The 144,179-nt window shown below is 33.1% G+C and overlaps 5 protein-coding genes across 6 annotated transcripts; 3 read left to right on the top strand and 2 right to left on the bottom strand.

Annotated features, from left to right (window-relative positions):
- The first annotated feature begins 73,559 nt into the window (after positions 1-73,559).
- On the top strand, positions 73,560-76,810 carry LOC115722656 (zinc finger protein 4). 2 transcript variants are annotated; one of them, XM_030651916.2, is made up of 2 exons: positions 73,560-73,934; positions 75,729-76,810. In XM_030651916.2, the coding sequence occupies exon 2, from the start codon at positions 75,805-75,807 to the stop codon at positions 76,588-76,590; it is 786 nt and encodes a 261-aa protein (XP_030507776.2). In that variant the 5' UTR covers positions 73,560-73,934; positions 75,729-75,804; the 3' UTR covers positions 76,591-76,810. The 2 variants fall into 2 exon arrangements, with proteins under 2 accessions (XP_030507776.2, XP_030507777.2); XM_030651917.2 differs by lacking the exon at positions 73,560-73,934 and adding an exon at positions 74,010-74,161.
- A 7,611-nt stretch (positions 76,811-84,421) lies between these two features.
- LOC115721943 (uncharacterized) lies at positions 84,422-86,624 on the top strand. Its single transcript, XM_030651048.2, has 2 exons — positions 84,422-85,211; positions 86,142-86,624. Exons 1-2 carry the CDS (start codon positions 84,673-84,675, stop codon positions 86,554-86,556), a joined length of 954 nt encoding a protein of 317 aa, XP_030506908.2. The 5' UTR covers positions 84,422-84,672; the 3' UTR covers positions 86,557-86,624.
- Positions 86,625-95,085: 8,461 nt separating this feature from the next.
- LOC115722093 (protein OBERON 3) lies at positions 95,086-98,653 on the top strand. The gene is made up of 2 exons (XM_030651215.2): positions 95,086-97,277; positions 97,893-98,653. Exons 1-2 carry the CDS (start codon positions 95,096-95,098, stop codon positions 98,471-98,473), a joined length of 2,763 nt encoding a protein of 920 aa, XP_030507075.2. The 5' UTR covers positions 95,086-95,095; the 3' UTR covers positions 98,474-98,653.
- A 3,353-nt stretch (positions 98,654-102,006) lies between these two features.
- LOC115723944 (probable ascorbate-specific transmembrane electron transporter 2) lies at positions 102,007-103,849 on the bottom strand. Its single transcript, XM_030653406.2, has 4 exons — positions 103,578-103,849; positions 103,440-103,488; positions 102,845-103,044; positions 102,007-102,654 (listed from the first exon to the last, which is right to left on the bottom strand). Exons 1-4 carry the CDS (start codon positions 103,734-103,736, stop codon positions 102,391-102,393), a joined length of 672 nt encoding a protein of 223 aa, XP_030509266.2. The 5' UTR covers positions 103,737-103,849; the 3' UTR covers positions 102,007-102,390.
- A 915-nt stretch (positions 103,850-104,764) lies between these two features.
- Positions 104,765-106,738, bottom strand: LOC115722905 (probable transmembrane ascorbate ferrireductase 3). The gene is made up of 4 exons (XM_030652271.2): positions 106,461-106,738; positions 106,317-106,365; positions 105,292-105,491; positions 104,765-105,213 (listed from the first exon to the last, which is right to left on the bottom strand). The coding sequence occupies exons 1-4, from the start codon at positions 106,626-106,628 to the stop codon at positions 104,956-104,958; spliced, it is 675 nt and encodes a 224-aa protein (XP_030508131.1). The 5' UTR covers positions 106,629-106,738; the 3' UTR covers positions 104,765-104,955.
- Between the last annotated feature and the right edge of the window lie 37,441 nt (positions 106,739-144,179).

Raw genomic sequence — 144,179 nt, 5'->3', positions numbered from 1 at the left:
TTTAAAGTATTGGAATGGCATTCCAATGGAATGCTCTTTCTACCATTTTGGTGGAATGGCTATTCCATTTTTTTTTAAAAAGGAATGATCAATCCAATGTAACAAGAAAAAAAAAATTAATGATTTTTTTATGCATTTTAAATTTTATTCCATTCCATTCCTATTCCTATTCCTATTCTCATTCCCATTCCTATTCCTATATTTTCATTCCTCCCAACCAAATGCCTCCTAAGTGTCTTGAAGTCAATCAACACATAGTTTGAGGGTGTCTCTTATATAAGAGTTAGTTTTATTAGTTAAAGTAGCTTGTTTCCTTTGATTGATCAATATGCAAAATTGCATTCTTTCATTTCTTTTCAAATCTTTACAATAGACACCCTATTTCACGTCCTGTGGCATGGGACACGAAAAATCAACGATGACTCTTACTAGATAAGAGACATGAATTATTTTTTTTTCTTTAATATCTTCTCCCACAACTGTCATTGATGTGTTTGACCATATATTTAAGGTTTGCATATCAGTGTTAAACACCTCCAAATATATCACTATATTTACGTTAGCTTTTAACAAATGAAAAGTACGTACCACTATAATTTATTGCTTAAACTTGTAACAAATGAAAAACCAATGCTTGTACAGGAATCTGTTATGAGTTATTTTTCTGACATTAAGATATAATGTATTCAAATCTTTCCTATAGTGAGTTATGAGTTAAAAAATTATTGTGTATATATATATATGTATTTCCAAAAAGAATAAGTTCTCGATGATGATCATGATATCTATATATGTTTGTGTATATAGTTGATTTTAGAGAAGAATAAAGTTATTAATTTGTCAATGAATTTATCATTGAGAAGATAAAAAGGCATGAAAATTTAAGTGATATATATGGTTTGGTTTATAACATAGTAAAAGGATTAATAATAAATATATAGCTATATAGGCATATAGCTACCGCACTATAAGTCTATAAGCATTGTTTTATAGCTTAGGTAGGTTATCAAATCCAATATCCAAGTAAATATACCCCTTCTACTTTAACATGTTATATATGTTTTAGTAATATTTCACGATTTATTAGGTTAGAGAAATTAATTAATATACGTGAGGGAATAAGAAGAAGATATAAATAATAAAATATATGATTGATTTGAGACCAAATAAAAGTTTTTACTATTTATTATTATTATTATTATTAATTATACGTGAAATAGTAGTCAAAACACAATGGCACAATATATATTATATATACATAGGTGGACTTACAAAGTATTTATTCAGTGTAATTAAGACAATAACAAACCCGACTTATGAGATAAGGAGTGCTGAAGGAAAAAAATTCACTTAAAAAAATTAAACATTGTATTACAATTTAATAATTATATACAAAATAACAAAATAGCCATCACAAATAAATTTTTTATAGCAATTAAGCTTCTAAAACTAAATAAATTTATTAAGAATGATTATAATTCTCATTTAAATAAGTATATATATATATTTAATAAAAATTAAACCCCCACATATTAAAATTTCTGAGTTTGTCACTAGTGTATTGTGGGATAAATAATCCTGATTTTTTTTTTATTATTTTTCTAACTTTAATTATATTTATATTTTAGATTCAAAAGTAATTTAATGAAAAATTTATTTATAGATTTATTATCAAAAGACTATAGATAACCCATTCAAAGTATATAATGCTATTATGATCAAACAATAAATACATTTTTGAAAACACTAAAAAATAAATACTTTGATCTAAATAAAATAATATTATATAGTAAATTCGTTTTAAATTATTTAAAATATTTATCAGCTATTAATAAATTAATAATATTTCTATTAAATTAATTAAATGATTAATTTAAAATATTGCTTGACCATAAATATTTGTTTGTTATCAAACTAATTTTATTTTATTATTTACTATTTTAAAGCATGATACATTATTTAATTTTATTGCATATATATTTATTTATATATGATATATTAATATATATTTTTGCAAAAACTTGTTAAATTTATTTATTATTTTATAATTAGCCTTTTATTTTTTTAATAAAATCAAATCCATTGTAAAACCAAATAGAATTATATTTAACATAATCAAATTCAGTAATCTAATTCTGCATGTCAAAGGAGCTCTTTATGGATACATAAAATATGAGTGTTGCTATGATTATATATAATTAATAAATTTATATGATTATGATTATTAAATTAAAATATATGAGATTCGATATTAAAATTTACTAATTAATAATAATATGATATTTCATAGTGGTACTAAAAACTATGAGTACCCTTTAACATAAATCATAAAATATGTATATAAATATACATACACAAATGAAAAGGCACCCACACACATTTTGTGGATAAATACTTGATTTTGCATAAAGGTAAGAGAACATTAACACAAGAAAGAGGCCCTCCCTTTGGATCATTTGAGTTTATTGCAAGTGGTTGAAAAGGTCATCCATTATTGCCCAAAGGAATGAATTCAATCAAACTATTACTATGTCATGACTAAATTCTTTTACTTTTTTGAAGAAAAAAAAATAATAATAGTAAACCTCACCTTCTAAATCCTTGTCAAACAAAGATAAATTATATGCCTACTTGCTAGTAATTAATTAAGTATATATGTTTAGCATAAAAAAGACACCAAAAACCTTATTTTTCTTCGATGTACTTTAAAAATTGACCTTGTTATTTTGATTCAAATTATATAATTTACTTTAAATTACAAAACCAGTCCCTAAAAAATTCAATAGTAAAAAATAGTAAATATTAATAGAGTGAATGATGGTTAAAATAAAAATAATTTTTTCCGACAAAACCTTCTCAATTATTATTTCACTTGTATTTAACTTTCTAAGCTCAAATTTTAGTGATAAAACCCTCCAAATTACTGAACTAGTAGCAAATTTAAGGTGTTATTCGGTTAACCGTCACTATAGACTGTTTATGTGTACACCCGTATACACATGACACGTTTATATTGGTACACCTAATATTATTATTTAAAAATTATTTTCAAAATTCATTTTTAAATTAAATAAAATTATAAAAATAAAAATAAAATATTATAAATTTTGAAATAATTTTTATATTTTTAAAATAATATATAAGGTGTACCAATATAAATTTGACACATGTACAAAAGTGTACACATAAGCAATCTATATCGACCATTACTGTAAAAAATGGATGACACTTTAAATTTGCAAGTGATTCAATAATTTGGAGAGTTTTACCGTCAAAATTTGAGCTTAGAGAATTAAGCCGCAAAAAACTCAAATAAAAATGTTATAATCTTACCCATAGTATTTTTTTAATCAATCCCATTTGTTTAAATTGGTATCCAATGTTTTACAAAAATAGTATCATTTTTGTAATATTTGGGTACTTATATCATTATTTATTAAAAGAAAAAAATAATGATTATGACACATTTAAATTATATGTATTTTACTCATATGTTATTAATTTTAACCATAAAATTAAAAAAGGATCGATATCATCCCTACTCAAAGTTATTAATATTTAAAATTAAATACACATCACATGTAAAAAAAATGTATAATCTCTAGATGTAATATCCAAAATAAAATAGTATTTAATTTTTTTTTTCTCTCTCCTTGGGATATTAATTGTGTGAGGATAATTATCTTATATATTTGTGTTGTTAGTGAGTTGAGATTGTTGCTTAATTAGATTGTTGTACCAATTTTCTAGAAAGAGTTAAAGTTATATTAACTACGAAAGTAAAATATTATGGTATTTTTACAAGATAGGTAATTATTTAATTAAAGCTCAATATGAAAGTTTATTAGGGTTTTATAAAGGGCATTTTCCAAAAATACTGCATTTGGGGTAATTGTTTTCAATTTTACTGCCACACGGCAGAATTAACATTTATACTGTCCTCCCTTTTTTTTTTTCTTTTATACTGTCAACAACAAAACAAAAGTATGAGGCCTCCATCTTTGACAATCACAGACATAACCACCACAACAACACCAGGACACCGGAAAATAACCATTAATTCCGACAAGAATAAACAAAAGCAGTAAAATCGACGTCAATAAATAATCATAGCAAAACAACAGTAAAACAACACTAAAACAATCAAACAAAACAAAAGAAAAAAATGATTAAAAAAAAACAAACAATCTGCTGCACAACCTCCACACCAGATGCAAAATCAACTATATTTGCAAGTCTATACCTAGAAAATTATAAAAAAAAAACTACTAAAACAACACTGAAACAACACAAAAACAAATGAAGCAAAATATAACTACTTAGAAAAATATAAAAGAAACACACACCTCAAAACTCTCTTGTGAGTGAGCTCGTCAAATATATTGATCATGAAAAACAACAGTAAAACAATACTAAAACAATACTAAAACAATACTAAAACAAATAAAACAATAAAAGAAAAAAATGATCAAAAATTAACTATGTTGTGCACATCCTCAATACTAAATGCACTATATTTGCAAGAAAGATCTGGAAAATTAGAACAAAAAAAACCACACTAACTCTTATATTTTAAAAAAAACGTAACTAAGAACTACAAAAAATTAAAAAAAAAAAAAAGAAGAAAAGAAAAGAAGATGAAGAAGAAGAACTGAACATGAAAAAAAAATAAAAAAGTTATATGTTGATGGAGAGAAATAGAGAGAACTTGAGGAAGTAGAGAGTGAAAAAAATGAAGAAGATGATGAATAGTAAGAGAGAATAATGGAGAAGAGAGATTGGTAAACACATAAGAAGAGAGAATAACCACAAAAAATTTGACCCTAAGACAAAAACTGGATGTGTTTTTTTTTTTAAAAAAAAAAGAAGAAGAAGAAGAAGAAGAAGAACATAAGAAGAAGAAGATGAATAATTAAATGGGATAGTAGGTATAAAAACGTGGTGTGAAAGAGAGTAATTGTATTGATATGATGATTAAATTGAATTAAAAGAAAAGAAAAAAAAAAGAAAAAAAAGCTGCCAATGATGTGACAATTCCCAGTCACATCATTTTTTTATCACTTAAAATAAAAAAAAATAAATAAATAAGCTAAAGTTTTAAAGGCAGTAAACTGCCAAAAAAAAAAAAACAGTAAAAAGGTTGTATTTGCCGTACAACAGTATAAAAGTAATAAATTGGGAAAAAACAGTAGTGGGTGTAAATTTCCCTTTATAAATTATTTAGTGGATTTTAATTAATGGTATAAGTGATATTAAATAACATTATTATAGAATTAATGTTAAAAATTCGTAGGTTCGGATAAATTCGCAGGATTAAAAACTATTTTACTAAAACAATCATATATGGAGTTCTAGAGCTCGGATTGAGGTGATTTCAGTGGCGTTGGAAAGATAATTCAAAGATCTATCAATTATGTAGAAATAGATTTATCGTAATTTTAACTTTATTGTGGTCAAAATTAAGCTACAAAGTGACGACCTGTTAAGTTTAGTATAGAATCCCTAAGTTTCAAAATTCAAATTTAAAACTTATATCTAACAAATAAGATTTTTATTTAATTATTCTATTTAGAGTTAAATTAGTATCAGATTATAGGGGTTATTTTATTATTTTCTTTTATAAGTTTAATCAGATTATAAAACCTAAATCTATCACATTCTTGATACGTAATATTTAGAGCCTCTAACCCTGAGAAAAATAAAACTCAATCTCAATCTCTTTCTTTCAGCCTGAACACAATTCTTAGAGAAGACACTCATAAAATCCTATACCCTACAAGTTATTCATCTCACTATCTATCAAAGATTTATAATTTTCCTTCTTGTTTCGTTTTCTTCGCCAAACAATACTCATGATTTTCATCAACATAACATTGAGATCATCATCACCATTCTAATAATTTGAGATTTCAAGATCTAGCACTGATTAAGAAGAGTCATCAAGAGGTAGTAGTGACGAGATAACAAGTCTTAAGCAGCGGGATTTGAGGTAAGGAAATTAAGTAGTTTTATGTGTTGAACTGCATAATTTAAATTATTTGTCTATTGAAATATTGTTTGTGATGTATTGTTATGAATGTGTATATAGTACTGAGAATGTGTGGTATGGACACAATATGAGTTTGTGAATCGATATATATTATGGTTGGTACGATTTGTATGTTGTATGTTGTATAATGTATGTGGTGTGTTGTATGTTGTATGTTGTATGCTAACGCCTCAGGTACAAATGAGGGGCCATGGTGGGGTATGATACGGGGTAAGGCCGTTGAATGTAGAGATACCCTACCCTACATTTTTCTGATTCGTGTATGACATTGTTATGGTGGGGTATGATACAGTGATGTTACTGTTGAATATAGAGATACCCTATCCTATAACAATGGTAGGGCTACATAGGCCCAGGTTATTATATGGGCAGATTAGGCCCAAGATATTGTAGGGCCAGGCTAGGCCCAGGTTATGTAAGTAATAGCTATGATATGCCAATGTTATGGTAAAGACATGATATGATTGAAATAATTTTTATATGTTATTGCTATGATTGTGCTATGAGTATGATGTCAAGGTTGTGATCCCTACATATATGTAATGGTTTCGTTTAGTACAAATATATGGTATATGATATAGCTTTCCATATCTTGAGTTATTTAAATTACAATTATGAGCTAAGGCATATAATTTTGTTAAGACTGGATACGTTAATGTTATAAAGAATCGTATTATTGTGAATTTTAAGATATGTTTAGTGTATTGAATGCTATTGTATGTTAAGCATTTCCTTACTGGGCTTTTAGCTCAACCCCCTTACTTTCCCCCTACAGGCAATAGACAGGGAACATTGAATGTAAGTTTGATGAGCTGGGTCAGTTCTGGTATGTATACTGCGAGGGGCTATGGACGAGCAAACAGTCTAGAACGCCGGTGGAGCCTTGGTATTGTTTTTTTTATACTAAAGTAATCTGAGCTCAGTGGGATGTTACAAATTTATTTTTTTTTAAGAAAAATACACTCAACTACTTATTTTGTTTTAATATGAATGATCATTCACCTTTTTGCATATTTATTGTAAAACCCACTGTGTATTTCCAAACATCTTTGAATCTTTTTAATTAATGCATCAAAATTAGCACTTTGTAAAATAAGGCAAAATATTGGGACGTTACACTAGAATTATGATTTCTTAAAATTATGTGTGCCCTAGATACTGGTTGTACTTCAATCTTTAAGCAAGTATTTGTCAGAGAAATTATTTACAAAAATCATCCTAGATTTGAACTTATTATTTTGCATAGATTAGGAATTTTATAAAAAAAATGCAATATAAATCAACTAATTAACAAAACTACCAAACAAATTAAAGTAAAAGAATGATTGAATAAAGGAAAAATGTGAAAGATACCCTAATAAGAGTAGACAAAATGGGTTTAAATGGTTGAGTTAGGTGTGAAGTGAGGAAAGTGTATTTGGGAAATTTATGTGAATGAAAAAGATGTGTTTTTTCATTTTTGACCAAACAGAATCTACCTATGAAACCCTAAAAAAACCCCTACCAAAATGAGGTCCTATCCTATGTACCATAATAGGGGGACTACTAGGTTAGTGTCCCTTGTTTTGTTTTTGAGAGAGAGTTATAAATGGGCCCTTGAGCCCCAACAACATACAAGCCCCAAATTAATGGAAAAAAAAAAAAAGAAGAATAATAAAAAGATAAGAAGAAATGGGTCTCTGCCACTTCCCACGTGTCAATTCACAGAAACAAAGAAAAAATCATTATGATGGAGAAAATTATTCACTTAGTACAATGTACATAGATGGTGTCCAATACTATTACAAATTATGAAAATAATACTATGCAATAATCAACGGTTTTTTTTCTTTAATAATTTATTTTAATATAATTATTATATTAAATTACACTAATAATAATATATATCTTATAGTAATACTTTGACATGTGTAAAGTAGAGTAGATAAAGTACTATTTTTTAGCATTGTTATTAGATAGTATTATCTAAAAATAGCGTCGGGCAATTAGTGGAAAGTGATGGTATATTAAAAAATTCACTTAGAAAAGTGAGTATATTTTAATAAAATATAATATGAGAGTATTTTTAATTAATGGATAAAAAAAAAATATTCCTCATAATCCAATGGAAACTATGGTTCCAAATAGAATCAGAAGATAAGATAAGATATCTTGCTTGGGCCAGTTGTCCATCAATGCTGGCCCAATACAAGGCCCAATACATTTTAAGGTTTTAACATAATGATAGATTAGACGCTCTCATCTCAACCCAGCTCAATGCTGGCCCAATATATGGCCCAAAATGAAATAAATCATTACCTTAGAGCCTGATCTCCAAACTACTCTATTTGTTGAGTCAAATTTTAGTTAAAATAATTAAAAGTTAAAATATTGTGTTATTTTTATTATTCTTTCTCCAATTATACCCTTACTTATTAGTATTTGATTATTTTAATAAAATTTTGTAATTTAAATTTGTTAAATATTTTAATAGAATATTGTTTATTAAAATAATATTGAAAAAATTTAACCAAAAAAAAAAAAAAAGAGCTCCTTACATTTAGAAAGCTCTTTATTCATTTTTCTATTATAAGAAGTTATTTTTTTTATAAGATTGAAGCTCATTTTTTCAAAGTTCACTCTATTTTTAGCTTAAAAATGTATTTAGAGAATATGGTAAGAAATGTTTTTTTTTTTTTTTGAGTTTAGCGTAATGGTTTTTACAATCATATATTAGCTTCATAGCTTAAAGGTCCTGGGTTGGGTTCGAACCCATGACCTCTTCCTTTTTCCCATCCTTCCCTCACCACTAAGCTAGCCTAAGTGGCTTATGGTTAGAAATGTTCTTAGTAAACATAAGTGTCGTGTTCTAGAAAAAATTAAAACATTAATTTTTTGCGAACGACACTTCTATTTGGATTGATGATGTAATTTTTTTCTTAAAAAAAAATACCCTCAATGATAAGTTTATTTTCTTCTAATTATAGGTATATTTTGAGGTCGAAGTCCAATTGAAAGACAAGAGATAGTAGAAGAGGCCGTATATGAATAATCCTTTTACTTTTTTTTTGGGGGGTTATATATTTAAATTTTCTTTTTTTTTTTTTTAAAAAAAAAAAAAGAGTTTTGGTTAGACTTGATGGTCATTACACAAAATATTTTTTGGTATTGACGATACATCAATCACGCGAGATAAGTTATTGGCATATGCCCACTTCACTATATTATACAATTATAGGTCTCAAAATTACATAATCGAGAAATCTTAATAAAAATTATAGTCCAATAAAAGTTTAGCAGTAAAAATACAATTACTAATATAACTATTAATCTCTTACTGTGGTAACAGTCCGCGATGATAGTTTCTGAGTCACTCCCCACAATTACAAAGCCATAGCCCAAGCTTACTGAAATCTCTAAAGCAAGAAAGCAGTAAGGTGTTTCACCGATATGAGCTGATCTGAAAAAACGAAAATTGTTGACAACTATCTACACTAACACACCCAAATAGTTACTAGCTACCGCTGACACATTGATGTAAAAAATTTAACAAAATAAAAAATTAACAAAATAAAAATTAAATTTTTATTATATATAATAATTATGATCTATGTGGTAGTTGGCAAAAAATTAATAAATTATGCCAATTCTAACATTTGGATATTGTTGAGATGAAATAAGAGAAGTTAAAAGGTTATAATTAACTACTTCTTTGTACACATGTGTATAACAAATTAATAAACCTACCATTAATATATCTATGTATTAATATTTTTAGTGAAACTCTATTATTTTTAATTAACACGTAGTAGGTGTATATATATATGTATATACTCATTTATATATCTATAATTATTGAAGGTCCTACACTCTACTACCCCATCACAAAAATATATATAGATATATTTATAAGGGTAGAAACAGAATTGATATCAAAAGAGATTATACTAAGGTCAAATCAAATCAAACTTGTTCCCCTCTAATAATTTTGTAAGGCATACAGACAAAGTATTAAAGGTTATGATGAATAATCTCCCCTACAACTAGCTATAAAGTAACCAAACAAGAAAATCTCATGACCATATAATAATATAACATATTTTAGAAGTAGACACAAAAACAAACAAAGCATGGCATAGTACTCTATCAATGTTATATGATAATAATATTTAAAATTAGGGTTTAATTGATTATGAATAGAGGTAGCAATTTGTGTTCGTGAGTCAGCTTAGGCATTATAAGTAAACCAAATTAAACCCATTTATTAATAGTGTCACATTCTATTTAGAGCTTAAAATGTAACAATACACATACCTTTATTCTTGTACAATGATTTCGTGAACCACTTAGAATCATCAACTATAGTTTTGTGTAGAGCTAAAGGGGATCTAATGGATAGCAAGTCCTTAAATACCCTATAAGGGGTAAAATGGACATGTTTGAGGCTTATATAATACTAGTGGTGGTGGACTATGATTTAATAGGTAAATTTAAAGTTATTAGGGTACTACCATGTGTCTCAAATATTATTAACCAAATCGACCATCCCATTATGGTCCTAATTACACAATAAGCACTATACCCTGCATATAAATTGTAAAGTCTTTTTTTTTGGCAAGTTAGGTGACAAAATAATTTTTCCTTTTTATGGTAAGATTGCTATGCATTCATTTTCGAAATCTTACCTCTTTTATTCGGTTATTAGTTGCCATTTTCCTTGTTTGGAAAGTTGCACTTTCAGCTGAACTTTCCTTTGTTGAAAACTACTCAAAAGAGAAGAAACTCTCTTTTGGAAAGTTGTCTTTTTTAGGGAAACTTTGTTTATTGCCTTTTCCTTATTGATTTCGATTGTATCTTGATACAATCAGAATATCTAATCTGTTTTTGGCAGGAATCAAGCATTGAAAGAAGATCGGTCCCGATTTTAGTAAGTTTCCCGTTTCTCGGCGTATCCGCTTCGTCAGCAACCGAATCTGATGTAGCAGATCATGTTTCTTTTGGAAAGTTTTTGTACAGCTGCTAATTCGAACTTGTGGTTGCCTCTTTGGTTTCTATGATCTATAAATAGAGCCTAGAGAGCAACCATTCGAATTTACCTCTTCCATTATTCATTTTTAGCATTTATCATTTGTGAGAAGAGAGTGTTTCTTTGTTTTGTGAGAGCCTAGTTGTTCACCTAGGTTCTAGTTGTTCTATTTCTGTTCTTACTCTATCCTAGAGGTTGTGAAGAACTACTTGACTGAACAAGAGATTGGTCTTCGGGAGAAGACTTGCTAAAGCCTTACTTCGGGAGGAAGTAAGCACTGTCTTCGGAGAAGACTTGCTAAAGCCTTACTTCGGGAGGAAGTAAGCACTCACACTTCAAAGACGAAGGGAGTTCGGGCTTGAAGGTGTTTCAAGAAGTCAGATTCATAAAGTGGATTACAAAGGATTGCGGCAATACTTTAGAGGGAGTCTAAACTTGTTTAAGTCAATTGTCTTTGTAATTTTGATACTTTATTAATTGATTTCATTCTCTGGGCGTGGCCCCGTGGACTAAGAGTGTTCGTGAGAACACTGATACCACGTATAAATCTCTTGTGTCAAGTTATTTACTTTTCTGCAAATATTTTATATTACGCTGTTCGTTTTCTTTGTAGCGAATTACTTTCTATTTGCAAACGCTTACAGCTTTTATATTTTATTATATACAATCGACATTTGCAAAAACACGCTTTTCAATTGGTATCGAGCGGGACACTAAACTCTTAGTGTGGTCCTATAACGTTTTTGTTAGAATGTCATTTTTTGCAGAAGGAAGTTCTATTTCTAGACCACCGTTGCTTAATGACTCTAACTATCCTTATTGGAAAGTTAGAATGAGAGCCTTCATCAAATCTCAAGATGAGAAGGCGTGGAGAATGGTTCTATCAGGTTGGTCTCCTCCAGTTGAGACAAATACTTCAGGTAATACTATAATAAAATCAACCGGAATGGTCTATCAAGATGATAAACTATCTGCCTACAATAGCAAAGCCTTGCATGCTATCTTTAATGGTGTAGGTGAGGGTTTCATTAAACTTATATCATCTTGTGTTTCTGCTAAGGAAGCTTGGGAAATACTTCAAACTCAGTTTGAAGGAACTTCTGATGTGAAAAGATCTAGATTTATCATGCTTCAAACTAAATTTGATGAGCTTAGAATGTCTGATAATGAAACTTTAACTGAATTCTATGAAAAATTATCTGACATTGCTAATGAATATTTCGCTCTTGGAGAAAAGCTTGATGATTCGGTTCTTGTGAGAAAAATTGTTAGAGTTCTTCCAGAAAGGTTTGATACTAAACTTTTGGCAATGGAGGAAGCTAAAGATTTTAGCACTATGAAAGTGGAAGAATTGATGGGTTCCTTACGTACTTTTGAATTAAATCAACAGATTAAACAAAAGGACAAACCCAAATCCATTGCTGATAAAGATAAAAGTATTGCTTTGAAAGTTGCTGATAATGAAAATTCTGATAGTGAATGTGATGATGAGATTGCTTTATTAACTAAGAATTTTCAGAAATATATGAAAAAGATGGGAAATAAAAAGAATATTTCGAAAGGTTCAAAAGGTAATACTTTCATTAAACCATCTGTCTCTAACAAAAAGGGAATTCAGTGCAGGGAATGTGAAGGTTTTGGGCATATTCAAGCTGAGTGTGCAAACACTTTGAAAAAGAATAAGAAAAGTTTCAATGTCACTTGGAGTGATGATGAAACCGAAAGTGATGAAGATATTACTGAAAATGTTGCCCTAACCTCTGTTATGACTAATGTGTTGTGTGATTCACAGGTAAAAGATAAATTGGTATGTCTCAATAATACCACCAAACAAGAGGAATCAGATTCAGATGAGTCTGAAATCTGTGAAGAATCTCTTGCTGAATCATACAAAGTCATGTATGAAAAATGGATTCAGGTTGCTTCTGAAAATAGAGAGTTGAATAAATTGAATAAAAAATTGTCTCATCAGATTGAATTGTGCAATTTGAAAATAAAAGAATATGAGACAAGTTTTTGTAATAAAGATGAAAAAATCTCTCTATTGAAGAAGGAACTTGAAAACTTTAAGAAAAATGTTCAAATGCTTAATCCTGGATCTTCTATTTTTGAAAAAGCTCAGAATGCAGGTCAGAGAGGTTTCGCAGGCCTTGGTTCTAATGGAATGGAAAGTTCTGGAGTCACGAAGTTTGTAAAATCTAGTGTTCCAACGAATCACCTTGAGGCTACAAACTCGCCGTAACAGCTTTCACATACTGTGGCAATAACAGCTTCTGATGCTGTAAAATCTCCAGGATTTTCAAAAAGGGTAAGATCTCAGGTAAAAAGATTTGTTCCCATTTGTCATTTTTGTGGTAGAAAAGGACATATCAGACCTAAATGTTTCACATTGAATAATCTGTTTAAAACAAATTATTTTGATAATTTGAAAAAATCTCAAAAGAAACATAAAGGTTTGAAACAAATATGGGTGAAAAAGAAGTGTCTAGCTGGTTTTTCTGATAAACCGCCGCATCTCAAATGTGGTATTTTGACAAAGGGTTGCTCTAGACATATGACAGTGACAAGGATTTTTTGACTAACATTCGGCCTATGCAATGTGGAGAAGTCACTTTTGGTAATGGCTTATCTGGAAAAGTTGTTGGTATGGGAACTCTAAATTTTGAAGGGTTACCTAGACTGAAAAATGTGAAGTTAGTTGAAGGACTGAGGGCTAATTTACTTAGCATCACCAAATCTCGTGATCAAGGGTTTACTTGTTTCTTTTGATAGTGATCATTGTTATGTTCGAATGATGACAATGAATGTATCTTGCAAGGATTTCGATCCAATGATAACCGTTACACTCTAACCCCCGTGTTTACTTGTCACTCGCCTATCAACAACACCACAGATCTGTGGCATGCCAAGCTTGGGCATATTAATTTTAAAAACCTGAAAAAATTGTCAAATGCAGGTATTGTTCGAGGTCTCCCCAAGCTTGGTAAGGAAAGTGAAGGTAAGTGTGAACCATGTCAACTTGGAAAGCAATTAAAAATCACTCACAAGCCTGTGTCTTATATCAATACCTCAAAGGTATTGGAATTGCTTCACATGGATCTTATGGGTCCAATCCAAGTTGAAAGTTTGAATGGTAAACGATATATCTTTGTGTGTGTTGATGATTTCTCTCGTTTTACTTGGGTAGATTTTTTAAGAGAAAAATCTGACACTTTTGATGCCTTTAAAACTCTTTGTCTGAGATTAAGGGTTGAGAAAGGTTGTAATATTGGGAAAATTGTTCGAATTCGAAGTGATCATGGTAAGGAGTTTGAAAATTCTGTGTATGATGATTTTTGCAAGTCTACAGGTATAACTCATGAATTTTCAAATTCTCCTGAAAACTCCTCAACAAAATGGAGTTGTTGAGAGGAAGAATCGAACATTACAGGAAATGGCAAGAGTGATGTTAAATAGCAAGAAATTGACAAAGCGCTTATGGGCTGAAGCTATTAACACAACTTGCTACATAATAAACAGAGTGTTTATTCGTCCAGGTACCTCAAAAACATCTTATGAAATCTGGAAAGGTAAACGCCCCAATGTAAGTCATTTTCATGTTTTTGGATGTGTGTGTTATGTTTATAGAGATCGTGAGCATATTGGTAAATTTGATGCTAAAAGTGATGTTGGTGTATTTATTGGATATTCCTTAAACAGTAGAGCTTATCGTGTTTATAACATGAGAACTCAAACTGTTTTGGAATCAGCTAATGTGGTTGTTGATGATTTTAGAGATTTTTCAGAATTTTCCACAGAAGCCAAGATAGATAGTCTCATGGATCCTCCTCCAAGAGTTGTAACAACAGATTCTGATGCAGCAGAACCCATTGCTGATGCTGCAAATGACGAATCCGCCGTCGCAACCGAAACCGGAGAACCGAACCGTCTATCTTGACTCATCCAAACATCATCACCGACTCTATTCAGAAAGAACCAAGCACCAGAGTCAAACTGAATCATCCAAAAGATCTCATCCTTGGAAATCCTGAAGAAAGCATGGTAACTCGCAGAAGGTATATTTAATCAGCTTTCTTTGCTTTGTTTCTCAATATGAACCGAAAAATGTAAAGGAAGCCATGACCTTTGAGGAATGGCTCAATGCAATGCAAGAGGAACTCAACCAATTTGTTCGCAACAAGGTATGGATTTTGGTCCGAAGACCAAAAGGTATAAATGTTATTGGAACAAAGTGGTTATTTAAAAATAAAAGTGATGAGTTCGGTACAATTGTGAGAAACAAGGCTCGTTTGGTGGCACAAGGGTACACACAGGTAGAAGGTATTGATTTTGATGAAACTTTTGCTCCTGTTGCAAGGTTAGAATCAATTCGTTTACTTTTGTGTATTGCTTGTATTCTGAATATTAAATTGTTTCAAATGGATGTGAAATCTGCCTTCCTAAATGGTATTTTGAATGAGGAAGTTTATGTTGAGCAACCAAAAGGATTCGAAGATCCTCAATTTCCAGACCATGTATACAAACTTGAAAAAGCTTTGTATGGTCTGAAACAAGCTCCTCGAGCTTGGTATGAAAGGTTGACTCAATTTTTACTGTCTCATGGCTATCACAGAGGTAGTGTGGATAAAACTCTTTTCATCAAACATATAAAATCTGATTTTATCATTGCTCAAATTTATGTTGATGATATAGTTTTTGGTTCTACATCTAACCATGAAGTGCAGGTATTTGTTGATCAAATGAAAAGTGAATTTGAAATGAGCATGGTTGGTGAGCTTAATTTCTTTCTGGGTCTTCAAGTGAGACAAATGGAAGGAGGTACATTTGTATCTCAAAGCAAGTATGCTAAGAACCTGGTCAAGAAATTTGGCCTTGAATCGGCTAAAATTTGGTAAGTACTCCTATGAGCACCACACTGAAATTAACAAAAGATGAGAATGGAGTAAAGGTAGACACTACACTCTATCGTAGCATGATTGGAAGTCTTTTGTATTTAACTGCTAGTCGTCCTGATATCTGTTACAGTGTGGGAGTGTGTGCTAGATATCAAAGTAATCCTATGGAATCTCATGTATCAGCTGTAAAAAGGATTATTAGATATGTTAACAAGACTTCGATTATGGAATTTGGTACTCAAAAGATACCAATTCAAATCTTGCTTGTTTTAGTGATGCGTATTGGGCAGAAATGCCGATGATCGAAAGAGCACAAGTGGAGGGTGCTTCTTCCTTGGGAATAATCTAGTATCTTGGCATAGCAAGAAACAGAATTCCATCTCCTTATCCACTGCCGAAGCTGAGTACATAGTCCGCCGGCTTGTTGCACTCAACTATTGTGGTTGAAACAAATGTTGATTGATTATGGGTTTGATTTGGGTGTTTTGACTATTTTTTGTGACAATACTAGTGCCATAAATATTTCCAAAAATCCTGTTCAACACTCTAGAACAAAGCACATTGATATAAGACACCACTTTATTAGGGAACTTGTTGAAAATAAATCATTGCAATTAGAATATGTTGATACTGAAAAATAATTAGCTGATATTTTCACCAAGGCCCTAGATGCAAGTCGCTTTGACTCCCTCAGAAAATCTTTGGGAGTTTGCATTGTTTAATTTTATCTGTTCATAATTAGTGTACAATAGTGTTATGTGATTCTTCTTTAGCTCTTAATCTTCTCTCATTGTATTTTGACAAAACATGTTTATGCTTTTGGAATATAATTAGTTAGGATCTCAGTCTGATCATACTTTGTGATGTTGTGTTAAAAGATGCTTGTTACTCTTTATTTGTGTCTAGGATTAAATAATGTTCTTATACAGAGTTGAGCAATTTTTGTTTCATTCTTGTCAGGCCCCTTGCTGGAATAGAGCTACCCATACTGAGGTGTGAAAGCCATCTGATGAGTAAGCTGGAACATTGTAATTAGCAACTATGATGAGGATGCACTACCATAGAAAAGGGCTACCTTCAGTATGGTGTGAAAGCATCCAGTTGCGGGATCAATTTGAAAAAGGCGAAAATGAAAAATCATGCCAAGGACAATGATCCTATTTTCACTGCACACACTTATGTCTGACAAGTGTGTTCAACTCTGTAAGTCTCCTCTATTAAAATTAAATTAATAATCCTGGTTCACAATTCTCAGTAACATACATATCTTTTTCCTCAACATCAATTAAGTATGATCATTTCATGAGATTCTAATTAGTTATTTTCCTTGAAAGCATAACATGTAATCTACTTTGTCAATTGTCAATGATATTTGATTTCTCTGCTTGATTCGAATCACATATACTCTCTGTACACATTATTTTTTAGTTTCGGTTTTATTTTAAAATAAAAAAAAAAAAAGGGGGAGGCGTGTGACTTGCTTCATGGGTCAAGGAAAATCTTGTGCATAAATGGTAAGGATCAACATTCATTCTTTCTTTGATTTATTATGATATTTTTCCAAGTAAAGAGTAATCTTTATATGGTAATGTGTCTTTATTCTTGAAAGATTGCTTTATTTTTGGAAAAATTTGTTGGCATTTCTAGTTTCCTTTTATTTTTTTTTTAAAAAAAAAAAAAAGGGAAAGGGGAAAGGAGTTGAGAAGTGGGCGGTTTCCTCTTTTGGTTCATGGGCTGGCGGTTTTCTTTTGAATTTTCAAAATTGGTTTCCTTTTTCTTGTTTTGATTCCAAGGTTATATAAACCAAATTTTGTCACTTATTTCACCTCCTACCCGAACCTTCTTCTTGTTTCTTTGTCAGACACTATTCATCTTCTCTTTCAGTTTCAAAATGGTGAGAACCAAGAATCTAGGGCACTCTAAAAAATTAGAAGAAACCATTCCAACTCCTTCTAGTGCTCCCCGCCGCCAGTTCCTTCTCCTGCTGTTGCAAAGCCTGGAGATTCATCGCTTCCCCAGCGTGAATCTCAAGCCGTGAAGCCAAAACGTCCACCCAAGCAAGTAGCTCGCAAATCGGTAAGGCCCTATCGCACCTGGACTTCCTCTTCTGAATCCTCGAAGGAATCTCCTCCTCCATTGGCTGTTCCTCCTCCTGCTGCATCAATGGCTGGCACCACTCCAACAGGCCCTTCCACTCGAACTCGAGCCCAGCAAGCCTCGGCTGAGAAAGAACTTCAAGCCTCTCAATCTCGAGAGAAGACTGCTCCTCCAGCCAAGAAGAAACTCAAGACTAATCCTCCCTCGGCTTCCTCGAGTTCCAGTTCAGAAGAAGAGGATCCAATGGAAGTCTCTTCAGACAAATCGGCATCTCCGCATACCGAGAAGGACAAGAAGACACGTAACTCGAGCCGAACCTCCTCGTTCAAAAGCTGCTTCGCAAAGAAAGGCCTCTGCTGCTGCCAAAGGCACGCTTCCCATGGAAGATCCTCCATCTGGTAATATCCCTTCCTCTATCTCTGGTTGTCCAACTTTTTACTATCGAGACAATGAGCGTGACTGGAATCTTTATGCAACTCGTAAGTTTGAAAGTGAGAGGAATTATGATTTGCATGCCCATCGTGTATATGGTATTGTAAAGTTCATTCAATTTCATCAATGGGAACACACTCTTACTGGTTTTATTGGATTCATTGCTAACATTATTAAAGAGTTTTATGCTAATCTTACTGATGATTTCCTTGATGAGAACTCTAGACTGTATAGAAGAGTGTATGTTAGGGGTCACTGGTTCTCATTTTCTGAAAAGGACATTGCTCAAGCTCTGCAATTGCCTGAGAATGTTTCCAATGCTGTGATGTCCATGGATCGTGACTTGATGCACTCTGAACTCACTGGAGCTCGTTCAGAATTGAAACCAGGGGAGAGTCTTCGAATTACTCACCTCACTTTTGCTCATGCTTCCCTTATGCGGTTTGCACTAAGCAATTGGGTTCCAAATTCGAACAAGACCGTGGTGTCTCAAGAAGTGGCTACACTCCTATACCGCATCTCCTCTGGAACTTCCATTGATCTAGCCTCTCATATTCTCAACCAGATTGTCTCCTTTCGAAGAGGTAAAAAGCCAACCTTCAAACTTGTATTTCCAAATCTCATCTATAAGGTTTTATCCTCTCAGAAGAATGTGGCCCAAGAACATGAAACTCTTGAGCCTCCCATCACTGGCCCTACATTCCAACCTTCTGAATATTTTGATGGTGTGTTCCAAAAACGGCCAAAGGCCGGTGCCGCCGTCGCTTCGCTGGTGCAAGTTCGAGCTCGCCGCCGCAGCTCCTGGAAGTCAAGTCTGAACTTCAGAATGTGTACACTCGTCTTGAAGCAATGGCTGATGTCCAGCTTGACATGTCCAGGCAACTGACCACCTTGATTAAACTCTCCAAAAATTAAAGTGTTATAGTTTGTTCCTTTTTACTTAAACTTTGGTCTATTTTTGTTCTTTGTTTTCTTTGGCCCTCCGATAAACAAAAAGGGGGAGAGATATTTATTTTTTGGTTTGTTGCCCAACTCTGGACCCTCTTTTTCAGGGGGAGTTGTGGTGTGTTAGTACTTGTGAACTTAATGTTTCTTAATATTTAAAGTTAGCATGTTCTTTGCTTTTATTGTGATATTCGATTGTGTTACTCAGGGGGAGTAGTATCGTTTGCTCTTGCTAACTTTGCATTGCAGGTACTTTATGGAAAAAATTATTTTGTTCATCTAAAGTGCCAAAGGGGGAGATTGTAAAGTCCTTTTTTTAGCAAGTTAGGTGTCAAAATAATTTTTCCTTTTTATGGTAAGATTGCTTTGCATTCATTTTCGAAATCTTACCTCTTTTATTCGGTTATTAGTTGCCATTTTCCTTGTTTGGAAAGTTGCACTTTCAGCTGAACTTTCCTTTGTTGAAAACTTCTCAAAAGAGAAGGAATTCTCTTTTGGAAAGTTGTCATTTTAAGGGAAACTTTGATTATTGCCTTTTCCTTATTAATTTCGATTGTATCTTGATACAATCAGAATATCTAATTTGTTTTTGGCAGGAATCAAGCTTTGAAAGAAGATCGGACCCGATTTTAGTAAGTTTCCCGTTTCGGCGTATCCGTTTCACAAGAACCGAATCTGATGTAGCAGATCGTGTTTGTTTTTGGAAAGTCTTTGTACAGCTGCTAATTCGATCTTGTGGTTGCCTCTTTGGTTTCTATGATCTATAAATAGAGCCTAGAGAGCAACCATTTGAATTACCTCTTCGATTATTCATTTTTGCATTTATCTTTTGTGAGAAGAGAGTGTTTCTTTGTTTTGTGAGAACCTAGTTGTTCACCTAGGTTCTAGTTGTTCTATTTCTGTTCTTACTCTATCCTAGAGGTTGTGAAGAACTACTTGACTGAACAAGAGATTGGTCTTCGGGAGAAGACTTGATTAAGCCTTACTTCGGGAGGAAGTAAGCACTTGGTCTTCGGGAGAAGACTTGCTAAAGCCTTACTTCGGGAGGAAGTAAGCACTCACACTTCAAAGACGAAGGGAGTTCGGGTTTGAAGGTGTTTCAAGAAGTCAGATTCATAAAGTGGATTACAAAGGATTGCGGCAATACTTTAGAGGGAGTCTAAACTTGTTTAAGTCAATTGTCTTTGTAATTTTGATACTTTATTAATTGATTTCATTCTCTGGGCGTGGCCCCGTGGACTAGGAGTGTTCGTGAGAACACTGATACCACGTATAAATCTCTTGTGTCAAGTTATTTATTTTTCTGCAAATATTTTATATTCTGCCTGTTCAATTTTGCTGTAGCAGAATTACTTTCTGCTGCTGCAAACGCTTACAGTTTTTATATTTTCTTATATACAACTGACATTTGCAAAAACACGGTTTTTCAGTAAGCAACAAAAAATTTCAAGAAACACAAATATCTGTAAACCAATTATGCACCATACTGTAACGATAAGATACAAATATAATACATAATGAGACATTTAGAGATTCACATGAGCATAAATATGACTATTAATATGGATCCACTCATGACGTAGCACAAAAACTAAGTCTCTAGCTCACATCAACAAGTGTGCATATACAAAATTAAAGAGTGATCCATAATATCACATGTATTCAACAACCAATTGTAATCTTTAACATGTCTATCGTACATAAAATTGGAACTCCTATCGACCAAATACATCATTGGCACCTAGCTATCTAATTAAAAAATATTTTCTTAGTACATAATTTTAGGTAAGTCGTGTTAGTCTAGTCGTTGACATGTTATATGTAAATGCTAGTTATGATACTAATAGAGGACTCCATAACTTTCTCATTACATATGAGACGTTATCATTATCAATAGATCAACAAGACTCTTAAAGTTCCAAGAGAAAGATATAACTTCTATATTCATCACATAGGTTTAGTAAATTCACATTAGAGTCGACTACTCTTGACATTGAAACGAAATATCACAATTATGATATACAATCAATCAATGTCGTCGTAACACGCCACACATTATACCTTTACAAATGAGAATGTTGTAAATGTTCATGCAACACCTAATCACATATAACTCCCCTTACTAAATACTCGCTTTTTATGAGAGAGGAAGTTGTAAGTGTTCATATATGAGACCTAATTCAAAATAGCTAGCTCCTCCTAGAATCATTAATGTTTATAAGTAGATTTTATCATTCATGCAACATTTTCAATCCATATCACTAAAACCAACTACTATGTTATAATATTGGTTTGTTGATGACTAACACATCATTGGTACTATAAGGGTGACAACTCAAGTACAAATCTAGCATGCATGCAACAGATATTATGATAGGAATGCATATACGTGAGTGAACTCTAGACTGCCTTTGATAAGCATACATATATATGTGAGATAATTTTAAAATTGATCTCTCGTCTTACTAATATACATAGACTTTAGGTCGTTCATAACACATCACACTTTAGACTTAAAAACTCTCAAAGAAAACAAAACATTAATCACAACAGTTGTTAGTCAATGCAAACTATAAGACAATTTAGTCTACCATTAATCTCATCATAAAGCATTTAAATATTCAACCATGTAAGGCTTATCAAGTATTCTTCATCTGACATATATTATCAAATAACAACTTAATTCATCTCCAAAATAGATCAAAATCATAAAATATGAGTAATGTATTATATCAAGTGACAGTATAAACATATCATTGCTCCAACTGATCTTTTATATAGTGTTAACTAATTAACGATAATATTTCGAATTGACTATTTTTATAATTACAGTAATTATTATCTTGATGCCCTTCATCAAAATAGATTTAATCTACTGAACTCGGGTTTCCTTGTCAGTTACATTCATCAAGCCATATAATAAGATATGGTCTTTAAACAAGAGTTTATTTCTCACATCCGTGTATAATGATTTCTAAATAGTCACCACTTTACAACTCAATAACAATAATGCACAAATCGATTGCTAGAGTGGAGACTCTCTATAGGCTTTGATTCACCTTGATTACTTTGATCATCAAACAACTTATTCTTAAAATAAACCACCATAAAAAAAAATCTTCTAATTATTATGGGATTAAGCCTAAACTTTCACGCTTTATTATAGCTTGAAAAATGTGATATAATCATATCGAGTCTCCAAGTAATTAAAGATTAAGAACTACTAATGGCTATCGATGAGATGTTTAGAGGTATATAATTAAAATTATCTCATATATATATAGAATCATAGATTTATCAAACTATCTCGATTTTTTATCTTTATTTGTCTACATATTGAGTTTCTTACTATACTCTAGTCAACTGTAGATAGTAACAGTGGGAGTAACAAAATGTGGAATAAATTAATCTAATTATTTCCTAAATAGTATTTTAACTTTTATAATACTAGTTTATAAAATTCTAACATAAATAATTAACTTGATATACTTGTCAACAATAATAGCTAGAAGAAACAACATAAAAAACTTGATATTCTCTATAAATTATCCTTTGAGATGTTGGTCTTTCCTTACAACCAACCAAACATAATATATTGAATATGTTGATCTTTCATGAGAGTAAAAAGTGTGAAAGAGGTAGATGAAACTATGATATATAAATTATATGTTCATGTAGGACTAATTTGCATAATACATTATTATGTGATAACGATACGATTTAATTGTTTATATATGGGACTCACAAACTATTGGTGATTGAGAATAATGGACAATTACCACAATTATTTGCACCCAAAAGTTATTGGGGGTCATATGCTTTGTTTCTTTATGGTTGTAAAGTATGTACTTCTGTTTTTTTCCCTCTAGCTAATATTTCTCCAAGATCATCAAATCGATGTATAATTTTTTTGAATGAAGATATGATAATATATACATCATATTATAAAATCTCTCAATATATGTATGTATGAAAATTATGATGGCACATTAACATATATATTTATATATTAAAAGTGCCTATCTAACGGCATTTCTTGGTTTAACATTCTTGGTTTAACAGAATATACTTAAAAATAAAAGAATATTCTGTTAAATTTAACGATTAGGTTTGATCTCCCGTTAAAAAATAAACCCAATAATTAAACCCAAAAAATTAAACAATCTTTTAAATAAACAATCTTTTAAATATTAATAATCTCTTTTTAAATTAAAAAAATCATCTTAGCCACATATCTCTCTAACAAACCTATCTTGGGAGAATATTAATAATTTTTTTATTTATTTTTTAAAAAAGAAAAATATAGATAAAATATTTAGAAAAGATAATATAAAAGAAGATTGATTATGTTGGCTTAGAGATTTTTGGGCTTGGGTTTAAAAAAATAATAAAAAAAAAAAGATAAAATGAGCTGTAATTAGTATTTACCTTATATGTTTGTGCTTATTTTTAGTTTTATTTTTAATTTTACCACCAAGAGGAGAAAGTTAAAAAATATTAGAATATGAAAATATATTGGTGCTTATTAGTAATTTGCAAAGAATGTGAAAGTCTATAAATATATAGTTGTGTAGCTATTATTAAATATGAAATGAGATAATAGAACTTTTTTCAATTAGAAGATTAATGTACATTTTACTATTAATAACATACATTATTATAACACAACTATATTTTACTTACTAAATATACTGACACATATTTTATTTTTATAAAACAAATCGTTCAAATAATTATACTATTTTAATTATTAATTCAAATAAAAAACTAAAATATTAAATAAAACTAACACTACGTGGCTTGGTACGTAACAATCACCTAGTATATATATATATATGTATTTATTGCAAGTGTGTTATACGATATATAATCAAGCCTGAAAGATATAATTTTTTTGTAAAGTTATTTTAATCACACTTGATACTTTATGTGAAAAGTAATTTTACAAATATTGATTATCAATTATTTTACAAATATATTTTAATAAAAAAATCACAATAGTATATTGTTACCCAATTTTGTTGGAAACCGAATTTGAGGAAAAGAGAAATGTGATTAGAAGTAAAGAATTATACGTGGTTGGAGCGCTGAAGAGTATTATTAATCTACAAGTCAATATTATTGAGTTATTTGGCTATGGAGTATTTTACACAAGAATATTCTTGCCAAATTTTTTAACTCTTTTCATGAATGTGAAGAGCCTTATTTATAGGTTGTATTTGGTTCGAGTAAAACTGAACCTGTTAGGATTTGCATGTGTAAAATAAGCCTACTGATGGGGTAAAATGTAAAAATACATTACAATATAGATTGACTTCGGGTCGGTAAGTGAGGCCCAATTTGAGGGGTAACCGTTGTCCGTACGGTGTCGCACCATTTGATGGTCATAGCTGTGTGTGCGCCGTCGATCGTGAACAGTGAATATCAAAGTAGTGGATATTGTACAAAAATGTAGTTTGCTTCTTTTGCGTGCGCCTTTTCTAGGTCTGACACAAGAAACAAGCCCCTGATTCTTAAGGATTTTTTGTCAGAGGCATGACACGTCAGATTGATCTCAGAGGGTAGACGCTCTGTGATACCCTTCTAGTACTCCTTTGGGATATCCCTAGGGATATCTACTATTTGTCTATGTTTTCTCGAATAGGCTCAATAATTTGGTTGTGTCAAACTTCCGAATCTACTTGTCTGACTCTATTCATGATAGGTTCGTGGTTGAATTCGGATTCCCATTCAACTTTGTTTTTGGACCGAACTACTAATTTATTTGGGCCTTGTGAATGGACCTACAAGCAAATTTCGACTGCTGAAATTTACATGTATTATATTCCCAAAGACACACATACCTGTATGTTGGGTTTTGTGCCCTAAATAAAACTCATTACAATCTGATTAGTTATCAATTTAGAATTTTGAAGTGATTTGTGTTTACATGTATTTTACATGTTTATGGTTTAATATACATATTTAATATATGCACAAAATCAGTTAAGTCCAGAACATATATTCATTCACAATTACAGTATTGTCAATACAGTGGAATGTGATTGTGATTATATGATTCAAAAGACTAAGTCCCTGTTCATCAGTGTTTTGGATTTACACTGATGTGATAATCAGCGATGAAGTATACTTACACTTGGAGTAAGTTTTATGCTCTTTCCAGGACATTGGTAAAGTATACTAGTTTCGAATGTATAGAGTATACATTGGACTGGACCGATATTGAACTTGGTCAGAGATATTATAAATTTACCGTTGTATCTTTCCAAGTCAATATCAGAAGTTGATCTTAGATTAAAAAAATCTAAATCCTGATATGCTTAGGCTCAATCTCAGGAATGCTATTCATGTTCTTTGATTTATTAGTTAAGCCTACTTTTGGGTCAGGGTGATACGTATATTTTGGGAACATGATAGCATAACTGAGTGGGAGTGCTGAACATAAATATGGAATCTATAGCTTCTACTGGTGTATAGAAGTCAAGTGATGATTCCCTTCGAGCTTAGTTAAATAGAAGTAAATGAATGAGCTCTTGTTTCGGTGGCTATATATTAGATCACTAAAACATCATTTACAGGTAACTAAGTGTTTTAAGGGACAAAATACATTGAGGGGTGGAAACGGTAAATTTATCCCATCTCGATGTAAATCATCTATATAGAGGATCTTTAATCACATTAAGATTATAACAATGGTTAAATGAGATAGCATATGTATATCGTGAAACATATAGTATGCTCTATATAAGTCTGAGAGTGCAATTCCAAGTTCTAAGAGTGGATTCAACAAGGAATTAATAAGTTAGGGATTTACTTGGTAAATTCGGTTCAACTTATTGGAAGCTCAACAATATAGATCCATGGTCCTCATTCTAGTTGAGACCATACTGTTTGTAAGACTCTAAAATTGATTTATGATTAATCAATTATAATTCTAAAAGTTAGATTATGTCTAATTTGAGAATTCTCACTAAGTAAGGATGAAATTGTAAAGAAAAGGGTTTCTAGGTTTATTTATTAATTAAGAGACTTTGTATGTCTAATTAATAATTATATTAAATGATAATATTATTTAATAATCTATTTTAGTTATTAAATAATTAGTTTTGGCATTTAAATGGTTAGAATTGGAAAAATGGCATTTTTGGAGAAATAGAAATAAAATTGAGGAAACTGCAAAATCCAAGTGAGGCCCAAGTCACACCATGGCCGGCCACTTCTTTGTGTGTTTTCCAATTATTATTTTCAATTTTAATTTCTAAGTAATTGCTAACCTAAACCTAGCAATAATAGGAAAGTGGTGGATCACACCAAATAAGGCAATTAATCAATTACTCAGTAAAAGAGGAAACTGTTTATTTAGAAAGTTGAGCTCTCCCTTTCACTATATATTGCCGCCCCCTCTCTTCTCTTTGTATGCCTTTGTATGCACACGAAATCAAGAGAGAAAAGAGAGAGAAATTTCGAAATTCCTTGTGAGAGAGAAGTGCCCACACACAGCAAACAGTACCTCAATCATAGATTGGAAGACTGTGAAGGATCACATCCATCTGAAGGACATTCGAGCTCAGATCTTGATTATACTCTGCGACAGACAGGAATCAAGGGTTAGAGATCTGAGTGGAAGGAGACATATAATTCCGCTGCCATCACTGTAAGGTTTCTTAACTTTTATGTGTTTTTATTTATCGTTTTAGAAGTTCATATTTAGGTTGTTAAATCAACATACTTGTGAGTAGATCTAAGATCTTGGTAAAATTAATTCCAAAAACTGGCACCAAAGCCATGGTAATTGATTTACTTGCAAGAAATTTGGACTTAAAACGATTTGTTTGTGATTTGGATGGTTTCATGGTGTGTCATATTGATGTTTGATTGATGTTTGTGAATTCTGGGAAAAATAGTTATTTTTCTGTCTCTGGAATTATTTTTATTGGATAGTTTGGAAAATTTTAAGCAATTTACTTTTTTACAGAACTCGATTTCGATTTAATTTGAATAAGTTATGAATTTTTGAAAATCAGAAAAAATCGAGGTGGTGAGCACCCTTCCCTACGCGCGTGGAAATCATGCAAGGGGACCCTTGCCCTGAGTTTACTCGGCAATTCCCCACTCCTACGCGCGCGGACAGTGTGTTTTGCATACTGTCCGCACCACCTGCCTTATTTTTTCGTTTTCTTCGATTTTTCATGCTATTTCATGGAATTAACTTCCGATTTTTTGTGTAGTTTGGTATTTTGATTTTTGTTTTTCAATTTCAAATCTAATTATAAGAAATAAATTAATTTGATTTTTCAAAATTAATTTTTGATATTAGTGTAATTTGAATTTGAAAATAGGTTAAAATCAAGTTTTGCTTACCTTTTTTTCTTATTTTTTTTTTTAAAATTTGATTATTTTATCTTATTTTTAAATTTAAGGTCAGAAATTAATTTTTTTTACAAAATATTTCCTTTTTAAGTATTTTGACCTTATTTAGAATAAGATTACTATAATCATGGTATTTTAAAAGGGGAAATAAGATATTTTTGTTAACTTTTAAATTTTGTTATTTTTACTTAAATTAAATTATAAAATCAAAAAAGCGTATGTATTTATCATTTTCTATTTTATTGAATATTTAATTTATTAAATAACATGAAATTTAAAAAGAAAGTTAGCAAATTTATTTTGAAATGATATTTAGGTTACTTAAAACCTAATTTTTCAAAATTGTAGGTTTAATTTTAAATATTATTTTATTTCAAATTTAAAAACTGAATTTTTTTATTATTATTATTTTCGAAATAAATTTTAATATTTTAAAATTAAATAAATCCTACATCCAATTATCCAAATCTAACTTGTTGCAGGAGTATGTGTTTTAGATTGTTTGTAAGTTTTTCTAAAACCTATTTTTTTTTTTTTTTTTTGATGAATCAGAATATTTGTATTGCTCACAATCAATTTTTTACAACCTAAAGGCACCAATCAAAGTCCATACTCTTCTATACATCAGTATTGTATCACCATAAAAGAATAACAAGAAATATAACATTCTATACCTTATACTCTGCTGTACAATCCGCACTCTTTCCTTCTTCATCATTTCCTTTCTTTTTTTTTTTTTTTTACAACTGATTATACCATTGCAAATCAGAGTGTGTTACCTTCTTCGGCCAGCAGAGTGAAATTCTCTGTTTGACATTTCCTCTGGTTTGTTGCAGCAGGATATCAACATCCACCTGCTTCCCTTCCCATATTGTTAGGTTCCGAGCCCTCCAAAGAGAGTAAACTAAACCAGCAACAGAAGCCGCCAACACTTGCTTCCTAAATTCACTTATTTTGGCCCTCCCAATCCACTCCAAGGGCCGGGGTAAAGCTACAAGCGTAGCATGCAATCATGTACCCATGTTTTCAGAGCCTGCACGCAAGATTTTGCAACTGGGCAGTCAAAAAATAGATGTGCGCAGGTTTCAGTAACTTGACCGCAAAGAGGACAAGTATCTTCATTTACAATTCCCATCCGCTTTAGCCTATCTCTTGTTTTTAATCTATCTTGAACAGCAATCCAAGAGATAAAACTGTGTTTTGGTGTGTTTAAGCGCCCCCAAACTTGTTTACTCCAATTCACCTTATCCCGTTGTGTGCGAAGAATTTTATAACCTGCAGCAACACTGCAAGGGGATATATTTTTAACCTCAGCAAGCTCTTTAAACTGGTTTTTGAGTGTGACCAGTCTCCTCCAATACCAGCTTCCTTGAGTAGGCGGCTGGTATTGCCACGAATCTTCATTTTGGATATAGACACAATGAATCCATTTCAACCAAAGGCTGTCTTCCTTGTTTGAAATGGCCCATATGTACTTTCCCATAGCTGCCTTGTTCCACTCATGAACCCTTTTAAAACCAAGTCCTCCATTAGCTTTAGGATGACAAAGTGAATCCCACGCAATTAACCCCGAACCAGCTACAATAGCATGCCCCTTCCACAAGAAATTCCTGCATATTGCCTCAATATCATTGACTATCTTTTGTGGGAGGATCATAACCTGTGACCAGTAGGCATGAATAGCCAAAAGAACTGAGTTAATCAAGACAGTTCGGGCAGCAAATGACAGATTCCTCGAGCTCCAAGTACGTATTCTTGCTGTTATTTTTTCAACAAGTGTTGAACACTCATTCTTCGAAATCTTCTTTGCACATATAGGCACACCTAAATAATGAAAAGGCAACTCTTGTAAAGAAAAACCAGAAGCATCTAATATTCTTCTTACTTCAGATTTCTCCATGTTGCTGCAATAGATGGCCGATTTCTGTGGGTTCAGATGGAGGCCTGAAGTTTGTGAAAAAAGCTTCAAACCTTGCAAGATATAGTATATACTTCTAAATTCCCCTTTGCAAAATAAAAGTACATCATCAGCAAAAGCAAGATGATTGAGCTTGATATCAGAGCACCTCTCATGAAAAGAGAAATTTTCTTTTTTCCCCACCACTTTCAGCACCCTTGAAAGATACTCCATTCCGATTACAAACAAGAGGGGAGACATTGGATCTCCTTGTCTCAGCCCTCTACTTGTTCCAAAGAATCCATGCGTAGATCCATTGAACATGATAGAGAAACGAGGAGTTCTCACACAATTCATAACCATTCTCACAAAGGCCTGAGGGAATTGAAGAGCTAGCAGCATCTCCTCCACAAAATCCCATTCAACAGTATCATATGCTTTTTGTAAATCAAGTTTTATCAAGCAATTAGGCTTGCCTGATTTCCTTCCATAATGTCTCACCAGGTCTTGACATATCATGATGTTGTGCCCTATAAACCTCCCTTGAATGAAACCTCCTTGGTTTTGGGCAACCAAATTAGGAAGAATGCATTTGATTCTAAAACACAATAGCTTTGTTGCAACCTTATAAATAACATTGCAACAAGCTATTGGCCTAAAGTCTTTAACTGTAGTAGGGCATTTGGTTTTAGGAACCATTGTCAGAATGGTAGTATTTATCTCTTTGAGAATTCTCCCTGATTCAAGAAAGGATGTCACTGCTTGATACAAATCCTCCCCAACAAGATTCCAGTTATCTTGGAAGAAAAAACTAGAATAACCATCAGGTCCAGGTGCTTTGTTTCCAGGGATGCCAAAGAGTGCCTTTTTCACCTCCTCTTTAGTAAATGTCTCCATGAGCATAGCCCCTTGAGATGAATCAAGGACCGGTCCCTCAGCTATAACTTTTTTGGATACTTTCTTCCTGTTCACCATCTTGGATCCAAGCAAAGTTTTATAATAAGCAATAAAAGCTTCAGTAACCTGGTTGGGTTCGGAGACTCTTACCCCATCTTCTCTGACAATAGATAGTACTTGATTCTGCCTATATCGCTGTCTGAGACTAGCATGGAAGACAGATGTGTTGCAGTCACCATTTTGTATCCAATTGGCCTTAACCTTTTGCTGCAAGAAGGAATTGTAATTCTTAAAAGTAGCTGCAAGTTTGTCTCTAGCCTCTAGCTCTGCAGTGTGCAGAGTAGAATTTAGAGGATCAAGTTGCAACTGGTCTTGAAGCAAATTCAACTCATTCTTTGCTTGAGAATAGGCTGCCTGAATATCCGAGAATCCCTCTTTATTAATCTCTTTGAAAACTGGTTTGAGAGCTTTCAATTTACATAGAATCTGGTACATTTTGGTGCCTCTAGTTTCTTTATTCCATTCCTCCTTGACCTTTGTAGAATACATAGGATGTGATGACCACATTCTAAAGTATTTGAAAGGTTTCTTGCCACTTCTCCAATTCGGGTACAAAGATAGCATGCTAGGAGAATGATCAAAAGCCCCTTCATTAACAAAGATCGCTTCAGCATTCGGGTAACAATCAATCCATTCCTGGTTAGCCAACACCCGATCTATTTTAGAGTAACTTCTATCATGTCCCTGCTGCTTATTAGACCAAGTATAGTAACATCCAGTTGCCCTTATATCTTCCAATTTACATTGTTGCACACAGTGAAGAAAATCTGTCTCGACGCGATACTTCACCTTATGCCCAACTCGTTCCTCTTTGGCCAAGATTGCATTAAAATCTCCCATCAGGAGCCATTTATCATTAGTATCCAGTTTGCATAAATCCTCCCATAAGGTCTTCCTGCCTTCCCTTCCATTTGCTCCATAGACCACCGTGAGAAAGCAACAAAAATTTCCATCTACTGTAGCCAATTGTAAGTGCATTAGTTGACTAGTGCACTTGAGAATATCCACATTAAACTTCATAGGATCCCATGCAATCACAATTTTCCCTCCTCGATGCCAAGCTATATTTGACGAAAAGCACCAACCATTAAAAACATTAAGGTACAAGGCTCCAAGCTTGTGAACCTTGACCCTTGTTTCGAGAAACCCAACAAAACCAACATTTTGACTCTTAATAAATTGCTTTATTAGTTGTTGTTTTTGTTGGTTGTTGGCTCCCCGAACATTCCAAACTATGACCTTATCCATTACCAAGAGAGGGTCCCCCCCCCCTCTCTTGTATTAGCAATATCATAGTCACTGTTTTCCACATTCATTTCAGCTACATCAGCTAGTGTCTCCATGTCTACACATTCCGAAAGGACCTGAAATCCATTTCCAATCGTGGTAACTGAGGACTGCCCCTGCACCTGAGCTTTCTTGCCTTTTTGAACAGTTTGAAAACCTTCTGCATCAATAGTAGCAGTCGATTTTTGTGGCCTCTTGTCTTCCTTAATAATCCACTCCTGCTTAGACTTATTGTTCTTCCTACAATCAGCCGTAGAGTGCCCCATACCTCAACAATTCGAGCATATTATTGGCTTCCATTCATATTTTATACCCACACTAACATTCATTCCAAATTCATCCTCAAAATCCAACATATCGGGCAGAGGTTGGTTCATTTGAACTTCGATTAGCACTCTCGGATAATTCAATCTTTCCCTTGCTTTTGTCACACTATCCACCATGATTAGTTTCCCTACCTGTCCAACTATCTTGAAAAGAGATTTTTGGCCCCAATATTTAAGCTCAAGCTCTTCAAGCTGCACCCAAATAGGGACCTGTTTCACATCCTCTCTTCTAAAGTTGGTGTTTGGATCCCAAGGTTTCATGATTACTGGTCTCTTGTTGAAGAAAATATATCCCCCATTCAGAATCTCATCCCGAATTTCTACAGAATGAAACCTAATGAGAAATATCCCATAGGTGAGCAATTTGACTTTATCTACCTTCTCCTTCCATATTCTACTAGCAAAGCCATCTAAGATATGTAGAGGGGGATTTGATCCCAATACATAACAGACAATAGACGGGTTCCAGTAAGAAATCTCCTCTTCAATGTCTTCCAATTCAATTTTGACCTTGACAGGCTTCTCAATTTGTTGAAAAGATTGATCCAAATTCCTAATAACAGTACCAGATCTGAGTATAGGGGCTTACCTTGTCTAGCATTACTGTTACATTGATTATTAGCTTGAACAAAGTGTAAGAAATCTGATCTCGCATCTTCGGTTCGCCTTATTTCCCTCAAAGAAGCCCTTGGCGATAATGGCTCCTGGAAATCCTGAACCGCAAGGGAGGATCGACTTTGAATCGCATCAGGTTCATCATCTTCATCAGATAATTCCAGAGGAGTAATACCTAATACAACATCCATCGATTTCGTACGAATTACATCAGACACAGAGTTTGGTCCCTTCCTTTTCTCCTTCACAGATGAGTTCTTCGACTTCCCTTGGTGTTTCGACCTAGTTTTTGCCATGGCACCAGCTTCAGCTGCTAGAGAGAAAAACCAGAGAGAGTCGATTTATACCTTTTTTTTTTGATAGATCAAGAAAATTTTTAAAAACCTATTATTGCTTGATCTAAATTGTCATGGTTAACTTGTTGACAGATCCAATGATCTGATTTTAACCCATGGTTCAATTATCAATAGGTCAAGTAAATAATTTGTAACAGGTAAATTTTTACATTCTTCTTTCATATGTGTATGACCTAGTAACATGGTAGGGTCCATCCAAATCTGTGTGCATGTGTGAGCCTATATGTTTAATTTCTGTTATAGACACATATAGGTTGTTGTTGCTAAATAAAATGTCATAACTTGATAGATTTTATTTAGGCTCATTTAGTTAATGGGTCTGTTCAATTAATAACAGTTGTTCATTTTAAGGTTAAATTCCTCTCTTTTGGGCCTTGTGTGAGAGTTGGGAGCCTTAGAAATGGGTACGACATACTGAACCCAGCCCCCCCTCACATGAACAACCCCAATTGTGAATGCCCATTTGCCTGATTTGGATAACTGTGCTAGGTTAATTAAATTAGTTTGACCTAATAAAATTGATTAGTAACATAATTAATTTCATCTTTCTTGAAATTAATTTAAGAAAAACATAGTTTGATGAATATTATTTCTAGATAAACTATTTGTATTTTTCTTGTATTTAATTAAATAAAGAATTTTAACTAACTAGATTCTTTCTGAAACTTACTTTTATTATTTCATTAAATATTCCTATTTAAGTTATAAATTAGTTATTACTAATTTTCCTTATTAACTTAAATTTGAATATTTTTTGAATTTAATATTAAGTTGAGGAATTCTTGGAATTGGTTATTGAAGATTCTTAAAAGATATTTTTTAAGTTGATTTTAAACTTAAAATGGAATATCCTTAAATTAGGTAGTTACCACCTAATTTTGATATTTAATTAAATTTCATTTAGAAAATTTTAAGTTGCTTATTATAGATTTTTTCTATAATAACTTAAATCAGATATTTTTCAAATCTTGAAAAGATACTTAGTTAAATTGAGATATTTTCTAGATAGTTATTTCTATACTAATTATTATTTCTAATATAGGAAAATATCATTGATTGTGAAATTAATTATTTAGTAATTAATTTTGGTACAATTCAAGTTAAGAATATTTTTCCTAGTATTAAACTAGAAATTAATAATTAAGCCTTCTCTATACTTAATTATTTATTTTCCTGAATTTAATACATTTAATTAAATTGAAAATTAAATATCTAAGTTGATTTTCATAATGATACTTAAATATTGTTATTTTCATGATATTTAATTAAATAGAAAATTATTTTAAGTTGGTATTTTCATAACAACTTAAATTTGAATAATTTTCAAAATATATTTTATTTATTAATCATTTTTCGAAATTGCATTTGATCATGCAAGATGATTTTGAATTTATCTTGAAAAATAGATTAAAGTTGTAAATTAATTATTTATTTAATTAATTTTTGAATCAACTTAAATCAATGATTTTTTCGTTTAATGATTAATTTAAAATAAAGGAACTAAAATATATTATTAGAAATTGAATTAATTAGTCAAGAAAATCTAGATAGATAGTATTCTTGCTTGAAATATTTTTTCTAGTAAAGATTGATTTATTTTAATGTATTTCGAAAATTTTATAATTTTATACTTTAATTTTTCGAAATACAATATACATATTTATAGAAAATTTTAATTTGAGTTGCAAATTAATTTAAATTAATACAACTTAAATTAAGTAATTTTCTTAATATTTGTAAGAAAATTAATACTAAGATGGAAATAATTCATTTTATTTTCTTAATGTTGCCCCTGATTTTGCCCAATATACGTGGACCAACCAGACAGGGACACGTGGATCAAGCAACTTATGATTCAAAATATTTGTTAAGTCTTTATGCCATAAGGCAGCGTCCGGGACAGAGCTCCCGGAGAAGGCATATGGAACCCCATATGCTCCCGGAAGCTGGAGTAACGCTAAGGCATCTCCGCGGGGTGTCAGGTTTCTCCTGAGCAATCAAGTCGCATTTAATGCCGCATGGGAGGAAGCGTGTTGGGACTGCTACACGCAATAAAGTCTGACGGCACAACCTCCAACCAGCAGCTACGAAGTAATGATCATTTAAGTCTAGCGACGGCTACACTGTGAAGAGTCACATCAGTCAAAAGACAATAAGGACATTCCACATAAAAGCCCTACAACACCTAGGGATTTGACCATGCATTACTCATGGTATATTCATTGGGAATGTCCAACTTTATGGATACTTACAGATACATTTGTACAATAGTTCTGGGGATCACCCCACCAAAAACACTATAAATACCCCCTCAAAGCTCATTAAATGGGATCGAGAATCTTGGGCTGCATAAGAGCAAAAAGAGTAAATACTCACCAAGAACATTCTCTGTATTTATAGGAGTGAAACACTCACCAGATACATTCTCTGTATTAAATACATCCATAAATAACAAAGACTCGTGGACTAAGGCTCATTAACGCCCCAACCACGTAAAAATCCTTCTCTAACTTTCTTACAGCTCTATAAACTTATAATATTTTATTAGTTGCCGAAAACCTCGGTCAACATTTTGGTGCTTTCATTGAGAGCTAAAGAAAGCTACTGCAAACGAACACTTCACTTCACAAAAATGGTGGAGACTAGAAGTACTCGTCAACCTCGCCCACTAGAAGATGCTCAAGATCCAAATGAGGAAGACGTAGCCTCAAGAGCAGCTGAGGGTTCTGAGGAAGAAGAAGGAATTCCCGACGATGACTACGAGGGAAACCTCGATGAGTATGCCTACGACGAAGGTAGCTACTCAGAGTTGGTGCTTCTCAGACAGAAAGCTATCGATCACGAAGCCGAGATCGAAGCCCAAAAAGCACAGAACCAAAAAATGCAAGAAGTGATGCTGGCCATGCAGAAAGCCATCGAGGCGGCTGGCATTCACGTGCATCCCAAGGCAAAAACTGCTGGACTCGGCAAGGAACCAGAGGAATCCTCCCCTAGTACCCAGCAGCAGAAGTCTAGGGAGCCTAGCCCCATAAGGTACCCTGCTGAAGGGAACCGAACGAAAAACCCTACCTCTACTCCAGGGCGAAAGAAAAAGGCGCAGGATCCGCGAAAGGTCCGCTGAGATTTCCCTAAAGGGAAAGGTCCGCTGAGGGGCAAGCTCCAAAAAGGGAGTCTTGGCCCTCAGGATCGAGATGACCGAAAAAGCATTTCTGTGCACCAAGAGCCCGGAGGTAGAGGAAGAAGAGGACAGAGATGTCCTCCCGTTGATCTGAGAAATCAAATCAATGGGAACCAAGGTGACCTCTGGGATCACCTTGACCAAAAAAGATACGGGCCTGCGGTCTCCACGGGTACGTTGAATGAAGGAATTATGGCGGAACTCGCCATACTTCGAAAAGACATTGCCTGAGTCTCCCGAAGGCAAAAAGGGGATGACTCCGATTCAGATTGCGAGGATCGGGAGCCATGTGCTAAACACATCCTGGAGGCGGAGCTCCCCAAGAACTTTAAGATGCCCGAAATGGCAGCTTATACCGGGAACTCTGATCCAAGCGACCACTTGTCACGATTCAACCGTGTCATGACGGTCATGAGAGTCAGCAATGACGCAAAATATCTGTGCTTCCCACTTACTCTAAGTGGGTCCGCGGAGGAATGGTTCAAGAAACTGGAACCAGGATCCGTGGGCTGTTGGAACAAGTTACAAACCAATTTCCGGAGACAGTTTGTCGCCGCAAGAAAGGTTAACCTGGAGGTCAGTGCCTTGACTAACATCAAGCAACTGCCCTCCGAGACCTTGAAAAACTATATAAAGAGGTTCCGAGAGGAAGCCTCGAAAACTAAGAAAGTTGATGACGGACAACAGCTTGCACTTCTCCAAGCAGGCATCCGTACAAGGACTCCCTTCTGGAATGAACTACAACAAGAGGGGGTTGCTAGCCTTTAGGACTTCCAGAAGAGAGTCCAAAAATATATCAACCTCGAAGAAGCCCAAATAGTGGCATATGGAGAATACTATCCCACCGGGATAGCAGGGTACATGCCCGGAGTACCGCCCTCGAGTACTGCCCCGACTGCGGCTCCACCGATAAGCGGCATACAGTTCTCTGCCACCCCCGGATATAGTCAGGGCCAGGCCTTGGCGCCAGCATCATCCCATTTTGGAAACCTCTCAGGGATGAACGGACAAGCTCCTTCGCACTCCGCTCCGACCGCTAGCCTGGCAGGCCCTTCCCAGGGTTCGAGGAGTAAAAGATCCTCCAAAGGCAGCACCCGGACGGGGGAGAAGCGCCAGAAAAGGGGGTACACTCCCCAGTACACCCAGTACACGGAGCTGACGGTCTCCCAAAAGCGTGTGTACTTTGCTACTAGGCAAAATACGCACTACCGGAGACCACAACCGTTGTAAAAAGATAGCTCCCGGAGAGATCTGAGCCAAAGATGCGAGTACCACAACGACATTGGTCATAGCACCAATGAATGCAAGAATCTCAAGGACGAGATTGAAAACCTGATCCGATTGGGCCACCTCTATGAGTGGATCAAGAACAGGCTGCCTCACCTCAATCCGGGCCAGGCGACAGGGGGTGTGCCCCAGGGAACACCGGGGGGTACAGCAGGAGCCTTGGCTCCAGTTGCTCCCACGGGCGATGCCCAGCACATCCCCGGTCTGCCGCCCAGATCTAACGGGAGGGTAGCCATGATCTCCGGAGGTCCCCATATCGGAGGAACTACTCGCAAGGAGCTAAAACGGTACGCGGGGGCCGTGAAGCACGATGAGGTTTGGGAGGTCACTCAACTCCCAGCTCAAAGGCCCCGGCTGATGGATCAACCCATCACATTCACGGAAGAAGACGCCAAGACGGTACGCTTCCCTCATCATGACTCGTTGGTCATAGAGACCCCCATCGCTAATAAAGTGGTGGCCAGAGTCTTAATTGACAATGGAAGTTCCGTGAACCTACTCTTCAATGAGGCCTTCACTGCAATAGGCTTGACGGGCCGAGACCTCTCACCCAGTGGGTCCCCACTCACAGGGTTTAATGGAACGACGCTTATCCCGATGGGAAAAGTAAGACTTCCAGTCACCCTGTGTGCGGACACCCCCCAGAGCACATTCAAATACTGCACTTTTGCGGTGGTGGACTGTCCGACCGCTTACAACGCGATCCTCGGCCGACCGGCCTTGGTGGACTTTGGCGCAGTCACGTCCATTCGGCACCTGTGCCTAAAGTTCCCTACCCAGGAAGCTGGTATCGGGACGGTGAGAGGAAACCAGGGGGAAGCAAGGCAATGTTACAACGTTGCGTCCCACCTGCTTGTACTGATGGTCCAGGAAACCATTGAACCAGAAATGGCTGAGGAAGATGAGCTGGACCCCCGGGTGGGGTCCGAAAAAATTGTGGAACCAATGGAGGATGTCGGGGAATTATCAGTGTGCAACCTCGACTCCACCAAAGTACTCTGGCTGGGAAAGAACCTAGACCCGGAGGAAAAAGAAAAAATAATAAAAACACTGAAGGGCGCCATCGACATCTTTGCATGGCGCCAAGAGGACATGACTGGCATAAGTCCCCACGTCATCACCCACGTCCTCAACGTCAACCCGGACATGCCGCCAGTCCAGCAAAAGCGATGCCCTCTCGACTCGGTGAAAGCCGAGGCTCTGGAGAAAGAGGTGGATAAGCTCTTGACCAACGACATGATCCGCGACGTATACTATCCGAAATGGCTAGCCAATCCGCTCCTGGTGCCCAAGCCGAACGGAACTTGGCGAGTTTGTATAGATTTCACTGATCTAAACAAAGCTTGTCCGAAGGACTGCTTCCCGCTGCCCAGGATCGACCAGATGGTGGACGCCACTTCTGGATTCAAACTACTATCCTTCATGGACGCCTATGCTGGGTATAATCAAATAAAGATGCATACGGCAGACCAAGAGTGCACTAGCTTCAGGACCGATAAGGGGGTATACTGTTACCTAGTCATGCCCTCCGGACTGAAGAACGCCGGAGCGACCTACCAAAGAATGGTCAACCGGATGTTCAAAGGCCTCCTGGGACAAAACATGGAGGTTTATGTAGATGATATGCTCGTCAAGTCCAAAGCATGCAATAGCCATGCGGACGACTTAGAAGAGTGTTTCAAGGTAGTCCGGAGATACGGCATGAAGCTCAACCCAAAGAAATGCACCTTTGGGGTCAAGTCAGGGAAGTTCCTGGGCTTCATCGTTAGCCAAAGGGGAATTGAGGCAAACCCGGAGAAAATCCAAGCACTCCTGAGCATGCCATCCCCCAAAAGGCATAAAGATGTGCAGAGCCTAACCAGAAAGGTTGCTGCCCTGAGCCGTTTCATCTCACGGTCTATAGACAAGTGCATCCCCTTCTTCAACATACTGAAGAAGTGCCAAAAGTTTGAGTGGTCGGGCGAGTGCGAGGAGGCATTTAAAAATTTGAAAGAACATATGGCCAAGCCTCCTATCCTATCAAAACCCGTTCTCGGAGAGGACCTATTCCTATATTTGGCCGTCTCCGAGAACGCGGTCAGCGCTGCCTTAGTCTGGGAAGAAGAGAAAACTCAACATCCCGTGTACTATGTTAGCAAGCGCATGATAGGAGCGGAGACAAGGTACCCCATCATCGAGAAACTGGTTTTCTGCCTCCTGATGGCCTCAAGAAAATTAAGGCCATATTCTCAGGCACATCCGATCAAGGTACTGACCCACCACCCACTCCGGCAAGTCCTCCAAAAACCTGAAGCATCCGGAAGGCTCCTCAAGTGGGCAATGGAGTTGAGTCAATTCGACTTACACTACATTCCTCGAATCTCCATAAAAGGCCAAGCCTTGGCAGACTTCATTACCGAATGCAACGAAGCCGAGGCAACCGCAAATATGCCGGCACCATCGATCCCCACATGGAGAGTGTTTGTGGACGGAGCCTCCAATGAAAATGGGTCCAGAGCAGGAGTGGCGATGATATCCCCGACCGGATTACGACTCCAGGCGGCCCTACGGTTCGCCTTCCCAGCTTCAAACAATGAGGCCGAATATGAAGCCCTAATAGCAGGGCTGAAATTAGCAAAAGCCGTAGGAGCCAAAAGAGTGGAAGTCTACAGTGATTCCCAGCTGGTTGTAAATCAGATATCGGGAGAGTACCAAACACGCGGCGAGCGAATGACCGCGTATGTAACAATAGTCCGGGAGCTGCTCCACAAGTTCACGGACTACAAAATAGAAAGAATCTCCCGAGAAAAGAACGCTCACGCAGACTGTCTGGCTAAGTTAGCTTCAGAGAGTGAAATCGAAGGGCTGGGGGTAGTACCAGTGGAACGCTTGGCAGAGCCAAGCATCAAAATAAAAGAGGCCACGATAACGGTTGGGCAAGAACCCAGCTGGATGGTCCCCATCATAGAATACATAACAAAAGGTGAGTTGCCCCAAGAAAGGGCACTGTCTCGAAAGATTCGGTATCAGGCTCATCGTTATGTAATGATGGATCAAATTCTCTACCAAAGAGGACTCAGCATGCCTTATTTAAGGTGTGTATCGGCCCCTGAAGCTAGACAAATCATGCTAGAGGTCCACGAAGGGTTCTGTGGAGATCATATGGGAGGACCCAGTCTCTCAAAAAAAATGTTGAGACAGGGATACTTCTGGCCAATAATGAAAAAAGATTGTATAGACTATGTCCAAAAGTGTGATTCATGCCAAAGGTTCGCGAACATACCGAGAGCTCCTCCAAATGAAATCACCCTGATGACTAGTCCCTGGCCCTTCGCAGTTTGGGGAATAGATCTTATTGGGTCCCTGCCAACAGGAAAAGGAGGAGTAAAGTATGCAATAGTAGCAGTAGACTACTTCACCAAATGGACGGAGGCTGAGCCCATGAAGACTATAACTGCTAAAAAAGCACTAGACTTTGTTGTCAAAAACATAGTGTGTCGATATGGCCTGCCTCACAAAATAGTCTCTAACAATGGAAAGCAATTTGATTGCGAAGAATTTACTGACTTCTGCAACCAACACGGAGTAGTGAAAAGCTTCTCCCCGGTGGCCAGACTGCAAACAAATGGTCAAGCGGAAGCAGTCAATAAAATCCTAAAGGTCACCCTGAAGAAAAAGCTGCTGGCTTGCAAAAACAACTGGCCCGAAGAGTTGCCAAGAGTGTTATGGGCCTACCGGACGACTCCTAGAACCACGACCGGCCACTCGCCTTTTTCAATGGAGTACGGTTGCGAAGCGATGGTCCCGGAAGAAACGTTATTCCCGTCTCACAGGAGAACGACTTACGATCCAGCCACGAATCAGGCTTTGCTTCAAGAAGCTCTGGATCAAGTTGAAGAGCTCCGGGACGAGTCTCAAATACAGATGGCAGCTTATCAAAAGAAGGTGACCAAGTATTTTAACTCCAAAGTTAAAAACAGAAAGTTTGCTATTGGGGATATGGTCTTAAGAAGAGTCTTCCCAGCCACCCAAGAACCCGGAGTGGGGGTACTTGGACCAAATTGGGAAGGACCATATGAAATCGAGGACGAAATCGGCTCAGGCACTTACAAGCTAAAAAGGATGGACGGAACCATTGTGCCAAGAGCCTGGAATGCCGATCACCTCAGAAAATATTACCAATAGCCAAAAATGTAACTTAGATTTTGTTTAAAGAGTTTGTACCATCTAAATGTATACAGCCTCCGCATGTTAAATAAAACTGAGTGCCTTAGAAACAAAGTTTCTATGCCACTCAGGGGGGTACTAAGGTATACCACACGGACAGACAAAAAACAAACTAAGTAAAATATCCTGACCCAAAGGGCAGGTCCAAAAAGAGTATGCACAAAAGTAAAATATCCTCACCCAAAGGGCAGGTCAAAAAAGAGTATGCACAAAAGTAAAATATCCTGACCCAAAGGGTACGTCAAAAAAGAGTATGCACAAAAAAGAAAAATGAAAAGCATAAGTATAAACATCCTGATCCAAAGGACAGGTCCAAAAAGAAAGATATGTGCATCAAAAGAGATCATATATAAATATAAAAAACCTAGCCCTAAGGGCAGGTCAAAATATATACAAATGGCCCGGGGGGCAGGCCTTAAATATTGTCTCCCCTTTAAATAAAAAAGGAAAAAAAAAAACAGCTATGTAAATATTGTCTTAGTTACAAGAAAATTAGCTGTAAATAAAAAAAAAAAAAAAAAAGAGAGAAAATGAGTGAAATCCTGGTTGTACTGGGTCAAACTCGAAGCGGCCTAATCAATGCGAGGAGGAAGGCGAGGTCCGATGCGTGCCTCCACCATGGCATCAAGCTTTTTCTTCTTCTCCCGGAACTTTGCGATCATCTCCTCAGGTTTGGGGTAGAAGGTAAGCTTGATCTTCTGGTCATTTGTAGACCAGGCCATGAAGACACCATTATCAAAACGCTTGGCGCACCGGCTGCAGGAGACAGAAGAAAGAAGTTCATCTCTTTTTGCCTTCTTTGAGGCTTGGTCTTTGAAGTCTCTGAGCTCCTTCAGCTCTGCGGCCAGGGTGGCCCTGGATTCCAAGTTTGCCTGGTGAGTTTCCTCTAAGGACCTCACCTTGGCAGCAATTTCCTCCAAGGCTTCCCTGGCCTCCCGAAGCTCTCGCCTAGCCTTAGCAGTGGCTTCGCCCTCCCTCCTCAGCTCCTCTTGGTGCCTGGCCTCCAGCCTATCTCTCCGAAGGGCTTCCTCCCGGATCATTGCCTCCGCCTGCGCTTCCCTCCGCTTGGCCTCTTCCTCATTGGCCTTGGCAATGGCCTCCCGACGCTCAGCAACCTCCTGATAGCCACCTCTCAGCAGTAAGATCCTGGAGGACCTTCCTAACTTCATCCATGTCCCCAAAATCGGACAGGACGAAGCCATGGTTGATTATGTTCTTGGAAAGACGGCCAGCCTCAGCAGCAAGCTGGGAAAGGATACAAGTATAAATAAGAATCTCCAAAAACTAATAATAAGGAGAAAAGTAAACTACAAAATACTTACCACAGTGAGGGAGTGGCTGAGATCCTGGACTTGGAAGATGGAGTTTAAGGATGCACAAGCAGCGAACCGCCTAGGTGCACACCGGGTAAGCTGGGACGCAAACTCGCCAGTCATCTCCGCGGCAAAGGGAGCTAATGTGGGCCCGAGGAAACGACCGAACCAGTCCGACAGGGGATCCAAATTTAGATCCCACAGATATCGGTATTCCGGGTTGTTGAGAGTATTTTGCATCTCAACTCGTAAGATCCTCTTAAGGGCCTCCACCTCAGCATACCCCCGGGAGTATTCGTCCATGGCGTAGTTGTGTTTAGCTATCCGGAGCTCCTGTCTCGTCTCATCTATAGGAACCGGAGTCAGCACAATATTGGGAGGGGCAGTGTGTTCCTCCATGGGAGAGATCCCGCCATCAAGACCGTGGGCCGGAGTATCAGCTCTCCGTTGCCGTTTGGGCTCCTCCGGGGTAACCATTTTGCCCTTGCGTTTGCGAATCAGAGCAACTTCTTGCTCTACTTCACTTTCTTCAACTTCCTCAGGAAGAGCCCAGTGCCCTCCTTCACCTTCTTCAACTTCCTCAGAAAAGCCCCATTGCTTTTCTTGACCTTCTCCCGGGAGCACCTCCTCATCCACTAAGTCAATAGTGTCTGGAGGGGCGCTGGAAGAAGCCTTCAAAGGGGGGGCCATCTGGGAAGAAGTAAAGGGAGGGGAAGCTTCAGGAGTGTGAACCCCGGCAAGTTCGGCCAAAATGGCGTCCATGGAAACGCCTGCTACAACAAAAGAAAGAAGGCAAGTGTTAGAACATCCGTGGGAAATAACAAACACTCAGATATAACAAACAAGCTAGTCCTACCCTGACTCTCTAATTCGGCCCTAGCAAAGTTTCGAATCTTAATGCTGGCAGCATCGTCTCCGAGATAGCTGTCCGAAGGCCGGAACCAGCTGGATGAAATATAAGCTGAAGGGTCTAAGGGGACGGGCTCTGGAGGACCAGAACCCATCCGGGACCGACCTAGGAAATCTCCTAAGTTGGAAAAATAAAACTCCTTCATATGGTCTCCCCACCGGGTCGAGGGCATTCTAAACCTATAAAGACGCTCATCGAACCCTACAGGCCTAAGACTGGCATATTCGCCAACAGAAGGGACGTAATGAACTGCTAAAGGAGACTTACCACCGGAGCTGGAAGTGCTGGCGCCCGGAGCCCCACTGTTCAGCTCCTGAGCCGAAGGCTTGGGCCTGGGAGCCCTTCTCTCCGCCGAGTCCCCAATATGAAGAGGCTTCCCAGCAATCGCCTAGCTTCTCCTCTCGACCGGGCTCCCCACACGAAGTGGCCTCCCAGAAGCTGCCTGAGCCTTAGAGAAGGCTTTCTCCTGGGCCTTCCGGTAGAGATAGTCCTGGTACTTCTTCCCGACAGTGGCGATAATCTCGTCCCGAAAGATCTTCTCTGCGGCAGGCGCCCTTACATTGGGACAGATAACCCGGGAAAGGTTAAAGTCCTCCACAGATTGGTGCGGCATGATGAGTTTTGCCTTCCGGCGATTCTCCGTCGTAACCAGGCCCCCGACGTCGAGGTCCGCCCGGTCATAAGAGGCGAAGGCCTGGGCTCTCCGGAGAAAGACCTGAGTAGGCACGGTCCTCTCATAAGGGGGGATCCTAACCCACTCCGTGAGGAGCTCCGGATGTTCCACCGCTCGGAACCCGGAAGAGAAGAAAAAACGATGGCGATACTCCTTAACATGAGTTTGCCTATTATACGGGACCACCCCATCATTGGCAGGGTGGGCCCAGAACCCATAAAAACCGTCTTTAAGTTTGTCCCCCTTCTTGGGGACGGAAACTAGTTCATAAAAATACAATATCTCCGCGAGGCTGGGAGAGCCCCATCCCCGGGCGGAGTAAAAAATAAATAAGCCTGAGAGCAGGCGGTATGCTTGGGGAATAAGTTGGTATGGCGCAAGGCTGACAAAAACTAAAAAATTAACAAAGTAGTCTTAGAGAGGAAGCATGGCCCCGGCCATCAAGTGCGTCTGGCTCCAAGCCCCGAAGCCGCCGTAGTTATGATTGGGCGTCTCCGCATCACGAGGTGGCCGGTGGTACGTCCCGATGTGGAAGGCTTGATTCCAGCTACCTCCACAATGTTCTCCAACTGATGGGGACAAGTTAGAGTAGAGTGAAGCTCTGCCGCCTCCCATCCGGTAGCCCGAGACTTGTACCCCTCCTGGGCAACGGGACCCAGCGAGACATCTTCAAGGGTAGCCAGACGCTTACCACTCTTTTTGGATGACTTTGAACCAGAAGCAGACATGTTTTCGATTCTGTAAAAAGAATTAAGATTCCAGCAGTTAGGCCCCACACCAAACCCTAAACCAAGAAAAAGGGAATGGGGGTCCCCTGACCGCTGGAAGGAGGCCCCCTCCAGACACCTGTCAAACAGGAAACCCTAGAAGGATTCCCTGAACAAGAGTCGGGTGCAATAAATTCACAGAAGATGACATTGCGCACCAGAGAAAAAGAAAGGGCAGAAAGTCGAAAGAAAGCAATCTATCCTATGCCCTAAACGACCAGCACACGAAGAACGTATGGTCTTTTGCAAAAAAAAATAGTAGCAAACGCGTGACAAGAGTAATCCTATCACCAGAAATGGTGAACCTAGACCTGTTACGTGAAGAATCTAAAAGTTTGCATTCCCAGAAACTTCAAATACAAAACCCAGAAAAAACAAGCAGATAAGTAAAAGCATGCCATGCACATTAACAGTAAAGCAAGGGGTGCAAGAGACTTACAGTAAAGTGTTGAGACTGGGGGTCCTGCTTTAAATCAAACGAAGACAAGAAGGATTGACAGTGGTGAACGAAGATGAACTGGGAAAAATCGCAAAGTGTTCAACAGTGGTTTTCTTGGTCTGAGAATTTTTTGTCTCTGGGAAATTTGAGCAAAGTTGGCAAGAAATGGGAAGTAACCGAAATGAAGGAAAGGTGGTGGCTTTTATAGGCAAAACTGCATGAGGAACAGGCACTATCACCTACCAGTCAAACGGTGGGGGAAACGCACGATTCGAATTCTCACAGATCAACGGATCAGATTGATTTGTAATAAAGGCGGTGGAAACGTTTGAGTGTCCGTCTCACACCATTAATGCGCCGTATAAATCAATGGGCGTGAAACGAATCGACCCCTGCAAAAAGTGAATCGTTGCATTAAAAGCCATCATTAAATGCACCCTCACGCGCTCAAAGCTTGTGCCAGGAAACCGAGGAGTCAACCGGAAGCACTTGAGCAAGCCTTGTTTTATTTTCCAAATAAACAAGGCTTGGGGCGTAAATGTTGCCCCTGATTTTGCCCAATATACGTGGACCAACCAGACAGGGACACGTGGATCAAGCAACTTATGATTCAAAATATTTGTTAAGTCTTTATGCCATAAGGCAGCGTCCGGGACAGAGCTCCCGGAGAAGGCATATGGAACCCCATATGCTCCCGGAAGCTGGAGTAATGCTAAGGCATCTCCACGGGGTGTCAGGTTTCTCCTGAGCAATCAAGTCACATTTAATGCCGCATGGGAGGAAGCATGTTGGGACTGCTACACGCAATAAAGTCTGACGGCACAACCTCCAACTAGCAGCTACAAAGTAATGATCATTTAAGTCTAGCGACGGCTACACTGTGAAGAGTCACATCAGTCAAAAGACAATAAGGACATTCCACATAAAAGCCCTACAGCACCTAGGGATTTGACCATGCATTACTCATGGTATATTCATTGGGAATGCCCAACTTTATGGATACTTACAGATACATTTGTACAATAGTTCTGGGGATCACCCCACCAAAAACACTATAAATACCCCCTCAAAGCTCATTAAATGGGATCGAGAATCTTGGGCTGCATAAGAGCAAGAAGAGTAAATACTCACCAAGAACATTCTCTGTATTTATAGGAGTGAAACACTCACCAGATACATTCTCTGTATTAAATACATCCATAAATAACAAAGACTCGTGGACTAAGGCTCATTAACGCCCCAACCACGTAAAAATCCTTCTCTAACTTTCTTACAGCTATATAAACTTATAATATTTTATTAGTTGCTGAAAACCTCAGTCAACACTTAACCATCTAAGTTTAATTTTATAAATTTTAAATTAAATTTTATTTAGAATTTTATTCTAAATTTAAAATTTAATCAAATAAATATATATATTTAAAATAAATAAATAATAGAAGAAAATACATTTTAAATAATGAGCTTTATTATTATTAAGATATTCGATCTCCATTGTTGGTTTTACATAGCTATTGTTTTAGTGAGTAATCCTCCCTAATGAAGGAACGTTCATTAGCAAGTTAGCGCCGTTTAATCTCAAAAGATAAGTATATTTGTAAGTTTTTTATATTAGCATTGATCACCCTAATGGTGGCGACTGTATAAGACTTACAAACGTATGAAACAATGGTGGAAGCTCATGAAATAGGAATGACCTTGACTCTCGCCTAAACGGGACAACGTCGGATTCTCTTTTCGATCGAATAAAAGGTTGCTAGAATGTTTATCATTTTAGATGAGCTGACAACTCTATTCAATGGATGATAGCTTTGACTCTCGCCTAAACGGGACACTAATATCAATTTGTTGAAAACCTTGGAAATTATTTAGGATTGTATTTTTTTTTAGTATTTTCTCTAGTCATTCCTACTTGTTATGTGCTAATAATTTCTGAATAAGATTTTGTGTTAAACCATAATTGATTTCTATTAATTATCTTGTAGTATCCTGAATTGCCATGTCGAATCCCATATTGTCACTATTAACTGAAAATAAGCTAAATGGATCTAACTTCCCAAAATAGAGAGAGAACATTAATATTGCTCTCATAGGTGAAAGTGCACTGTTTGTGTTGACTGAGTCGTCTCCTGAACAGCCAGGTGACAACGCAACCAAAGCTGTTAAAGAGAAGTTCGAGCGTTGGCAGAATGCTAACAATAAAGCTCGATACTTCATGCTTTCCAGCATGGTTGACACCTTGAAAACAAGGTTTGCTAACGCTGTCACGGCTGCAGAAATCATGACGCAGTTAACTGAGCTATTCGGTATGGCATCTATCCAGTCTCGCTTTGACGCGACTAAGAAATTTATCAATGCACGGATGGAACCCCATCAGAACGTGCGTGATCACCTTCTCCAAATGGCAGGTTATTTCCAGGAAGCCCAGAATCATGGTGCTGAAATGGATCAGACTACTCAAGTGTGTCTCATCTTGAATAGTCTGACTCCAGATTTTTTGCCCTATACATCAAATTATGTCATGAACAAGAAGGAACAAGACTTTCATACGTTAGTCAACGACCTTCAGACATATGAAAATTTGATTGGAGGTCCCAAGAAGAGAGGGAGTAAATCTCTGAATTCTGAAAATGGTAATAGGACGAATATTCCTGAGGCACACGTTGCCTCTACTTCCAAATCCAAGAATAAGAAGAAATGGAAAAATGCCAAGAAGCGAGCTCAAGCTGCGAAAGCAGCTAAGAACAAAAAGGCTGCAGCTTCTGGTGATACACCGAAAGGAAAATGTTTCTACTGCAATGAGAAAGGTCATTGGAAATCCCAATGTCCTAAGCTTCTTGCAAAGAAACAAGGTATTTCTTTCTATAAATTGATGTGTTTTAGTGAATTATTATCCATTTGGATTATTAATTCTGGACTACTAACCTTGTTTATTTTTCTTCTTATAGCTCAAGCTTCTTAAACTCGAATGCTGTCTTAGCGAGTGGGATCTGAAAGCTGGATTATGGATGGAGGTCGTCAATGATAAAGAAGAAGCTCATTTATTTTATTTTTTTGAATTAATTGTTTCATTTTTAAAACAATTTGGAAATCCCAATGTCCTAAGCTTCTTGCAAAGAAACAAGGTATTTCTTTCTATAAACTGATGTGTTTTAGTGAATTATTATCCATTTGGATTATTAATTCTGGACTACTAACCTTGTTTATTTTTCTTCTTATAGCTCAAGCTTCTTAAACTCGAATGCTGTCTTAGCGAGTGGGATCTGAAAGCTGGATTATGGATGAAGGTCTTCAATGATAAAGAAGAAGCTCATTTATTTTATTTTTTTGAATTAATTGTTTCATTTTTAAAACAATTTGGATTTCATGTTTGAGATTTTATTCCCTATTCTTTTCTCATAATATTGCAAACAATTTTTTTTATTTATAATAAAGTTTTTTTTTTGCAATCTATGAGTTGAGCTTCATTACTTTATCTTATAAATTATTTACCAATTATTATATTTATTATGTTTGTATGTGTATGTGTTTTTATTATTGATACAAATTCTATAGTTATTTAAACTCCTTACAGAGTTATTACTACATAAACACTATAAATTATTTCTATGTTTATGAATAATTGTTAATTCTAAAACAATTATTAAGAATTTGTTTAATAAAAAGATCTTTTGATCTGATAGGGGTGGAGAAAAAGTTAAGAATAATATGCAGTTCAACGATCTTTTATATCTAATGAACTCTGGATTATATTCAACTCCACATAATCTCTATTACACTTAGAGAATCATGATCTCTACAACCTTTAGGGGTGGATCATAATCTCTATATACTTAGGGGTGGACTTTATTCCACAGTTGTCTTTCTGACACAAAATTTTAAACATGGAAGTAATATAATAAATTAGCTATTATTAGAATAAATCCTTGATCTTGATTATATGTTCCAGTTTAGATTTACTATTGTAATAGATAATGATACCAATAAAGTTCTTTGATAATGTATCACATTACCTTAATTGAGTGGGAGAATATTAAAATTCTTTACCCATCTTCATTTGGTTGACACTTGTGATAGGAACTTAAGAACACCACTGATAAAACAAATCTAACCATTCACATGGATAGAAATAACTTATCAGAATTATGAGAATAAGATAGAAGAATTCTTGCATAGTCTATTCGAATGACTTGAGTCAAGATTTCTAATCCTCATAACATTTTATCCTATCTTGATTTGATTGCTTAATCTCTAGCAAGTATTTTACACTTCAAATACTAGACTGCTATGTTGATGACCTAGTCTTAAAGAAACTTACAATTTCTGGCTAAGTTAATAAGTCACAACGAGATATCCCTCAAAACAATAGTAAAAGGTTAAAAGTTTTTAACCAGACATCTCCTATTGAGTGGGAGCCATCTGAGATGCAATTACATAAGGAACATTAGGGGACAGTCAAGAAAGATTTATGAAAGTGACCTATATGTTAGATATTAAGGAACTATACATTAGTAATCCTAATATCCACACCAACTCATTAAGAATTTGAGATGGTGGTTACTCTGGGGGTGGAGGAGTTATTGTAGAAGAGTGTAAAAACCCATTTATAATAATTCAAGCTCCATCAGAGAAGATATACATAACTTTGTAAATTCGAAATTACCAGAAAGTTATTTTACTGAAGAATATTCTACACTGCATTATCTCAATTCCAAATTTTAAAATTTGAGAGATATGTCTTCTGTTTGTTCAGATGTAATTAATGGGTAGTAAGGATTTCAGTATCCCTTGATGAGTAAAGCATATAGTTAAGGATGTTTCATAAGTTTTATGAACGTGGTTCCAGAAATATGGGTGGATTCAAATATACTACACTTAATCCGAGGATCAAGACGAAAGATTGATTGTAATGCACAACTTGTTTTATGTTAGTGCAAGTGGGAGTTTGTTGGGTTTTGTGCCCTAAATAAAACCCATTACAATCTAATTAGTTATCAATTTAGAATTTTGAAGTGATTTATGTTTACATGTATTTTACATGTTTATGGTTTAATATACATATTTAATATATGCACAAAATCAGTTAAGTCCAGAACATATATTCATTCACAATTACAGTATTGTCAATACAGTGGAATGTGATTGTGATTATATGATTCAAAAGACTAAGTCCGTGTTCATCAGTGTTTTGGATTTACACTGATGTGATAATCAGCGATGAAGTATACTTACACTTGGAGTAAGTGTTATGTTCTTTCTAGGACATTGGTAAAGTATACTAGTTTCGAATGCATGGATATGGAGTATACATTGGACTGGACCGATATTGAACTTGGTCAGAGATATTATAAATTTACCGTTGTATATTTCCAAGTCAATATCAGAAGTTGATCTTAGATTAAAAAAATCTAAATCCTGATATGCTTAGGCTCAATCTCAGGAGTGTTATTCATGTTCTTTGATTTATTAGTTAAGCCTACTTTTGGGTCGGGGTGATACTTATATTTTAGGAACATGATAGCATAACTGAGTGGGAGTGCTGAACATAAATATGGAATCTATAGCTTCTACTGGTATATAGAAGTCAAGTGATGATTCCCTTCGAGCTTAGTTAAATAGAAGTAAATGGATGAGCTCTTGTTTCAGTGGCTATATATTAGATCACTAAAACATCATTTGCAGGTAACTAAGTGTTTTAAGGGACAAAATACATTGAGGGGTGGAAACGGTAAATTTATCCCATCTCGATGTAAATTATCTATATAGAGGATCTTTAATCACATTAAGATTATAACAATGGTTAAATGAGATAGCATATGTATATCGTGAAACATATAGTATGCTATATATAAGTCTGAGAGTGCAATTCCAAGTTCTAAGAGTGGATTCAACAAGGAATTAATAAGTTAGGGATTTACTTGGTAAATTCGGTTCAACTTATTGGAAGCTCAGCAATATAGATCCATGGTCCCCATTCTAGTTGAGACCATACTGTTTGTAAGACTCTATAATTGATTTATGATTAAGTAATTATAATTCTAAAAGTTAGACTATGTCTAATTTGAGAATTCTCACTAAGTAAGGATGAAATTGTAAAGAAAAGGGTTTCTAGGTTTATTTATTAATTAAGAGACTTTGTATATATAATTAATAATTATATTAAATGACAATATTATTTAATAATCTATTTTAGTTATTAAATAATTAGTTTTGGCATTTAAATGGTTAGAATTGGAAAAATGGCATTTTTGGAGAAATAGAAATAAAATTGAGGAAACTGCAAAATCCAAGTGAGGCCCAAGTCACACCATGGTCGGCCACTTCTTTGTGTGTTTCCCAATTATTATTTTCAATTTAAATTGCCAAGTAATTGCTAACCTAAACCTAGCAATAATAGGAAAGTGGTAGATCACACCAAATAAGGCAATTAATCAATTACTCAGTAAAAGAGGAAACTGTTTATTTGGAAAGTTGAGCTCTCCCTTTCACTATATATTGCTGCCCCCTCTCTTCTCTTTGTATGCCTTTGTATGCACACGAAATCAAGAGAGAAAAGAGAGAGAAATTTCGAAATTCCTTGTGAGAGAGAAGTGCCCACACACAGCAAACAGTACATCAATCATAGATTGGAAGACTGTGAAGGATCACATCCATCTGAAGGACATTCGGGCTCAGATCTTGATTATACTCTGCGACAGACAAGAATCAAGGGTTAGAGATCTGAGTGGAAGGAGACATATAATTCCGTTGCCATCACTGTAAGGTTTCTTAACTTTTATGTGTTTTTATTTATCGTTTTAGAAGTTCATATTTAGGTTGTTAAATCAACATACTTGTGAGTAGATCTAAGATCCTGGTAAAATTAATTCCAACACTGTATACATTAGAGAAATGTAATCAACAACTGTAACGTCCGTATTTTATAATAATAAACTTGAAAATTAGTTTTAATAATTTATATATTAACAAACACATGGATCGGGATCCCGAGCGTCAAAATATAAGTTAAAAGTACTTTACTACTATACACATGTTATATATTTTTTTTTTAAATTTTGCGGACAAGCATACTCAAAATACAGACTCCAAAATACTAATAAATCGAAACCCTCTAGGTTGCACTGCCGCGATATGTACAATCATGCCGAGTTCCGCCTCACTGTTCCTCCAGCTTTGCCTTTCCTTTACCTACACAAGGTAGCAAACTGATGAGTCAACAGACTCAGTAAGATATGCAAGCAATATATAAAAGTAGCACGCTGCCAGCTTTATGATTAAGCTGCCCTGAGCTTAACAACGAAGCTCACCAAATGGTTAAGAACGTTCTTAAGGGTAGTACGACTACTATACCAAATGCACTAAAGTACCAACTCTGTACTTGTGTTGGTAGAGTCCTAACTGTACTCCCAGGAATTACTAAGTGTTGTACCACGAGCACGACGTACCCTGGGTACTCGTGTTGGTAACACCGTAACCACATTAATATTCAAAATAAACATATACATTCATATATATATTCTTACGCTATCTTACCTCGTTCCGTGCTCAAGTGTGCCGGTCAGCCTGAGTGGAAGTGCAGCTCGACGTTTTACAGGGCCCTAAACCATTATGTTCAAAAACCGGTAAGAGACTCGCTAACACACTTATCGGGGATTTAAAATAAAACTAAACTTAACCCTATCGATAAATAGGATGCCAATACCCTAAATTACTTAAAAACGGGAAAAACTAGGGTTCGGGAAAAAGCCCCAACCGCAAAGTCGGCTCCCAACCGAAGTCCGGTTCCTGGGACCAACCGGTCGACCGGTTGACGCAGGCTCCCAGGAACCGGAATTCCGGTTCTGGTCTGGGAACCAAAAATCCGACCCCCACAACTCAAATTAATCCCAAACTTTTCAATACTTTCCAGAACACCTGTATGCACTAAAATAAACCAGTTCCAAGCAACAAATCTCAACAATTCATTCAAATTTCAAAAACACCATTGGAGGTCAAGGTTTGAGTTTTCAAACTCAAACCTTGTCAAAACCTTACCACAACCAACAAAGACAGCATAAAGCAACTCAATTAAACTCACCTAATCAACAGAAATCAAATTCAAACAACAACTATAGCTACAGAACCAAAAATCTTAATTTAAACCTCAAAACCTAACCTTATACTAACTAGAAACAAAGAGAAGAAGACTAGGAATCCATACCTTATACAAATTCTCCTTCAAGAGATTAGGAAGACTATGCAATCAGCAATCCAAACCCTTTTCTTGCTGGGTTTTCTAGGGTGCACGAAAGAGAGAGGGAAAAAGGAAAATTCCCAAGCTTGATCATCAATTTCACACTTAATTCCTCTTTCCTTAAAATATTATTATTTATCTATGCATAGATTAACTAAAGGAAGCTTCTACTTCCACTAAAAGCCAAGACACTAAAAGCAAAAAGACCCATTTACCCTTCAATTAAAATATCAAAACTAAACAACTTAAGGGCAATTTGGTCAATTCCAAAACCCGACTATTAGCATTAAACAAAATACCCCGAGCAAATAACATACATCAAAATATAAGATATGACTCTCTAAGGGCCCCAACGCCGCTTTCCACAGCTTCCGAACACAACACAGAAATTAGGTAATTAAATGTAAAATAGCATAAAAAACATATATGATATATGAAATATATTTCTAACATATGCATTCCATAATATATAAACCTTAAATATTTAATATTACAAAGTATTAATCATAGGCGGCCTTTACAACAACCATCAAAATTACCATTGAGACAAGGATATGTGTATTAAGAAAAAAAAAACAAGGATATGTGTATTAAGAAAAAAAACAGGCATACGTGTCGAGTCGTCTTAAACATTTTAGAGACCCTATTCTAATTTTAAAATTTAGGCCCCTACAAAAAAAAAAATACAATTTATAAATAATATTTTAAATATTATCATTCAGTTATATATTTTACAAAACACTAAAAAACTCTAACTATTTATAAAAATTGTTATTGATTCCAATAGAACAAAAAAAAAAATAATAGAAAAAAAGAATATAAAAGATTTAAAAAAAAAACAGTAATGATTTTTTTTTTTTTTGCTTAAAAGCATTTATGGAATTGAAAAGTGGCTTTGGGAATTGGTATGGAAGTGATTAATGACAAATTGTTAGCCCCTTCAAAAGTTAGGTTCATTAAAAAAATTATTGAGCATTAAAGAAAAAGAGCATTGCTATTAGGCACCACTGGTGCCTAGTACCTTCTCGACATGTCGCGTTGCGATTGGTTAGCGATACTCCCTAAAAATTATTATATTAAATTATATATAGGACCTGATACTTAGTTGGACCAATAACAATATTGACACATAAGAGGGTGCTAGGCACCACCGGTGCCCTTTAGCATTTCTCAAAGAAAAACTATATTGGACCTTTTATTTTTCTCGGTCATGTGTAGGGGTGAGGAAACAATCCAAGAAACCGACCAAACCGAGTACACCGTCCGTCCGAACACCGAAAAAACCGCATTCGGTTAAAATGGCCTTAACATGGTCGGTTTTAGTGTCAATAGCAAATCAACCGATTAAACCGAGAACCGACCGAACATATATATATTATATAATATATATTATTTTTGTACATATTTAATATACAATTTTATTAAACTAATTTTACTTATATATTTTTTATTTAAAATCTCAATTATTCATTGCTTTATTTTATTATAATTTGATGTATTTACGTATTATATACACACATTCATAAAATATAATACGAGTTTTAACTAATTTTTAATATAACTCATTACCATATTAGTAGCACAAATAATTTGAACAAATTTAAAAAAGTTTATTTTACATTATTTATTTAACTAAGAAAGTTTTATTTTTAAATTATATGATATTTGATACAATACTCTAATTTTTTAGTTTGCAAATAATTATAAAAAATTTAAAAACTTATTTTTTTTTTTTAAAAAAAAAAATGAAGTTCGGTTTGGTCGGTTTAAACCGACCAAACCGTGGATTAAAACGGTTGGTTTTTTTTTTTTACATTTTTATAATGGTCGGTCGATTTTCGGATTAGAACCATAAAAATCGAAAAATCAAATTTTCGATTTTTTTTTATAAAAAACCGACCAAATCGACTGTTGCTTACCCCTAATCATGTGCAGTACCTTAACTTACACACCACTATAGCTCATTATTATAGCCGGCCATGGATATGTGTATCCTATATCATTATTGAAAATTAATAATGGTACCAAAAACGTGAATTTCGATGCATTCAACCTAGTACTTAACAATATTTAAAAAGAAACCATAGTATTAACAATTTAAAGTTTGTTAATTAATTACTTATATCAAATAATAATATAAAGACATTACACATTAATTAAATCAAAGAAATAAAAAGTCATTCAGTGAACCAGATCTTCTTAACTCAAATATATATTACATACATGCATTTGTTCATATATATCCAACCATTTAAGTAGATATATTCATTTTCCTTGTTACTCAATAAACACGAATACCTTTTGCAGCAAAAAAAAAAAAATACAAATTTACTAATTTGTGTGGTGTGATGGGAAGAATATTTTTACTGATATCTTTTCTTAATTAGGTTTTCACAAAAACTTTTTATTAGAAAGGATTACGCTTAGCTTTTTAAAAAGCTAACTTGTTATAACAGTATTAAAAATAACCTAATTAAAACATAATATATAGTATAATGATTTACATGATTCCGAAATTGTCACGTTATTCTTTTTTTCCAATAAAAGGGTTTCGTTTATATAATATAGTTTAAACACATTTGGAGCGTTACATAATAATGCATATATATATACTATATATCAAGTACTATAGTTAGTGGACAAAATTAATAAAATACAAAAACAAGTGCCTTTTAACATTATTAATTCTTTAACCCTAGCTAGGGCTAGCTATACGGTTGGTCCTTGGTTGGATATATATAAAAAAAAATTCAAAGTAAAACACGTTTGATTTTTTATATTAAACTTTGAACTGTAGTACGATGAGAAATGTTGTGATATATACACAAAAGGACATGTGTATGACTGTATATGTGGCATTGAAAAACGTTGGTGTTTCAATACGATCCACATGAAAAAAGATTACAATATTTACATATATACATATATAATAATAATTAAAAATGGGAAAATTTCGAAGCAAAGAAGATAAGATTTTGAGCCATCTTTATCAAAAAGCAAACAAGTAGTATTTTGTATTTTGAAGAAGAAGAAGAAGAAGAGGCCTTTAAATTATGCTTTAGGGACCAAATAACCAACCATGCATTTTAATTTTTTATATATATATAAAATAGTGGCAGAAAAAAGGTAGGAAAAGTAACATGTTTCCATTTATCGTAAATAGGATGTGTCATTCTCCAAGTACAAAGAAAGTATATTTGGTTCCCTACTCATCCTTCTTAATTATCTCTTTATGATTTACAACTAATTTTGTCATTTTTTTCACCTACAATATTAAATTTATTTAAAAATCCACCACATATATATATCTATTATCAAACTCTATATATATACAAGGGCTTGGGCTTGATTGGTTTAAAATTCAAAAAAGTTTTATGTTTTTAAAAATTTTAAAGATGAGTCCACACGAATTTTTTTGATTGGTTGGTAGTTTTTAAAAACATGTTTCGTTTTTACTTTTTAATTTTTAAAATTGTATTTTCAAAATTAAGGACTGAAAACAGTTTATTATCATTTTAAAAATTTAATAATATTTGACTCAAGTTTTTTAAAATTATTTCTAAATTTTCTTTACTAAAAAAATTAATATTTTATACATACCATGATATGAACCCATCCAACCCTGGACCTAGACCCGAACTCGAACTTAAACCCACAGGCCCAAATTCGGTCACAGACCCAAAACCCAAACATAGACTCAAACTCGGACCCAGACCCAGCCCCGGACCAAGATCCGAACCTGGGCTGGGGTCTGAGTCTGGTTTCGGGGTCCGAGTCAAAGTTTGGGTCTCGATCAGGCCAGGATCCGGGGTCTAGGTTCCAGGTTCGGGTCAGGTCAGGTCCGAGTCTAGATCTTGGGTTCGGGTCTGGGTTTGGGGTTCAGGATCCAGGGTCCGAGTCTGAGCCAAGGTTTGGGTCGAGATCCGGATCTGGTTCTGTATCCGGGGTCAGGGTCTGGGTCTGTGTCCAGTCCGGGTTCGGGTTCGGGTCCAGGTTTGGGTCCGAGCTCCGGGTCCGGTCCAGGTCCAGTTTTGGGTCTAGATCCGGGTCGGGGGTTTAGGTTTGGGTTCCATGGTTTGGGGTTCGGGTTCGGGGTCTAGGGTCGAGGTCATGGTCCAGGATCTAGGTTCCATGGTCCGGGTTCGAGGTCCGCGGTTCGGGGTCTGGGTTTGAGTTCCACGTTCTGAGGTCTGGGTTTGGATTCCATGGTCCGGGGTCCAGGGTCCGAGGTCTGGGTTCCATGGTTCGAGGTCTAGGGTCCAGGGTCCGGATATGCGAGCAAAAATGTAATATATAATATGTTAGACAAAAAAAAATATTTTTGAAAATTAAAAACTACATTTTGATGTTTTCTGTTTTCTAATTTTTTAAAACTCAATTTTTTTGGTCAAGCGACCCTATTAATTTTTAAAAGTTATTTTCTGTTTTTAAAAACTGAAAACAGTTTTAAGTTATGAAACCAAACAACCCCTAAATCTTAAAATGACTTTAAGTTTTAGGCTAAAAAAATGAAAACAATTTTTTTTTTATGTTTTTTATATTTTCAAATAATTGAATCAAAAAGTTCTCTAAATATTCTCTTACTTTTTTATTTTGAGATTCCCAACTAATTACAAGTTCAATTTTTTTAAAACTCAAAAACATTAAATCACGCTACAACCAATCACATTTTTAAAAATAATTTTTTACATGCCAAATTCAATTTTTGAAAAGTATAAATAAAAAGTAATTGTAACTTTGTTGCGAGAAAAATAACTGTAGCTAAAGGTGTACAAGTAACGAAGCGGACCGATCCAATCTGTATTTACTAAAGCTGGCCCATTTTTATAAATGAAGTTTGGCACTATCTGTATAAGAAATAGAGAAATGTAAGTAAATGACCATATTTCTAACTCGATAGATAGTTAATGTCCTTTTTTTAAAATAATAAAGCAAATGTCCTTTTTTACTTTTTAATACCTAAAATACCCTTCATTATATAAAAGGTATTATATGTTTTATTCCTTTAATAGAAATTAATTATGAAAAATAATAAATCAAACCCTCTCTACTGAATTTTTGTCAACTATTGTTTTTTATTATATAAAAGATATTATATATTTTATTCTTTTAGATTTTGCTGCTGTTGTTGTCTAATATGTTATTTAACTATATAATTAATTTTTTATTAATATATCTTATGATATTCAAACAATATACCTTAAGCCAATATATATATATATATATATCACAAACTTAAACTAATATACTATTAAATGAATTGTTTTCCACAATATACAGTTGCATACGAAAACTATATACCACAATCATAAACAAATATACCTTAGTCAAAAATTAATATACCACCAGCATAGTAAAAAAAAAATTATACAAAAAACTTAATTTAATATTCCACAAGTTTTTTTTTCTTGTTCTTTCCTTCATGAAATACCAATGAACATAAAATCAATACCTCAGTCAAATATAATTATACCTCATACTTAAATTATATTTAATAATTTTCTTTTCTTTATATCTTTCACGATATACATATCACATACAAACGATATACCTTAGACCAATATAAATATACTATAAACTTAAACTAATATACTATTAAATGATTTTTTTTCCACGATATATAATAGCATATAAAAACTATATTCTGCAATTATAAGCATAAATACTATAGTGAAAAATTAATATACCACCAATATAGTGAAAAATATATATACACTAAAAACTTAATTTATTATTCCACATGTTTTTTTTTCTTTCCTTCATGATATACTAATAAACATAAAAACAATATTTCCTAGTAAAATATAACTATACCTCAAACTTAAACTAATATTCCATATTTTTTAATTTCCGTCTTTCGTTCATTATATACCATAGCACATTAAAATAATATACTACAATCTTAAACTAATATACTACCTTTCAGTTATTTCAAAATATATATATACTACCTTTAAGTTTTTTTTAATATATTATTGCACATAAAAACGATATACTAACTATACCAAACACTTAATTATTCAAGGTTATAATTGTAATTTTATCATCAAATTTTTAACTAAAAGGACATTTTGTTAATTTTTTTTAAAAAAGAGACATTTATTAACTTAATTGTTAGATTTAGGGCCATTTTGCATCTTGGCCCTAAGAAATATGGCGCGTTGTGTTGGGCCGAACTCACTTTTTTTAAAGTTTAGGTTAGCATGACCCATAAGCACAAATTGTTTGTGTTGGGCCCTTATTATGTCCGTGTCGAGCTATACCAGGCTAGCCCGTTTTTGTTAAGTGGTCCGGCCTTTTTTTTAATAGGGCTATTATGGGCTAATGGCAAGTATTAGTACTTTTTTTTTTAAAATAATTTTTAATTTTTGAAATGTAAATGAAGATATTTTTGTAATTTTATATTTTTTGAAATACTTTTTTTTTTGAAAAAATATATATGAATTATATTTGTGGATTTAAAAATAAAAAATCTTTTATTTTTAATTTTGTGCTTTGTTTTCGTGCTTTCATGTAGCCCTGTGTTTAAGCCTATACTTTTTATATCATGTCTAAGAGCATCTTTGTTATTGTTTTCTGTTTTTTGTTTTCAAAAAAGTATTTTTAGAAATTAAAACAAAAAATAGTTTTTGAAGTTTTCAAAACACAAGTCATGTTTGGTTAGTGTTTTCTAAAAGCAATATTAACCAAAAGTGAATTATTTTTTGTAACTTTATTTTCTAAAAATTGTTTTTAAAAAACAAGGTCAAACAAGCTTAATTATTTTCAAAAAATAATTTTCTGTTTTTAAAAATGAAAAAAACAGTTTTTTAATTACGATGTCAAACATGCACTAAGTCTTTTTGTTTTTTGTATTATGTTGAATCTTATAAGTTCATGCTAAAAATTTCGACTTAAATGTAGAGCTCTAGTTGTAGCTAAGTTGTGAAAATTAGAAAACTCGAATTTTGCTTTAACAAAAAGGGAAGGAGGCTTTGGCTTGTATATATAGAAAGTATTTTCGAAAGTAATTTTCAGTAAAGTTCTATGTTGTTGAAAACCACTATGTTGACACTATATTTGATCATATCTTTAAGATACAATAACATAAAAACAATTTACTTCACAAATTAATAATATATAACATTTTTTTAAGAAAAATGAGCACATTGCATATGCCATGCCACACTTTTTGTAGTATCATATTATCAAGAGCTTGGTTTAGGAACATTTCCATAGAAAAATTATTCTATACACAAAAATGTAAGGATATTCCCATATATTCTTTTTTTCAATCAAAAGTTGAAGAAGAGCACAATTAACTTTTCACGCGAAACAAAATTTGTGATATTTTTTTTTTTTTTTTTTGCGGGAATGAACTATTAAATTTGTAAGGATATGTAGTATTTTTTTAATTTTTTTTTTTTTATGTGTGTGTATTTCTTAAAAGGAAATTTTTATTTTTAGCCACTAGGTTGAGTAGATCTAAGCGCAGGTTTGGCCCGCTTTAGTTTTGGATCGGACCTAACTATCCATAATAACAAAAAAAAAAATAATACTTAAGTGTGGTACGAACACTCTGGCAAAATTGTGTCAAGATTTCAAAATTAATATTGACTCGTAGATTAAATAGATTTAACTATTAGACCACGCAAAATTCTTTAGTGCTCGCTATATATAAATACATATAATTTATTTGAGGTTTTGGCAGCTAAATTTTCCTAACTGTTATTTTACTTGCATTTAACTCTCTAAGTTCAAATTTTGACGGTAAAATTCTCAAAACTATTGAACTGGTAGTAAATTTAAGGTGTCATTTGGTTAGGTGTCACTATGGACTGTTTATGTACACATGATACGTTATATTGGTACACCTAATATTATTATTTGAAAAATTATTTTTAAAATTTATTTTGAAATTGAATAAATTATAAAAATAAAAAAATTTTAAAAAAATAAAAAAATCTTATAAATTTTAAAATAATTTTTATATTTTTTAAATAATAATATTAAGTGTACTAATATAAATATAACACATGTACAAAAATGTACACATAAGCAGTCTATAATGACAGTTAACTGTGAAAAATGAATGACATCTTAAATTTTCAATAGTTTGGAGGGTTCTACTGTTAAAATTTGAGCTTAAGAAATTAAATGCAAGTAAATTAATAGTTGAGAGGGTATAGTTGCTAAAAACTCAATATATTTCTGGCATAGATAAGTTAGTGTTGCTAAGTGATGACTCGGACAACACATGTTGTATTCTCAATTGTCTAGCTTATAAATTTTATGGTAAAAAAATGGGTAATGTTGACCCAAAATTTTGTAAAATATTTTTGCGGCCCAATACTATCAACTATTATTTCACTTGTATTTAACTCTTCAAATTTAAATTTTAGTGGTAAAACCCTCAAAACTACTAAATTGATAGTAAATTTAAAGTATTATCTATTTTTCACAGTTAACTGCCAACATAGACTAGTTATGCGTACACTCTGGTACACGTGACACATTTATATTAATACACATAATATTATTATTTAAAAATTATTTCGAAACTTATAATATTTTTTTATTTTTATATTTTTATTTAATTTTAAAATAATAATAATAATAATAAGTGTACCAATATAAACGTACCGCGTGTACAAGAGTGTACACATAAGCAGTTCATGATGGCAGTTAACTAGATGTCATCTTGAATTTGCTAACAGTTCAATAAATTAGAAGATTTACCGCCAAATTTGAGCTTAAAATATTAAGTACAAGTAAAATAATCATTTTGAGGGTTTAGCTCCCAAAAACTCAACAATAAATTACTCAACTTTGTATAATACTATTTAATATTATAACTCCACCAAAGACCCTTGTAGTAAATAATTTAAAGTCCAGACTTAGAGCCTTGTATCCCTTTGGGATGCTATAAACTCCTGTAGTAAATTATTAAAAGTCCAACTGTGTTTTGTATTTCTCTTTGATTCAGACTATTTGTCGTCAATACAGCTTCCATTTATAGGAGATTTATAACTCCACCAATCAGCTCCTTTTATGTAGATACTATAAATCCACTGAACCCAAAAATTATCTTGTTTTGAAGCAATTGCCCAAACATACTTACCCAGAGCAACAATATTCCAACACAAAGTATGTCTGAAATCTAAACCTTCTTCAGATTTGGACTTGCACAACTTATCCCAAGCAACATAACCAGGACAATTTATTTCAGCTTCTCATTTTTATAAAAAAGCTCTACAAATGGTATTTATTTTCTTCGCCGCCATCTTTGGCAACATCATTAGTTGTGCCCAATAAGAATGGGTGGGGAGAAGAATTGAGTTAATCAAAGTTATCCTACCAGCAAAAGATAAGCTCCTTGTTCCCCAAACCTGAATCTTTTGAACCATTTTCTCTGTCAAGCCTTTGCATTCCAAAGTTGAAAGTCTCCGAGCACATATCAGAATGCATAGGTATTTGATTGGTAAATCACTTCTGCTAAAACCAGATGCTTCCAATTTTCTCTGTACTTCTCCTTCCTCCATTCCACTACAATATAATGTAGATTTTAAGTCATTGGGGAATAAATCCAAAGTGACTGCAAATAGCTTGAGACATTGTTGCATAAAGTAGATGGATTTGAAGTCACCATAACAAAACAAATGTACATTATTTACAAATCATAGGTGATTTAAATTCAGTTCAGAGCACCGATCATGATACTTGAAACCTGTTATGAGTCCCACTCGTGTGAGAATTCTTGATAAGTATTCCATACCAAGAACAAATAATAATAGGGACATTGGATCTCCTTGACGAACACCAACTTATCTGGTAATAACAAAATGAGTGTTTTGTAAAAAATAGCGCCTTTATGAATATTTTTATTAGCAAAATAAATTTACAAAAAAAAATTATTAGCAAAATAACCTTGTATGGTCGCAGCAACGATCATGAATTACACGGTGCGACCATAAACGACTATTTTGGTCGCAAAACAACTATAGATTTATATTGTGCGACCATCAATGTCGCATAGAGTAAATTAAGTGAGGTTATTTTGTAAATTTTAGTATTTCACTTTGATAAATTTTACTAACATAATTATTATTTGAGAAAATTATAAATTTTATGGATTTTTATACTTTTTGTATGAAAATATGACTTCTTTTTTTTTAATAAAAAGATTATTTTATGGGAAAATTGAAGAAAACTTGGAAAAATAAAAGAAAGTGTCCCAAGTATCCTTATAGTAACCAGTTACTATAATAAGATTTTTTTTAATTTTTTTTCTAATTTTTTTCCATAAAATAACTTTTCTTGAGAAAATATTTTTATAAATTTATACTTTAAAAACTATAAAAATCAAAATTCTTTTATTTTTTTTCTAACTTTTGGGTATCTTTGTTGCCTAAAGAAAGATTGGGACCAGGGGACTCCGAGAGTTTTTGGACCTTAGTAAAAAAATTAATTATTGAGTTTTTTTTTTTTAAAGCACATGTGGTATTTTAAGAAAATTACTAAATCTTTTTGTGTGTTTTAAAAAGGAAAAATACTTAAGTAGTACTAATATATGAATTTTGACATTTATGCTCTAAATAAATAAATATTTTTATTATTAATTTTTACTAATTTAAAAAGGTTATTATAAAGTGAATTATTAGTAATAAAAATAGTGTGACATGTGACAATCTAGCTTGACAAAAGCTTTTCACACACCTTATTCTAGTAAACATTGGACATTACTTAATTTGTGAGAATGCCCAAAAACAACCCCAAATATCTTTAGTCAAAAATTGATGACAAATAATATTTGAGATTTGTGATATTAAATACAACATAGGAATAGGAATAGGGTATAATTGAGAAACACATATTAAAATGGTAGGGAACACTACTTTTAAGGTAAGTGGTTTGGCTTTTGTCGTGGTGTATAGTGACATTATTTAGCATTTTGAATATGACTATTTATATATTTAATTATTTATATGTTTGATGTTGGAAAACCAATTAATTATTAATTTAATCAACTAACTACAATAACACTTCTCTTCTTTAAATAAATCTTTATTGATAGTGAAGTGATTACTTTTGCATTTATTTTTATTTTTATTTTATTAAGCATCATGAATAATATATCTACATGTATCTAGCTTTTTCAAAAGTAAATCTAACCAAAATGCATATTACAATCTTCCAAGATCACATAGCTGTCCTCCCTTTATAATACTAAAATAAAATCTATAAAAATACAATAAGAAACAATTATTATTTTGTGGATTAAATTAAAATAAATTATTTTAAAGAAAATTAATAATAAAAAATGTTCTATTTGGATGAGAAGAGCTAAAAGACTCCTCTGAGTAACGCAGGTGGGAAGAATGGGTTAGTTATGGGAGTAATCTGACAGAAGAAGTATAAATAAATGTACTTCTTTTTTTAATATATATAAATTAATTTTTTATTATTTGTAGTAGGAATTTAGGGTTATATTATATTCATTATACAAATATACAGCACTTGAAAATATCTATATTAACCTTAAAAAAAGTGGCTTGGGTTGTATTCTTAGGCCAACAAAATACTACTATTTTAGTACTATTTTTTTTTTTTTTAATTCTAACTAAAATACTTAACATTATACTAAAATTTATATACTTTATTATAATATAATTTTATTAATATAAAAAAAATATTTACTTCATATATAAAATATTTAATTTTTAAAAAATAAAAAAAATATCGTCGATCTACTGTTATTAGTGAGACTCTGTAGACTCTCATAAAAATAGCATAGATTTTAGGGATCGATTGGAGCATTTTGTAAAAAAAATTACACTATATATAAATTTTTAGTGTGTCATTAGATTATATGTTTTGGCATCTAATAGAGTTTTGTAATTTTTTTTATATAATCGTGTACGTTGTAATTATTTAAGATTATTTATAAATTTAATAAAATTTTAAATAATTTAAAATATTAAAAATAAGATTCAAACAGTTATTACGAGAATAAGAAAAAACAGTTACTTTTACAATAAAATATTTGAACTTTATTTTTCTCCTTAAAAAATAAAAATGATTTAGAATTTTCTAAGATTATAAAAATACAATATACATTATCATAAACAAAAATCTCTCTTAAATATCGAAATAGAAAAATATTGTACTAAAATAACTCTTTTTCAAGTATTCTATAGAAGTACCTTATCTTTTAGGACTATATTTATTTTTGTGTTTTTAGGGTTGCAATGATTAAAGTTACCATGGCATTAATAGTTATAATAATGAAAAGATTATATTAAATTAGTTTCTTAAAAAAATATTTGGATCCATTGGCATGGCTAACATTCATATTGATATGGTATGGTCAACTCATGATTTGTACTCCTAAAAAGTAAAGCACTAATAAATTTCTTTCTTTTGATATAAGAAACACAAATTAAATGGAGAAGGAAGCCGAGTCATTTCCAACTATTCTTATTACTTTATTTTTCAAAATTAAATGAAAATAGAAAAGATAATTAAAGGAATAATTAGGTGTGTAACAAGTAGTGATTAACTATTAAACTAGTAAAAATGTACAATTGACTAAATGACTATTGAGTCTATAGAATTAAACATGAGTCTTGTCTTTTGACATGGTAGTGTTGTTCTTACGTGGGTCTGTCTATAGTTTTCTGTCCTTGATTCTGTTATCCTAGTTTGTTTTTTCTAGTTTGGTTTCGTTTCTGTGGTGTGTACTCTGATTGGTTGTTTGTATCATGGAGCCTGTGAATCGCTTCCCCTCCTTAATAGCAGAACAATATGAGAGTTTGAATATAGAAGACGAAGAAGAAACGGGAATTCTGTATGAAGGTGGAGATGAGGAACTGTCAGATATTGATGATAGATGGGTACTAGTTGGTCGCTTTCTTACGAAAAGATCCATCGATTTTCAAGCAATGCAAAACAAGATGGCGGTCTTATGGCAACCGGGTCGAGGTATGTATGTCAAGGAATTGGAACATAATCTCTATTTGTTTCAATTTTATCATGAAGTGGATATCGAGAGAGTAATGGAGGGAAGCCCGTGGACCTTTGATCGTGTCCCATTGATATTTGAACGCCTTAAGCAAGGTGAAAACCCACGGACAGTCATGCTCAATAAACTGGAATTCTGGATTCAAATTCACAATTTGACTACGGGATTCATGTCCGAACGAGTGATTCGCGACTTAGGCAATTATTTGGGTAGCTTTGTTAAATCAGACCCGAACAACTTTATTGGTGTTTGGAGAGATTTTTTCAGAGTTAGAGTAAAGATTAACATTGACAAACCTCTCAAAAGGAAGAAGAAACTTGAAAGAATAGGTGGGATTGTTTGCTATGCTCAATTCAAATATGAAGACCTATCTACCTTTTGTTTCATCTGTGGTATTCTAGGCCACTCTGAAAGATTTTGTGAAAAACTATTTGACACCCCCCTGGATGAAATAGAAAAACCTTATAATTTGGAATTGAAAGCGGCACCAAGAAGGAAAAACCATACGATCGGAGCAAGATGGTTACGGCCTGGGTCAGTTAATAACAGCGGTGGTTTCTCTGCAACTGGTGGAACGTCGACGACCTCTGAGTTCTCGGCTGGCCGTGGTGTTGGTCGGGCTGGCAAGGCTTCGATTGGGGGATCAGGATCGAAGAATCAGGGATCCTCATTCACTAAGCCGATTATTGTGGAGAGAGAGGAGGCGGTTTACAAGGAAGTCCATGCTGATTTAGTGGGAGGGTCAATCGATCAACATCCTAAAGATATAAGGGGAAAGTTGCATAGTCAACATACAGATGAAGTCATTATGGAATATAATGGAGAGGATTCTTTAGTGATTTTGGAAAATAAAAGAAGAAGAAAAGGCCAAGTATCTCTACAAGGAAACTTGGACAATGTTGGGTTGGGCCTTTCTAATCTTGGCCCAGCAGATAATTCAAAATTACTTGGGGATGGTGGTATTATGGACTTTGAGGAGGACAATCATGACAACACAAAAAACTTGTCTGGGGCGGGTTCTGTTTTGCAGGCCCGCCGGGAATTATGAATGTTCTAAGTTGGAATTGCCGGGGGCTTGGGAACCAACGGGCGGTTCAATTCCTAAAAGAGTTGGTAACTCAAAAGAGACCCGATTTTATTTTTCTCTGTGAGACAAAAAGTGGTAAAAATAAAATTGAGAGATTGGGCCGGTCACTTGAATTTGAAGGAGTTTTTGTTGTTGAAGCCCAAGGTAGTGCTGGGGGGCTTGCTTTCCTTTGGAAAAATCAAGATTATGGTAGTATTGTTGGGTTTTCCAAAAACCACATTGACTTTGTGGTGGAGTCGACTGAGAAAGGGAGGTGGCGTTTAACGGGAATCTATGGTGAACCCGTTCGTGCTCAGCGTAAAGACACTTGGGACCTGCTCCGTTTCTTGGCAAGGGATTCATCTCTTCCGTGGTGTATTCTTGGGGATTTAAATAACATAGCTCATCATGAGGAGAAAAAGGGCGGTCGAAGGTATCCTCAACAGCTTATTGATGGTTTCTGTGAAGCTATGGAAGACTGCGGGTTGGAAGACATGGATTTGGTTGGGCATCCGTTCACTTGGGAGAAGGGTAGAGGTACAGATAATTGGATAGAGAGCCGCCTAGACCGTGCTTTGGTGAATTCTCTTTGGACCCAGGTTTTTTCTCTTGCATCTCTTTTCAATCTTGAATTTTCTTCTTCTGATCATTGTCCATTATGGTTGGAAACTGAGGTTAAGCAAGTGTTTCATCCGAATAAGAAATTTAAGTTTGAGAATGCCTGGTTAAAGGAACCTATGTGCTATGAAATTGTCAAAAACAGTTGGAACTTGGGGGCTGCTAATCTTATTTCAGAAAAACTCAACCAGTGTGCTATTAGCTTGGGCGAATGGGGGAAGGAAGTTACTGGGAATTTCAAACTCAGAATTCGAAAATGCAAGAAAGAATTAAAAGCTCTAAAGAATTTGAGGGACCCCGTGGCTGTGCAGAGATATAGTGAGGTGAAAAAGAATCTTTTTTTGGTTTTGGATCAAAGAGAGGCTTTTTGGAAACAACGTGCGAAGCAACTGTGGTTGAAAGAGGGAGATCACAATAGTAGTTATTTTCACAAAATGGCTTCGTCTCGGAAACGGCATAACCAAATTCAGAAATTGAAGAATGATAATGGGGAGTGGGTGAATTGGGACAATGGGCTTCCTACTGTTGTGACCAATTATTTTAATGGTTTGTTTCATGCTTCGGGTAGTGCCTGCCAGGAAATCGTTGATAGTGTTGATACTCGGGTCTCATCTTTTGCCAACATTGAGCTACAGCAACATATTTCGGAAGAAGAAGTGAAGAAGGCCGTGTTTCAAATGCACCCAGATAAGAGTCCTGGACCAGACGGAATGACACCGGCTTTCTACCAAAAATGTTGGTCAATAGTTGGGAGGGATGTTGTTGAGACAGTCAGAAGTTTCTTTCGCTCTGGGGATTTTGAACAGAATTGTGGTGATGCTAACATAGTGCTTATCCCGAAAACAAAGAATCCTTCGGATATGACTCAACTTCGCCCAATAGCTTTATGTAATGTGTTGTATAAAATCATTACTAAAGTTATGGTAAATCGTATGAAGCCTTTCATGGATGAAATTATCACTGAGAACCAAAGTGCTTTTATCCCGGGTCGTCTTATTTCGGATAACATTCTTGTCTCCTTTGAAGTCCTTCATTACCTAAAAAGGAAGCGAAAAGGTAAAGAGGGATTCATGGCTCTCAAGTTAGATATGAGCAAGGCTTATGACAGGATCGAGTGGCCTTTTTTGGAGGCTATGCTTCGGAAATTGGGCTTTGTCGATTGGTGGGTTCGGTTATTGTTGAAATGTGTTTCTTCAGCCCGATATACGGTGGTTCATGGTAACCATGAGATGGGTCCTATTCTTCCATCAAGAGGGATTCGTCAAGGCGATCCATTGTCTCCTTACCTGTTTATTCTTTGCGCTGAGGGACTCTCGGCCATCCTTCGTAAGTTTGAGAGCAGAGGTTTGATTCATGGTTGTAAAGTGGCTAATGGTGCTCCAAGAATTACTCATATGCTCTTCGCAGACGATAGTTATCTCTATTGTAAAGCAACTACAGTGGAAGCAACAAGAATTCAAGAGGTGTTGAGTAAGTTCGAAGCGGCCTCGGGACAGAAAGTCAACTTATCAAAGTCCTCTATCTTCTTCAGCTCAAACACGGATTCGGCCACACAACATAACATTAGTAATCAACTTGGGATGAATATTGCTGATGAAAAAAGCTTGTATCTCGGTCTCCCCAGTACAATGAGCAGAAATAAGTCGGCGGTGTTGGGTTTCCTCAAAGAAAGAGTTCGTAAACGTATTCAAGGATGGGAATCAAAGTTTCTTTCCAGAGCGGGTAAAGAGGTGCTAATCAAGACAGTTGCTCAATCTCTACCAAGCTATGCCATGAGCGTTTTCTTACTTCCTTTGGAAATTACCAGAGACATGGAAAAGGTAATGACCAAATTTTGGTGGCAATCCTCAAATAAGAATGGCAAAGGAATACATTGGCTCTCATGGGACCGACTTTGTACGCATAAGGATAAAGGAGGCATGGGGTTTAGACACCTTCGGGACTTCAATTTGGCCATGCTAGGCAAGCAAGGATGGAGATTAGTTGTTCGCCCTCACTCTTTGGTGGCAAAAATTTTCAAAGCTAGATATTTCCCCAATGACAGTTATCTCTCGGCTTCTTTAGGGAATAATCCAAGTTTTGTTTGGAGGAGTGTTTGGGAAGCTCAACAACTAGTGCGAAAAGGTGTTCAATGGTGCATTGGAGATGGAAGCCAAATAAACGTTTTGAATGAACCATGGCTTCCATGTCATGAAAATCCATTTGTTACTTCATCACATCCGGCCCTTGGGAATGCTTTGTTACAAAATCTCATGGGAAATGATGGGAGTTGGGATCAAGAAGTGCTGACTGATTTGTTTAACGCACGGGACAGAGAATTAATCCTCAAAATTCCACTATTTTCGTCTGTGGTGGATCGGCTTGTATGGCAGCATGAATCTTCAGGTATCTACTCTGTCAAAAGTGCGTACAACTTGCAACAAGTTGACCATGGAAGATGGCATGACAACCCAGATGCAGAAGCGAAGTTTTGGTCTTCATTCTGGCGCCTTAAACTGCCCCCCAAGATTAAAAATCTGGTTTGGAGAGCATGCAGAAACTGCCTTCCTACTCTTTGTCAGCTTCGCACAAAAAGAGTGAATATTTTTTCTTCTTGTCCAGTCTGCCAGGGAGAGGAAGAAACCATTCTTCATGCTTTGGTTACATGTCCAAAGGTGCAGATTGTGTGGAACCGAGTGGGTATTGGCACCAGGAATGGTTCTTTGAATGGAAGCCTCTCAACCGATGACATGAACAAGCTTTTATGACTCGGTTTGTGCATATTTTTTCTGGGGAAAACACGGCCAACAGATTGCTAATGTGTGCTCTATGTTGGGCCATTTGGGATAGGCGAAATGAAATGGTTTGGAAGAAAAAAGAGTCGGGTTTGGATAGCATAGTAATGTCTGCGAAAGGTTATCTTGATCATTGGACGAGTGCTCAAAATTCTCTCATTGAGACATCATGGACTGGTCTACAGTCGGGTGATGGTGCCGAGCTTTGGTGTCCTCCAACTGAAAACAGTATCAAGATCAACGTGGATGCTGCTATGTTTGATGGTGGAAACTCTTATGGTATTGGATTGGTGGCAAGAGACAGATACAGCCCTTTGGTGGAAGCAAAAATGGAGTGTTTTTTGGGGCGGGTTAACCCAGAAGTAGCCGAGGCTATTGGAGTAAGGGAGGCTTTAAGTTGGATCAAGAATCGCAACTGGCCGAGAGTTGTTGTGGAAACTGACTGCCTCACGGTTGTTCAAGCTCTACGAAGCTCTGTTCATATGATTTCTTTATTTGGACAAATAATAAATGAATGTAAACAACTCATGTTGGAGTTGAGTCATGTTAGTGTCTTTTTCGTTAAACGATCAGCAAATGTTGTAGCTCATAGCTTCGCTAGAGCTTCTCATTTTCATTCTGGTTGTATCTTCGATTTGGAGAATGTTCCAATCGAGTTGTTACCTTGTTTGGTAACGGAGTTTGATGGTTAATAAAACTTAATTTTCCATTCAAAAAAAAAAAAAAATTAAACTAGTAAAACAAGTGGGAGAGGAACAAAAATACAAAAATGTATCATCTTTTACATTATATATTTTTTATATTATTTTTTTTTAAAAAAAAAAAACTAGGTCGGCATTATCCAATTATTATATATTTTTAACAATATTTTATATTAAAGAAATGCTTTTACTAAAATTCCTAAAACATTTGTTGAAGATTGTAAAATTAATTTTTTTTCCTTAAAAAATTAGAGAATCTAGTGTGTAATATATTTTTAAAAAATTTGAATCAAACAAATATTATTAGAAGTGATATTAATATTGATAATGCTATTTATTTTCTACAAGATAGTGATTCTATGATGCAAAATGGTACAATAAATTATTGAACTGATTTTTTGTCAAAACAAAACTTAATAATAATTTAATTTAAAGTGTTATGATAAAACTATTTAAATTTTTTGTATCTGTTCGTATTAGGAATTGTGTTCAAGTTAGTTATATTAAAATAAATTATCGAAAATTGAGTTCAGGGTCCTTTTTGTATCATTTTAAAAAATACAAGATCTATTTTGTCATTTAACAAAACTGATAGTCTAATATATAACTTTTACAAAATACAAGATCTAAAACAATATTGGGTGATTCTACAATGCACTCCTTACAAGGTGTACTGATACACTTTCTACTTGTTTTAACATCTAAAAAAAAATTAATCCAATTTTTTTCATATTCATGTACGTTATAGCTATTTAAGATATCTTACAAAATTTTGAAAAATTTAAAATAATTTACCATATAAAAAACAATATTCAAATAGTCTATTTTACACGTGTATAAAATAAAATAATCACGCGTGCAACATACTATTCGAACGCAATTTTTGACATGTTAAACTTTTCCGAATTTCTTAAAATTTTACAGGATATCTTAAATAACTAATTTACATGAGAAAAAATTTGACTAAAAAATTATTTCAGATACTAAAACAAATAAAAATGTATGAGTGAATACTTTTTAAGATTGTACATTATAAAATTTTTCAATAATATTTACCCAAAACTAAAATTAAATTTAAGAATTTATGTATAGAATTAAAGCCAAAAATTACTGAAATTGATAATATTTAAAAGGAAAGAGCATTAAGTGAGTATTAGGAGACAGAAGTACTATTAATACACTATGTGTGTGTGTGTAAGTACTCTTTTGTTTGTCCTGTCTATTTCTGTTGTGTTTTCTCTCTCTTTGATTGGTTACTGTTGGAGACTCACAGTCACAACTCACAACATAACATAAACATTAGCCCAAAATTCAACCAAACTCTCTCTCTCTCTCTCTTTCTTTTTTGATGAGTGTGTTATCTGCTTGACTTCTTTCCCACCATCTCCTTCCCCCTATAATTGTACTCTCTCTCTCTCTCTGTCTTTCCTTTCTTATAACCACTTTCAGTGTTTTGATAAAACTACACAAAGCCCACAAAGCCTTTTTGGTCTTCTCCTACTCAAAACACTCTCTCAACTACAATTTCCACTTACCATGTATGCATCTCTCTCTCTCTCTCTCTCTCTCTCTCTCTCTCTTTCATTAAGCTCTAGATTTTATTCTTTTAAGGCACTTGTTGAAGAGTTTCATCATCTTCTTCTTCTTCTTCTTCTTCTTCTTCTCATTATTATTATTATTATTATCATTTGTACTATTATCTATATTTGTGGAAGTAAATGCAGTTTTGGGGGGTGTTCTGCTTTTTTAGCTACTGTTTATAAAGGTTCCCTTTTTTTCTGTTTTGGGTTTTAAGGCTATTAACCTCTTTTTTTCCCCTTTCAGTGAGTTTGGTCTAGTATTGTACTTCTAGTACTTAATCTATTCTACTCTTTTTGGATTTCTGGCTCTAATTTGATGTTGATTATGTGCTTTGATGTACAAATTATAATTGACCATTTTTCTTTTTGTTCAAAAGCTGGGATTTTTTTTCTTTGGCTAATGAACTTTAGTCTTCAACTGTCACAAGATCTTATGTTCTTGTTTTGTTTTGTATCTTTTTCCCCTTTGGCTGGGATTTTTATGGAAGATTTTGAGTTTTATAACTCTATTACATATGCAATTTTCTATAGTGGAAAAAAAAAATAGGAATCTTAAATGACTTGGGACTATTGGTAAGTTGTTTTTTTATGTCATAAGGCTTGAAAATTTCAGGGCTTTGGATTTCCCATGTTAGTTCATTTGCTTTGAATGGATGGCCATTATTAATGGAATAAAAAGGAACAAAAAATTGGTCTTTAGAGTTAATTACTGAAAAGGAAAGTGTTTTTTGCTGTTAGGAAAATGAGGATTTGGAGTTTGTTTCTTCTGTTTTTGAGTTATTTTCCCATTAATATTAGCTATAGATTAGATCCATACTTTTACTGAAGATTTTTGCTATAGTCAGACTAACCCTTTTCTCAAAATTAAGTGTATGTATGTTGCTTTGCTTTTTTACATGTTTAATTTTGCCTTTTCCTTTTGTATGACACTTTCTTTCTAAAACCAAAAGTTACATTTTTTATGAAATATAACTGGACTTTATGCTTTGTTCTTATTCATCATCTGTTTATTGACAATTTAGTCTAAATGTTGGTTCTTGTAATTTTGTTGTTTTCATCCTCAAATTGGTCTAATCTAATCATGGAAATCCAAGTGATTAGATGCTCTGCAAAATTCATTTGCAAGGACACAAAGGGCTTAATTGATTTAGTGGTTTGGCTTATGATTCACATAGTAACTTCACTTGTTGTACCTCATGGTGTTGGTGGCTGAATGAACCCTATTAAAGTCTGTCTTTTAGGCCCTAAATTTATTAACTTGGCATCATAGACATGTTCCACTATTCCCATACATATGATAGAGGGCACCATAGGGTGTATTTATTATCATGTTCTGCTGTAGTTTTTGAACTGAGGTGAACAAGTTGAGAAAATTAGGCAATCATTTCGTTTCGGTCGAATAGAAGTTTCTGCTAATGAGACATTTTTTTTGTGAGAGTGCTTAGACATGAAGTTGTTGTACCCAATTGAATCTTAGATTATTGCTTTGTTGATAATACTTTTGAGTGAATAGAACATGTCTAAATTGGTCTTGAATCCACTTGTTTTAACAGGAAAGTGATAAGTTTGGATCAAATATGCTATATAGTACAAATACACTAACTGAATAGTGAAAGCATTTTTTATGTCTCTATATACTGTAGTAATGCTTTATGACATGTATTAAGTGCTCCACTTGTTCAAGTTTTTCCTCTTTATTTCTCTCACTCTCTAGTTTCACATGAACATAACTGATTCTGTTTCGGTATGCAGGGAGAGAATTAGCTAACGATTAGCCGTTGATCTTCGGTTCTTGTTGTGATTACTCAACTACTAACCGAGCTTAAACATGTTAACACCAGACATCAACTTAGAATGTGAAAATGATTCAGATGTGAGCAGCCAAGTAGCTTCTAACGCGGCTTTTCATGACTCGTCCCCTAATGTGTCAAAGGACAGCACCGCTGCCTCGTCCTGTCTTACCAATATTGCTAAACTTCAAGAAGACTCGAGGCCTGTTTCCCTCGATTTATCGCTGCAGTTCAGCTCCAACAACACTAGTACTGATGTTGAGTTGATAAAAGGAGGGAGGGGTGAGAGTAGTAGCAACGATGTTGCTACTACTCACACTTCAGTAACAACAATTCCAAGAGTTTTCTCTTGTAATTACTGCAGGCGCAAGTTTTACAGCTCACAAGCGCTCGGGGGGCATCAAAATGCTCACAAGAGGGAGAGGACAATGGCTAAAAGAGCAATGAGGATGGGAATTTTCTCTGGCAGGTACACTAGCTTAGCATCTTTACCACTTCATGGTTCTGCTTTTCGATCACTAGGAGTTGAAGCTCATTCGGCTGTGCACCAAAGAGTTATGCCATCTTCTGAGAGGATCCCCGAAATTGCAAGAGGTGGAGCTAAGTTTCAACAAGGTTACTATGGAATGCCAATGTTCATGGAAGACGACGAGGTTGATCTGTTTTGGCCTGGAAGTTTTCGACAGGTAGATGAGGGCGTCGGGAGCAGTTTGGAAGTTCAATTCGGCCAAAATTCCAATAACAATATCGCGACAAAGCTGCCACGAGCAAGAACACCACCGAGAACAGATTCAACCTCGCCTGATCTTACTCTAAAGCTCTAAGATTAGATGATATTTTTAAGAGTTTAATTTTAGAAAGTGTTGCCAGTTATGATGTAAACTTTGTACAGTGAGATTGCATTTGTAAGGAAAGGCTGCATTTTCCTTTTTACTTAGTATCTGTTGTACTTTTTCTGATTCATTAGCTTATGTTCTTCCCTATTATTATATGTATAAGAAGTTTTGAAATTGATTATTATTAAGGATTGTGATAATGTTCCAATCAATGGTATGATGTTTGAATTTTGATATTGGTATATGAGTGATTTGTTGTGATCCCTTTATACTATGTCTTTTACTAAGATGTTTTTTTTTTTTTTACTAAGATGTTGTTACGCTTATGAGATGTCCAAACATCATTTTAGTTATTACTTTTATATGGCTAATTTGAGAACTCAAATGTATGTGACATAAGGGGAGATTTTAATTTCTAAATATGACAATTTTTTGCCTTTTCACATTATTATGGGATTTTTTTTCTTCTTTCCTATATTTGATTTTTAAATACTTAAAAAAATGACAAAAAATTATATATTACAAAGCACGGATCTATAATCTTTTGTACATTTTTATAAATTTAAACTTTTATTCTTCTAAAAAATACAGTAAATTAATTTTAAGTTATTTTTATAATACTTTATATGTAAAATGTGATTAAAAGTAATTATAATATGTTAACTCATACTCCTTAAAAATATAAAAGGCACTAGTGATCAGTATCTTGTAAAATATTATATTATTATTAGTATAATTAAGTATAAAATTGCATATAATTTTTGTTTTTTGAAAAAAAAAATTCATTCAACAAGAAAAATACACAGGAAATGGCTCATCAGCTCGAAGAGCTTGACGAACACAAAAGGGTGTAATCCCAATCCATAAAGCACTAACTTTAGACAACAAAATTTGATTAGTTTAAATGTGAGTTATTGGCTTCTCTAAAAACAAAAAACAAACCCAAGACCTTCGGATGAAGCAGCGAACAAGTAATATTGTAATGTAATAAATTATCAATGTCTCGATAGCTATCCTCCTTTTTTTTAATTAGGTGAATTGCTCTTAAGCATTCAGTCTGTTTCTACTGAATTTATAATTTAATATAATAGTTCTTAATATAATTCATTGCTTTAAAATGATTGATTGTATCTAATTAAAGAGAGAGAGAGAGAGAGAGAGAGAGAGAGAGAGAGAGAGAGAGTTGAGTGAGTGAGGATGTATGGCTCCCCATCTTGACTGAGATAGTGAGTGAGTGAGTGAGTGAGTGTGTTTGGCTCTTCATCATCATCAAGTCTGTTTCTTTTTGGTTTCTTTTCTTCTGTTTTCTGAGTTGTTAATCCTCTGGTCTGTTGTTGGATTCTGTTGTCACCTTTCCTGGTCCCGTTTATTTTGTTTTCATCATCCCCAAACCTTTCTTAGTTAGCTCCTTGTTTTTAACTCTGTGGGGTTTGGGTTCTCCTGTTTGCTTTGTTCTTTTGTGAGTTGGTGGGTCTGTCTCTTGGCCTTTTTTGCTCCCGGTAGCTTGGTTGTTTGCTGTTTGTCTCTATTGTGTGGTGGGCTCTGTGGGGTCGAGTCTTCGTTACTTTGGGTTGTGGGGTGGTTCACTGTTTGGTTTCTTGGTGGGTTTGTCTTTTGTTGTCTGCCATGGAGTTAATTAATGCCAACAACTCTGCCATTAATGATAACGGTAAATGCTATTCTCGTGTGGAAACTACTATAAAGCTTACTCCTTGCACCTCATCTCTCCAGGCTTTATCTTCCCTTTGCCTTGTTGGAAGAGTTATTGCTCCTATGATTGTTAATGAAGCCACGGTACTGGATATGGTAGCTAAAACATGGAAGTTCAAGGTGAATGTGGCTACGTTGTATGGGTCCACGAACAACCAGAATTGCTTTGAGTTTGGCTTTGATCGACCTGAGGACCGTGCCTGGGCCCTTGATAATGGATCGTGGCGTGTCCGGGGCTATTCCTTGATTCTTCAAGCTTGGTCCCCCAGGATTGACTTCTCGGATGTCCTCGACTCGATGATAATATGGATACAAATCCACAACTTACCCCGGTACTACTTCTCTGTTAACAATGGAAGTATTTTGGGGGGGAAAGCCGGCAAGGTCATCAAGGTGGAGTTGGATGAAGGGAAGCCGGCACTGTGGAAAAAATTTCTTAGAGTTTTGATTAAGATGGAGGTGAATCATCCTTTGTTCTCGGGATGCTATTTCGAGTTGGAGAAGGGAGGCCATCGTTGGATTCAATTCAAATATGAGAGGGTGGGCATTTTTTGCTATAACTGCGGTAAGTTGGGGCACCAACGGAGGGGCTGTTCACTTTCTTCCCCAGTCACGGTGGCCAATGATCTCGGTGTTCCTTCCCCTATGTTTGGACCATGGCTCTCCACGGAATCCACCTACCTAGATGTCTTTGCAGGAGCGAACTCTTTCTCTCCTTCCCTTTCTGCTTCTTCTCGACCTGGTCGTGATGGGAAGAGAACGGTGGCCTTGACGACATCCATGGATGAACTTGGAAGAAACTCGGTCCGGCTGAACAGAATGGTGCGTGAATCGAAAAGGCCGGTGATAGCGACTGGTCGAAGGTCTGCTAGGGGCAAGCTGGCAACTCAGATGGCGTGGGCACCAAAACTCAATACTGTCCCTAGTACGACTGGTTTTGCTAAACTGGGTAATAAGGGTGGCTTTGGAGAAGATGAGAAGGAAAAGGGTTCTCTGAATTTTCCCAAAGTTGTTTTGAATCATGTTGACTATCCGTTAGCCTTGGACAAAGAGGTGGGTGATGGACATGGGCTTCAAGAGGAAGTTATTGGACCGGCCTTTTCCTCTACTGGGCCGATCCCATTGCTACCTATCAACAACAGCAAGTCTATTATCAATAGTGGGCCGTGTGAGAGAAATGGGCCGTTTGAGAATCATGTGGCCCCCCCACCAGCACGTGAGCCCTCTTCTCTCTCCAAAAAGAAGCTGGGCGAGAAAGCTCTTTCTCAGGCCGTGGGCCCTCTGCAGGTTAGTGGGCCGGTTGCTAAGGATATAAGTTTAATGTCAATTAACACTCATAATGGCAATTTGGGTGTTGGGCCTTCTAAGACTATTTCAAATGAGAGCTCTATTTGTGGCCAAGAGGCAAATGTTGACCATGATGAAAGCTTAGCCTTGTCCAATTTTTTTCAAGCTCAAGACACACTTCTTCAAGAGCTTAAAAATTTTGGAAATTTGGACCTTTATGAGATCAAAGCCATTGGAGGCGACATTGGAGTCCCACCTTCCTCTGAGATTAATGACCGAACTACTCCGTTCAAAAAAAGAAAGTTTGACGGGGCATCTGCGTCCCTTTGCTCTCGTCCTTGGAAGCTTCTTCGTCCCCATCCCTGGGCTATTCGTGACTTCCCCTGGGACACGGAGGATCAAGCAAATGCCAATTACACTGTGGAGGATGAGCCATCAGAGGATATTTCCTTATCCAATAGCGACTTTGGTTCCGATATGTGGAAGACTAAAGGAAAGAACGTGATCTCATCTAGGCCAATGGAAGGCACATTCGTGGTGGAGGAGTCTGGATCTTTTGGCTCTGCCCATTCTCATACCCCTGTGGAGGAGATGTCTACTCCTCCACAGGAGCCATGAGAGGTATTGCGTGGAACTGTAGAGGGTTAGGGCAGACCTCTACAGTTCGTGAGCTGAAGTCCCTGATTCGGTCGCGGTCTCCGGATTTCATTTTTCTGACCGAGATCAAAGTTGATGCTACTTCATTGGTACGTACTCTTCGTTCTCTCCATTTTTATTTTCATATTAATATTCCGCCTGTTGGTACTGCGGGTGGTATTATTTTGGCTTGGAAAATTGGGTTTGAGTTTGAATGTATAGCTTGCTCCCAAAACCACATCTCGGGTCTAGTGTTTTCGGACCCCCAGTCTCATCCTTGGCTCCTGTCCTGTGTTTACGGCCCCCCGTACTTTCATGCTAAAAAAACCTTCTGGGAGAATCTCATGAAGCTTGGGGATAGGTTTGGTGGCCCGTGGCTTATTTTGGGTGACACCAATTTTGTCTTAAGTAATTCTGAACGTGTTGGATCCAGAGGCAGAGACCAGTTCATTCCGTTCATCTCCAATTTGGTTAATGCTAAGGGCCTGATTAATATGCCTATCCAGGGAGACAGGTTGACATGGGATAACCATCGTTCTGGATCAAACCATGTTAAGTCTGCTCTAGACAAAGGCCTTATTAATGCTGCGTGGGTTAGGTTATTCCCTAAGGCTGTCCTCTGTTCCATCCAGACTTCTAACTCGGACCACCGTCCGCTGTGTCTGTACTCTGATGGGCTGGGGGAGAAAATCAAGAGATGTTTTAAGTTTGAGGAAGCCTGGACTAGGGATGAGCGCAGCAAATTAGTGGTTGATTCAGCCTGGAAGTCGGTTAGCTACCCCTGGGCCCCAGCCAGGGTTTTCAAGAAGATTGGAGCTACTCGAGTGGCGCTTATGCATTGGAATAGATCCCAGTTTGGGAAACTTGATACTCTAATTCGTGATCTGGAATGTCGTCTAGATCACGTCCAGAGGTTGCCTGTGGGATCTAGAGAGTGGGAGTCCGAAAGGACCTTACGGAACTCTCTTAATGAGGCCCGGATCAGAAAAGAGGTGTACTGGAAGCAGAGGGCCAGGGTCTCTTGGCTTAAGGAAGGGGACAAATGCTCAAAATTTTTCTTCCTAACCGCTTCCATCAAAAGTAGAAGGAATGCCATTGAGAGCATTCTCAATAAAGAAAATATGTGGGTCTCTAGTAGGGAGCTCATTGGAAAGGAATTTTTGGAGTTTTTTCAAGGCATTTTCTCTGGTCCTGAGGATGGTGTAGAACCTAACTGCACCGAGCTTGTCCGTGATCGCTTATCCTCTGACGACCAAGCGGAGCTCATTCGGAAGCCATCCCCTCAGGAGATTAAGGATACTCTCTTCGCCATGAGTAACTCCAAAGCCCCAGGTCCTGATGGGATGTCTGTTCTTTTCTTCAAACACTATTGGGATTCAGTTGAGAGTGATCTCTGTGCAGCAATTTTGGATTTCTTCCACACTGGGCGTATGCATAGAGGCGTCAATGCAACAAATATAGTCCTTATTCCCAAAGTCCAGAATCCGAAGAGACCAAATCACTTCCGCCCGATCTCCCTTTGCAATGTGGTTTATAAGGTTATCTCCAAGATTATTGCCAACAGGATCAAGCCTCTGTTACCTAAGCTTATTTGCCCCACCCAAGCTGCTTTTGTTCCCGGGAGGAACATTCAAGATAATAATGTGATTGCCCAGGAAATAGTCCACTCCTTCAATAGAAAGAAAGGTCGGGAAGGCTTGTTTGCAATAAAGATCGATCTAATGAAAGCTTATGATAAGATGAGCTGGACTTTCATTGACCATGTGCTGACTTGTTTTGGTGTTCCCCATGAGTTTCGGGATTGGGTATCCCAGTGCATCTCTACTACTTCCCTTAATATTTGCCTTAATGGGGGTCCAGTGGGTAAGATTTTCCCCTCGTGCGGCCTCCGTCAAGGTGATCCCCTGTCACCCTATCTTTTTATTTGGGCTGCGGAAATGTTGTCAAGGATTCTCGAAGAGGCCCAACTCTCGGGGACCATAAACGGGATCAGACTGAGTAGGGGAGGCCCTATTATTTCTCATATTTTCTTTGCCGACGACCTCATTCTTGTTGGAAAAGCCAATGTGGAGGAGGCTAAGGGGTTTTGGGAGTGTCTTGAGAAGTTCTGCTCTTGGTCGGGACAAAGGGTAAATAAAATGAAATCCTCTATTTTCTTTAGTAAGAACACGCCCAGGGAAATTAAGCAAAGGATCAGGGAGCTGCTAGGGTTAAGAGCGCCAGAGGGTAATGTTAATTATCTGGGGCTTCCTCTGTTCAGATCTCGACAAAAGGATGCTGATTTTAACTTTATTTTGGATAACCTAACTACGAAATTGCATGGTTGGAAGGTGAAGACTCTCTCTAAAGCGGGGCGAGCTACTCTTATTAAGTCTGTGGGCTTATCTCTTCCTCTTTATGCTATGCAAACTACGAAACTATCCAATAAGCTTGCTTCTAAGATTGATGGTTTAGTGCGTGACTTCTGGTGGGGTTCGGAGAAAGGAAATCACGGAATTTATCTTAAAGCCTAGGACAAAATGTGCCTCCCCAAGTCTTTGGGAGGCTTGGGCTTCCGGAAATCTAAAGAGATGAACCAGGCTTTCCTTGCCAAGTGGGGTTGGAATCTTCTGACAGGACATAAGTCCTTATGTTGTCGTATACTTGAAGCCAAATACCTTAAGGGTAAGTCTTTCCTTGACTGTGAGCCGAAAGCCTCGGACTCCTGGTTCTGGAAGAATGTAGTGAAATCAAAAGCTTTACTCTGCAAAGGTGCCTGCAAGAGAGTGGCTGATGGTAGGGATACTAATATCTGGGTAGATCCTTGGGTTGCTCACTTAAAAGGTTTTATCCCTCAACCATTGGGTCGGGATTTGAATAGGGAGGTAAAGGTAGCTGAGCTCCTTCTGGAAAATGGTGGTTGGAATCTCCAAACGCTGAACAGGCTCTTTGATCAAGAAACTATTTCAGCCATTCTGGCAGGGGGTTCCCCCGCTGGCCTCGGACATGATAGTTGGTTCTGGACTTTGGAAAGTAATGGTCGTTTCTCTTGCAAATCAGCTTATTTGGCCCAGGTTGTGGATAGAACAAATCCGGGCGAGGTGGCCCCATCTCTGTGGAACAAGCTCTGGACTAGAAAGATTCCAGAGAGACTAAAGGTTTTATGGTGGTGTATTCTGTCTAAGGCTCTTCCTGTTCGTTCGGTGTTACGAAGAAAGTTCCCCATAGAAGACGAAAGTTGCCCCTTGTGTGGTTTGGAGGAGGAGTCGATGGAACATCTTTTCCTAGCTTGTAATGTTGCCTCTCACTTATGGAGGTCGTCTCCCTGGGGAATTTTTCCCATCTGTGACACCGGTATAAGAATGTGGGACTGGGTTAAATTCTTATGGGATCTCAAGAAGAAAGGCATCAATGATCATGAGGTCTTTCTTTATGCATCTCTCATTATTGACACGATATGGCGAACCCGGAATGAAAAGGTACACAATAACTGTCCAGTGGATATTTTTAAATGCATTGACACTATTCGTTTCTCTTTTGCAGATCATCATGCTTTCTTGCTCCCTTGCCCCATCCGTCGGCCTACGAGTTCTTGGAGTCCCCCCCCGCAAGATTGGTTGAAGCTCAATTGCGACATCAGAATGGGGTTGGAGTGCATGTCGCTGCGGTGGTTGCAAGGGATCACGCTGGCAAGGTGATCTGGGTGTCTTCTTTGAAGTTGGACTTTTCTAATGTTCTCTGCGGGGAAGCGGCGGCCTGCTGTTTTGCCTTAGAGGAGGCTAAAGCTCGTGGAGTCCAGTTTCTAATAGTGGAGAGTGATTCGAGGGTAGTAATCAACGCTATTAATGGGAAGGAGTCCCGTTGGGAGCTAGATAACTATGTCTCATTTTGTAAATCACTTTCCTCCTCTTTCATTGGTTGTAACTTTCAATATGTTAGTAGACTTTATAACTTTATGGCCCATAATGTGGCTAAGTGGGCATTTTCCCATCAGAGGTTTGGCACTGTCCCTATTTCCTCTTTGCCCAACTCCTTATTTTGTAATGACCGCGAGGTCTAAACTCCTTTTGATCAATATATGCACGCTTTTCTTCAAAAAAAAAAGATTGTATCTAATTAATTATTATTATTAATAATATGCTTATCTCTTTTTCTTAGCATAATTTATTATTATTAATTTGGTTTCCTAGTCTCGGTAAGTCCTTCATTTCGTTTGTTTTACTAATGTGCTTATCTCTTTTCCTTAGCAATTTCCGAAATCTTAACAGCCCAAATTATCCAATCCATTATGCCATTTTGTGCTTAACAAACCCACTCACTGATTTTCGGTCTACTATACCAGAACTCAATGTTTCCTTTTCCCACAAACCCCTACTCCACTCTCTCTGGAAATTCACTATGGAACTGAGAAACTGTTGTTAATCTCTGTACCCTTTTCTCTCACTTGAACACACATCAATGGCTGCTTCATTATCACTAACAAAATCTCCATTGCCATCAAAATCCTATCTTGGAAAGACCCTTTTGAGATTTTCACCCATTCAAAACCGTCCCACCATTATCCATGCTAGAAAACCCTTACCCAACTCAAATGGACTCTTAAAGTTCCATTCTTTTGGCCGTTTCAGACCCCTTCTTGCAAATTCTCATTCTCCGAGAGTTTCTTCAGAAGGGTTTCTTGATACAGCAGAGGAGAATGAGAATATGCCGTCGTTTGAGGAACGGCCACTGAAATTTGCTTTCTGGGTATTGTTTTGGGCTTCTTTGTCCTTAGTTTGGTTTGCAACTTCTAAGGATGCAAATGCTGCAGCTGATTCAATTAAAGCCTCGAGTTTTGGCCTGAAAATTGCTAATAAGCTTAGAAGCTCGGGTTGGCCAGATGAGGCTGTGGTTTTTTCACTTGCAACTCTTCCTCTTCTTGAGCTTCGTGGGGCTATTCCTGTTGGTTACTGGTTGCAGCTTCAGCCTGTGGTGTTAACCATATTAGCAGTTCTTGGGTGAGTATGTGTGTAATGTATTATAAGCATTAGTACTATTAGGCACATTAAAGTGTCAACACTATACCAATTGACATGTTGTGAATGGTTATATTATTTATTAAATCGAAATGTGTGTGATCCGAAATTGAATTACAGTTATGTCACCTCTTGAGTCCTTAAGGTGCCTGTACTAATATGCTTCTTTTCAAGAGCCCATTAATAATTTTCCCCAAGGGATAGTCTAGAAATCTGGTTTTATACATTATTTGATCATTGCCTTTTGTAATTGCAAATGTATCTTTTTGAAGAGAGTTTTGTGCTTATAATTTCTGCATAGGAGTTAGAACAATGCTCATAATCTACATTGTCTTATATATTGGGACCTTTTTCAATAAGGCCTTTACTTAAAGGACTAATTGAAATTTTGTTATGTCCAAGGTTATTTTGTTTAGATTATGATGTGTGTGGTGTTGGTTCAAGCCTCTCAAGCCTTAACCTTTGCTGATGTGACATACTAGCTTTAAGATACTTTAGTTAACATTCTTGTTAACTAGGTGTTAGTTACAAGATTCTGTTAGAAGTTAGTTATCCATCTCAGCCGAGTTCTATAAATACTCAATCTCATTTTATGTCAATGCATTGATTTTGTAATTCAGAAAAACAATGAGAGTTTGATCATGAACTTTCATGTGTTTTCCCTTCTAATTGTTCAACAAAATTCTCTATTGTTCTATTGTGTAATCGATCATCTTGTTCATCAATAAAGCTTACATTGCTGAATCAAAATTTCTCGGGTTTGTTTTCATTTGATTTCTTATCTCTGTTCTTGAGAGTGTTATATTATATGCACTGCAATGTTGATGTTTTTCATTTGTTTATTACATTGTACATTGACAAATGAATTATCTGATGAGATAAAACTTAACAAATTTGTTGCTGTAACTTTAGGAACATGGTGCCTGTTCCCTTCATTATGCTTTACCTAAAGAAGTTGGCTTCTTTTGCTGCTTCAAGAAATAAGACCGTGGCTCGATTTGTCAACATTCTTTTCGAGAATGCTAAAGCAAAGGCTGGCCCTATAGAGGAGTTTCAATGGCTTGGTCTTATGCTCTTTGTCGCTGTGCCTTTTCCTGGAACAGGAGCTTGGACTGGAGCCTTCATAGCCTCTATCCTTGACATGCCATTCTGGTCAGCTCTATCTGCAAATTTTGTTGGTGTTGTTTTTGCTGGGCTTCTGGTAAATTTGTTGGTGAATCTTGGTCTTAAATATGCAATTATTACTGGTATCATTCTCTTCTTAGTTTCCACATTCATGTGGACTATCCTTAGAAGCATTAGAAAGTCCTTAAGTTCTTCAAATTGACATTGAATTAGCATTGTTATATTAGTGTAGCTCAACTTCTGAAACTTGAATTTTGATTATTTCTTATCTTATTTCAGTGCAGTGTTTTGGTAGAACCCCTAGTTTTTTAGTATATTTTTTTTTCATGATTGTATACGTTATAATAACTATTTAAGGCCACATGTAAATTTTTAGAAAATTTCGAATAATTTATAATGCCGAAAATAAAATTTACTTATTTTACTGTACACCTTACTATTTTTTTATACGTGTAGTAAGTAATCGTTTAAACTTATTTTAGGGACTGTAAACTATTCGGAATTTTTTAAAAATGTACAAGTGGTCTTAAATAGCTACAATATATGTTATCATGAAAAAAAAAAAATTAGACTTAAAAGCTCTCTTAGATACCGAAACAGATATAAAGTCTACCAGAATGACTATATAGAGATCTATTACAGAAATTTCCTATAATTTTAACTTGTATATTGTTGTTTTTTCTCTTTCTAGTTTATGTTGTAATTATTTTTACAATATTTGATTTTTATTATTATTATGTTTTATTCTAATATTTTGTTGTAGGTGTCTCAAAAACTTGAGCCACAGAGTTTTTTGGAGTATCTCTATTTATTTATATGGGTCAAAATATGATCAAACTCCATAATGAAATAATAATTATTGTGGAACACAACTCAGCAAGAACAAATCACAATCAACAAAAGCAATGTGACAAGTTAAACACGATAAGAACTAATAAAACAGAGTAATAAGGAATCAAAATAAGAGGGAACTTACAAAAATACTGGAATTTGGGTTAATTTTTACAAAAATACTGTCACACGGAAATTTTTTCAAAAATACTGTATTTTTATAAAACACCAGTAAAACACAAAGCAGAACAACTCAAAACAACAGTAGAACACTAGTAAAACACTATTAGAACACCAGTGAAAACTTAACACAGTATAGTGCAGTATGAAACTTATAAAAAAATACAGTAAAAAAGTAAAAAATACAGCCTAACAGTATTTTTATAAATAAATGGCAAAACTTGGTATATTATGTGAATTTTTCAAATAAGAACTTGAACACAGAGATTACGAGGTTCGAACAAGAGTGATAATGAGTCAACTTGCCTATTCCTTGGGCCAGAACAGTCATAAGGGCTTGAAGCCTTTATTGAGATGATAACAATGAAGATTCACAAAGTACAATCCGTATTCCGTACACAATGAGTTGTACAGTCTATCGAGAAGCACAACTTTATTTTTGAACTCACTCGAGACAATGGTGATCAAGTGAATTCAATTTAAATTGTGTTACTTGAATTAATCATTGTCTTAAGTAAGTTGAACCTACATTGTGTTACCTGAATTATAAAGTTTAGGCCTTTTATATAGGCATTAATGGTTCCAACTTGGTCATCAACTATTGTAAGAGACCATTGGTTTAGTTAATGGGGTTTTTACAAAAATAATAAATTTTAGGCAAAAAATTACAATTTTACTATCACACGGAATTTTTTACAAAAATACTGTCTTTTTATAAAATAATCGTAAAATAACTAAACAGAACAATTAAAATAATAGTGGAACAACTAAAAAACAACAGTAAAAATTTAACACAGTACATAGTATAAAATTTACACAATATTTTTGAAAAAAATTCCCCCTCACAGTTTAAAAGTAAAAAATTTATAAATTTCAATATGTGGTGTAAAACCTCCTAAAAAGGAACTTACAAAAGTAATGGAATTTAGGTTAACTTTTACAAAAATAATATCACGTAGATTTTTTTAAAAAAATACAGTGTTTTTATAAAACAACAGTTGAACACAAAACAGAATAACTAAAAACAATAGTAGAACAACTAAAAAATAACCGTAGAACAATAATGAAAACTTAACACAATACACATTATAAAAACTTACATAGTAAATTTTTTTTAAAAAAAACACACAGTATTTTTGAAAAAAAAAAATCACCCCACGGTAAAAAAGTAAAAAAATTAAAAATTTCAATATGTGGTGTAAATAATTAAGGATAGATTAGATAATCTTAATCAAGTCCAGCCCTCACCATAAGCGGGTTAGACTTGTATTTAGGGCCCATCTAGCACAGAGCTAAAAAATTTTTTTAAAAAAATATTATATTTTTTTTACTAATTTTGAAAAATACTGTATTTTTTTTTTTTAAAATAAGAACCCAATTTTTTTTTTCTATGAATCACCAAAATTTAAAGGAAAATTTACAATTAAACACGTTTTTCTCAATTTAATATCAATAATAACGTGGATATTTTAATTTTTGAATATACCGTTATTTATACCGTTTTTTCATTTTAAACCATTTTTTTTGACTTGTTGGGCAAGCTGAGTGATGGGGTGACGTAAGTGTCAGTTGGAATAGATGGAGGTCATGTCCAACTGGGCGCGTGGGCACGTTTTTTAAGTTTTTGAATTGATTTTTTAAATTTTTACCCAAAAAGTGGTTTGTAAACCTACGAATAAAATTCTACAACATAATATTTTTTATTTACATCGTAAACCTACATAGTTTTTGTATACAAAGTACATTACTGTAACATGTCTTATATAGTAAACCTGAATAACAATATATGCACTTGTCAAAGATTTGAATATGATGAAATTCCTTGCTCATAAGTTTATTTGGCATATATGCGTATACTCATATATGCCTAATAAACTTATTAGTTTATTTTGAGATATTGAAGTATATTTTCATTCTTTGTTTACATAGTAGCATTTTCATATAGCCTATCATCGGATATGCTAATAAATCTATTAGTTTATTTTAGCATATTGAAACAAATTTTTATTTTTCTTTTCGTATATTGGAATCCTAATTCAGTTCATTTTTTATAGTCTACCATTATATATGTCAATAAACTTAGTAGATTCTATTTGTTGGAACAACAATTTATTTTTTATAATACATAGTAAACTATAATCAAACATACGTCAATAAACTTATTAGTTTATTTTGATGTCGAAGTTGACGTACTTCTTCTTCCTCGAAGCAACGATCTCTGGTTTTTGTTTTTTTTGTTGTTGTGATCAGCTGATAGGTTTATTGGTCGATTGAATTGTAGATCGATTTAGAGAGATGATGATTTTCTTGTTGTATACAACAACGTATTTGAGAGATATGATGATCGATTCTCCAATTTTCAGATCTGTCGAGGTCTCCGTCAATGGTGTTTCTTCGTTCAAGTTTGGTTTGGTTTCTTTCCGTTTGAATCAGGTTAACCACGCGCAGGGATGACCGAGAAAAGTGGAGTTGTGGGCGCGTCTCCTTCATCGCCGGTGGTTCCAAAATTATTGAAGCTAATCACAGTAAGCTTGATGACGTGTCACGGCATACACATGGATTGTTTTCATTTAACGTTTTTTCTGTAATATTAATGTATATAATGTATATATATAAAAATTTCTCAAATTTAAAGTCACCCTAATCTTAATACGTGACCATTCACAACAATAATAATAGTAAAGTGAAATTATATTCCTCATAAAGTTCTCAATTTGTAGTGCATATATATGTATGAATGACATTGACTTTTTTTATACTATTTTATATTTTTATTTATAAATTTTGATTAGTAAATTAGTAAATACATGCAATAGATATTGTATTAGTATATCTATATGTTATAGGCTATGCCATGTTACATTAATTAATACACAAAATTAGTAATAAAATTATTAACATATTTATAGTGAACTATATATATACACATTGTAAGTTTTCAAAATTTTAAAAATTGAATTGTTCAAAAAAAAAAAATTAAAAATTGAAATGCCAAAGGGTTGTTGACAATTTTTTATGTACCATTGACTTGAAAACTATAATACTCTCTTATGAAACATATGTCACAATCATTATGACCTATATATTAAGTTATTGTATATTGAGAATTAATTACTCGACCAAAATCTGACCAAGTCCTTTGAGAAAAATAAACTTAATTGACCATTTCTATGTCCAAACGCTACAACACAGAGACGATGACACAATAATAAAAAAAAAACAAATACAAAAAGTTTATAATCGATTCCAATTATTAATTATTATATTAATTTTTAAAAAGGGGAAATTTTGTCAACGTCTCATTTTATACATAATAATAATAATAAAAATTAAAATGTATATATATTAAAGAAATAAAGGTCATAGCTTAATATCTATTTTTTTTCTCAAAATAAAATGAGGTATTGTGAATTAATAAAAAAAAAAAAAAAAGAAGAAGAAGATATTATTTTATTATGATTTCAAATCTTTTATGTGATGAAATTTTCTAAGATTTGATCAGTTTCAAGTTGGCTAATAAATTTTTGGGATAATTTTGTAGAGTTACTTATCAAGTCAAAATATTATTGTAGGGTGTTTGAAATTAAAGTACACATTTTTATTTTATTATGTTTAAATGTGAAAATTTAGCAAGGAATTGGGATTAAAATACTTAATAAAAAAATGACGACAAATACATAGTTATTTCTCTATTAAAAATTGATACAACAATATTTTATTAAATGATATTTTGAATTTTAAATTTTGTGAAAATTATTGATAGAATTCACTGTTTTGTGAAATGATAAATTTGACCTTATATTTTTTAAAATGGTACAAAATAGTATCTCGAAGTAATTTTTTATCAAAAGAAAACTTAATAATAATCCAATCTAAATATGTTATAATAATACTAATTATATTTTTTTGTATTTATTCGTGTTAGGAATAATTTTCAAGTGTACACCCAATAAACATATTTTTATTATTGATTCCTTTAGTGGTTGATGATAATAAGCTTATTAGTTATACACTTTTTTTTTTTTTGCTTAAACAAACGAGATTTAGATAGTGCACATCTTATCTCTAGTTCTTTCAGCTAATAATAATCTTTAAATTCATCGATTGAGATTTATATACAGTCCTTAAAATGGTTATCAGTTGAAACCGTTCCCATAAAATACCTATTGCTTCCAAATGAGTACCACTCCATAAGGCTACACAATTCCTTTTTGAAAAGGAGATAAATTCTCTTTGTATATAATATAAACTTTAATAATAATTAATTAAGCAAGATAAAAACTTTACATCACATTACTATTATTAATATAATAATGAGAAATGTTTAACTGCTCAAAACACTTCTTCACACTAATAATAATTTATTAATAAGGGACAATCCCTGATATACACGTTTGATTAGATTGTATAAAATCCAATTAAAACTTGTATTTTTGGAGGATGAAATGAAAGTGGAGTGGAGATTATACAAATATCTTACATTATTAACTTCTTAATTGATTTTCCTAACTATCTATAATCTTATGACTCACTCTTCCACTTTAATTTTCTTTGGGGTCAATCTTTAGAATCCGTACACCATTTCTTACATCATTCATTTAATTATCTTTTAAATAAATTAATTAAATTCCCTAATATATGTTTGAGTAAAGTTGCTTTTCCAAATTTGAAAAACAACCAAAACTTTATGTATAATTCAGAGTAAGGTGAAATTAATCCAGAAAAGTTTATATATTGGGATAAAAAATTTAGAAAATATTCAAATGTAAAAATTAAAATCACAACTATTATGAATTTGATGTAAAATTAGTTATGAACTGGTAACAATATAGAGATTAATATTATAACCAAATGTCTATACAATGATTTTTTTTTTTTTTTGTGCCACTAAAAATAAACAACATAAAAATTTGTCACCAAAAAATTTATATAAGTATTTAAATGCAATAAAATGAACAATATAAAAATTTTTACCAAAAACAAAATTACATAAAAATTTAAGGGTGATTCTAGAATACACCCCCTTAAAAGGGATGTACTGATACACTCTTGACTTGTTTCGGCATCAAGAAAATTTTTTTAGTCTAATTTTTTTTTTTATATTCATGTACGATATAACTATTTAAGATAACCTACAAAATTTTGAGACATTCCGAATAATTTATAATATAGAAAATAATGTTCAAACAGTGTATTTTATACGCGTATAAAATAAAATAGTCACGCGTGCAATACACTGTTTGAACGTAGTTTTCGGCGTGTTAAACTTTTCCAAATTTCTTAAAATTTTACAGGATGTCTTAAATAACTATAACGTACATGACCATGAGAAAAAATTTGACTAAAAAATTATTTCGGGTGCTAAAACAGATAAGTGTGCATCAATATATCCATTTTAAGGGAGTGCATTGTAGAATTTCCTAAAATTTAATTACAACAAAGTAAAGTATATAAGTATTTATGTCTCAAATATTTAGTTTATTTTATACTATTTTTGTGACTTGAGTTAGACAACTCACTAATAAGCATATTGATTAGTCATAGTGTAATAAATAATTAGGCATCTAATTATCACAGGCAATCTTTCGAAAATTCCCATGTATAAATTTTGATATGAAATAATTATAATAATAAACAAATATTGGCTATAATTATTAATATTGACCAAGAACAACTAGTAAACATGGGATGTCTGAACTCCACGGGATACAATTTGACTTGGTTGTTTATTTATTTATACCATACACATGTTTTTGTTTTTTGTTATTTTTGGTTAAATCCTAAATTATTATATGTTCTCTATTAATTTAGGCTCTCAAATGAAAATAATAATAATAAAAATATATCTATATATCTGTATCAAAGTTATAATTATCTTCAATAATGATAATTTTAATAACCGATTAAAATGAACTACACTAATTAATAAAAGTAGAATAATTTATGATATAAATATCTAAATTTAATTTTCGATTATAAATATATATTTAAATTTTTAATTTTTGATAATAATAATACTTAAATTATAATTTTGAAATTTCTATAAGTACTTTAAGTGTCAAATAAATTGTCATGTGACAATATTTGATTGGTCTAAATTATTAAATTTTTATTTTTTATTTATCTACTTTATATATACCAATAAGAAAATGACACTTGGATATTACTCTAAATATAATTTAAATATTATTAATGTCAAAAATTAAACTTAAGTAGCTATACCGCAAATGTGGTTATAGCATAGCCTAATGGTTCCACAGTTCTCCTCACAAACAGGAGGCCCTTAATTCGAATATTTTCTTCTCCAATATAAAAAAATATCTATACACCAAATTACTCTAAAAAAAATTACATTTTAATATAACCTTATGTACCTGACACATTAATGCAGTAGGGATATTAGCGGTACGGATTAAGTTATTTTTTCAAACTAAACCGCATATGTAGTTTTTGTGCTTTCTCAAACCGCAATGCAAGACCTTAAAATCGAAAAACCTGCACCGTAAAAATATAGTGCAGTTTAAACGATTTACACTATATATAAAATATTAAAATAAAAAAAAATAATCTAATAAAGTTTTAACAATTAAAAAATATCTTATTAATTTTTTAATATCGTAATATATATTAATTTAATTATTTTATTGAAATATCTCTTAAAAATTATATAATATTGTTAACACTAATAATATGTTAACAATAATAACTTAGTAAAAATAAAAATGAGAATAATTTATATGGATGTTCTCTAAATTTTATTGTATGACTTGAGTTTTGTAAACATACAAGTTGTTCATATATAAAAAGAAAAAATATTGTGTTAAAATTAGTATTTTTGCAATATATAATAAAACTGCAAATTGCACTTAATCGTACCACACGGTGCAGTTTGGCAAAAATGTAAATCGTAATTGCAGCACAAAAAATTTCAAACCATATTTTTTGTGCAGTGTAGTATAATATAGGTGGTTTGTGGAGTATTAGCGGTTTGATTAACACCTTAAGGACTCGTTTGGAACGCCGTATTAGGTCGTATTGTATTGTATTGTATTATATTGAATTGGATTATATATCATATTTTTATATAATACTATGTTAAACTTTAATTTATACTAAAATATTATATATTTAGGTGTCCATAAAAGTTAATACCACATATAGTTTTACATAAAAATATTGCATAAAATACAATTTAATATAATACAATACAATACAATACGACTTAATACGGCGTTCCAAACGAGCCTTAAGAGAAACGTTTTTGTTGGTTAATCTTTTGGATGTGAAAATTCAAAAAACGGTGGATATTTAACAACACAAATAATAGGTGTCTAAATTTGACTTCAAAACAAAATATTAAAGAAAGAAACGTAGCCTTTAATTAGGCCACTAAATTAAATAAAATGGATAATAATCAGCTCATTATCATTATTAATTTATTATCATTAATTATTATATTTTTTTTATTTTAAAAAAAAAGTCGTACTCTTCTTTTCTTTCTTCTCCCTAAATAAGTAAGAGAACGGTCAAAACGAAACATTTACGTAAATTTATCCAAGTGAGAGGGTCAAATAAGTCATTTCCCAAAAAGCAAAGAAGAAAAAGAATCTTACTGTTGTTATTCGTGTAAACGCATGAAAAAAACCAACCGTTATCGGCGATAGTGCGTTGAAGAATCAAGTCATTTCAATTTACCAAATTGCCCCTCAATACTCATTGCATTTACCAATATGCCCCCAGATACTCATTTGAATTTACCAAATTGCCCCTGTTCCCTTCCACCCCATCTTCCTCTCTCTTTCTCCGGTTGCTCCCTCCTCCTACAGTCTCTCTCTCTCTCTCTCTCTCTCTCTCTCTCTCTCTCTCTTGGTGTAATAAAGGTCCACAAGGCCATGTTTGGCGGTGAGAGAGATCTGACTAATGGTATGAACAACACCATGGATGAGAGCTCTGTAAGTAAGCTGACGCGTTTTTCTTCTGAGAGAAACAAGAACAACAACAACCCAGATAGAAAAATGGGTATTTTCGACAAGGGTATGGGTTTTCTCAGAGAATCGGAGATGGGTTCTTCTGATGGGTTTCAGTCAAGAGCTTTCTCTAAATTCGGTAACTCAGGATCACAAGAGCTGACTCTAAGCTATCTCTGTGATTTCAACACTCATAGTAATGCTAATAATAACAGTTCTTCTAAACAGGCTTTTCTCGAGAAAGAATTTTCCGGGAAAAATCTGTTGAATTCGTTTGATAAAGGTGGTGGTGGGAGTAGTAGTAGTCATACTAATTACAAAGGTAAAGAAGTCGTCGTTGTTTCTGAAAACTCAATCCAAGGTGACAAATGGGTCGAGAGAGATTTTCTCAATTTGAATTCGAAACGAGAAATGGAAGTAGAAGAAGAACAACAACATGAAGAAGAAGAAGATGATAATGGTGTTGAGAGAGAGAATCGTGAAAAAAGGCCGAAGCTTGAGACTCTTAATCTTTCTCTAGCTTTACCTGAGGTATCTCTTTCGCTCACAGCTTCAAATGCTTTACAAAATGGCGGTGATAATCATAACCACAACCCGACTCGATCCAGGCCTACCCGAAGCTTTCAATCTCTTACTCAAACCACTTACTCCAACGATTACACCAACGCTTCTCTTTCTTACTCTCATTCTCACCCTTTTTCTCACAACCCCAGTTGCTCTCTTACTCGAAATTCGACTGAGAATTATGAGTATTCGGTTGGGAAAGATGATCAAATTTGGAACTGTGGGGAAGGGACTAATGGGTCTGTTCATAGTCGGTTTAAGCCTGTTGGTGATGGAGTTGCTTTGAATAATCATGGCGGCGGTGGTGGTGGTGGGCTTTATGCATTGATGCAAGGTAATAATCGAGGAAAGGACTCTTGTAATAACAACAGTAGTTTGCATAAGACTACTAGTTCTGATAATAATAATAATAATCACTCGTTTTTCCCATCTGAGCTTCCTGCGAGGCTAAGGATGGAGACTCAATCTGGGGATTCTAGAGGAAAAGCTGCTTCTGAGAGTTTGAGAGGTTTTGAGGGTGTTGATGGTGGTGGGAGACCAAGGAAGGTGTCTAGACCTGAGAGAATTATTAGGGAAATTGTGAATGAGTCTGTCCCTTTAATGGCTCAAACAATTCAGGAACTTTCAGATGAAACACTCTTGTCAACGAAGGAATACTTGAGGAATCTTATCTCCATGGTTGATAAGAAAGATGAGCTTGAAAATCTACAGAACAGGCTCAAGAGAAGGTCTGATCTCACTAAGGAAACTTTGTCTAAGTGCCAAAAGGATCAGTTGGAAATTTTGGTTGCTGTAAAGTTTGGTCTTGGGAGCTTTTTGTCTGTCAAAAACCGCCTTCCACCGGTCGAGTTGGTAGAGATTTTCTTGTCTGTGAGATGTAAGAATGTGAATTGCAAGAGTTTATTGCCTGTTGATGATTGTGACTGCAAAATATGTTCTGAGAATAAAGGGTTTTGCAGCTCATGTATGTGTCCTGTGTGCTTTAAATTTGACTATGCTAGCAATACTTGTAGTTGGGTTGGTTGTGATGTTTGTTCTCATTGGTGTCATGCCTCTTGTGGCATTCAAAGGAATCTTATCAAACCAGGTCCAAGCTTGAAAGGTCCTTCTGGGACTACTGAGATGCAATTTCATTGCATTTGTTGTGATCATGCTTCTGAAATGTTTGGTTTTGTTAAGGATGTGTTTCTCTGTTGTGCCAAGGATTGGGGTCTTGAAAACTTTGTCAAGGAGCTTGATTGTGTTAGGAAGATTTTCAGGGGAAGTGATGATTTCAAAGGCAAGGAGTTACACAATAAGGCTGAGGAGATCATTTCTAAATTGGGAAATAAATTGATGTCTCCAACCGATGCCTGCGGTTCCATTACTCAATTCTTCAAGTGTAAGTCTCAAATTCTCTGTCTTTTTTTTCTGTATTTCATTTCTGTCAAATTGAAATGTCACTTGTTTTTAGAGCATAACTCAGATTTAGAATTACATACGTGATGAAATTCATTGTTACTTATAAGAAGTGGGAAAGTCATGAAAGCATAATTTTTCTTTTTTAATGGTTTCATCATGTAGTTGGGGCTGGAGGAATGGAAATGATAGGAGAAAGTTAATACATTAAAGGGTATTTTGTGTGTTTAAACAATTAACTTTACTTAATTAACACTACTAAATATTTAAGCACCCTAATAAGGGGCAATTGACCTTTCAATGATGATTTTTTTCTCGAAAGCTGTGCAAGGAAGCCTCCATTTTTCTTTTGAACAAAAAGAGAGGTTATTCTTGGATTCTATTTTCTGTTAACATTATTAGATAAAGCCTCAAGTGTTGGACATGCCCCCTTTGAGTCTCTTTCTCTTTTGCTTATCAAAAATTAAAATGCATCTTTGTATTTTGTATGTATCTGAAAAAAGTGAACTTAACCATGTAATGTTTCTTGTTAAAATTTGGATTTATGGAAATATTCTGATATGAGTAAATCTGACACTGAATGTTTTTCTAATTACAGACACAGATAACATGTCGGAATATTCGTCTTCTGTCATAACCACAAAAGAATTGTCTTCAAAGACTCAAAGCTCTGTCCGAAAAGAGACTACTCCTATTCCTCAATCCACATCTCTAGCAGCAAAGTATGCACCTTACAACATGAGTTCTAGTTTACAACGTGATGTAATATCAAACGATGTCCGTCTCAGTGACCACAAATCTTCAATCATAAGCTCTGACGATGACTTTAGATTCGGCTCCATATCTAAACCAGATGGTTTCGACAGCTTAGAAAGCATAGTGCGAGTCAAAGAGGCAGAAGCTAGGATGTTCCAGAGTAAAGCAGATGAAGCACGAAGGGACGCTGAGGAATACCATCGAATGATCAGGGCAACCACCGAGAAGTTAGAAGGAGAACACGCCGAGAAGCTCTCAAAACTGTGCTTGCAAGAGACAGAAGATAGGCGAAGGAAGAAACTCGATGAACTGAAAGTTTTGGAGAACTCGCATTGTGATTATTACAACATGAAGATCAGAATGCAAGCTGAAATTGCTGGGTTGTTGGAGAGAATGGAGGCCACAAAGCAGCAATGGGTGTAATTTATTTATTTATTTATTTCTTTAATTATGGTTCTAATTGTTGTGTACTGTGTAGTTTGTTAATGTCATTTTGATTTTGGAGGGAGTTGTGTAACAAGCTCTGCTCAAGTAAGAAACAACCTTAAGTTATTGCTCTACAATGGAACATTTCTCTTACTATGAAGTTTTGTTCTGGTAAAACGGTTGATGGGTACACAAAAGTCTGATCAAAAAGGGCTTTCATTTATTTATTTTAGAATAAGTAGCATTCTTGCTTTAGGGCAACTCCAACGGAGAAATCTAAATTTAGTGTTAAATCATTATTTCAATACTAATTTTTTTTTTAAATTTTAACTACAACACTAAAAATTACACTAAAAAGTATATTTTTTTATTATTATTTTATTTAATTAATAAATTAGATTACTATATAATTATTTGTTTTTCAAAAGGATCATTTAATTATTAAAAAGTACAAAAAAGAAAAAAAAAAAAAAAGTAAAATGCAGTTGTCTATAGTGCCCACTATTATTAGTGGTTTACTTTTAGTGTTGGGTTGGAGGCTTTTGATGAAAAAATTACATCATATTTAGGTTTTTAAAGTCCCATTGAAGATAGCCTTAGTCTTTATTCTATTATATTAGCAAATTGTTTAAGGACATTAACAAAATTTAATCGAAAGTGAATATTTATAACAATTTTTATAATTTAAGGAGAATTTCATAGCAAAAAAGTTCAACCGACAAAATTCTATAAAAAAAATTATATCCCATTATGCTACTAAGACCAGATACATTTCACTCTTGGCAAATATTAGAAAAAGATGCCACAATGCATAAGGTACTCAAAATGAATATATTACTACTAGTATGATGACTCAAACATTATTGTATCTGAATAATAAAAAATTATTGTGAATTTTCACCTTAATAAAAAACAACCCATGTAAAATATTATAGTTTTTTATTCTAATTGATGTACCAAGAACATTTTAAATTATTTGTCTTAATTGTATTGGTTGAGACAATAGAACACATAAAAAAATAATAGTATAATTTGACTACAAGTGGTGCCGTTTAGTTTTTTTTTTCTACATAAATTAGTGATCTTACTATATTCCCCATTACCTACAATAATGTTTAATTAATTTTAATTCTATTTTTATGTAAAATGTTAATAAATATATTGTGAATTATGGTTTTGCTAAGAATGCTCTTAGGATTTGAAATAATTTGTGTACATGCAAATTGCTATATCTTCTTGATATTATCTTATTGTTGTGATGCTGATCATTTTGTAATAAAAAAATGTAATTGATATATTTTTATTTTTATTTTTTTGTCTAAAATCTAGTAAAATAATGTTTAAAGATGAAAATATATTCCCTATTTATATTGATGTAAAGATTATTCCATTATAGTGAAAAAGTGGCACCTTTGTTATTATTCTTGGGATCTCATCTCTCACAATCACATGCACAAAATTTAGACATTATTATTTTTAATTGATTTCACTTTATTTCCAAAAGATTAGAAGGGGTGATAGTAAAATCTGATTCTCATGTGCATTTTTTATTTTTTTATTTTATTAATTAAAAGTTAAGATTGTTGATAAAGTTCTTTATAGTAAGATAGAGTGCCAATTAGATTGATTGATTGATTAAATGATAATTGTTTATTAAAAAGCATAAGCTTTTATAATTGTATCTATTATTAATTGCTTTTATTTTATGTGTTTGGATTGGAAATTCTTATTATCGATCCCAATGTTATTATAATAATTTATTATACAAATAGGAATAATTTCCGAAAAGAAAAAAAGGAATAGTTAGCAACTCTTCACTTTATTATTATTTGCCGCAACTTCCTAAACTCAAAAATAATTAGAAAAAAAAAGTTCAAATAAATAAGTGATTTAAGAAAGAAAAGAAAAATGAATTAAATGAACTGCAATTAATTGCCAAAAATATCTATTTAGCATTAAATCTTAAGATAAGAAATTAAAATTAAAAAATGGGTGGAGTGGAGACAATGCGTGTTACCCATTAATGTATATTAAGATATTAATATATTGTTTATTGTTTAATATATAATATAAGATTTATATTTATTATGGCTTAGGTACGACTTCCACTAAGCCACCTAGAATGTCTAATATTCTGTTAATTAAATATTTATTATTATTCATTATACAATTTGGTACTTTATTATATATTATGAATCTATACCTTGCACAAAAAATAAAAAAATATATTATGTTCTATGAAGTCTATACATCTAGCAATTTAAAAACTTAGCATACAAACAAACAAACAAAAACTTTGTTAGAGATTGAGTAAATATTTTATTAATTCTCATATTATAACATAATTAAATTAAAATTATTTTAGTTTGATAATATTCTTATTTTATCTTAGTTAAATACAGCTAACTAAATTCATTTAATCTGATTTAAAATTATTTAGTTTTTTTTAAACTAATTTATAATATGGTGTATTTTTTTATTATTTTTTATGAGTAGATACTATTTTAGATCATGTATTTTATAAAAGTTATTTTTAAAATTATACAAAATAATACTCTGAATTTAATTTACAGATATTAGAACTAAACTAATAATATATATATATATATACAGTAGAACCTCTATTCAAGAATACACTTGGGACTAAGCAAATTATATTCTAATTGAGAGGTTATAACTAAATAGAGTTACACTAGAAAAAAAAAATTAAACCAAAAAATATCAATGTAATAATAATAACAATAAATAATTATTAATACTAAATTATAATATAATTATTTTAGAGTAAATATAATGTTAATACATATATTACAATTTGGAATAAAATTATTAATTTTATGTAAATAAATTTACAAAACATATGTATATATTTTATTAAGATGTAATTATTCTTATATAGAGGTATACTTTGTTAATACGGGACTTAAAATGTATAACTAATTACAATTTAGAAGTTATTCTTATTTATAACTGGCTCAAATTGAGACTTGATTTTTTTATAACAAATTAGAGGTTATTCTTGAATAGAGTATTCTTAAATAGAGGTTCTCCTGTATATATATATTTTATATTAAACTGTTTATGCTAGAATTTGACTTCAAATTAAATATGTATATAAAAAAAATACAAAAATAACTAATTTTATCTAAATATAAATAGTTAAATTTAAGGATCTTATTGCAAGTATCACTAGATATTAGGGACTGCTATTTCAAATTACTTTTTTGGAAAAAGAAAAATGATTAAAACACTCATTTTTTTTTTTTTGTTAAAAAATGACATATCATATCATATCAAATAAAACTTTGAGAAATATTTAAAAAAAAAAATTATGTTTTATTTATAATTTTACGATCTAAAATTTTTATTTACAAAAATATATTTTGATTTTTTTTTTTTTTTTGAATTAGACAATTGTTAGAGATTTTTTTTGTTTTTCCTCTAATACCTTGTTAAAATTTGTAAGATACAGGGTTGGGCTTGGGCTAAAGCGGACTAAGCCCGCGCCTAGGGTCTACTCAACCCAAGAGTCTAAAAATATATTTTTCCTTTAAACATATATATATTTTTCAGTAATTTTCAAAAATACTATATATTTTTTAAATAAAGTGTTAAATGATTTTTATTTTCTTAAGGCTCACCCAATCTAGTGTTAAATGATTATGCAAGAGAGACTATTTAGTTAGACATCTAAACAAACAATTTATTCTTTTTCTTGCTTGGCTGGTCAACTGCTTCAATCTCAACAACATTCTTATCTTTAATAGCAAATAGGTCTAAGACATTTCATCTTTGTATGACCATGAGAGTTCTTTAATAACAATTAATCAAATTTGTATTAGAGATATAAATAATCAGCATACTGAACTAACACAAGTGTTGAATTCTTTCTACCCCTATTTAAATTATTAGCACTAATAATGATTTCTTGGTAGAATGACACTGAGTGTAACAGTCACAGCAAAGAGGAAGATCAACAACCCTGTGAAGTTTACTATGAGTCCTTCTTGGTTCAATCCTAACCCTAAGGTAATAAATCTTTGAAGCAGCCCTGTCTCAGCGGTGCATACCGCTAGCAAAAAGATCACCATCCCGAAAAATGTGTGCCATGGTAGGATGTTTGCTCTTGCCGGCATTGCGGCACCCGGGAAGAAAAAGGTGAAGAAACCTAACAAGAACTGAAATAAAGGATTTGAATCTGTTCAATTATTGAAGCTACATATATTCATACTCAAAAGAAAGGATCTTAGAATTATCTTTCGAACTTTTCAGACCGTTATGATTTGGAACATGTCAAAATTCAAGAAGCATGATTTGATACATGGACAATTGCTAGTATTGAACGGAATTAAAAATTAGTACATTTACCTGTAAACCGTATGCGGTGATGACAATGATGCCTAGCCAAGTGTGTAAGGTGACAAAATCTTTAGTACCGGTTTCATCTTTAAACTTAAATACTGCATATGTCCCTAAAATTCCAGCCAACAAAGCTAGGAGATGTAGTATAATGTGCACCCCTTTGTGTGCTCTTCTTGTTCCCGGCATTGTCTTGTATGCCATGATAGCTGCAAAAATTAGTTTTACACCAAATTAGTCTTTTTATTAGTATAAAATTTCATCTTCCTGTAATGTTAGCGGCATATGCAATCAGGTATCTTAAGAATTTTTTAGCGGCATAAGTATTTAATGTTAGGGTACTTGAAATTTTTGTCTAGTTTCATCTTAAAGTCTGAATAGAAACATATAGTAGAAGTTAGTTTCAAATTTTCTTTAAATAAATTTAAAAAAACCAAGTTTGGTTGCAAATTCAACACACTAATAGAGTTCATAATAACGACTTTGGACGAAAATTATAATTTTACTAACATTAAGTATTTATATTGCTGAAACTTTTTGATACTTCGGCCGCAAAATATCCATACAAATTAGATGAAGATAACTTGGTTGTTAGCATGCATACCTTCTCCTCCAATGACTATAAGCCCAACCACCATAAGGAAAGGATGTAACTGCACCAATAAATATGAAAGAAGAGAACATTAATTAGTTGAAATTTACTTTAGAATATAATCTTATAATAATGCATATATATATATACATTGAATATCTTCTGTGTGTTTCCAGATTTGAAAGCAAAGCCTCCTTGGAACTTGAGAAGCCAAACTAGTACTAACACTGTCACAGTTATGGCTATCAAATGAGACAAAATTGTGACAACCCCAGCATAGAGCTGGTAGCTTCGACCCCCACTTGCCATATAATATTGTCACCAAGTTTTTCTTTTACTCTGTTACTAAGTTTTATGATTAGAGCAACAGATTAGTAACTGACTGACACTGTTTTGTAGAAGTGTTTATTGTACGGTCAACAATGAACATGAATGAATTTTGGAGTTTTGAGAATTGGCCGGCTGGCCGGCTTAAGAACCAAAAGTGGGATTGTTCGCTAATTGCTTAGAGAACATATAAGTTAACAACATTGGTTTGTTTGTTTTTACAATGTTGGAACTTGGAATGATCTTCCAAAACAAATGTTGTTTGTTTGGTTTGTTTGTGAATTGTCATAAAATGTATATAAAAATATTAGAAACTATGTTGGAATATTTTGTTGTAGGCCGAAAGGGATAGACACGTGTATTCTTTGTTTGAGAAATGTTAAAATATATCAATAGTGTTTAGTATCATTCTTAATGTCATATCATTATTAATTTAATTAAGTATATAATTTAAAGGTAATAATTTTTAAAAAATATTAATAACCAATCATAAGACGCTACTTCTACATGGTGCTAGACACTACTGATATCTCTATAAAATTAATTATGATGATGATAATTATGATTTGAGTTCAAAATGGACATGTCTCAACCCCAAGTAGTTGATTTAAGTAGTATTAGTTCCAAACTTACTCTTATTTTGCCTTTTTAGACATTGGAACAAAATGTGATGAAACAAAAAGTAAAAGAAATTACATTTTTCATAGTAAAAGAAATTACATTTTTCATAGTTTTTAAGGAAAAAAAAAAATAAACTCTATAGTTAGGAGTACATTCCTCAAAATTTTTGTAATTTTTTTTTAGATTCTTCGACTAAGTAGATTTTAAGTATAGGTCTAGTCTCTTTATGCTTATGATCGGGCCTGCATCTTCCAAATAGCATATGCTTTGGACTCTAAAATATTTAGCTAACAAATGAGCTAACATTGTATTCTCCAACTGAGAAATTAAAAGAATTACAACCAGAGGAAAGTGATCTCAAAACACACTTCTTTAATGTATAAATAAAAAACACAAATACATTATTAATTATTGAGCCCCCTTAGGCCGAAAATCACAATTTAAATCAAATTCACATCATGAAACCCTCCAGGTATATATAACAAACAAATTACAATAAATACAATCACACCCAAAAAATAATAATAATAAATAAATAAATATTAAATAATCTATATATATAAGATACATAAAAATCATTTTAAATGTAACGACCATAAACGATAGAAAGATCTACGAAAACCCCAAAGAGAAGGATTGAAAGCCCAAGGAAGTTAACCAAACGGGCCTCGTGTTGATATTTAAGCCCAAGAAACTGGGCTTTCTCCATTAGGCCCGTAAGAGCTGCACAAATTGACATGAATAGAAGTGCTCTTCCAGCTACCATGTGCCACCCAATCATTCTTTCTTTAGTAACTGAAGAACGACCCACCATGAACACCAAAAACCCAACCAACCACTGCCCAAAAAAAACGTTATGTTATTTTTCTAAACAAATTATAATTTTGTGGTAATTTTGTAAATTAAATGAATTTACCTGTAGGCAATATAAAATGAAAGTGGTCAAGCCAATCCAAGAGTGCAAACTATACATATCGCCTAAGTTGATCATGTTATGGTACCTAAAAACGGCACATAAGCCAATAATTCCCATAACTATGGCTATTATATGTAATAGCATGTGTATGATCTTTTTTACTCTCATCTCAGCTGGTACGGTTCTGTAGGCCATCATTGCTGCCAAGAAAAATTACAGTTTATAACAATTTGTAACCATTATAAAAAATTATAAGGTAAGTAATAAGTGCACTCTCTAAAAAAAATTCGATTGATTATCTCTCTCATTCAAGAGAGTTTTTTTAGTTTAATATTAAAAAATTATAATGCATTTGGAAAGCCATTAATTAGATTTGTGTGTAATTAGAGGTAATTATACAATTTGGTATATTTGTCTCACTATGTAATTACACTGTAACTGTGTAATTGGAAGTAATTGAGGGGTTCCAATTACACTCTCCAATTCTCATGCCCCATGAGAATTAAATGTAATTACACTGTGTAATTACTAAAAACTTTCCATATTAAACATTAGTTACTAAAAAATATTATTTTCCTATGTAATTACTAATTATTTTGCCAAATAAAATATTAGGAATTCATATGTAATTACCACCTCATATCCAAATACACCTTGCATTTTAAAATATAGTTTAATTACCACTCTAATAATTACCCTACTTAGTAATTACACAGTTACTTCCAAACAGCATGTATAGTTTAGCTGCAATATAAAACATGAAAAAATATTAAACTATATAAGTTTATTAAGAATGATTGTATTTTCCATTTAAAGTAAACACAAATATTTATTTTATAATAATCAAGTCCCTGGCAGAACAAAATTTCTTAGCTTATCACTGTACTAAACTATTTTTCTATATTTTAGTGGTATGTTATGGACAATTAGAGGAAGTAAAATCAACTTTTCTTTGAATATTAATTAATTAAAAAAAAATCTAAGCTGGTAGTTTAAGTTAATTAAGTAGATAATTAAGTAGGTACCTTGAGCAGAAAAGACTATAAACCCAACAAACATAAGCAATGGATGAACCTGAAAATGTAGAGAAATTGGTGGTAATTAATGAAAATTTAATAGTTAATCTGTCAATAATATAATTTAATAAGGAGTAAGATTAATCTGCATACATTAAAAACACGAGCTGGATTTTGTGAGTCATATTCAATGCTGCCACGAAAATGGAGAAGCCATATAATCATAAGAATGATTGATAATACACCAAACAAATAAGCCAATCCTCTCAATCCTGCCCCAGATCCTCTTCTTCTTACATTTGGGTCCATATTAGTATGCATTATTATTACTGATTAATATATATAATTTAGAAATTAATATTATGGGAGAGAGAGTGTAGTTGATAATGAAACTAGAATATTGTTAAGTTCATTGTCATTACAATTTATATAGGGAAAAAATTTCACTTGTTTGTGTTTGAGATTGTTAATTCATTATTATTATTCATGGGATTGCTTGTTTTGTTGGGTTTGGAATTTGGAATTTGGAATTTTTTTTAAACAAAACTTTGTGAATTAGTAAAGTATATATATATAGGTTCTAAAAAATGTGGAAAGGAACAAATTTTCTTAAAGGAAAAAGACATAATTAGTTGGTTTTTAGAAGAGTCTAGCTCTAATGAAGGCCTTAAGCTGTAATTACTATAGATCATCGTGGTTATATATTGTGATGAATATGTTTAGTAATTTTCTATATATAAATTTATTTATATTTTTTTTTAATTAAAGTGACTCAAAAACAAACTGAAGATTCCTAAGCACAACCAAATGCCATAACCTTTGACAAAAATGTCAAAAAGCATCATCGACTTTAAGTTATAATATTAGTTTGTATTAAGGTAAAGGTATCTTAATGAGTCACACCAAGAACTAAAGCATAATTCAACAGTAAAATAATAGGTAATTTCTACACCATATATATATTTATATCATTACTTGTATACTAGTATATATATTGGCTTACTTTTTATATATAGAAAATGTTGAGATTTACTAGTGGTTTTTCTTAAAATATGAACAAAAAAGATTACTATTGTTATTTTGGGAGTTGATCATATATTTTATAAAAAGAATCTTCTTGATTGAGCTACTCCTTCACTTGACTATTTAAGTACTAATCTTTCAGCAAAAAATTTACGAATCTTCTTAAGTTGAAAAATGCCTCTTTTATTAATCAATTAATTATATTTACCTCTAATTTTTATTTAATTGAAACATACCTCTTTTTATAAATATTGTACCCAAAATACACTGACATAAGGAAGTCACATGGAGAGTATCTTAAAGTGATAGGGATAAAATTGGTATAATATTTAAAAAAAAATGTAAAAATGATAAACTTTAAAAAAGAGGATAAAAAAAAATGACAATATAAAAAAGGTAGAGTCTAATTTCATCAATCTTCTTCATAATCATAAATAAAAGCGAAAAAGTGGGCCATTGATTAAGCCCATCATTCTAGCCCATATTTTTAGTTGGGCTAGGGTTACCCAAAGCACAGCAGAATATGGTAATAAACTAATAATGATTTAATAAACATATACTTTTTTTTTGTTATTTGTAAGGCAAATAATCATGAGAAGTTTAATATATGTAAATCTCTCTCACAGCATTTCAAATTTTCAAACTATTATTCTGAAAAGCAAAGACACTGTTACAAAAAAAAATATGATTGTTAAAATTTTATTTTAAGTACTATAAATTAATTAAAATTTATCGAAACTATATAAAAAACCTATTATAAATATATTGTAATTTATACATATAAAGTTATAATCTTTCTATATATCAAAAATATAAATAAAAACACCAGTAAAAATAAGGAATTATTTCATAAATATATAAAAATGATAAAAAAAAAATTACATTTATAAGGATTGTTTTTTCTTTTTTTTCATTTTTTTTTAATAAAAAAAGTTGTTTTGACATTGCTTTTATAGAAAAATAATGTGATGTTTGTTTTTACAACAACACTATTGTTTTTCTATTGATACAGAACAATGTAATTTTGATGTTACTACAGTGGAAAAACAAAATTTTTTGCTGAAAATACAAAGTGAAAACTTGTAAGAAAAACTCCGTAAAAAATATAATTTTTTTTTTTAAAAAAAAAAAGATGCATTAAAATAATAAAAAAGAAAAAATCTGTTTTTAGGTGTATTGTATAAATTTCCTTAAAATAAGGAATAATTACATTTCTAACTTTTTTACTTTTATACTGTGGGGCAGAATTTTTTTTCAAAAATATTATGTAAGTTTTATACTGTGTACTGTGTTAAGTTTTCACTATTGTTTTTAAGTGTTCCACTGTTGTTTTTAGTTGTTTTATTATGTGTTCCACTGTTGTTTTATTAAAATACAATATTTTTGAAAAAATTTCCGTGTGACATTATTTTTGTAAAAGTTAACCTTAATATCAGTATTATTGTAAGTTCCCCTAAAAATAATAAGCAGCCCGGAGCCTAAGGCCCACCCAGGCCAGGAAGCCTAATTTTTTTATCTTTTAAAAATACACATCTTTTTGGTAATTTTCAATAATATATCACATATCTCTTTAAATAAAGGCTCAATAATTTTAGTTTTTGCTAAGGCCCATAAAATCTCAATAGACCGGCCCTATAAAAATAATTTGTTAGGGAATTGGAAAGAGAATCTGAAGCTAAAGCTAGTTGCCTAGTTCATTCATTGTGTGTTTTGTCTATTATTTTTGTATCTTACTAGAGAGTGGAATAGGATGGAATATGCTCAATCAAATTTTGGGACATTATTAATTGATACAAGTGTTGAAAAATACAATTGTACTACTCAATCAAACTCTTTGATGTACTCATGAAGAATTGACAATTATACATACATATATATACATAAATAAATAATATTCTCATGATGAAATAAAGGAGAGACCACAAAGACACTAATATTACCAAAAGCAATATAAATTAAGTAGTTTCTTCATCTTATAATGTTTTTAGCCAGAAAAAAGGTCATCATTGTGGAATTTGAACAATGGTATTGGACCCCTTTTTAAGAAAGGTAATAGAGACTACCAAATAGTGATTATGTTCATGAGCTAGCTTGCATGCACTATTTACTACAACCCTATATATTTATATATATTGACTTGAAACAAATTGGGACCACCCTATATATGTAGCTTAATTTAAATGTTAGTCTCAAAAGGAAAAAAATATATATTTATTTTGCAAATGATGAGAAGAATAAAATGAACATATATTTTATTTTATATAAATGATATATAATTTCAACTTTGCTATATGGTTATATATATATATTTTATGTATAAGGTGAATATTAAACATATTTAATTGGTAGACCTTAATTCTATAGGTGAGTATATATGTATATTATTATTACTAGACATATATATAGTTCATTTTTCTTGTGTGATCATCATTAGCTCTAAGTGGTTGGACCTCAAAAACCACAAACAAGTGATCATGTAAGAAAAACAAATGGAATTAATTGCATAAATATATATTGCTATAATGGTATCATTAATTGTTGAAACCATCATCAATTCTTATCAAAGTTTTTGGGTTTTTGTCATCATTATTATTAGTACTTATTGGGATTATATATAATTAGTGATATGAAATCATGGCAACATATATATAGTGCTTGGCAGCTATATATATAGATATAATTAACTTATAGATATCTTCTCATCAAGTACTACCTTTACTATTGTATTTTATTATAGTCTTTGGGAAAGCATTTGCCTCAATCTCCCTCCCAAGCATTTTTCCCTTCGAAATAATTTTTGATATATTGTATTATTATTATTATATAGGATTTCCTCCTTAGTATCTACACTACATAATAATTATAATATAAGTGTACTATATATATAGTACTGATTACAATTTAAATTTATTACGATATTTCAGAACATTTATAAGTACTACATAGTATAGAGTGATAAGGTTTTGGAGAGTGTGGTAACATGCATGTACTCACAACCAAGCTTAAATTGCACGTAAATGTTTATAATAATAATAATAATAATAATAATAATAATAATAATAAAAATTGGTTTAACGTGGGCCCTTTTATGATTTCTTAGTTATATAGTCATGTGGAAGTGGAAGCTATTTTCGAAGAATTCTTAATGTCATGTGTGAAGCATGTGGAGGGCCATATATATTTATATAAATATATTTTTTTATATATTTATGGTAATAATGGTTTGGATCCACTACTTTTGATAATATATATATCCATTGATACAATGATATATTAAAAGAAAATCCGTGTTCCTTACTTCATTAATGGATATACATTATTTGGATTCAATATTTGGAATATTATTGCCCCATTTAAAAGGGTAATTATAACTTATGACAAGAATATATATTTATATAAATATGTGTGTTGTATGTATGTATGATCTTTAATTAACTTGTGTTACAATTTAATGTGTAGTCATTATTAATTGCAACTATGAACTTGGCTTATGTAACAATTTTGTGAGAGTGATATAAATATGAGCATTGTTATTAGGCACTAGTAGTGTTTAACATCTTCTTGACATGTTGTGTTGTGATTGGCTACCGATACTTCTATAAAGCTATTATATTAAATTATGTAGGACCCGATACTTAGTTAAACTAATAGCAATATTAACACATAAAAGAATGCTAGACACTATTGATGTCCTTTAGCATTTCTCTATATAAATATATACAATCTTATTTATTAGGAGCATAATTTTCTGTGAGAGGGATTACTAGTGCACTACAACACTTTAATTATTTTAAAAGACAAATTTTTTACCCTTGCACTTGTAAATTTTTGTGTTCTTAATTATTTTTCTTGGCGAAAATATCCCAATATATAATAGTTGTAGATTCTTGCTCCTTCTGTCTAAAAACCTAACAGTTTGCTGTTGATATTTTTATTAATTAATTTTTTAAAAAAATTAATAAAAAATAAGTAAATTTTTTTAAAAAAATAATAAATAAAAATTAACTATTTAAATTATTTATATTACTTATTTTAACAAAAAAATAATTTAAAATAAAAAATAAAAAATTTAATTTAACAAATACGAGATCTCTACGTCAACATCAGTCTTAGTGCATCCGGAAACAAATACGAGCTTCCAAAATCACGGATCAAAGGTACTCGCTGGAGAGGCTTCCAGATATATAGGATAGAACCAACTGGAGTCAACTATCCGAAACTGCCTTCCAAGGAAAATAACATTCTAATAGAAGAATAACTAGTTGTCTAGAACACTTTTCTGGAAGAGGGCTAGCTATCCTGAAGATTAAATCCAAAGTAGACATAATATTCATTCGAAAACTCTCTTTCGAACTAAACAATCATTAATCCACAAGATTTATTTTGGAATAATGGATAAATTAGTTGTCTGAAAAGAATATTTGGAAGACACCTAACTTTTAAAAATAACTTTAGAGACTTTTTCATTTAAAAGAATTATACCACATAATTTTCATTTCAAATTATGAAAATAATGAAGAACTTATCTTGATATTATAATCTCTCGAACTGTCATAATTACCACACACCACAACTTTTAGCATGAACTTAAAAATTAACTTGAACCATCATACATGATACATGACAAACTAACATATATACAAACAAAGCACACTAAGCACATGAACAAATAAACTTGGCATGAAATACAAAACAAATATAAATTTAATAATATTATTCATAAATAGTAATTATAAAAAATATTATTTTGCAAATAGTAATTAAATTAATATTTATTTATTGTTTTATTATTTAAACAAGATATAAATAATATGAGAATTCAGGAATGTTGTTGTGATGTGTTATGGTTTACAGCTGTGTTAGAAAACAAACATACATATATGTCATTTTTCAAGAACTCTCTTCTCTATTCTAACTATTCTGAACTATAACTACGTGACATGCAACTTGTAATCTTTTTTGGCCATATTTATAGTAACCTATATTTATTTATTTATATATATATACAAGTATATATCCATCCAATCCAATCTAGCTAAAGAGAATAATAACTACATAAATTGAAATTCGTTAATAAAAATAAATATATAAAAAAAAAAAAAAGAGAACGAAATTAATAGAGAGATTGGACATGTACATGGAGGGTCCTACTTTAATAAATAATATCTAAATTAAGTCTCAATATATAAAAATATAATGATATATAGAATAATTTATATAAAAGAATCATCTTAATTATCCAATTGTTTTGGCATTATAATATTGAGAGGAAGAAAGGGTTACAACATATATATTAAACACTAGTGTTGGTATAATTATTAATTTGATCACATACAAAGTTGAATTTCTTTGTTTTTCATTGTTATCATGACCTTTTTAGTTATGGCTATGGATAATACACTATACTTTAATTGATTTTTTAGAGGAGTTTTATTTATTACACTTCACAAAATTATAAGTACACATGAATATTTTAAAAAAAATTAATTAATTTGAAAAAATAACTCTTAATTAATTTTTTTTTCTAAAATTATTTTTCATATCATTACTGTATCAATTTCATTAAGTACGTACTTATATATATATTTTTTAATAATTTAGATTTTGTTATTATAATAAAATTTAATAATTTTTTTATTATAATTCTTTTAAGGCTAATTAAGATTTTTTTTCCCCCGAACTTTGACATGTACCAAATCATGCACCTTGAATTTTTTTTCCCATTAAAAATTTTTCTTGAACTATTTAGATGGTTAGATTTAAGGACTTTTGTCTAATTTTAGAAAAAAAAAAATCTAGCATGAATGAAAGTTCAAAGGGCATGATTCAATACATATCAAAGTTTGAGGGGCATGATTTGGTAGATATCAAAGTCTGGGAGGATAGTGTAGTACATAAACAATCACTGAAAAAGTAAAATTAAATGAAATTAAACAAAAATCTTTAAATTTAACAATCCAATCTGAATAATAGTTATGATTTAAATTATTATTAGTACTAGTCTTTTTTTTAAAAAAATACATATATAATTTTTTTAAAAAAAAATAGTAAGTAATAAATTGGATATGTGAAATGGGAAGGTATTGTCAAATCAAAAGCATGGTATATATTATTGGAGAATTTGATAAACAAATTAAAGATCCTTATGATAAGGTATTATAATATATATTATATAACTAGCTAGAGAGGGATCATGCATGACTTGCAATTGTCTTATGTATTTGACATGTCGGGAATAAATGATGGGAAATTGGCCCTACAAAAATCATTCAATATCTTTTCCAAAAATAACTAATAATAATAATTAAATTTATTAAATAATTTTATATAATTAAGCATATATATATATATATAAGTTGAATCACTTCATGAGTTTGTGTGGTGTGGGAACATTTTGCAGAGAAATGTTTTTTTAATTTAATGTTCATCTCAGTCTTCAGTGGGTTTGGTGGAATCTCCTTTTTCTTTCTCATTTGTATATATTACAAGACAAATATTATCTGTCTATATCTTTAATTTATTCATAATTTGTCTATTTATTCATAATTATAAATAGCATTAATTAGAATTATATATATTATCTTATTTTGAAACATATCCATCACACTAATTAATTTTTAATGTTAAGTTATTAGTGTTTTTTTCCATATCATTTCTCACAATTTTATTTTATTTATTCAAACGGTTAAATTTTTTTTTCATATAACGGCTATTAAAAGTACATCCATCCCATTATTGATTTTCTTCCTAATTATTAATACATTCATAACTTTTTGTTTTTATTAAATAGACAAATCATCTTAAATAACTGTTTGAAAAGTAATAGGGACAAATTCCATACTATAGCTACGACCAGCATATTAAAAGACAATTAGTATTTGCCAAACAATCAACGAACTTGATTTTGTTCGCAAATCGTTTAACAAAAACATATAAAATATTATTGATCACAAAAACTAAAAAACGACAATAAATAATTAAACCCGAAAGAGATCGTATGACCTGAACTATGAAGAACATCAATAACACTCTTGCAGTCTGACACAACCACTGCGCGTGAGAATCCCTGTTGTTTGATTCAACTTAGCGCTTCCTTTAAAGCAATTGCCTCAACCACAACTGGTTGAACTCCCCCTGTAACGCCCGCATTTCATAATAATAAACTCGGAAATTAATTTTAATGATTTATATATTAATAATCATACTAGTCGGGATCCCAAGTATCAAAATTTAGGTTAAAAGTACTTTACTATTACATATATATTTGTTTTTTAAAAATCTTTGCGGACATGCATTTTCAAAATACAATTCAAAATAGTAAAAGATCGAAACCCTCCGGGTTGCACTGCCGCGATATGTACAATCATGTCGAGTCCCGCCTCACTGTTCCTCCAGCTTTGCCTTTCCTTTACCTACACAAGGTAGCAAATTGATGAGTCAACAGACTCAGTAAGATATGCAAGAAAGACACGAAAGTAACACGTTATCAGCTTTATGATCAAGCTGCCTTGAGCTTAACAACGAAGCTCCCCAAATGGTTAAGAACGTTCTTAAGGGTAGTACGACTACTATACCAAATGCACTAAAGTACCAACTCTGTACTTGTGTTGGTAGAGCCCTAACTGTACTCCCAGAAATTACTAAGTGTTGTACCACAAACACGACGTACCCTAGGTACTCGTGTTGGTAACACCGTAACCACATTAATATTCAAAACAAGCATATACATTCATATACATATTCTTACGCTATCTTACCTCGTTCCGTGCTCAAGTGTGCCGGTCAGCCTGAGTGGAAGTGCAGCTCGACGTATAACAGGGCCCTAAACCATTATGTTCAAAAACCGATGAGAGACTCGCTAAAACACTTATCGGGAATATAAAATGCAAACTAATTTTAGCCCTATCGATGAAAAGGATGCTAATACCCTAAATTACTCAAAAACGGGAAAAACTAGGGCTCGGGAAAAAGCCTCAACCGGCAGGCCGGTTCCCAACCGGAAGTCCGGTTCCTGGGACCAACCGGTCGACCGGTTGCAACAGGGCCCCAGGAACCGGAATTCCGGTTCTGAGCTGGGAACCCAAAATTTTCTCCCCTTAATTCAAAACAACCCCAAACTTCACAATAACTTCCAGAACACCTGTAAACATCATACTAGATCAAACCCAATCAATAAAACTCAGCAATTCACACAGATTTTCAATCCACCATTAGAGAGCTAAGTTTGAGTTCACAAACTCAAACCTTGCTCAAACCTTAATTTAACCTTCAATTTCAATTCAAATGAACTCAACCAACATCAAACAACCTCCATAATACCAAATCAAACCATCTAAATTCATACAGCAACATAAAACCTAAATTCACTATTAAAGCTTCACTTTGAGCTCACAACTTTAAATTCAAATTAATCATTGAAATACTCACTTAGCTTAGCTTATAGCCAGAATAACAACCTCAAATTAACACCAAAAACTAACCTAAACAATTCCAAAAACCAACAGCCACTAATTTCCCAAAATTCACACCAAAACCTAATTTAACTACAACAACTTCAAGCAAAAGATGGAGAGAAAGATTACCTTGAAACAAAGCTTCAATACCACTAAAATTCCCTTGATTCAACACAAATTCTCACCCCCAGCTTCAGCCCAAGAGAATCGAAAGAGAGAGAAAGAGAAAAACTATTTCCTTTGTTTGTTTTTTTTTTTTTTCCTTCAAACTTAAGTAACCTCACTCTTTATTATTTTTTTTTTAAAAAAAAAATAGCTTAGTAAAATCCAATTCCAGCCAAGAATTAACCAAAAAGTCAAAGGAAAAGTCTTGCAAAAAGACCTCCTTGCCCCCCAAATAATAAATAAACAATTACACAACTCAAGGGCAAAATGGTCAAACTAATCCCCGAAAATTCTAACGCCTCAACTATTTAACAATAATACTCCGATAACAATTTAAATTATAAAATACGACTTTCTAGGCCCAACGTCGCTTCCACAGCTTCCGAACACAATCACAGAAATTAGGTAATTAAATATAAAATAGCATAAAAACATATATGATATATAAAACATATTTCTAAAATATGCATTCCATAATTATTAATACATAAACCTTAAATAATTAATAATATAAAGTAGTATTCATAGGCGGTCTTTACAATTATCCCCCCGTTAAAAGGATTTCGTCCCCGAAATCTACCTGAATAATTCAGGATGTTGAGTCCTCATATCAGATTCAAGTTCCCAAGTGGCTTCTTCCACTTTACCATTTCTCCAAAGTACCTTGACTAATGATATGGTTTTGGTTCGGAGAACCTTTTCCTTTTTATCCAGAATTTGCACTGGTTGCTCGTCATATGATAAGTCAGGTTGCAATTCCAATGCTTCATAACTCAAAACATGCATTGGATCAGACACGTACTTCCTCAGCATGGAAATATGAAATACATTATGTACTGCTGATAATGCTGGAGGTAAGGCTAACCTATAAGCCACTTGTCCAACTCTTCCCAGAATTTCAAAAGGTCCAATAAACCTAGGGCTCAGTTTACCTTTCTTTCCAAAACGTCTGACTCCCTTCATCGGGGATACACGCAAAAAGACATGATCACCAGGTTGGAATGTAACATCCCGTCGCTTGGGATCTGCATAACTTTTCTGCCTGCTTTGAGAAGCAAGCATTCGAGCTTTGATCTTGTCTATTGCTTCATTCGTTTTCTGGACTAATTCAGGGCCCAAGTATTTCCGTTCTCCTGTTTCGTCCCAATGAATTGGGGAACGGCACTTTCTTCCATAGAGCAGCTCATAGGGAGCCATTCCTATGGTACTTTGATAGCTATTATTATAGAAAAATTCAATCAGAGGCAAATACTTACTCCATGACCCTCCAAAGTCCATAACACAAGCTCGTAACAGATCTTCGAGTATTTGGATGGTTCGCTCAGATTGACCATCTGTTTGAGGATGAAAGGCTGTGCTGAACTTCAAATTAGTTCCCATAGCCTTTTGCAAACTCATCCAAAACTTTGAGGTAAATTTAGGATCCCTATCTGAAACGATTGACTTCGGTACCCCATGAAGTCGGACAATTTCTTTCACATACAAATCAGCATACTGATCCACTGAATAGGTTACCTTAACAGGTAAGAAATGTGCTGACTTTGTAAAACGATCCACCACAACCCAAACTGAATCGTACATTCCTGTGGTTCTAGGCAAACCAACCACAAAGTCCATTGCAATGTCTTCCCACTTCCATTCTGGAAGTGTTAATGGCTGAAGTAACCCCGCTGGTCGCTGATGTTCAGCTTTGATTTGCTGACAGGTTAAACATTTAGTGACATAATCCACTACATCCCTCTTCATCCCATACCACCAGAAATAGGGCTTCAAATCTTGATACATTTTGGTGGTTCCTGGATGTAGTGAGTAAGGGGTAGTATGAGCTTCTTCTAAAATTTCTTTCTTAAGCTCACTGATATCAGGGATACACACCCGTGCCTTAAACAACAGCATCCCACTGTCAGAAATGGAGAAGTCCTTAGCTTTGCCTGCTAAGACATCTTCTCGAATTTTTACCAATTCAAGATCTTCTAACTGGGCCATTCTGATTCTTTCTAACAAATCTGACTGAAGTGTCAGATTAAATAATTTCTCAGTCACCAACTCAATGTTTGCTCTAGCCATTTCTGAGGCTAGCTGAGAGGAAATCATGACCATATTGGATATCTGATCAGGTCCTTTTCTGCTTAAGGCATCAGCCACCACATTTGCCTTGCCAGGATGATACAAAATTTCACAGTCATAGTCTTTTACCAATTCTAACCACCTTCTCTGTCTCATATTCAAATCCTTCTGAGTGAAGAAATACTTGAGACTCTTGTGATCAGTGTAAATCTCACACCTTTCACCATACAAGTAATGTCGCCAAATTTTCAAGGCGAACACCACTGCTGCAAGTTCTAGGTCGTGAGTTGGGTAACGCTGCTCATAATCTTTCAGTTGCCGAGAAGCATAAGCTATGACTTTATCTGATTGCATTAACACACAGCCTAAACCCTGCCTTGAAGCATCACAATACACCACGAACTTTTCTTGATCAGAAGGCAAGGCTAGAACAGGAGCTGTAATCAATCGTTGCTTCAGCTCTTGAAAACTCTTTTCACACTTATCTGACCATATAAATCGCTGATTCTTCCTAGTTAACTCGGATAACGGCATCGCAATTTTGGAAAATCCTTCCACAAAACGCCGATAATAACCCGCTAAACCGAGAAAGCTTCGAATTTCAGTGACTGTTTTAGGTCTAAGCCAATTCTTCACCGCTTCAATCTTTCCTGGATCAACCATAATTCCATCTTTTCCAACAATATGCCCCAGAAAAGACACTTGTGACAGCCAAAACTCACACTTTTTGAACTTTGCATAAAGTTTATGATCTCTAAGTCGCTGCAGAACCATTCGAAGATGTTGCTCATGCTCTGCTTCTGACCGAGAGTACACAAGAATATCATCGATAAATACAATTACAAAATTATCGAGGAAATCCTTGAATACCCTATTCATGAGATCCATAAAAGGCTGCTTAGGGGCATTTGTTAACCCAAAAGACATAACCGGGAATTCATAGTGACCATACACGGTTCGAAAAGTCGTCTTCGGGATATCCTCTTCTCGAATTCTCAATTGATGATACCCGGACCTCAAGTCAATTTTAGAGAATACAGTCTTGCCCTGAAGTTGGTCAAACAAATCATCAATTCTGGGCAGAGGATACTTGTTCTTAATGGTTAACTTATTCAGCTCCCGATAATCGATACACATACGAAGAGTTCCATCTTTCTTCTTCACGAATAGCACAGGGGCTCCCCAAGGTGACACACTAGGCCGAGTAAATCCTAGATCCAACATCCCTTGGAGTTGTATCTTTAGTTCTTTTAATTCAGCAGGTGCCATTCGGTAGGGTGTCTTCGAAACAGGTTCTGCTTCAGGAATTAAATCAATGATAAAATCTATCTCCCGCTGAGGTGGTAATCCCGGCAATTCCTCTGGAAACACATCCAGGAATTCCTTAACCACATTAACTTCTTCTGGCCCAAGTAACACAGGTTTACTGGAATCCACTACCACTGCGAGAAATCCAACACATCCATCTCGTAATAAATCCCTAGCTTTCAGTGCTGAGATTCTAGGGACACGAGAACCTTGAACCGAACCAACAAAAACAAAAGGTTCCTCATTTTCCGGTTCAAAAGTCACCATTTTCCGTTTGCAATCAATACTAGCAGAGTATTTAGACAAAAAGTCCATACCAAGTATAATGTCAAATTCGGCCAATGGCAATTCCACGAGATCAGCACTCAATTCCCTATCTTCAATTCTAATTAATACGGATCTAATCCACTTTCTTGAAATAATTAATTCCCCATTAGGCAACAGGGTTCCAAACCCCGTCTCGAGAATCTCACTAGGTCTATCAAATTGATCAAGAAATCTTGATGATACATAAGACCGAGTAGCACCCGAATCAAATAAAACAGTGTAAGCAAAACCATTGATTAGAAGCTGACCTGTAACTACTGAAGGACCGCGGCGAAGATTCCGCCCGAGTGATAGCAAAGACGCGTGCAGGTGCAGGTACAGGTCTGACCTCAGGCTTCGGTTCTTCTTTCTTTAACTGAGGACAGTCTTTCCTGAGATGTCCCACCGAACCACACTGAAAACAGGCTCTCCGGTTACAAGCCCCGGGATGATGCTTCTTGCAACGCGGGCACTCAGGATAAGAATAAGTCTGACGTCCTCCTCTATTCTGGTTTCCTCGAAACCTTTTACCTTGCCCTGAACTTCCCGATGACGGAAAAGTTCTTTTCTTCTGTTCAAAGGTAGAACCCCCACTTTCTTTCTCAGGACCCGACATAGGGAGAGTAATAACCCCACCAACACCAGAAGACTCTCGGGTTTCTTGTAAAAATTTAACCGCTCCTTCAGCTCGAAGAGCCTTATCAACCATTTCTGCATAGGTTGTGGTATCACTTGTGGTAATAACCAGGTCATGTCTGATTTTGGCATTCAATCCAGCCAAATATTTTTCTTTCTTGCTGAAATCTGTTGGTACAATTTCGGAGGCCAACTTAGCTAAGCGGTCAAACTTAGTGGTATACTCGGTCACTGACATACTCTCACCTTGTACCAACTCAATAAATTCCTTCCGCTTTGCACTGCGGACCGCCTCATTGTAATATTTGGCGTTGAACAATTCCCGGAACTCTTCCCAGGTCATTCTGGTCACATCCCTGGTGAGGGATACCATTTCCCACCAGATCAGGGCATCCTCTTGAAATTGGAACGTGGCACACGCCACCCTATCATTTCCAGCTACTCCCATAAAATTCAATATTTTCTCAATGACGGTCAACCACTGCTCAGCTTTTACCACGTCAGGGCCTCCCAGAAATACTGGAGGCGCTTGCTTTCTGAATCTCTCATACAAAGGCTCCATGCGGTTACCAGCAACATGTTGCTCAGCTGGCACCGCAGGGGCTGCAGGAACTGCAATGGGGTTGCGGGGAGGCTCAACAGGGGCATCCCGTTGCCTGAGTCGCCGGATCTCTTCTTCTTGTTGCTCAATTCTAGTTTGCATCTCGGCAAACCTTTGCTCCCAATCAACAGGGGCCTGAGGTGGATTCTCCTGTCCACCTCTCGGGACTCGACCGCGGCCTCTACCGCGTCCACGGGGGTTTTGGGGATTTCTAGCACCCCGACCACCTCCGGTCTCAACCAATTCACCCTGCCTTCTAACGTTTCGCTGGTCGTCCATTATTTAGGACTTAGCCTGCGAACCCACAAGGCACGTAGGTCAGACAGTGGTCAAAATATTTTCAAGACCGCAATTAAAATTTAAAGCATCTTATTTAATCATATATACAACACTACATATCCTACAATAGTTTGCAAAAAGAAATAAAGCTTACGGAACCGTGAGTTGAACTCGACACTGGCCTTGATTGTACATATCTTGACGGTCTTCAGTGAACAACCCAGTGGCTCTGATACCAAACTGTAACGCCCGCATTTCATAATAATAAACTCGGAAATTAATTTTAATGATTTATATATTAATAATCATACTAGTCGGGATCCCGGGTATCAAAATTTAGGTAAAAAGTACTTTACTATTACATATATATTTTTTTTTTTTAAAATCTTTGCGGACATGTATCTTCAAAATACGAATTCAAAATAGTAAAAGATCGAAACCCTCCGGGTTGCACTGCCGCGATATGTACAATCATGTCGAGTCCCGCCTCACTGTTCCTCCAGCTTTGCCTTTCCTTTACCTACACAAGGTAGCAAACTGATGAGTCAACAGACTCAGTAAGATATGCAAGAAAGACACGAAAGTAACACGTTATCAGCTTTATGATCAAGCTGCCTTGAGCTTAACAACGAAGCTCCCCAAATGGTTAAGAACGTTCTTAAGGGTAGTACGACTACTATACCAAATGCACTAAAGTACCAACTCTGTACTTGTGTTGGTAGAGCCCTAACTGTACTCCCAGAAATTACTAAGTGTTGTACCACAAACACGACGTACCCTAGGTACTCGTGTTGGTAACACTGTAACCACACTAATATTCGAAACAAGCATATACATTCATATATATATTCTTACGCTATCTTACCTCGTTCCGTGCTCAAGTGTGCCGGTCAGCCTGAGTGGAAGTGCAGCTCGACGTATAACAGGGCCCTAAACCATTATGTTCAAAAACCGATGAGAGACTCGCTAAAACACTTATCGGGAATATAAAATGCAAACTAAGCTTAACCCTATCGATGAAAAGGATGCCAATACCCTAAATTACTCAAAAACGGGAAAGACTAAGGCTCGGGAAAAAGCCTCAACCGGCAGGCCGGTTCCCAACCGGAAGTCCGGTTCCTGGGACCAACCGGTCGACCGGTTGCAACAGGGCCCCGTGAACCGGAATTCCGGTTCTGAGCTGGGAACCCAAAATTTTCTCCCCTTAATTCAAAACAACCCCAAACTTCACAAAAACTTCCAGAACACCTGTAAACATCATACTAGATCAATCCCAATCAATAAAACTCAGCAATTCACACAGATTTTCAATCCACCATTAGAGAGCTAAGTTTGAGTTCACAAACTCAAACCTTGCTCAAACCTTAATTTAACCTTCAATTTCAATTCAAATGAACTCAACCAACATCAAACAACCTCCATAATACCAAATCAAACCATCAAAATTCATACAGCAACATAAACCTAACTTCACCATTAAAGCTTCACTTTGAGCTCACAACTTTAAATTCAAATTAATTATTGAAATACTCACTTAGCTTAGCATATAGCCAGGATAACAACCTCAAATTAACACCAAAAACTAACCTAAACAATTCCAAAAACCAACAGCCACTAATTTCCCAAAATTCACACCAAAACCTAATTTAACTACAACAACTTCAAGCAAAAGATGGAGAGAAAGATTACCTTGAAACAAAGCTTCAATACCACTAAAATTCCCTTGATTCAACACAAATTCTCACCCCCAAATTTCACCAAGAGAATCGAAAGAGAGAGAAAGAGAAAAACTATTTCCTTTGTTTGTTTTTTTTTTTTTTCCTTCAAACTTAAGTAACCTCACTCTTTATTATTTTTTTTTTTTAAAAAAAAATAGCTTAGTAAAATCCAATTCCAGCCAAGAATTAACCAAAAAGTCAAAGGAAAAGTCTTGCAAAAAGACCTCCTTGCCCCCCAAATAATAAATAAACAATTACACAACTCAAGGGCAAAATGGTCAAACTAATCCCCGAAAATTCTAACGCCTCAACTATTTAACAATAATACTCCGATAACAATTTAAATTATAAAATACGACTTTCTAGGCCCAACGTCGCTTCCACAGCTTCCGAACACAATCACAGAAATTAGGTAATTAAATATAAAATAGCATAAAAACATATATGATATATAAAACATATTTCTAAAATATGCATTCCATAATTATTAATACATAAACCTTAAATAATTAATAATATAAAGTACTATTCATAGGCGGTCTTTACACCCCCAGGTATCTGCTTCGAAGAATGAAATAACACATTACCATGATGGTTACGAGCAAGTCATCCAATCCCAAAAAAGTTCGCTCCAGAAATGACAGAGATATTTACATTGATTTTAATCGTATCAACACTTGGAGTCGACCAATGCTCTACACTAATACAAGCGTTGGAAACCAAAGTGTTAGTTGAAAGTTCATGACCATCCTTCTATTGATTAAAGTAAGACAACACTACAGCTACCAGGGACGGAGGTATATATTAAGTTATAGGGGCCATGACCCCCCCACCATTTTCAAAACTTCATTCATTATATTTGACCCAACCCTCAAAAATATTGATATATATATACTAGGTGATCGTTACGTGTCAAGCCACGTACTATTAGTTTTATTTAATATTTTAGTTTTTTATTTTAATTAATAATTAAAATAGTATAATTATTTGAACGATTTGTTTTAAAAAAATGAAATATGTGTCAGTATATTTAGTAAGTAAAACATAATTGTGTTATAATAATGTATGTTATTAATAGTAAAATGTACATTAATCTTCTAATTGAAAAAAGTTCTATTATCTCATTTCATATCTAATAATATCTACACAACTATATATTTATAGACTTTCACATTCTTTGTAAATTACTAATAAGCACCAATAATATTTTCATATTCTAATATTTTTCAACCTTCTCCTCTTGGTGGTAAAATTAAAAATAAAACTAAAAATAATCACAAACATATAAGGTAAATATCTATATTTTTCTTTTTTCTTTTTTTTAAAAAAAAAATTATTAATATTCTCCCTAGATAGGTTTGTTAGAGAGATATGTGGCTAAGATGATTTTTTTTTAATTTAAAAAGAGATTATTAATATTTAAAAGATTGTTTAATTTTTTGGGTTTAATTATTGGGTTTATTTGTTATTTTTAAGTATATTCTGTTAAACCAAGCCGTTAAATAGTCACTTTTAATATATAAAGATACATTCATATATTTGAGTTACTATATCCATATATAACTAAGTTTACGTTTTTAAAATAAAAATTCATTGTATATATAATTATGTATTGTACTTTTACTTTATTTGAATGATATGTGTACATTTTTTTTTATTTCTGCGTCTAAGAAAATTTTTTAATTTATTTTTTTTATAATCGTATACATTCTAATTATTTCAGACATTATGTATAATTTTAAAAAAATTAGAATAATTTACAATATTGAAAACAATTTTTAAATAGTATTTCACACGCGTATAAAATCATAAAGTCACCCATGCAACAGGTTGTTTAAACTATATTTTCGGTGTGTTAATTTTTTCTAAATTTCTTAAAATTTTACAAAATATCTTAAATAATTACAACGTACACGACTATGAAAAAAAAATTTAGACTAAATTTCTTTTATCGAATGTTGAAACAGATAAGAGTAAAAAAATTTCTCGAATACTGAAACTGATAAAAGTAAATCAGTGCATCATTTCTAGAGGTACTTTGTATAATTTTCCTATGTATATGTGACATGTTTCAACTAAAGGTGCATTAATTATTTATTTTATATTAGGTGAGTAAACAAAATAGTGCATTCTTACATTGATACTAGACACATTTTTTTATTCTCTCTTTCAAAAATTACAAGTAAATTGATGAGTTTTCTAACACCTTATTGAAGCACTAATCAATACTAAAGTTCTATTTTTATTTTCATTTCTTGATTCATATTTTTTAGTTTATTGTATATAATATTTATAAAAATTAATAATGTGATATTTTCTTCCATCAATTATACTTAAAAATGAGTTTTAGTCATCAGAATATTTAATGGTTTTGTTGGATGTGTTATACTGTTATTCAATATTGGCCCCCCCTACAATCTAGTTCTGGCTCCGCCCCTGGCAGCCACCATGCCATATCAGCCAATTATGAGCCTGCCAAAGAGACCAACAAATCATGGCATCATGACACAACTCCGACTTAGAAAAACTCTCCAAAACTTGATGAAACCAACTTGAGAAAACTAATACCGACAGAATTGCCATAACGCCTTATCAACCCTCCTAACACGTATTTTCTAATGGGCAATCAACCAAAATGTAAAGAATTGATTCGGCCCTATCATTACACACCGGACAAGTAACAGAAACATCCACATGCCTACCCTTTAACCGAGACAAGATAGGTAGACACCTAGAACAAGCTCTTCAAAGTACGTAAATCATTGACTTTCAGCAGGATTTTGAGATTCCATAAGGTTCTCCAAAAGCCATAGTTACTATCTTTTAACCATCTTCCATGCAATAACTGGAGATACTTATAAGCACTTTTAACACTATATATCTCAGAAGTTTCTCAAAATCAATACCAATAATTCGAACCATGATTATCATTCAAAACAATATTCTTAATTAGATAACGGTCAACTGCATTGAATAAATCATTAAGAATTTTGTCATCCCACTCTCTAGCCCCTGTCACCATAATTTGTTGAACATTCACACCCTCAAAACTCGGATGGAAATTGAGCTTGGACAATAAATTTCAATAAGACTGGAAATTGAGCTTGGACAATAAATTTCCATATTTGGTTTCTTCCTCCCATTCGAGTTTTGAGAGAGTGAAGGTTCAAATTATGGTGACAACAGCTCTCCCAAAACATCAATGGAAGCTTCAACAACACACCTACACCCTGCTTTTAATAGCTCTTGAGCAGCCAGAATACTTCACCAAATATACCTTGGGTTAGACGCTAACTCAGCCGTCAACAAAGTTCCATGAGGATAATATCGTGCCTAAAAGATGCGACTAACAAGTGAGTCCTTTTGAGTTAGGAAGCGCCAACTTTGTTTTCCAAGCATAGTATGATTAAAATCAAGAAGACTCTAAAACCCCATTCTCCCATCATCCTTATGCACCACCAACTTATCCCACGACATCCAATGAATTCTCAAACCATTAGCTTTAGACCGCCACTAATACTTACATATAATTTGCTCTACGAACACAACTTTAATAGAAGCAAGAAAACACTCATAACATAATTGGAAATTGAGCTTGGACAATAAATTTCAATAAGACTTCCTTTCCTAATCTTGAAAGTCACTTACTATCCCAACTTTCTACCCGTTTCTGCATCATATCTTTAAGGAAGCCTAATGTAGTATTCTTTCCCAATTCGATAGTATTAAGAAGGTTCAAGTATAAATTCTAATCACCAATCACTTGCATTTCGAAAATTGCTTGCACTCAAGCACGATTAAACTCAGAATTTTTACCAAATTACCCGTATATATAAATATAGTGATTTATTACCAAATTATATATATAATTGGATGAATGTGAGAGTCAGTAATCCCGCACGTGATCTATAAGGGGAAATATCAGGTAAGTTGTGCAATCTCACATTGCCTGAGGATGGTCAAGTGGGATGACTTTGAGAATGTGTAGGTATGGGACTACACAGTTGAAGAAGACTTAAATGTATTGATTGGTATTACCTATATTAATAATGTGCATCTTGTTAAAAGGTAGCCCATCATGAAAGAACTTTAAAGTTAAGCGTGTTTGACTTGGGGTAATTTTAAGATGGGTAACGTCCTGGGAAATTTTCCCAAGAAGTGTACGAGTGAGAAATACTTGCTCGTGTATAAGCCAAGCAGGAATGTTACAATGAAATATTCAAGTAATATCTAATTAGTTTCTAAGCTAACAAAATTTAGAAAATAAAACACGTTATATTAAGCATTTAATAACATACTTTGAGATCACGTGAACCTTTATAAAATTCTAAAATAAGAGTTACATATAGTCGTGTGGTACATTTGAAAAGGGAAAAAAAATCATTGATTTGCGTAAGGATTTTCGGTGGCACCAAAAGTTATAATAAACAATACTTTTTTCTATAATAAGAAATAATTAATTAAAATTCTAATATTATCAATTATAAATAAATTAACGAATTGGTTGGTTTTCCCAAATATCAACTGAAATAGCTGTAGTAAATGAAGATGTTGGGATAGTAGGTGACAATAAAAGTTTTTGAATTTAGGAAAAAACCAAAAATTAATGATAGCTTAAACAATGTGGCTATTAAGGAGCATTGTTATTGGTTATTAGTAATGTACAACATTTTTTATAGGTGATGTCTTATGATTGGTTAGTAATATTTTTTAAAAATTATGTATTTAATTATATCAATAACAGTATAATTCTAAGAAAGATATTAAGTAGTAAGATGTTACTTTTTAGTAATTCTCTCATTAAAACTTCTCTCTAATTTAGATTTTAATGTTAATTATTGCTTATACAAATTTGAAGAAATGAACCTTGATACAATTTATCATAATCATCATTCATGGCAACCAAATACCCAAAAATAAGTGGGGAAAGTAGAAATGTTGAGAGAAAAAGCAAAAGTAAATGTATGGATGTGATGTAAATTGAAGTTGATGATATGAATGAACTAGACTTGGGGATTTGAAATTATTTCCCAAAAAATAAAAAAGGGGATTAAAAGTAATATGAAAATTGTGTTGAAACAAATAGTCAAATATACAAGTCATAAAGTCAACAAACATTTCACCCTATATTGGCGTGGTGGACAATAGAGTTTCACTCACGAGTCTTAGTTTGACCAATATTCCACTTTTTTCAGATGTTTGTGATTAGTAGGGGTGTTCACAAAGTATCTAATCCAATTTAATCCGCATGATCCAATCCAATCCAATCCGCAAAATGCGGATATCCGCACTTGTGCGGATTGGATTGGATTGAAAAATCTAAAATCCGCACTTGTGCGGATTGGATGTTGTTTGACCTCAAAAAGTAACCGAGCCAATCCAATCCGCACTTAATTATATATATTTTTAAAAAATTATAATATGTAATATATATTAATTAGAAAAAAACACAAACTTCTAATTTCTTAATCTTTTTTAGTAATATATTGAGTTGGTGCATTTTATTTATTTTGTAATAAAAAACACAAGAAAAATAATTTTTATCCACATAGACACATACACATAAAATTTAAATATATATATACTAGCTTATTTATTTTAGTAATTAGATACATATATATTTTAGTGTAAATCTAAAAATAAGTATATATATTGATATATATGTATATTGGTTTAATTTGTATATAAATAGAGATGGAAATAGATTAGTATTGGAGATTAAGAAACAATAGTCTTCTTTTAATTTTTTTTTCTATGAAATATTAAATAATTTATTATTAAAAAAGTAACCAATCCAAAATAACCGATCCAATCCGCACTATTGCGGATTGAATTGGATTGGATTTAAACTCTTATGCGGATCGGATTGGATCCAAAATATGAAATTCGCACTTAGTGTGGATTGAATGTTGTTTGACCAAAAAAGTGCGGATTGGATCGGATGAACACCCCTAGTGATTAGTGTAAATATTAGACTTATTTGTTTCCAATTGCTTTAAATATTAGCCTTAATTAAATAAAAGCTATATATATATGGTATTATTAAATTTAGGGAAATTTGTGTTTAAAGTTATCAAAAAATTCAGTTTGATACATATAAGTCTTTAACCTCGAAAAATAGCGGCAATAGTCTCCAACGTTACATTTTTCGTAAATCCGTTCATCCCCAATCTGTTAAGGTAACTAACGTTACACGTGTACGCCTCTGATTTAATCTCATATTTTTTTTAATAATTCTTTTCTTTAAGAAATAGTAAGAGAATACTAACATTTTAATATTGAGTTCTATATATTTTAATTTAATAAATAATATAAAAAATTATTAATTAATTATTAGATGCCATATTAGTATAATATTAAGTGTCAAATAACAATGTTTAGATATATTATAGTGTTGCAAATATAAGCTAATTTTCTTTGACATAATATGAATTTAGCACGAGTTTGGAATGCATGATATTATAAATGACATATTACGATACTAGAAAAATATGAGTTTTAGTATAATCAGTACTACTTAGGGTCGTCTCAAGCTTGTACAAGGCCTTAAGCGAAGTTTGGACTTAAGTAAAAATTAAATTAGACCTTCTTTTATCAAAATTATTAATTTGATCAATTTATTGAAATTTTATTTTTTCAGATAAATTAATTTTAAATTCTTATTATTAAAATTTTTATTTTTTATATTAATCTTATAGTATTCTTCACATATTTTATTAATAATCATCACATTGTCACATTTTTCATGAACTTTAATCCATTTATAAAAATCTTTCACAAAAAATAAATCAATAATTATAAAAATGATCACAATAAAATAAATATAATTATAAATAAACATTATGATATATATTACTTGAATTTGTTTTATATATAAAATTTCTTATAAAAGAAATTAATTATTTATAAATAGTTATAAAATTTTAGATTTCAAATTAATTGAATGTAATATTAATAATTAGTAAAAAAAATATTAATATTCAAATTAATGTTTTTTAAAAAAAAAATATGAAATATGTTTTTTAATGTATATATTACTGTTATTATATATATATAAAAACAATGTATATATCAGACAATCATTAGAGTAACTCAAACGGTTAATTTAAAAAAATAATAATAAAAATAATATATTAAATGATTGTCCTAATAAAATTTAATAATAATCTGATCTATAGATGTATGACAAAACTGGTTACATTTTATGTATTTATTTGTGTCATAAATTATCTTAAAGTTAGTTATATTAAAAAATAAAATTGTTAAAAATTGAGCTTAGGGTCATATTTTTACCATTTTAAAAAATATAGACTCCATTTTGTAGGGGTGTTCATTAAATCGCTCGAACCGCCTGCACTACAAAAAAACATGTTTGAAAATTCTTTGTGGTGCGGTCCCAGTTTGAATTTTTCTTGAACCGCACGATGTAGTGCGGTTTGTGGTTTTAAAATGTTAATATGCGGTTCAAACCACATCGCACCGCATATTATAAAAATATTAATTTTTATATTTTTTTAGGTCCAATATGTTAAAGTCCAATTCAAGCCCACTAATTATTATATTGTTGAAACTTGAATTTTTTTTCATGTGTATTTTCAAGTCTTATGATATTTTTGACAAGTGTTGCTCAAGCTTTATTGTATTTGTGATAGTTTAATTATTTGGTGATAGTCCAAACCGTTGAAACCGTATAAACCGCACTGTACCGCACTATTTTTTGCGGTGCAATTTCTACAATTTTTTAATTTTGCAGTGCATGTGCGGTTTGGGAAATTAAAAAAACTGTATGTGCAGGTTGGTTTAAAAAAATATTCAAAAACTGTACTACCTGCACTGCAAATATCTTTATTATTTTGTCATTTAAAAAAGCTTCAATTAATAAATTTTGTAAAATAAAAAGTCTAAAATAATATTTATCGGAATAATAAAGAAGAATTAAGATCACCTGTAAAAAAATTTGTGTCTCATATTGTTTTTAAACCTATCAATGTTTGACATATCAACTAATTTAATTTATATTAAATATGTTAACTAATTTTGTTGATATTATTAGAGGTTTAAATTTTTTTATAAATAAAAAATTATTTTACATTTCAAATTTTAATTGGTATTACAGTATGGAAGACCAATTTTTAAGAAGAGATTTTGATTCAATAAAGAAGAGGAAATGAAAAAGTTTAGGGTGGGGTTTGCCACGTCAGAGTGGATATACCTAAAAACTGGCGCAGAAAGAAACCGCGAGGGTATGTGACGTGGCGATGTGTATCTAAATTAAACTGACATATCTGACCTGTTTCGCCACGTGGCGATGTGTATCTCGAAAGGGGTCATTTTAAAGAGAAAGAGAGAGAATGGGAGATTTCTTAAACGGCAGGGCAAAGCAAACATCCTCAAAAGAAGTGGGACCCATAAGAACAGAGCAGCCACTAAATTCATTTTTTTAATTAATAATAAAATATTGGTTGCTTTTATAATATTTTAATATTTTTTACCTTAATTTTTTTTTCTCATATTTGTATATCTTATAATTTTTTTAATCTTAAAATATAAAAAATAATGTTTACACAAGTATAAAATGAATAGTCACGCACTAATATATTATTTAAATTCTATTTTTTATATGTAAATTTTTTAATATTTTATAAAATATGTTAAATAATTATAAATTATATGACTATACAAAATTATTTTAAATAATAAACTAAATAAGAAGAATATATGAATGCATACCGGTCCATAAAAATTTTGTAAAATATTTAATTATTGCTTTTTATGGATTTTGGCCTTTTGGGAAGGAGGAGGGCAAGAAAGAAAGAAACTGAAGTCTCTGACAGCTGTTTGGTTGAAATTACTATTTTACCCATGTCAGTTGGACAATATTCCCATATGGCTCAGATTCTCCACGTGCATGTTTTTTGTCGTCTTCACTGTTCTATATGACTCAGTTTAGCTCCCACGTACTCATCTTATCCTTTTATGTTTTTCCTTTTTCATTTTCCTTTCCATATTTTTAAATGAAAACTTTCTAATTTCGCCAATTTTTATTCAATAATATTTTCATTAAGTAATTTGACATGACAAATTATTTATAACAAATAAAATTCTTTAATTATTCAATCCTCAATTATTGGCTGTACATAAAATAATATATGTAATTATTTAATATAATAATTTTTAAAAAATATTACTAATTAACTAAACCAATAATAAAATACAACCTCTAAAAAAATGCTAATTAACAATAGTACACAATAATGCTCTTCGAAATATTCTATATATATATATAATAATCTCGATTGTTTAACAAACATAATTAATTATTAATTATTACGAATAATTAACTATAGTACAGTTAACATGAAACTTTATCGTTAATATTAAACCCAAGTGGATACAATAATCAATATTACAAGCTAGGTATAGGTTAAAACGTAAAACAAAAGTGAAAAATGAAATTTTGGGTAGAGAATTGGGTAGCATGAAATTATTAAGTCATATATGCATGGCCCCACTTTTGTACAACATAAACAAATTAGCAAAGTAATAAGTCAAGAAACTACGATCGATGATGAAGGAGTCAAAATATCAATATACATAATACATATATAGTTGATCTATATTAATATTGTGTTAGAATTATTAGAATTAGAGCTAGCTAGGGTCAATAAAGCCTTAATGTGGGTACGTACGTACTATATATATTGGTGGCTTGGCTTTAAATATTCTGAATTACTCTCTCAAGTTTGAAGTCTGAAGCATATGCATTAAATATTTTATGATGAACCCAACTAATACCAGACCATATATTACCGGCTACTATGTCTGGTTTTGGTTGTACGGACTAGTGTGTTGCTCATAACGTACCGCTTTAATTAAATGCCTACAACCTCTAGTATATATATATTACCTTTCTCAGTCATGAATTATTAAGCCACGGGATATATATATACGCCCAACCCTACTTGTCCTTTCACACATTCACCATAGGGAAATTTAATTTTTTATGCTTATATATTCTTGAAATTTTTCTCTTAAACTCATAATATTTGATATTTGTGAGATATGACACATTTTATAATATTCCTAAAATACCCCCATTTACATTATCCCCTCTCTTTTCTTCTCTCTTTCACTACACTGTAGACCATCGGGCCCCATCGGACCCACCATCGGGCCCACTATCGGGCCCATCGGACCCATCGGGCCATATGAAATTTTATTTTTTACACATGCAATCGGGCTCCATCGGGCCCACCATCGGGCCCATCGGGCCATATCAAATTCAATTTTTTTTACACATGCATCGGGCCCACCATCGGGCCCACTATCGGGCCTTTGTCTTCCTCAATTTTTTGTGTTACCATCGGACCGACATCGGGCTTGCATTGGGCTGCATCGGGCCTGACGAAATCAAACCCCAAATCCAAATTTTGTCCAAATCACATTCGACGAAAAAAAAAAAGAGGGTTGGTGAGGGTGAGATGGTGAGAGAACAACCGAGAGAGATAGAGGAAGAGAGAGAGTTGAGGTTTCAAAATAAGAGGGATATTTTTGGGTTTATTGTAAAGTGGTCATATTTTTTAAATTTTAAAATGTATTAAATTAAGGAAAAATTTTAAAGTATTTTATGCATATTTTTTCAAATTTCCTTCACCATAAATATATATATATTTATATTTATATATATACTGTTTTTCGATCTTTCCATAAATTATGTATTATAATAAAAAAAAAATACATATATTTTATTTTATTACAATATTTTATTGAGACTTTTTTATTTTTACTTTTTAAAATATATATATTTTTTTTTTGCATATTTTACGAAATTCTACATAGAAATCTTATTGCAACTAGCGCTGCAACCTAAATTGCAACACAAAATCATATAGAAACCCCTATTGCAACTAGAGCTGCAACCACTTTAAAAACCCAAACCGTAAATTTAAAAAAAAATTAAAAAAAATAGTATATAAGATAATTCCTCTATTTTATTTATTTGTATTAATAAATTGTATGTAAAATTGTAATATTATATGATTGATATTTTATTGACCTTAATTAGTCTGGGCTTGATCTTGAATTTAGTGGTCATAAGAATAAAAAAAGAGTTCTTATTTAGAATGAAATATGGTATTTTTATATATATAAAAAAAAATTATTTTCAAAAGACAATTTCTATTATGCTAGGTGAGCCTTAAGCACATGTTTAACCTACTTATGTCCAAGTTCAGACTTGACCTTAGCCAGGACCTTGGCCCTAGATACCATCCTTGGCTAGTAGTACCTTAATCTTGGACCCAGACCTATAGGCCTTGACACTGGAATATATCTCCACCCAGTCCTAAACTCGGACTCGGACTCCAGCCCTGAACCAACCCAAACCCAGCTTCTTCCCAAACCTCTCACACCAGACCCTGACCCTCGAGATCCCCAATCCCTAACCTGGGCCAGCCCCAACCCCGACTTTGAACACCAACATGGACCTCGACCCTTGGCAAAATCTCTGAGACTAGACCCTAACCCCGCAATCCCTAACCCACTCAACTAACCCCAAACTTGGACCCGAACACTAACTCAAACCCTAAATCTCAACCCTAACCTTAAACTGGACTTAATTTGACCCTGATCACGACCCTAACCTGGGTCTTTGACTTTAGTATTCGTATTGTATTAAATTTTATCATCTTAATAAGTACATAATTCTATCTAAACGCATCTTTATTTACTATAATTAACCTTTTATACGGCATGCCAAACTTAAACTTCATAATGTTAGATTTATGTAAACGTTGAGTTAGAGTCGGCCTTAGTAATAATGGACTCAAATAATTTTTTGTATGTGTGTTTTATCTAAAGTAATAGGATGCGAGTATTATTGAATCTTTGTTTACAAAAATTTTCAAATATAATTATTTTCTTAATATAAAAAAATATAAATTAAATATTATTACATTGAACTTCAATATTTATCTTCAATAACTAATTAAACTGAAATATTTATATTTTAAATTATTATAAAATGTAACATATAATAGGTTGATTGGAAAAGTAAAAAGTGATATAATATGTATATATATAATAACATGTAAATATATAGCAAAGGTTGTCTGGACTGTACGCTGATTGATATGCTACACTACACATATGGGGATGTCGAAAACGAAAAGGTCACGTGCACTGATCACTCCATGCATATATATATATAAATATATGTATATATGGCATTGGCAAGTACTAAGATTTAAGAACCCACTGCATCATCATCATCATCATCGATGAACCACCTTGGGATCCCTTACTCCACTCTCGACTCTCACACCATTAATTCATTTGGGTTCAGTGCACAATAGCTAAACCCAATGTTATCACACTAACATGCACCGCAGATGGAGAGCATATTATTTATTATTTTATTTTATTTTTGAGTCCTTTTCCTTTCCCATGCAGTGGCAGTGTGCATCGTACGCGTTTCTGTTTCTCGATACCGAAAAAGGTTTAATCGAACGCGTGAAAACGTAGGACCCACCCAAGAGAGGAACGACGTCGTTTTCGACGGACGTTAATTAAAGAGAAAAGGTCTGGTCACACCGTCACGGACTTTGGAGTTTTAGAGAGTATTTGATTGTGTCCCGTGATTAACGCCGTTAAGTTCGGGGTTTATTGAGAAGAGAAGAGAATGACCCCAGAAAGCCCCATAATTTACGCTGCTCGAAAAATCTCCCTCTCTCTCTCTATTTCTTTTATATAATTTTTATTTACTTATATGAAAAAAAAAGGGGTGAGTGAGGACTGAGGAGTGGAGTGGGACCCAGTGATAGGAGTATGAGTGGGGTGATAAGATATGAATTTTGGGTGGCAACGGCTAGTTTGGTAAAAGTGAAGAGAAGAGGTGTAAAGAGAAAGGGGACAAGATGTCACCTCACCCTGCGCCTCCGCTGCCTCACTCACTCACTTCTCTACCAGAACACAATTAGCACCATGTTTGGTAGTGGGTACAAAAATAGCAAGGAAGAGGGGGAGAGAAAGAAGGATGGAAGAATTCCTTTCTATGGATTATACTTATACAATTCTCAAAGAGTAGGTTCCATGCATAAAAAAAAATTAATAAAAAAATCATTAAACTTTTTTTTTCTTGTTACATTGAAAGGGTCATTCCTTTCTTTTTAAAATGGAATAGTCATTCCACCAAAATGGTAGAAATAGCATTCCATTGGAACATCATTTCAATACTTTTAAATACAACCAAACAAAAGAATGAAATGAAAATTGTTTCCTTTCCATTCCATTTCATTTCATTACCTCTAACCAAACGCCACCTTAATTTTTTTAAATAAATTCGTTTGTTTTTAAATTTGAATTGAAATTTGTGTTTTATTTTTTTTTTATAATTAATAAATTATATGTATATTTTATAGTTTCAATTATATTTATACAATTTTTTAATAATATTTTCGAAACTTTTATAAGGATAGTAGTACCTATTCGATAAGTATTAAATTAAAAGTGTGTGACTGTTTTTGATTGGTTCAAGTCATTTAATTTTTATTTTTTATTTAAAAATTAATTTAAATATACCAATAAAAAAATAACACGTGAATAATGACTTGACACTTAATGGTCATATACTTACGCAAGTTTCAAAAATGTAACTTAGGTATTAATACAATCAAAAATTAAGTTTAGGTATTTATCTACAACCGAGAGTTAAACTTAAATATTTACGCCGCAAATTACTTTTATATTTAAATTTTATTATTATTTTAACTTGTTTATAACTGACAAATACATATATATTATTATAATAATCATATTTTTCGAGTTTATCGTATGTCATGCCCTTCAGGTTAATCTATTTCTACTTACGTGTCATGTCGTTCGTACTTCTCGTGTCGTGTCATGCTTTTTTTATTTATTAATTTTTTTAGAAAAATTTAAATAGAATTGGCACTTTTTCAAGTTTTTTTTTTCTTTGAAACTTCACTTTCCCAAGTATTTATTTCATATTCCACACTCCACATTAATATGAAAGTGTTTAATTCATGTATAAAATCTAGACACCTCTATTTAATAAGAAAACATGTATATGAGTGATCTTAACTACTATCTAAAATATTAATGAGGCCAAGTTCATCTTAAAAGTATAAAAATAAAAAACTACCATCTAAAATATATTTGTCTCAAAGTTAGCAAAAATTGAATGTAATATTTTTGTATGAAATTTTATAGAAAGAAATATAATGATATAAAGATATTATAAGAGCATTGTTATGAGGTACTAGTGGTGCCTAGCATCTTCTCGACATGTCGCGTTGCGATTGGTTAGCGATACTCTCTAAAAGCTATTATATTAAATTATACGGGACTCGATACTTAGTTGAACTAATAGCAATATTGACATATAGGAGGGTGCTAGGCACCACTGGTGTCCTTTGGCATTTCTCATATTATAAATATACATTTTAATATAAATTAACTAATAGATATATTAGAATAATATAAGTTAGCTAATAGATATTGCTTTTATTAATATCCTTTTTTATTTGAATCAAGGGTTCAAAATCTACCTATGACCGCTCTTGAAAGAGATTTGCTTGGTCCTTGAAGGCTAAAGTTTACTGTGGTGGTAATATTTTTTAGATAAAAACTCTCGAGATGATACCAATAACTTAATTAAAATTAACTGATATATAAGAATTTTATAGCTAACATATCATCCTCATTATCAGAAATACTAAATAAATAGGGAAAATTTTATAGTTAACATATGATCCTCATTATCAAAAATACTAAATAAATAGGGAAAGATTTGCACCACGTAATCTCCTTTCAGATAATAAAAAAATGGCTAATTAGAATTTTTCCTCTCGAACTTAATTTGACATGTACCAAATCATGTCCCTTGAACTTTTTTTTTCGTTAAAAATTCTCTCTGAACTATTGAGATTGTTAGATTTAAGGACTTTTGTCTAATTTTAGTAAAAAAATTCTAACATGGATGAAAGTTTAGGGGGGCATGATTTAGTATAAATCAAAGTTTGAGGGCATGATTTGGTAGGTATTAAAGTCTGGGGAGCATAGTTTAGTACATAAACAATCACTGAAACAGTAAAATTGAATGAAATTAGATAAAAATCTTTAAATCTAGCAATCTCAATAGTTCAGGAGGAATTTTTAACGGCCAAAAAGTTCAAAGGGCATAAATTGGTACATTTTAAAGTTTAAGAGAAAAAAAAACCTAATTAATCTAAAAAAATCTATAAAACATTAAATACAAATTAAATTAAATAATTTTATTAATTTTAATTAATATCATATTGCTCAAGCATGGTAAACTTTAGTGCACTCATATAATAGGTAATAATAAAGTACTATTTTATAAAATTTAAGGTGGTTTTAGTGATAAGAAAATGGTTGACAATGTATCAGTTAAATTTATAGAAATTTAGTTAATTTTATTGTCAATAAAAATAGATATTTATATATTACGCTTAAATTTTTTTGAGTAATTTTGTCATAATTATTATCACCTTATAAATCAGGGAGTTATGGGTAAAATTTTCAAAAAAAAAAAAGGATTTTTTCTATAATAAATTAAAAATGGAACAAGTTTACATTTATGGCCCCAAAAAGGGAAATAAACAAAAATAGAAACTAAAAGTTGTTAAATTACAAAAATACCAGCCAAGGAAAATGGAACCCTCCATCTTCTTCGTGACCCAGCGGACGAATCCCCCAACCCATTCTCAACCATTTTCCTTCCAAAATCAGGAAAATCAGATCTAAAAAAAATGTAGATCTCAAGGGAAAACAATTTAAATCCCGAAAATCCAAATACAAAAACAGAAAGAAAAAAAAATCATCCAACCTCCATTGTTGTAAAAAAAAAACTCAAAAACAACATTCAGTCAAAAAAGCAAATCACGTTCAGAGATGAAGAATCAAATAGAAGGAGATCTGGAAATCATTGAAACTCACCCATGATTGAATCAGAGAAAGAATTGAAGGTAATAAAATATGAAAAAACAAACATCATCTAAGCTTTCAGGAAAAAAACCAGAAAGCAACCACAAAACAACATTTTAAAAACACCCAGACATAAACAGCCTAAAAGATGAACAATTGGGAAAAAACATATTAACAACAATCTGCAAAACATGAAATTACTAAAAAAATTGTTCACTGTGAAATAAAATTAAACAACACTAAAACTACTAAAACTAAACATTAAAACAACTGTTTAGAAAATGCCAATAGAACACTAAAATAACAATCAAACAACGATTAAAAATAAAGAGAAAATGTTATGAAAACTTAAAACCTTCGTACAAAAAATGAGAACAAAAACAACAATAATCCCTAAAAAAATACATTTAAAACTTAAAAACAACTAATAAGAAAACCCAAACTGACAAAAAGAAAAATAGTGTAGTTTGGTTAAATGATGCTAAAAACTATTTAATAGCAGTAACAAAACCAAAAAAAAAAAAAACTAAGAAAACAAAAATAAAATAAAAAATAACGGTTGATTAAAAATTTCATCTTAAAAAAATAAAAAAAATTCAGGGTAAACAACTCTTGGGTTTAACTTTAGGCTTCACTTCCAAATCAGAAACTTCATCCTCGAAGTCAAAATCGGAGAGAACCTAAAACGTTATGGAGAAAAAAAATTGAAACACAAAACAGCAAACGAAAAACAAAACAACAAGAAAAAAACTAAAAAAAGATCAAAAAACAACCCAACTTACATCCTTGACAAATCTCGAAGATTTGGTTCTCTTTGCCTTACAAAATTCAATCTTAGCTGGAAAAATCTTTTTTTAGAACCAGATGGCTCTACAGCATCACCCATTCCCTTCTTTGCAATGTCTTTCAAACCCATTTTAGGATCGTAGCATAGATGGGAGTTTGAAATCCGTGAGTTAGGGCTTCACATGGGATGATAGTGAATTATGAAAAAAAAAAAAAAAACTAACAGAAAATAAAAGAAAAATAAAAAAAAAATGAATGAAAGAGAAGAAGGTGGAAGAGATGGAATGTAATATTGGAGATGAAAGAGAAGAAGGTGGAAGAGATGGAGTGTAATATTGGAGAAAACCTATGACATAAGCATGCATAGGTATTTGTGTAATTATCAAACTTTTTAAATATAATATTGAAAAATAATTTTTTTAAAAATGTTTAAATAACCGAATAAAGATAAAAATGTAAAAAAATGACAAAAAAAGATACCAAGTGTAAAAATCCCAAAAAAAAAAAAATAATGATAATTTAACTAAAATATTTTTGTAATAATATTTAAAAAAATATATATATTTGCCCTTGTATTGCCTACAAGGCAGCTCAAATGACCAAATATTGCCACGTAGATGAAGCGTGTCATCTACTTAAGGCGCCGAAATTTATTAAAAGGAGAAAAGACAATTGGGCCCACTCGAGACTCGTTAATGGGCCTGCTACACTGAAGAGCGTTTCCACTTTTCTCTTCTCTTTCATTAATTGTCCGGCCAGCTCAGCAACTTATTTACGATATTGCCACTAGAAGTCGTTGGATAAAATGGATTATGTGGCAAATCTGAAATTTGTGTTGTGAATTGGAGGGTATTATAGTAATTTCAGTTACCCTCCAACTGTACAAACCTGAAAAGGAACGGCGCTTTGGGCGGTTTGGCTGACTGAGAGTGCAACCAAACAGCTGCCTCTATTGCCTCCTTTTTATTTTTAAATATTTATTAAAAAATATAAAAAATAGGACTTTCTTTTATTTTCATTTTTTAAAGTATTTTATTTCTATAAAAATTTACATAAAAACTCACAATGTAATTAATAAAACAACTTATATCTTAATCCAAATTCAAATAGCAAATTACATAATTATTACTGAATTAACTACTAGACTAACTCAAACTGTAAAAATAAAAAAATTATATATAAAGTGATTCCCCGCAAAATAATATAGGATTTGTCTATAATACATGTGAAGGACATCTATACTAACGACAATTATGTGTTAGTTAGTGGTTGTTCTGTTTGTTACAGAGTTGTTAAAGCTATTTCTTGTAGCTAGTTTTAGTTATTCCTTAAGGGAAATTTGATTTTCTATACTTATTAAATTTAAAAATTTGTTTTTTAAACCAATACATTTTACACTAAAAAAAATATGCCAATTTTTTAAAAACCTCAAAAATACCCCCCTCATAACTCAAACCCTTTCTCTCTCCCTGAAACCGAATGAAAACAAAAAAATCAAAAAATAAAGCCCAGGTCCGATGGTCAGACCATGGGGTCCGATGGGGTCCGACCAATCGGACCCATTGGACCCCATGGTCCGACCATCGGGCCACTATCTCTCTTCCTCTCTCTGAAAAATATTCAAAACAAAAAAAAAGGGCCCTGGTCCGATAGTCGGACCATGGGGTCCGATTGGGGTCCGACCATCGGAGTAGGCCTTTTTTTTCAATCGTTTTCAGAGAAGAAGAGAGAGAAGGGGGCTGGGGCGTGGGTGAGGGTCGTCGGGATTGGGGTTTTCGTGGGTGAGGGTGGTAGCTGCCGTGGGTTGCTCGTGGGTGAGGGTTGTGGCTGCCGTGGGTGGTGGGTTGGTGAGTTGAGAGAGTCGGCTGAGAGTGAGGGAGGAGAGAGAAAGGATTTGAGTTATGAGGGGGGTATTTTTGGGGTTTTCAAAAAATTGGTATATTTTCTATAGTGTAAAATGTATTGGTTTACAAAAAAAAATTAAGTTTAATAAGTATAGAAAATCAAATTTCCCTTCCTTAATCTCTTGCAATTCAATCAATACAACAACTACTTCATTTTCTTTCTTACTTCCTTTGTTTTCTCTTTAAGACTGAACTTAATATGGTATCAGAGCTCTATTAATCGTTCAACAGCGTGAACTGGAGGAGCATCAAGATTGAACAATGCTCAAGTTCAAAATAATCAACAAGTACCTTTACCTATATCTTATCCTATTTCCTTTAATCATTATTTGCAACATTATACAGATCTGTTGTTGGTGCTCTTCAATATGCCACAATAGCAAGACCTGAGCTAGCATTTTATAGTCAACAAAGTATGTCAGTTCATGCAATCTCCTTCGTAAGCTCACTGGACAACAGTAAAAAGATTTTTGAGATACATAGTTGGTACATTGGATTATGGCCTTCACATTCAACCAACACCAAATTATTTCTTAGAAGCATTACGCGATGTTGATTGGGCTTTAGATCCTGATGACAGGAGGTATACCTTAGGGTTCTGCATCTATTTTGGAGGAAACATTGTTGCTTGGAAATCCCAAAAACAAGTCACCATCAACAAGTCTTCTACTGAAGCAAAGTTCAGAAGCCTAGCCAATATTATTTCTGAGGTTACTTGGATTCAATCATTACTTGCTGAGTTAATAAGATTCAAATATTTTCTTACATGTGTAGTTGTTTGAATCTTATTTTCGACACTGCAAACTATTTGAAATTTTCTAAAAATGTATAGGTGGTCCTAAATAACTACATCGTACGCAATTATAAAAAAATTTAGACTATTTTTTTTTCTCTAAATGCGGACTTGGGTTTACCAGAATACCCCTTTAAAGAGTATACACAAATTTCTAAAAATATATATATCTAAAATTATATTTGGTAATTTTTTTCATTATTACATATGTAATTTTTTTTTAACAATTTGTATATTTTTTTAAACAAATTGAATAGGTTACACTCTCGAAATAAATTTTTAAACGATTGCTTAGCCCCTTTATATAATAAAAATAGTTATGTGCGTGAAACAAAATATTTAAATATTATTTTTCAGTACGGTAAATTATTAGAAATTTTGAAATTTATAATCTTTTTAAATAACTATAATATACACAATTATAAATACTCATGTTTATACCAAAACAAATAATACATGTATCGAATGTTATATATAATTACCCTAAAATATAGAGCATTGCTATAAGGCATAATTTTTAATATTACTATTGTGCTTTATAAATAGTTAGCGACATTTCTTAAATTATATAAAATCTGATAATTACAAAACTATTTTAGAACTTGCGATAACATTTTTTAAAATTATATATATATATCTAAAATTAAAAACAAAAATAAATTAAAAAAAGGAGAAGCTCTTTTGGGCCAAAAGTCTTTACAATGATTGTTTATAGCCTCAAGATTTATTATTTCTTACAATTTTTTTATTTAATTATTTATTTTTGGTAATATCTTACTTTTAATTTTTTAATTAGCTCACCTTTGTTGTTATTATAATGACTATTATGGAGCACTTTATCCCTTGTTCAAGATTGAACGATTAGAATTTAATTTTCAGACTTTTGAGTATTTTATTTCAAAGTCTTGGAGGAGGGATAAAGTGTACAAAAAAATTATTCTCAAAATAAAATAAAATAAGAAGAATAATTGAATATATATTTAATTATAAATATATTTTAAATTTAATTAATATATATTTATAGTGTGTATATGATGCTCCTCCACTATTTCTTTTAATTAACATTAATTTAAAGATATATGAAATATCCTCCTATAAATGAGGAAAAAATTATAATGTAAATTTTAACCCATTCAAAAAATATAATAAATGTAAATCTCTAATTTGTAAGATTTATTATTAGCTTGATTTTTTTTTTTAAGAATTATTCCGTATATTATTTTTTTTTTCAAATTTACGGTTTGAGTTTCTAATGTGGCTGCAGAGCTAGTTGCAATGAGAGCTTCTATACGATTTTTTGTTGCAATTTAGGCTGCAGCGCTAGTTGCAATAGAAATTTCTATGTAGAATTCCGTGAAAATGTAAAAAAAAAACTATTTTGAAGTATAAAATGAAAAAACTTTTTTTTGGATTAAATTTATAGAGTGTTTTAAGTAATCTTAGCTAGGGTGACTATTCTTTATTGATGAATAATGTAGTCAATAATTTTTCTAACTATATTTTTTTTTTTTTTTTGAATGATTCTAGCTATATTATTTTGTTTGAACTTTTTGTATTAAAAAAAACAATAATATATTTTTGGAATAAATATAATTTATAATTAAACCCTTAAAAAAAACAAAAACAAAATACATAACGGATCTCTAATTAAAACCTAATGACGTTATGAAATTCAAACATTTTTATAATGCAGTTAAAAAAAAATTTATAATGTATGTTAATATTTTCTTGGAGTTCTGACTATTTTTGTCAAATATTCACAAAAGGTCAATATTAATTAATAGGTTAGTTAAGTATAATTGTTTGTGGTATTAAAAAAAAGTATAATTGTTTTTTTTTTTCTTTCCTTTTTTAAATAACAATATAT

The sequence above is a fragment of the Cannabis sativa genome, chromosome 9, assembly GCF_029168945.1.
Source record: "Cannabis sativa cultivar Pink pepper isolate KNU-18-1 chromosome 9, ASM2916894v1, whole genome shotgun sequence".
Taxonomy (NCBI): Eukaryota; Viridiplantae; Streptophyta; class Magnoliopsida; order Rosales; family Cannabaceae; genus Cannabis; species Cannabis sativa.
This window is presented reverse-complemented; position numbering and strand designations above follow the sequence as displayed.

Excerpts from the sequence above, each read along its gene's own strand:
- LOC115722656 (XM_030651916.2), top strand. The coding sequence starts at position 75,805 with ATGTTAACACCAGACATCAACTTAGAATGTGAAAATGATTCAGATGTG.
- LOC115723944 (XM_030653406.2), bottom strand. The coding sequence starts at position 103,736 with ATGGCAAGTGGGGGTCGAAGCTACCAGCTCTATGCTGGGGTTGTCACA. Across the intron at positions 103,045-103,439 it reads TATAGTCATTGGAGGAGAAG|CTATCATGGCATACAAGACA; the intron begins GTATGCATGCTA and ends TAATTTTTGCAG. Across the intron at positions 102,655-102,844 it reads TCACCGCATACGGTTTACAG|TTCTTGTTAGGTTTCTTCAC; the intron begins GTAAATGTACTA and ends CCTTTATTTCAG.
- LOC115721943 (XM_030651048.2), top strand. The coding sequence starts at position 84,673 with ATGGCTGCTTCATTATCACTAACAAAATCTCCATTGCCATCAAAATCC. Across the intron at positions 85,212-86,141 it reads ACCATATTAGCAGTTCTTGG|GAACATGGTGCCTGTTCCCT; the intron begins GTGAGTATGTGT and ends CTGTAACTTTAG.
- LOC115722093 (XM_030651215.2), top strand. The coding sequence starts at position 95,096 with ATGCCCCCAGATACTCATTTGAATTTACCAAATTGCCCCTGTTCCCTT. Across the intron at positions 97,278-97,892 it reads CATTACTCAATTCTTCAAGT|ACACAGATAACATGTCGGAA; the intron begins GTAAGTCTCAAA and ends TTCTAATTACAG.
- LOC115722905 (XM_030652271.2), bottom strand. The coding sequence starts at position 106,628 with ATGCATACTAATATGGACCCAAATGTAAGAAGAAGAGGATCTGGGGCA. Across the intron at positions 106,366-106,460 it reads ATCCAGCTCGTGTTTTTAAT|GTTCATCCATTGCTTATGTT; the intron begins GTATGCAGATTA and ends CTACATTTTCAG. Across the intron at positions 105,214-105,291 it reads TCATTTTATATTGCCTACAG|TGGTTGGTTGGGTTTTTGGT; the intron begins GTAAATTCATTT and ends TTTTTTGGGCAG.